The 110,299-nt window shown below is 42.7% G+C and overlaps 2 protein-coding genes across 2 annotated transcripts; both read right to left on the reverse strand.

The window, feature by feature from the left end:
• Positions 1 to 15,848: 15,848 nt before the first annotated feature.
• Positions 15,849 to 18,010, reverse strand: LOC308515433 (AT-rich interactive domain-containing protein 3B-like; the record flags this gene model as incomplete). The annotated part of the gene is made up of 2 exons (XM_081086023.1): positions 15,849 to 16,881; positions 18,006 to 18,010. The coding sequence occupies 2 exons, from the start codon at positions 18,008 to 18,010 to the stop codon at positions 15,849 to 15,851; spliced, it is 1,038 nt and encodes a 345-aa protein (XP_080942149.1).
• A 17,130-nt stretch (positions 18,011 to 35,140) lies between these two features.
• On the reverse strand, positions 35,141 to 66,321 carry SELENOT (selenoprotein T). The gene is made up of 6 exons (XM_081087547.1): positions 66,091 to 66,321; positions 51,550 to 51,660; positions 50,903 to 51,029; positions 42,763 to 42,850; positions 40,004 to 40,157; positions 35,141 to 37,599 (listed from the first exon to the last, which is right to left on the reverse strand). The coding sequence occupies exons 1-5, from the start codon at positions 66,225 to 66,227 to the stop codon at positions 40,033 to 40,035; spliced, it is 588 nt and encodes a 195-aa protein (XP_080943673.1). The 5' UTR covers positions 66,228 to 66,321; the 3' UTR covers positions 35,141 to 37,599; positions 40,004 to 40,032.
• Positions 66,322 to 110,299: the final 43,978 nt, after the last annotated feature.

Consider the following 110,299-nt stretch of genomic DNA (forward strand, 5'->3'; position numbering starts at 1 on the left):
AAGCGGTTAGGGGCAATCAGGCAGGCAGGCAGGCAGGCAAGTGGTTAGGAGCCAGCAGTCCTGGATTGTGAGAAGGATGTCCGACTGCCTGTTTAGGGCAGTCAGACATACCTCAAGAGGTCTCAGATTGGAGAGGGTGCAGGCTGGGTGAGGGACACACACCCCCATGTACGAATTTCGTGCACTGGGTCTCAAGTGTATATATATTCATATATATCACCTCTTCGTTATCCACTGGCCTATTGATGGATACTTGGGTTGCTTCCAGAGCTTGGTTATCCTAATATATAAAAACCCTGGGTCTGTCACATCCACAACGACCAGAGACTCAACCTAACACCCATGCTGCAGGTGCAGCAGGCTCTGGTGGGTGGGAACTTGTGGCAGCAGAGACAGAGATGGGGGAGGCAGGGCCGGCACTCACACTCACAACCACACACACAGAGAGACACACACAACACCCACCAGTTCACAGCCTTTTCTCCCTTCCTTTCCCTCCCTCCCAGCTTGCTCTCAGAGCCTCTGTCAGAATGAGGAAACAAAACAGACTGGGCCTGAAAAGGCCTGGATGGAAGGGGGTGGAGCAGCCCCCACTAGCCCCAACCCCTCCCAGCTGGGAAAGAGGAAAAGAGAGACAGGGAGGCAGAGAGACCTGGAGGGCTGCTGAGGAAAACAAAGAGAGACAGAGACTGGGCGAGATCAGGCCGGCAGGGGAGGGCAGCGATCAGGGAGGCAGGCAGGCAGAGGCAGTTAGGTGTGATCAGGCAGGCAGGCAGGCAGGCAAGTGGTTAGGAGCCAGCAGTCCCAGATTGCAAAAGGGATGTCCAACTACCGGTTTGGGTCCTGCCTTGCACTCACATTCATTGCCAGCACCAGAGCTGCCACTCACACCTGCTGCCCGGCGCCAGCCCCAGTCCCTCAGTACTGTCAATGAGTGCGGGCAGCAGCTGCTGGGCCTGATCGCCCCTCCAGGCTTCTCTACCTCCCCTTGCTCCTACGGGGCGATCGGGGTCGGCAGCTGCCTCTTGCACCTGCTGCCAGCACCAGCCCCACTTGCATTCACAGCCAGTGCCAGCCCCAGTCGCCCCTGAGGGCCTCTCCACCTCCTCCTGCTCACACCCGATGCTGGCACCGGCCCCAACTGCTCTGCACTGTCAGTGGGTGCAAGCAGGGCCAGCACCATCGGTGCATGGGAGTGGTGGCAGCAGCGGCAGGAGCAGGGCTGCCAGCAGACAGGGGACCAAGGGCCATGGCGGAAGGGGCCAGGCAAGGGTGTGGAGGATGGGCCAAGACCCGCCCCTATGCCCACTGCGGCCTCATGGCCCACAGTTCCTTTCAAGGTGCACAAATTCATGCACTGGGCCCCTAGTCTATATATAAAAGCCTAAGTGGCCCTTACCACCAAACCACCGGAATGATTGGAATAACCCATTGATGAGTCACTATGATGCACACTGACCACTAGGTGACAGACGCTCAATGCAGGAGCTGCCCCCTGGTGGTCAGTGTGCTCCCACAGTGGGAGCGCCACTCAGCTGACCAACCCGTCCTGGCAGCCCACCAGCCCAGCAGCAGCCACTCACTCCCTCAGTAGTCCTGCAGGTCCAATCTCCAGAGAACGGCCCTGGAACTAATGTACTAGTGCCACCAGCACGATCACAACAGCATCACCAGCCTCCTAGAAGTCGGCTTCAGGCACCATGGCCGCTTCTCCTCCCTAGACACTCTGCAAGGAAGAAACAATATAAAAGCGGACACCAGATGGCTCCCAACAACCAGTGCAAATGTCAGCGGGATGGATCCGAATCCTCGCCAGGCAAGGGCATCCCACCACCTGCCTGCAGGACCGATCACATCCTGGTCCCCAACCCCCATGGAACCCTACCCATGCACGAATTCATGCACCAGGCCTCTAGTTATAAATAATGCTGCAATGTGTATAGGGGTGCATATATTCTTTTAACTTAGTGTTCTTGGTTTCCTCAGATATATACCTATTTCTTGAGGAACCTATATATTGTTTTCCACAGTGGCTGCACCAGTCTGCAGTCTCACCAGTGGTGGTACTAGGATTCCCTTTTCTCCACATCCAAACCAACACTTGTTGCTTGCTGATTTATTGATGATAGCCATTCTGACAGGTGTGAGGTGATATTTCATTGTGATTTTAATTTGCTTATCTCTTTTCATATTGGTCTCTTAGGAGAAGTGTCTATTAAAGTTATCTGCCAATTTCTAAATTGCTTGTTTATTTTGGTATTGAGTTGTATGAGTTCTTTATAACTTTTGGATATTAACTCCCTCTCAGATATATCATTGACAAATATCTTCTCCCATTCAGTAGGTTGTCTTTTCATTTTGTTGATGCTTTCCTTTGCTGTGCAAAAACTTTTGTTTGATGTAGTCCTATTTATTTATTTATTTATTTATTTATTTATTTATTATTTTTATTTTTATGTATTTTTATTCCTTTGCCCAAGGAAATACGTCAGAAAAAAACATTGCTATGAGAGATGTTGGTGATTTACTGCCTATGTTTTCTTCTGGAAGTTACATAGTTTTACATCTTACATTTAAGACTTTATCCATTTTTAGTTTATTCTTGTGTATGGTGTAAGTAGGTGGTCTAGGTTTTGGTTTCTTTTAAGTATCTGTCAAATTTCCTTAACACCATTTATTGAATATATCTTTACCCCATTGCATGTTTTTGCCTCCTTTGTCATGTACTTATTGACCATATAAGTGTGAGTTTATTTCTGAGCTCCCTACTCTGTTATTTTTATCTATATGTCTATTTTTGTGTCAGAACCATGCTATTTTGATTACTATGGCCTTGTAGTATAGTTTGATATCAGGTAGCATGATTCTTCCAACTTTGTTCTTCTTTCTCAAGATCACTGTTACTATTTGGGAACTTTTGTGGTTCCATATAAATTTTTGAATTATTTGTTCTAGATCCGTAAAATATGCCATTGGTATTTTGATAGGGATTGCATTGAATCTGTATATTTCTTTGGGTAGTATGGACATATTTTAATGAGATTAATTCTTCTTATCTGTGAACATTTATGAATATATGCTTCCATTTATGGTATTTGTATATTCTCTAATTTCTTTTTTTTAATAAGAGAACATTTATTTATAAAGTCACAGAGATAGAAGTAATTTGTAGAAGAAATTGATTTAGAAAACAAATTATAGAGGTAAAGGAAGGGCCCTAGGAACTTGGGAGTGAGAATGGTAATGGTCTGAATGGAGGAGGAGGGGGAAAGTGGAGGAAAGGCCTGGGCATGCTCCCAGAAGGGAGAGCGCCTATCCTCTAATTTCTTTCATCAGTGTCTTATAATTTTCCAAGTACAGATCTTTTACCAGCTTGGTACTTTATTGATTTATTTTTATGCAATTGTAAATGGGAATGTTTTTTTAGTTTCTCTTTCTGATAGTTCATTTTTGGTGTATAAAAATGCAACCAATTGCCCTGGTCAGTGTGCGCAGTGGTTAGAGCATTGGCCTGTGCATGGAAGGGTCACAGGTTTGATTCTGGTCAAGGGCACATACCTGGATTGCAGGTTCATCCCCAGTCCCAGTTGGGGCACATTGGGTAAGCAACCAATCAATGTCTCTCTCTCTCATATTGATGTTTCTCTCTCTTTCTCTCTTTCTCCCCCTTTCCTGCTCCCATTCACTCCCTGAAAAACAATGGGAAAAAAATATCCTCAGATGAGGATTTTTAAAATATGCAACCAATTTCTGAATATTTATTTTGAATCCTACTATTTTACTGAATTCATTTATCAGTCTTGCAAGTAATGACAGTTTTACTTCCTTTCCAATTTGGATGCCATTTTTGTTTCTTCTTGTCTGATCTCTGTGGCTAGGACTTCTAAGACTATCCTATCTAATAAAAGAGAAACATGGTAATTGGCGTATGACCGCTACCCTTCCCATTGGCTAATCAGGGAGATATGCAAATTAACTGTCAGCCAAGATGAGGGCCGGCAGCCAGGCAGCTTGAAACTAACATGAGGCTTGCTTGCTTCAGTGACGGAGGAAACCAACGTTGCCCGCCTACCTTGCAGGCCTCTGAGCCTGCAGTTTGAAACATTTTAACAAATATAGAAGCTAAAAAAAAACCCCAGAAACCTGCTTTCAGCGAGCTGGGATCTCAGAGCTGGAGTCAGAGCTGGAGTTATACATTGTTTCGAACTGAAACAAACCAGATAGCTACTTTCAGCAGTGGAGGCCTAAGAGCTGGAGCCTCAGAGCTAAAGCTGGCCCAGAATTAAAAAGAAAAAAAGGAGCGGTTGGGAGCTTCTGTCACCCGCCAGCCTGAAAACAGCCCTCAGCCCCTCACCCAGACTGGCCAGGCACCCCAGTGGGGACCCCCACCCTGAAGGGTGTGTGACCAGCTGCAAACAGCCATCATCCCCTCACCCAGGCTGGCCATGCACCCCAGTGGGGACCCCCACCCTGATCGAGGACACCCTTCAGGGAAAACCAGCCAGCCCCACCCATGCACCAGGCCTCTAACCTATATAGTAAAAGGGTAATATGCCTCCCAGCACCGGGATCAGCGGAGCCGAGAGGCCTCCGGCACCAGGATCAGCTTGACAGGGGGCAGCGCCCAAACCCCCTGATGGCCCTGCAGCTCTGTGTGTGACAGGGGGCGGGGCCACAACCTCCCTATCCGCCCTACTCTGTTTGTGACAGGGGAAGGTGCCCCAACCTCCTGTTCAGCCCTGCTCTGTGCCTGATATGGGGGAGCTCCCCAACCTCTGATCGCCCTGCGGCTCTGTGTGTGACAGGATGCGGCGCCCCAACCCCCTGATCGGCCCTGCTCTGTGTGTGACAGGGTAGAGCCATAACCTCCCCATCGGCCCTGCCCTGAGTGTGAGAGTGGAGGCGTCCCAACCCCCTGATCCGCCCTGCTCTGTGCGTGACAGGGTAAGGAGCCCCAACCCCCCTGATTGGCCCTGCTCTGTGGGTGACAGGGGGTGGCGCCACAACCTTCCCATCGACCCTGCCTTGAGTGTGACAGGGGGCGGTGCTCCAATCCCCCAATCGGCCCTACCCAGAGCGTGACTGAGGGTGGCATCGCAACCTCCCAATCCGCCCTGCTCTGTGCATGACAGGGGGCGGTGCCCCAACACCCCAATCGGCCCTGCTCTGAGCCCAACCAGGGGCTGCACCTAGAGATTGGGCCTGCCCTCTGCCACCTGGGAGCAGGCCTAAGCCAGCAGGTCGTTATCTCCCAAGGGGTCCCAGACTGCGAGAGGGCACAGGCCAGGCTGAGGGACGCCCCCTACCCCCCGAGTTCACAAATTTTTGTGCACCGGGCCTCTAGTCTATATATATAAAACCCTAATATGCAAATAGACCGAACAGTAGGACAAATGAACAACTGAACAACTGGTTGTTACGATGTGCCCTGACCACCAGGGGCACGCATGGAACATGGTGGGCATTGACAGCAGGCGGTAGAGCACAGAACATGGCAAGTATGGGCCTCAGTGGGATGGTGGAGCAGTCTGAGCAGGGGTGCCAGACCAAGGTGGGGTGCTATTTGCTGTCATCAGGGCGAGCCTCTTGTGGTTACTGAAAATTCTTTGCTCCCCCACACCACAGTCCTGCCTGGCACTCGCACCTGCTGCCAGCACCGGCCCTGCTTGCACCTGCTGCCAGCACTGGAGCTGCCACTCGCATCTGCTGCTGGTGCTGGCCCTATTTGCACCTGCTGCTGGTGCCGTCCCCAATCACTCCGCGCCGTCAGCGGGTGCGAGCGGGGCCAGCACCCTCAGCACATGGGATTGGTGTCAGTGGGACTGGGGCTGCCAGAAGACAGGAGAGCGGGGACACTGTGGGAGGGGCTGGGCAGGGGCACAGAGGATGGGCCAAGACCCACCCCTGTGCCAACAGCAGCCTCATGTTCCACAGTTCCTTTCAAGGTGCACAAATTCATGCACTGGGCCCCTAGTCCTATATAATAAAGAGGGAATGTGCAAATTGACCATCACTCCACCACAAAGCTGGGGGTGCCCACAGTGGAGACGGGGTTTCCATACACAAGATGGCTGCACCTATAGTAGAGGCCGAGTTCCCATACGAGCCTTAATGAGCAATCAGCAGGGACCTGAGGCTGTGCCCGCCCACCCCCCCCCCCCCCCGCTACCGTGGGGCTTGACAGGGGACATCAGGCAGTGCCCCCTGCCTTGGCGCCAGGTAGGGGACCTCAGGCCACGCCCCCCCACCCAGCAGGGCTTGATGGGAGACCTCAGGCCGTGCCCCCTGCCCTGGCGCCAGGCTGGGGGGCCTGAGGCTGCATCCCCCGCCCAGCGGGGTTTTATTGGGGACCTCAAGGTGTGCCCCCCGACCCTGGTGCTGGGCCAGGGGACCTCAGGCTGCTCCCCCATCTCAGTGCCAGGCTGGGGGACCTGAGGCTGTGCCCCCCACCCCAGCACCAGGCCAGGGGACCTGAGGCTGCACCCCCCACTTGGCGGGGCTTGACGGGGAACCTCAGGCCATGTCCTCCACCCAGCAGGGCTTGAAAGGGGACCTCAAGGCACGCCCCCCACCCCAGCCCAGGCTGGGGAGCCTCAGGCCATGCCCCCCACCCCAGCGCCGGGCCAGGGGACCTGTGGCTGTGCCTCCCCCACACACACACCCAGTGGGGCTTGCAAGGGTGAAACCGGCCAGGTTTGGATCTAGCCCAATGGTCTCGTGCAATTTTGAGGCGCACATGGGTGGGCGGGTACTTGACTCTGGGTCCCATGGTGCACCCCAGACTCTGACAGGAGGAAGATTTTCATATACATTTTACTAATTTTTTTTCATCTCTGACACTTCTATTATAGAGAAAGGGCAAATAGCAATATTAAAATATTTTCCCTAATTAATCCCCTTTTAATGTGCATGAAATTCGTGCATCGGGCCACTAGTCTATATATATAAAAGGCTAATATGCTATGTGTCCAACCCTCCAACTGGTCACTAGGATGCACACTGACCACCAGGGAGCAGATGCTCAATGTAGGAGCTGCTGTGACCCACACTGGCCATTTACAGAGAAACAGCACCTCGGACCTGGAACCCACAAAGCAACACTTGGCCTCCCCCAAGTGGGACCAGGTTGTGCCACCATCCCAGAGTGACAGTCTACCAGATCACAACCAACGTTGCTGAGACCCCATGGAGCAAAATGCAGCCCACAGCCCAGCCCAGTCCAGAAATGGTGGCTGTGGGCGCCAGATAATGACGTCATGTAGCAATGCCTAGCTTCTTCTCCCTAGCGACTAGCCTCCTTGGAGTTTATTCAGCCCAGGAACATGAGTTGCTTTATAGCCAGGTGCAAACATTTTACACTTTAACCAAATTTCTGTGAAGTGTTTTCCCATGCCTCATCTTGTTTGATCCTCACAGAAGTCCTAGAGTAGGTAGATAGGAGACTTAGTGGAATCTCATTTTCTTTTCATTAGCTGGAAAATGGATATTTAAGAAGCTTAGAAACTTGACCCGACATAAAAGAAGTAAGAAATGGTGGACCTTGAAAATGACTTCAGGTTTTCTAATTGCACAGATAAATATTAGTCAAACATTGCTGCAGTTAAATATTTTACCCTTTGCTCTCCCTGCATGATCTACAATAATAATCTGCTTTGTGTTGATATTTACTGCTGTGTTACTGACAATTACCTGAAAGAGAAGTTGAGGTGCTTCACAGGGCTGCAAAAAGTTTAGCTAAATCAGAAAGCAGGTCTAATTAAGCAAGTTTACCTATCCTATCTAATAATAGACAAATATTGAAATTAACCATACCTCCGCTACACTTCCCATTGGCTAATCAGGGTGATATGCTAATTAACCGCCAACAAAGATGGCAGCCGGAAGCCATGTAGCTGAAGCGAGCAGGAGGCTTGCTTGCTCCAGTGATGGAGGAAGCCAAGGTTCCCCATCTGCTGCAGCCGGCTATGAGCTCCAAAAGCAACAAAGTTGCAATTATAGAAGCTAAACAAACCCCAGATACCTGCTTTCAGCATGCTGTGGCCTTGGAGCTGGAGCAGCAACAAAGTTTCAGTTATAGAAGGTAAATAAATCCCAGAATAAAAAAAAGAAAAAGAAAAAAAGGAGAGGCTGGGAGCTTCAGTCGCTAGCGGGCTTGGCCAGCCTGAAAATCCTCAGCCCCGCATCCAGACTGGCCAGGCACTCCAGTGGGGACCCCCACCCTAAAGGAGGTGTGGCCATCCTGAAAACAGCCATCAGCCCCTCACCCAGGCTGGCCAGGCACCCCAGTAGGGACCTCCACCCTAAAGGGGGTGTGACCAGCTGAAAACAGCCATCAGCCCCTCACTCAGGCTGGCCAGGCACCCCAGTGGTGACCCCCACCCTGATCCAGGACACCCTACAGGGCAAACCAGCCAGCCCCCACCCGTGCACCAGGCCTCTATCCTATATAGTAAAAGGGTAATATGCAAACTGACCCTAACAGCAGAAAGACTGGGAATGACTGGTCACTATGACACACACTGACCACCAGGGGGCAGACGCTCAATGCAGGAGCTGCCCTCTGGTGGTCAGTGAGCTCCCACATGGAGGAGCTCTGCTCAGCCACAAGCCAGGCTGATGGCTGCCAGTACAGCGGTGGTGGTGGGAGCCTCAGCAGCGCTAAGGATGTCCGACTGCAGCTTAGGTCTGCTCCCTGCTGGCAAGTGGACATCCCCCGAGGGCCCCCAAGCTGCCAGAGGGATGTCTGATTGCCAGCTTAGGCCCAGTCCCATGGGGAGTGGCGTAAGCCAGCAGGTGGTCATCCCCCGAGGGGTCCCAGACTGCGAGAGGGCACAGGCCAGGCTGAGGGACCTCCCTCTCCCTCGAGTGCACAAATTTTTGTGCACTGGGCCTCTAGTTTATATATATAAAGCTTTTGCTGGTGCCAACCACACATGGGTGTTTCCATCTGTTATTGATAATCGTGAATTTGGTTGACACTTCTATTATAGAGAAAGGACGAATAGCGATATTAAGATATTTCTTCTAATTTCTTTTCAATGTGCACTAATTCGTGCACCATGCCCCTAGTGTTGAATAAGATTGGTGAGAGTAGACATTCCTGTCTTTTTCCTAATCTTAAGGGAAACACTTTCAGTTTTTCCCAGCTGGGTATAATATTAGCAGTGTGATGAGATGATATCTTAAACCATGTTACTTCTTTTTTTCTTTAAAAAAATATGCATTTTTCTTTTCCTTCTGGGAATGTAAAAACAGTCTGGAAGAGGACAATCCAGGATATGGATGGCTGGATATGTGATGGATATGTGATGTCATGTCATCACTGTACCATAATTTCTTGGTCCTTGTAATTTGCTATCCCAAGAAAAGACCTCCACCTTCCAGTTACCTCATAGTCCAATAGGGTACTGGAACTCCTGGAACATTTTTTAATTTCAGAAATGAGGAAGGGGGAGAAGGGGGGAAAAACAAAGACAGGATGCTCCCAACTAAGGTAGCTTCATAGATAGAGCTCTCCTAATAATCTTCAACTTATATGTCTTATTGCCATGCCTAGGTGTAAGAAAGGCTGTGAAAAATGATCTTAGCTGGACACTTTGACTCACTGAATAAAATTGGGGTTCTGTTACTAAAGAAGAAGGGGTGAATGGATTTAATTAGCTAACCAGCACTCTGCTACCTCAGTGGGGGTTTAGCTCACTGCTCTCAAACCCATAAACTTTTAAGAATTTAACTCTTAGGTTTTAGGTGGGGTTTTTTTGTTGTTCATTTACATATATTTTAAATTGAATTTATTGGGTGGCATTGGTTAATAAAATTATATAGGTTTCAGGTATACAATTATAGAATACATTATCTGTATATTGTATTGTGTGTTTACCACTCCAAGTTTCCTTCCATCACCACTTATCTCCCCTTTACCTCTTCTATTTCCTCCCAAACCCCACTTCCCTCTGGCAATCACCATACTGCAGTCTGTATCAAAGAGTTTTTCTTTGATTCTGTGCTTAATCCCTTTACCTATCTCACCCAGCTCCTACTCCCCATCCCTGACAGCTATCATTCTGTTTTCTGTACCCATGAGTCTGTGTCCACTTTATTAGTTTACTAGAGGCCTGGTGCACAAATTTGGGCACGGGTGGGGTCTGGCTGACCTGCCCTGATCAGGGCAATTGGGCTGGGCTGGAGGGAGGGGCGGGGCTGTGGGTGGTTGGCCAGCTGGCCCCACCTCCTGGTCAAACTCTCAGTTGAACTCCCAGTCAAACTCCCAGTTGAGGGGACAATTTGCATATTAGCCTTTTATTATAAAGGATTTTGTTCACGGGATTCCACATATAAGTGAAATCGCATGATACTTGTATTTCTCTGATTGTTTTATTTCACTAACCATAATAATTCCCAGGTCTATCCATGCTGTCACAAAAGGTAAGATTTCCTTCTTTCTTACAGCTGAGCAATATTACATTATATAGATGTGTAAATGTACCACAGCTTTTTTTATCCACTCATCTACTGATGGGCACTTGGGCTGCTTCCAAATCTTCACTATTGTAAATAATGCTGCCATGATCCCAGGGTTGCATATATTCTTTCAAATTAGTGTTTCGGGTTTCTTTGGATAAATTCCCAGATATTAAGGGAAACATTTATTTTTTTGCCCATTGAGTTTGATGTTGGCTGTGAGTTTGTCACCTATGGCCTTCATTACATTGAGGTATGCTCCCTCTATGCCCGCTTTCCTGAGAGTATCATAATAAATAGATCCTAGATTTTATTGAATGCTTTTTCTGCATCTATTGATATGATCGTGTGGTTTTTATCCTTCATTTTGTTTATGTGATGTGTCACATTAATTGATTTGTGACTATTGTACCAACCTTGCATCCTAGGAATAAATGCCCCTTGATAATGGTGTATGATCGTTTTAATGTATTGCTGAATTCAGTTTGCTAATATATATTTTGTTGAAGATTTTAGCATCTATGCTCATCAGAGATACTGGCCGGTAATTCTCTTTCTTTGTAATCTTTATCTGGTTTTAGAATTAGGATAATGCTGGCCTCATAAAATGAGTTTGTTAGTGTTCTTGAATTTTTTTTGGAATATTTTGAGGATAGGTATTAGTTCTTCTGTGAATGTTTAGTAAAATTCTCCTGTGAAGCCATTTGTTCCAGAGAGAACTTTTCTTTGTTCTGAGTTTTATTATTACTGCTTTATTTTCATTAGTTGTAATCTGTCTATTCAGATTCTCTGATTCTTCCTGATTTAGTTATAGAAGATTATATATTTCTAGAAATATGTCCATTTCATTCAGATTGTCCAGTTTGTTGGCATATAGTTGTTCGTAGTATTTTTCTACAATCCCTTGTATTTCTGTAGAGTTGGTTGCTATTTCTCCTCTTTCATTTCTGATTTTATTTATTTGGGTTCTTTCTTTTTTCCTTGATGAGTCAGGTTAAAGGTTTTCCGATCTTGTTTATATTTTCATTGATCTTTTTGTAGTTTTTTAAGACTCTTTTATTTATTTCTGCTCTGATCTTTATTATTTTCTTCCTCTGCTCACTTTTGTCTTTGTTTTTATCTTTCTAGTTCCTTTAAGTATAAAGTTAGATCATTCATTTGAATTTTTCTTGTTTCTTGAGGTAGGCTTATAATGCTATGAATTTCTTTCTTAGGACTGCTTTTACTGTGTCCCATAGGTTTGGGATTATGGTGTTCTCATTTTCATTTGTTTCAAGGTATCTTTTGATTTCTTCCTTGATCTCATTGTTGATCTATTCATTGTTTAGTAGCATGTGATTTAGCCTTTATGTATTTGTGTGTATGTTTTTCAGTTTTTTCTTGTGATTGATTTTTAGTTTCATACTATTATAGTCAGAGAAGATGCTTGATATCGTTTCAATTTTCTTAAATTTATTGAGACTTGTTTTGTGTCCTACCATGTGGTCTATCCTAGAAAATGTTTCCTGTGTATATAAAAGAATGTATATTCTGCTGCTTTGGGGTGAAATGCTCTGAAGATATCAATTAAATCCATCTGATCTAGTATTTCATTTAACACCCCACTGACATCAGTGGATAGATCTTCCAGACAAATGACAACTAATGAATAGACAAATAACAAACAAATAATTACCTTAAATGACAAACTAGATTAGATGGGTTTAGTTGATATTTACAGAACATTTCATCCAAAAGCTGCAGAATATACATTCTTGATAAGTGTACATGAGACATTCTCAAAGATAGACCACATGTTAGGACATAAAATAAGTCTTTACAAGTTCAAGAAGACTGCAATATCAAGCACCTTCTCAAATCATAATGGCATGAAAGTAGAAATCAACACAATAAAAACACTCAAAAACATTCAAACACAAGGAGGCTAAATGGCATGTTATTAAACAATGAATGGATTACCAATGAGATCAAGAAATAAATAAAAAAAACTTCCTGAAAACAAATGAAAATGAACACCCAATAACCCAAAATCCATTGGACACAGTGAAAGCAGTCCTGAGAGGGAAGTTCATAGCATTACAGGCTTACCTCCAGCAATAAGAAAATCTCAAATAAACTATCTAACCCTACAACTAAAAGAGAACAACAAGAAAAGCCCAGAGTAAGTAAAAGGAAGGAACTAACAAAGATCAGAGAGGAAATAAATGACATAGAGACTTAAAAAAACAATAAAAAAGATCAATGAAACCACTGGTTCTTTGAAAAGATAAACAGGATTGATCAACCTTTAGTCAGACTCATCAAAAACAAAGAGAAAGGACCAAATTTATAAAATCAGAAATGAAAGAGGCGAAGTAATAACTCACATCACAGAAATACAAAGGATTGTAAGAAAATACTATGAACAACTACTAGTATATACCAACCAATTTAGTAACCTGAGCAAAATGGGCAAATTCCTAAAATATACAATCTTCCAAAACTCAATCAGGAAGAATCAGAAGAAGAAAAAAATAACAACTAATGAATAGACCAGTGATGGCAAACCTATGACACGCGTGTCAGAGGTGACACATGAACTCATTTTTTTGGTTGATTTTTCTTTGTTAAATGGCATTTAAATATATAAAATAAATATCAAAAATATAAGTCTTTGTTTTACTATGGTTGCAAATATCAAAAAATTTCTATATGTGACACGGCAGCAGAGTTAAGTTAGGGTTTTTCAAAATGCTGACACGCTGAGCTCAAAAGGTTCGCCATCACTGGAATAGACAAATAACAACTAATGAAATGGAAGCAGTAATTTTAAAAAATTCCCAGCAAACCAAAGTCCTGAACCAGATGGCTTTACAGGCAAGTTTTACCAAACAGTCAAAGATGACCTAACACCTAACCTCCCCAAACTATTCCAAAAAATTCAAGAGGAATGAAGACTTTCAAGATCTTTTAACTAGGCCATCACTATCCTAATTCCAAAACCAGATAAAGGCACTACAAATAAAGAAAATTACAGGCGAATATCCCTGATGAATATAGATGCTAAAGTCCTCAACAAAATATCAGTAAATTTGGTCCAGGAATTTATTAAAAAGATCATATACCATGACCAAGCAGGATTTATTCTGGGAAGGCAAGGCTGGTACAATATTTACAAATCAATAAATATGATACAACACATAAAGAGAAGGACAAGGATAAAAATCACATTATCATAACAATAGATGCAGAAAAGGATTCAACAAAAGCCAGTACCAATTTTTTTTTTTTTGAAGAGGTAGAGGTTTATTGAAATATAAACATTCAAGAACATGTAAGATAGAAAATAATCACAACATATACAGACACTTGCTGCAAGAAGATGTCTGAGGTATTTATCCACTGCCTGGGCTACCCATGTGCTATCACGTTTTTCTGTCTAGAATACACCTAAGATGGGGAGGGCAAGGGGACAGAGCTGCCCGGGCTGCCTGCCTGTGGGGCCTTCAGGGTTCCTCATGGCCCAGGCCCTGTTCCTAGAGACACCTACTGGTGCCTCCACTCCCAGGCTTTCAGGCTGAGACCCTGCTGCTGTCCTGAGGACAGCAAGGGTTCACTGAGAGGGGAGGCCGGGCCAGCTGCCTAAGGGATCGAATCCAATGACCAGAAAGACAGTGTGCTATCCCTGTGTCCTCTGGGTGGGAAGAGTCCATTCTTCGTGACCAAACCCCTGAGAAACACACTGGCAAATATCTGTAACACCTTCAGGTGGGCCCAGTGCCAGCCAACTGGGCTCCTCCCGGGCACCAGGTTCCAAATGCCCTTCTCTGCCCACACCCGCACATGCCTGGTAAGAGGGTCAGCCCTGGTGGAGGGCCAGGGAATGGGGGAGAGAAGACAAGGTCCAGCAGAGCTGCAGCACATTTTGTGCTCAAGCTCTGAAATTCTCTTTCCTTTCCTAGACAGGACTGAATGTTAGCCAGGTGTGGGCTCGAGCCAGTACGGGCTCCTACAGCCCAGCAACGTCAAGTGCGTGTTGTCTACGACATACCGCAGGGCTTATCCATTTCCACGAGAGCCTTGTGTGAGAACCAGCTCTTCCTTACAACACAGGAGCAGCCCGCTCCACTCCAGGGTTCAAGAGAAGATAAAGCTCTCTCATCTTCTAAGGGCCATGGCTTGCCTGTCCTGAGGTGGGAGTGTAAAATGAAGGGGAGATATACTACCCCCACTGGAGAGTAGGGGGTAGGGGTTGGGACTAGGCCTGTTATGGCAGGAAATGGATGGAGGACCATCTTCAGAACTGGTATGGTTTCAGGACCCAGCCAGGCTTCCACTCCACCTCCTCCCTGCCGCTCTGATCCCTGAGTCATCTCTCCTGCCTGCCTCCCGCTTCCTCACTAAGGTTGCAAGGAAGGGCCAGAGGGGCTGGGGTACCAAATCATTTGTTTGGCTTGGGGTGATCTGCTCTCATATCTTTGGTGCTATAATAATAAAAAATTTTAAATAAAAAATCAGGTCAGCAAAACACATATAAAAAGACTTCAGAGATGCAAATACTTCCTGAAGAATCAAACATCAACAATTACAAATCTGAGGTATTTCAATGAACCTGATGTTAGCAGGCTTGGGGGTGTTAGGGCTAAGATGGCCCCAAGAGAAGACCGGTCAAGGGACAAGTGGGCTTTTCTTGGCACAGGTGACCAACAAGGGCAAGTGGGAAGCATAGGGTCCAAGAGGGTCAGAAAAGGGGCAGTTTGAAGTGGGTGCTAGGGCCTGCCTGGGCAGCCCTGTAAGGCTCTGCCTCTCCCTTAGCAGATGTCCAATGGGCCTTGGGAACTGAGGACTGCTTCAAGACTTGAATTGGAGGGACCCCTGCCCCAGGAACCAATATGTTAGGTAAGGAAAGCCCCATCTCATTCTCAGCAGGTAGGGATAGGAAGGCATGCACTTGGCTCCTAGCAGACCCACATGAAAGTTAAAGATTGGGGCACTGAGCAGGGGAAGGGACCAGTGACCCTGGGGTCATGGCAGAAGACAGGGGAAGGAAAATAAATTAAAGGAGAAAGGATATGGAGGGCCTCCAGCCTTGTGTCGGTTTACAGATTGTCAATACACTGTGCCCAGGATGGGAGGGGGCCTGGAAATCCCCAGGAAGCTGGCTGTCCACAGACCCCACCCATTTCTCCAGGACAATCTCTGATTGGACAACGCTGCTCTGTCTGCCCCTCTAGCCTCTCCCTGTCCCCCGAGTACAGCAGGACCTGAATGGAGCCTGGACAAGTGGACATGTCCAAACTTGCAACATCTGGTATTTGACATGGGATCCGTGAGATGAGGTAAATTTTGTGCATCAACTTCCTGCACTCTCGACAGAAGAGTGGGGAGTGGAAGCTGGGTCCTGCCCCTCAGAGGGACCAACTGGTGGAGGGCTCTGCACTGGGGGTGCCCCGTGATGAGGTAGGACTTGGTGAGCAGTGAGAACTGCTGCTGCTGCTGCTGATGCTCTGGGGAGCAGACCCTGCGATGAGGTGGACCACAGGCTTCTGGGCAAACAGCACACCTGCATAGGTGGTGCCGTCGATATCCACAGACATGTTAATGCTCCCGATGCTGCCCGAGGTCAGATTCAGCGCTGTCGCCGAGGCCTCTGATCTGTCTTCCCTGCCGGTGACCCGGATCTTCATGGGTAGCTGCCGGGCCATGCTGAAAAAGTTGCGCTGGAAGGCCTGCTGCACTAGGCGCTGCTCCTCCTCCGACAGCCTGGAAGCCTTCTTCTCAGGGGGCTCTCCTGACTCCAGCCGTTCCCGCAGCTGCTCCAGTGTGGCCATCCGGGTGCTAGCCTGCTGGCCTTTCCTGAGAGTAGTTGCTGGGGGTATCCGAGGGCTGCTGCCACTGGTACCACTGCTGGAGCCCAGCCCAAGGACAGGGAAGCGGATCTTGGGTGTCGAGAGAAGGGCAGGGGCCCTGGTGGCAGCAGCCGTGGCAGTGGGCGAGTAGCCAAAGAGGGAAGAGCTGTAGCTGGGCCGGCGGCCCTCCCGCCGGTTGCCATCAATGGCTGCCTGGAGCTCAGCTGGGGAGCTCAAGGCTTTCTTCTCACACTCGTAAGCATAGAGGTACTTCATGTACTGGGTCCTCAGGGTGAAGGCGGCACTGGTGATGGATGTGGGCAGGTTCAGGCCTTTGGTGATCTCCCTCCATATCTTCTTGTTGATGATCTCCACCAGGCCACCCTTCTCTGTCACCAGCTTGTACAGCATGTACAGGTCTAGGATCTGCTTGGCCATGATAGGGATTCGGTTGATAGGGGTCCCTGTTGTACCCAGCTGGGGCAGGGTCTGGAGAGGATCCTGCTGTGGGTGCTCTTCGTGTGTGCAAGGCCTTGCTGTTGGGGGTTCTGTCTCCTGTGCTAACCCATCTTGCCTTGACAGATGGCAGCCTCTGTCAGTACCAATTTTTGATAAAAATTTTCAGCAAAGTGGGAATAGGGGGATCATACCTCAACATAATAAAGGCCATATATGACAAACCTACAGCAACATCATACTCAATGGGCAAAACTAAAACTATTTCCCTTAAGAACAGGAACAAGACAGAAATATTCACTCTCACCACTCTTATTCAACACTAGAGGTCCACACCACTATTAAATCATGTGTGTGTAGGGTCCCCTAGGCCTAGTCAGGGCCATGTCCGCCGCCCTGCGACACCTCACATGCTCTGCAGACGCTGCCGGTGCCCCGGCAGGGGGGAGGTGGGGGGTGGGGTGGGGGCCTGAGAGGTGCTCCAGCACCTCCTGGTGACTGGTTGTTTGGTAGTTCTGCCCTTATGGCATGACGACCACGGGCCTTTTATGATATAGATAGTACTGGAAGTCCTAACCACAGCAATTAGACAAGCAGAAAAAATAAAAGGCATCCAAATTGTAAAGGAGGAAGTAAAACTGTCATTAATCACAGATGACATGATATTGTACACAAAAACCCCTAAAGACTCCACCAAAAAAGTACCAGATTTAATAAATGAATTGCCAATGTAGCAGGATATAAAATTAACATCCAGAAATTGATGGCATTTTATTCACCAATAATGAACTCTAAAGTAGAGAAACTAAAACACAATCCCATTTAACATTGCAATAACAAAAAAAATAAGATACCTAGGAATAAACTTAACCAAGGAAGTAAAAGGCCTGTACTCAGAAAACTATAAAACATGGGGGGAAAAATAGTGGAAGATATAAACAGGTGGAAGCATTACTGTGTTCATGGGTTGGAAGAATTAACATCATTAAAATGTCCATCCTACTAAAAGAAATCTATAGATACAATGCAATCCCTATTAAAATACCAATGATATATTTTACAGATCTAGAACAAACATTTCAAAAATTTATATGGAACCAAAAAGAACCCCAAATAGCCTCACCAATCTTGAGAAAGAAGAACAAAGTTGGAAGGATCACAATACTGGATGACAAGCTATACTACAAAGCTATTATAATCAAAACAGCCTGGTACTGGCACAAGAACAGACTTATAGATCAATGGAACAAATTGACTCACACCATTATGGTTTATTAATATTTGTCAAAGGAGGTAAGAGCATACAATGGAGTACAGTCTCTACATCTCCTAGCGCAAGGGCAACAAAGAAAAAATAAACAAATGGGACTACATCAAACTAATAAGCTTCTGCATAGTAAAGGAAACCATCAACAAAATGAAAAGGGAACTCACTGTTTGGAAGAACATATTCCCCAATATATATCTGATAAGGGGTTAATTTCCAAAATATTTAAAGAACTCATATAACTCAACAAAAGGAAGACAAACAATTAAATTTTAAAAAACAGGCAAAGGACCTAAATAGATACTTTATTATATAAAAATAGATAAAATATGCTCAACATCACTGATCATCAGAGAGTAGCAAATTAAAACCACAATGAAGTATCACCTTACATCTGCCTGAATGGCTACCATCAACAAATCAACAAACAGCAAGTGCTGATGAGGATATGCAGAAAAGGGAACCCTAGTGGTGGGAATGCAGACTAGTGCAACCATAATGGAAAAAAGTATGGAGTTTCTTCAAAAAAATTACAAATGGAACTGCCATTTGACCCAGCCATCCCACTTCTGGGAATATATCCTAAGGATCCCGAAATACCAATCACAAAGAATATATGAACCCCTATGTTCATAGCAATAACTAAGATCTGGCAACAGCCCAATTGTCCATCAGTAGATGAATGGATAAAAAAGCTGTGGTACATTTACACAATGGAATACTATGTGGCTGTAAAAAAGAAGGATATCTTACCCTTTAAGACAGCATAGATAGACCTGGAGAGTATTATGGTCAGAGAAAGACAAATATCACATGATCTCACTTATATGTGGAATCTAATGAACAAAATAAACTGATTAACAAATGGGTCCAGAGGTTTAGATGCATGGAACAGACTGGTAGATATTGGGAGGGAGAGTGGGCTGGAAGAGATTAACCAAAGAACTTCTATGCATATATACATAGCTCATGGACACAGACAATACTGTGGTGAAAGACTGGGGTTGGGTGGGGTTGGGGATGGATGGAGGGAATCACAGGGGGAGAAAACTGGGGACATCTGTAATACTGTCGACAATAACAAATAAGAGTTTAAAAATAGCAGTGGAATAAGTGAAAGCTACACTGACACTCTCCTAAGACCAAACTGGAAATACAACCTGTTAGAATGGCTATCATCAACAAATCAACAAACAACAAGTGTTAGCGAGGATATGGAGAAAAGGGAACCCTAGTGCACTGCTGGTGGGGATGCAGACAGGTGCAACCATTATGGAAAACAGTATGGAGTTTCCTCAAAAAATTAAATATGGAATTGCCATTTGACCCAGTGATCGCATTTCTAGGAATATATTCTAACCCTAAACACCAATCAGAAAGAATATATGCACCCCTATATTCATAGCAGCACAATTTATAATAGCTAAGATCCAACAGCCCAAGTGCCCATCAGTAGATGAGTGATAAACAACAGAGGTACAGTTATACCATGGAATACTATGCAACAGTAAAAAAGAGGAATCTCTTACCCTATGAGACAGCATGGGGGGACTTGGAGAGTATCATGCTAAGTGAAATAAGTCAGTCAGAGAAAGACAAGTATCACATGATCACACTCATGTGGAATCTAAGTAACAAAATAAATTGATGAACAGAATGGATCCAGAGACTCGAAGCATGGAACAGAGTGTGGAATCTCAGAGGGAACATGGGGGAGGGTGAGTGAGTTGGAGGTAATCAACCAAAGACCTTGTATGCATATATGCATAACCCATAGACACAGATAATAGGGTGCTGAAGACCTGGGGGGTGTGCAGGCTGGAGGGGGTCAATGGGGGAGAAAAGGGGACATATGTAATACTTTCAACAATAAAGAATAATTTTTTAAAAAATAAAAATGTAAGTATGGAACTGCCATTTGACCCAGTGATTTCATTTCTAGGAATATATCCTAAGAAACCCGAAACACCAATCAAAAAGAATGTATGCACCCCTATGTACATAGCAGTGCAATTTACAATAGCTGAGATCTGGAAACAGCCCACGTGCCCATCTGTAGACAAGTGGATATAAAAGCTGTGGTACATTTACACCATGGAATACTATACAGCAGTAAAAAAGAAGGATCTCTTATCCTTTGAGGCAGCATGGGGGGACTTGGACAGTATTGTGCTAAGCGAAATAAGCCAGTCAGAGAAAGACAAGTATCACATGTATCTCACTCATATGTGGAATCTAATGAACAAAATAAACTGATGAATAAAATAGATCCAGAGACATAGAAGCATAGAACAGACTGTGGAACCTCAGAGGTAAGGTGGGGGAGGGTCGATGGATAGGAAGAGATCAAACAATTTTATGCATATATGCATAACCCATGGACACAGACAGTACGACGGTGAAGGCCTGGAGTGTTTGGTGGGGGCGAGCTAGAAGGGGTAAATGGGGGAAAGAGGGGACATATGTAATACTTTCAACAATAAAGATTTAATTTTTTAAAAATGAAAATGTAAAAAATAATAACAAATAAATTAAATTAAAATTTAGCACATGCAAGTCATTATACATGCCCTCATGGTGTTTATATTCCAGTGAGAGAAACAAGAAACTAAATAATTTCAGATTGTAATAAATGCAATGATAAAACCAAAGAGAGTAATGTGGATGAATGTGTGCCATGGGGTAAGTTGGGAGACTATGTTATGTGGTCAGAGAAGACCTCCTGGAGGGGCCAATATGTAATCGTTGAGAAGAAACCAGTCATACAATGAGTTGGGAAAAGAGTGGAAATAACTTTGCAAGCATGTTCCACTAATAGTAGGAAAGCCACTGTGAATGAGGGGGAGTGTGGTACCAGGTGAGGCTGGCCAAGTAGGAGAAAGCCAGCTAAGCCAGGGCTGTTTGTGCCAAGGTAAGGAGTTTGGATTTTATTTCCCAGACACTTGTCCTTCTCTTAAAGGAACACTAATTTCAAAAGCCTGCAGAGTTGATCTAACAAGTCATTGCCCTATACTTTTTCTCTGCCCAACCATTAATGAAAGCTGGGAGCAAGGATAGAAAGCAACTGGAATGCTTGATTATATTTGCAGAAAATATAAATTGGTACCATCTTTAGAGAGCAATTCACATTATCTAGGAAAGTCGAAGGTGTGCATACCCAGCACATGGAAGTTCCATTGCTACAGAGTTGAATCCTAGAGAAACACATATTTACACAGACAAAAATAAGCTTGTTCATTGCAGCATTGTTTGTAACACAAAACAACAACCAAATGTCCATCAGCAGAAGACAAGGTAAATTGTGGTGGGTTGTAAACTGAATGTTTGTGTCCCTCCCAAGTCATTTATTGACACCTAATCCCCATGTGAGGGCATTTGGAGGTGAGGTCTTTGGGAGAGAATTGGGTCATAAGCTGGAGCCTTTAAGAATGGGATTAGTGCCCTTATGAGAAGAGGCTCACTCTTTCCTCCACGTGAGGATACAAGGAGAGCTTGGCAGTCTGCAACCTAGAACCTAGCCATGCTGGCACCTTACCCTCAGATTTCCAGCCTCCAGAACTTCAAGAAATAAACTTCTGTTGTTTATAAGCTGCCAACCTGCGGACCTTTTTTAGAAAAGTCTGATTAACTAAGATGGTTTATACATAGAGTGGAGTTCCATATAGCAATGGGAAGACAGGCGCTGAATCAATATGAACAACCCTCAGAAATATTTTTGCTTTGAATAAGAACATCAAAAGGGCAGAGAAACATGTTCAGTATTTTTCTATTTATATGAAGTTTTAAAACATGCAAAACAATCCCGTGTATCAGTTAGTTAGACATGCCTATGCAGAAACCGTATAAAGAAAGCATGGGAATGCTGTCAAACTCCTGGCAGGTGCTTCCCACTGTAGGTGCATGTGATGGGGAGAGGTTTACAAGGGGTGGACACTGAGCAAGGCAGTAAGTTTGTGAGCCCTCACTGATTATTCTTTGTATATTTTTCATATCTGCAATTGTTCTTTTTTCCTTTTTTAAAGGCTAGTCAGAAGCAGGCAAGCAAGCAGAGAAAGGCCATTTGAAGCAGTTATTGGGGAGAAGCCGCAATTCTGAGTCACCAGAGGCTTCAACTGAGCCTTGAAAGCAGAACAGGGAATCTGCCACAAAGACGGAACTTACAAATTTATTTTCTCCTTATCAAAGGTTTTCTCCTTATTCAAACATTCCTTTAACACAAATGTTATTCTTGTTTTTAACTCTGTGCTTACATAATTCTCCAGAAATCAAGACCAGGTCAGAGTTGAACAATGAATGACGTAGGCGTTTTCTACCCACGTTCTTGCAATGCTGGATGATCTGGAATGCACGCAGGTAACAGCTCCCTACCTAAGAAGGTGTGATACACTCTCCTGTGTCCACACTACCTGACTTCCTTCCCCAGCGCCAAAGCCAGTTGGGGATTACCACACACTTCCCCACACTTCAAGCTGTGACAATCCATTCACTGCAGCATTCACAGGTGGGAAAACACTACAACTTGTCAAAATCAAATGATTCTTTTTTTAAAAAAAAAATACATTTTGGACCTGGCCAGCATGGCTCAGTGGTTGAGATTCTACCTAAAAGCCAGGAGGTCACGGTTCAATCCCTGGTCAGGGCACACGTCCAGGTTGCAGGCTCCATCCTTAGTGTGGTGCATATAGGAGGCAGCGGATCAATGGTTCTCTCTCATCATTGGTGTTTCTATCTCTCTCTCCCTCTCCCTTCCTCCCTGAAATCAATAAAAAGATATACATTTTTAAAAAATGTTTTTGCCCAACCAGGGTGGCGCAGTGGTTGAGCATCAACCTATAAACCAGGAGGTCACGGTTCAATTTCTGGTCAGGGCACATCCCTGGGTTTTGGGCTCAACCCCCAGTAGTGGGCGTGCAGAAGTCAGCTGATAAATGATTTTCATCATTGATGTTTCTCTCTATCTCTCCCCCACCTCCTCTCTGAAATCAATAAAAATATATTTATCGAGAAACCAAGATGGTGGCATAAGTAAACACCAGAGATTTCTGCCTCACACAACCACTTCAAGAATACAACTAAAAGACAGAACGGGCATCATCCAGAACCACAGGAAGGCTGGATGAGTGAAAATACTACAACTAGAAGGAAAGAGAAAAGCATACCGAGACTCAGAGGAGCTGCGGTGTGGAAGTTAAGTGCACAGGTACGGAGGTGGACGCAGAAAGGGCTGGCGGCTGAGGACATGGTTGGCTTTTTTAATCCGGAGGGAGTCTCAAACTCCCTACTGCTCTGAACTCCAGTTCCAGGAGAGTCTCTGGGGACCCTGACTGATACGGGGAGAGGCTAGACCAGCCGTAGGCAAACTACGGCCCACGGGCCGGATCTGGCCCGTTTGAAATGAATAAAACTAAAAAAAACAAAAGACCGTACCCTTTTATGTAATGATGTTTACTTTGAATTTATATTAGTTCACACAAACACTCCATCCATGCTTTTATTCCGGCCCTCCGGTCCAGTTTAAGAACCCATTGTGGCCCTTGAGTCAAAAAGTTTGCCCACCCATGGGCTAGACTGTCTGGCATCTTTCGAATCTCGAGGGCGGCTTTCTCTCAGAGGTGCTTGCAGCAATTACCCGGACACTGAGACTCAGGGCCTCTTAGGGAAGGACTGATGATCAGCCATAGCTGTTTGCCCCCCGATTGATCCCCTGGGATCCCGCCCCGCCCAAGCTGCGCAGGGAGGCTTTTGCAATCTGAAAATTACCTAACAAACTTGCAGCTGGCCAAAGGCCCCAGGGCAACTTGCATTCCTTCACAGCTGAGCTCTGGCTGAGTAGCCTCAGGCAAAGGCTAGATTAGCACCTCCTGAAAGATCCAGGAACCAGTATACCCAGTGGTCAGAGTGACTCAGTGAGCACCAAAGCCCCACTGAAGCAAGTCTTGCCCCAGAGGGGTGTCTCCAGCACAGAAGTTCTCCCACTGCAGACACAGCTGATTCTCACAGCCAATTGGTCAATTCCTTCCAGTGATACCTACACCAATCAAGGCTTAACTACAACAAGACTGTGCACAAAGCCCACAAGGGGGTGCACCAAGAGAGTCCACCTCAGGTAACTGGGGAGGCTGAGCCACTGGGCCCTAAAAGACACCTAGCACAGAAAGCCACTCTGTCAACACAGGGAAGCACAAAAAATGTGGAAACAAAGAAATAGGACACAAATGATAGAAATGGAGGAAAGCAAACAACTGGATATAGAGTTCAAAACCACACTTTTAAGGTTTTTCAAGAACTGTCTAGAAGCCGCCGATAAATTTAGAAAGACCCTCAAAAAGATGGGTGAGACTGCCGATAAATGTAGTGAGATCCTCAAGAAATCTAGTCAGACCCTGGATGTTATGATAAAGGACCAACTGGAAATTAAGCATACACTTACTGAAAGGAAGGATATTATACAGACTCCCAACAGCAGACTAGAGAATCAAGTCAACGATTTGAAATACAAAGAAGCAAAAAACACCCAACCAGAAAAGCAAAATGAAAAAAGAATCCAAAAATACGAAGATAGTGTAAGGAGCCTCTGGGACAGCTTCAAGTGTACCAACATCCGAATTATAGGGGTACCAGAAGAAGCAAGAGAGCAAGATATTGAAAACCTATTTGAAGAAATAATGACAGAAAACTTCCTCTACCTGGTGAAAGAATGAGACTTACAAGTCCAGGAAGCGCAGAGAACCCCAAACAAGAGGAATCCAAAGAGGACCACACCAAGACACATCATAATTAAAATGCTAAGAGCAAAAGACAAAGAGAGAATCTTAAAAGCAGCAAGAGAAAGACAGTCAGTTACCTACAAGGGAGTACCCATACGACTGTCAGCTGATTTCTCAACAGAAACTTTGCAGGCCAGAAAGGAGTGGCAAGAAATATTCAAAGTGATGAATGCCAAGAACCTACAACCAAGAATACTTTATCCAGCAAAGTTATCATTCAGAATTGAAGGTCAAATAACGAGCTTCACAGATAAGAAAAAGCTAAAAGAGTTCATCACCACCAAACCAGTATTATATGAAATGCTGCAAGGTATCCTTTAAGAAAAAGAAGAAGAAAAAGGTAAAGATACAAATTATGAACAACAAATAAACATCTATCAACAAGAGAATCTAAAAATCAGGTGAATAATCTGATGAACAGAATGAACTGGTGATTATAATAGAATCAGGGGCATAGAAAGGGAGTGGACTGACTATTCTTGGAGGGGGGAAAGGGGTGATGTAGATGCGGGAAGAGACTGGACAAAAATCGTGCACCTATTGATGAGGACAGTGGGTGGGGAGTGAGGGTGGAGGGTGGGGTGGGAACTGGGTGGAGGGGAGTTATGGAGGGAAAAAGGGGGAACAAATGTAATAATCTGAACAATAAAGATTTAATTAAAATATATTTATCCTACTGGGGATCAAGTCCGCAACCCAGGCATGTGCCCTGACCGGAATTGAACCATAACCTCCTGGTTCATAGGTCAATGCTCAACCACTGAGCCACATCAGCCAGGCCCAAATGATTCTTTAAGAATTCTTCTGAGACCAAAAGGTGATATGACAGCTTTTCATGAATTCTATAACAAAATAAGGTCTGGGAGACAGGATAAAATAACTGCTTACAGTTGAAATCTTAGATAATCCTGCAAATTCCCAGCAACACTAACACTAAAAGATGGGAGTTCCTAGGTCTCACATCTAACCAGTGAGTGAAACTGGATAGTGAGCCTGGATCTTCAGACCCCAGGATGTTCTTCCTTCCTTCCTCACCTGTGCAGTCTTTGCCCAGGGCCTGCATGCTAAAGCGGAAACTGTCAGACAATCCTGGGGCAAGGCCCAGCTCTACCAACTAGCATGTGCCCTTGGAACAGTTAACCACCATGAGGCTCAGTTCTCTCTCTGTAAACAAAAAGGATAAAGTCAACTGCCCTTGGTCGTAGTGACCATTAGAGAGAACATACGTCCTCTGCCCTGCCTGTTGTAAGCTATGCCCAATCATGGGAACCACTGTGATTATTGCAGAGCCTGGAATAGCTTGTGCAGAGGTCCCAGCCTCTCATTTACTAGTACAGTCCTGACCAAACCAGTGAATGCAACCACCTTTCTTCTGAAGACAGAAATGGATTATAGAATTCGGTTAGATGATTTGATTAAATAATCAATAGGAACTGAAACCTAGTGTCTAAATGGAGTGATTTAATTATTACTATAAAGTAAGCTATATTAATAAGTATTAAAAATAGTGAAGGTGATTTTGCACCATACCAACATTTTTTTTCTCCTTTACCAACAAAAAATCTGTTTAAAAAGTGCTGAATGAAGCACATCCACACATGTTTTTGCAGCCTTTATTGTTTATCAATCCTAAAACAGATAAAGTTGTATACTGGTATATGGATCAAATTATGCTTCATTAAACTATAAAGATAAGATTTAAAATAAATTATATTCTAGGCCTAGCTGGGTGGCTCCGTTTGTTGGAGCATCAACTCATACACGAAAGTTCCATCCCAGGCCAGGGTGTATATGAGAGGTGACCGATCCATGTTTCTCTCTCTCTCTCAAATCAATAATGATAACTTTAAAAACATACACTCAGGTGAGGATTAAAAGTAAAAATAATAATAAAATAAGTTACATTCTAATGACTAGCCCTTGGCCCTCCAGAAGGAAACAAAGCAATCCACCTAAACCAGTGATCTTGAAACTTTTCCTTTCTCAGCCCCTTAAAAATTTAAAAAAAAAAAAAAATTTGTTATGTTCTAAAGCAGCGGTTCTCAACCTGTGGGTCGCAACCCCTTTGGGGGTCGAACGACCCTTTCACAGGGGTCGCCTAATACCATCGGAAAACACATATATAATTACATATTGTTTTTGTGATTAATCACTCTGCTTTAATTATGTTCAATTTGTAACAATGAAATTGGGGGTCACCACAACATGAGGAACTGTATTAAAGGGTCGCAGCATTAGGAAGGTTGAGAACCACTGTTCTAAAGGATAATTTTATTTGAACCAATTAATATTTTTTCACTCAAAATTGTGAAGATGAAGCAACGTAAAATAGGAGGAAAGGGAAGCTGGTGTTCAAGAATTTGTGTCTCCAGGTTTTTACTGATATAACAACCATGTCAAGTCTGCAGCTAGTCAAAGAAGAATGATGAAAATAAGAAGAAAATCTTTATTTCAAACAGGTTCAGTGTTACGTGTGCTAAAGCAAACAGTTTCATTTCAAACAGCTTATCCTATATAATAAAAGCCTAACAGGTCTCCTTGGGCAGTTGTTCGACCGGGAGACCGGCAGTTCGACCACTCACTATGACGTGCTGACCACCAGGGGGTGGTGTGGAACATGGCAGGCATCAACAATGCGTTGTGACCTCTCACTGATTACCTGGGGGTGGGGGTGATGGGGACGGAGGTGTGGTGAGAATGCAGGGTGCCCACCGAGCTCGCTCTCACTTCCCCTGCTACTCTCCCCCGGGACACCAGGGCTGGCTCCAAGGGAAGCCCTCACGCTCAGGTGCCAGGCACCTGCGAGGAGCCCGCCCCGCACCTGCACAGCCTCTTCCGGGTGAGCCAGGCCACAGCCACTGGGACCACAGGGGCCGGTCAGGCTGCCTGTGGGTTCGCGCAGGAGCCGGTCTGCAAGGCCAGACAGGAAAGAGCATGCTGCCTGCCCAGCTTTTGTGCAGCACTGCTGGGCAACCCAGAGGCCCACACTGCACCCCGGCCCGCAGTGTCCAGATGTGCTCACTGCATCTCCCCGAGGGGACTCAGGCACTGTGACTCAGGCGGAGGGGGATGCGTGGGGTCTGGGGGCCCAGGTGCTGCCCAGGGCCCAGAAAGAGGTCAGCTGTGACCTGCCCTCCCACACCAGACACTTGCGCTTCAATTCGCCAGCCAGGCCTAGGGACCGCACCCGTACTCGAATATCACGCACCAGGCCTCTAGTTAGACTATAACACACTATAGGAGAGAATCCCCTCCTGTATTTCCTTTATATTTCTCCTGCAATTAGTCCATGGATGTCATTCCTAACAAATACTTAAGACTTGACTGTAGGTCTCAAGAAAGTATGAACTTTGAGTTCTAATCTTGACTCATTAACTGTGTGACCAGGGCAACCTGCTTAAGTGAACCTTTAAACTCTAGCCTAGAGTCAATGATACATATCTTTGTGGTGAAATAAAGATAAATGTATGCAGTGCAGTCCCTGGCCCATCCTTGGTGTTCAGTCACTGACTGGCTTAGGCCTGGAGGAAGTCCCAAGGTCAGTTCTCTGGAGAAAAAAGGCCACTTGGGACAGTGGTTTGGGGGGGCACTGGCCCTACAGCTTCCCAATGCCCAGGACCCGCCCTTCTCATGGACATGCTGCGGTGCACCAAGGCAGCTCAGGGAAACAGGAGTCTTTACTCCCTGGGCTGCCTCAATGTGGTCATTAAAAGGTTATTTTTAATGCATGTTCTCTCTTGCAGTTTTCAGTTGACATCTATAATGATTCCTTCTAAGTTTAAGCAGTTGTGAAGAATGTAATTTCCAATGTATTGTAAATGGTGACATTTTGGAATAAAACACCCTATATAATAAAAGGCTAATATGCAAATTGTCCCCTCAACCCAGAGTTCGACAGGGAGTTTGACCATGGGGCGGGGCCATCCAGCCAACTGCCTGTGGCCCCTCCCCACAGCTGGCACCACCCCTGATAGGCCTCCCCCACTCTGATTTGGGGCAGGGCCATTAGGCCAACCTCCTGCATCCCTTCCCCCCAGATGGCCAGCCCCCATCAGCCCTGATTGGGGCGGGCTGGCCAGACCCAACCCACGCATGAATTTGTGCACCGGGCCTCTAGTTATTTTATAAAATAAAACCAATGGAATCTAAATACAATAACAATGATACCCACCATTATCCACTGAAAAATTATATTAACTAGCTCTTCTTCAACATTCTATTTTTTTTTTGAACTTACACTTTCTACTTGAAGATCAATTATTAGTTATTTGCTTACAATTCTTGACCACAAAAAGTATATATTTGTAAAATTTTAAACTTTACTTCCTATGACCTCATGGCTCTAAGTGTTCAAAAAATTATTTTGATTCAGTTAACATCACAATTATTAGTAGCACATAATTGATCAAAACAACATGACAAATTTTATAAGTTGAAAGTAAAATTTCAATGAAAATTTGTGACTCACCCTTTTAACATTTGGTTAAAAAGAATTGCAAATCACTTGACAGTCATCTTCAAACTGGCAGTTGTCAGTTAATTTGCAAGCCCCCAGACACCAGTACCTAAGTTGGTAGAAAAGTTTTTCTCACAACTGTGTGTGTGTGTATAATTGTATCTTAGTATTCATCAAGAACCCCCTCCATTTTGTGCCTCACATGGGTGGCAAATTGAATGAAGTATATTTGGGGTGTCAACTCTAACCTGGATATTCAGCTAAATTTCATCTCTTAGAGAAGCCTTCACCCCTGGGGATCCTCATATCACCTTTTTGAAGATCACTATTCTCTCCATTTTGGTGTATATTTTTAAATTTCCACATAATAAGTAAAACAAAAAAACCCCACATTATACACACACACACACACACACACACACACACATTTTATATTTATACACATATGTACTTGGATGGCCAGTACCACTGGCTTCTAATTTTAAATTGGTCTGGGAAGTAAATGGGTATGTTTTTTAAAGCTCCATGCAGCTGATGCTAAACTTCAAACAAGGTTGATAATGACTGGATTAGGGCTAAAATAAGAGAAAAACTAGTTCCCTAAAAGCATAATTGGCACAGATTCCTGCCTACATTGGCACCATCACAAAGTGTGGTGTCAGCAGGGCCTCTCCCCCCTCCCCCCGCCCCTACCAACCCCTCCCCCTTTCCCCCTCTGAGCTTGAAGGAAAAACCATCACCTCTACCATGAAAACCTCTGGGACATGGCAGTTGCCTGGGAATTTGAGGACAGGGGAAGAATTGGTTCTTCCTGATAAAGCAGACTATCTCATGCAGAGATCAAACTGACAGCCTTAGACTTAAAAAAAAAAGTGCTTTGTCAAATCACTTTTTTTTTTTTTTTTTTAAAGAATCAATGCATTCATTTAAAGTGCAGCATCATTTCATTATCTTCTTTATTTCAGGGCATTCTATTCCTCTAGAAGCAATGTGTCTTGTTTTCCTCTGGCTGTTTTAAAGATTTTTCTTTTCATTTTTGGTTTTCAAAAGATAGAAAAACAACAGAAAAAAATCAATAAAACCAAAAGTTGATTGCTTAAAAAGATCAACAAAATTGGCAAGCCTTTAGCTAGACGGGCAAAGGGAAAAAAGAGAGAAGACTCAAATAACTTAAAACAGGAAGAAAAGAGGGGACATCATTACCAAATTTACAGAAATAGAAAGGATTATAAGAAAATACTGTGAATAACTGTATGCTAACAAACTGGATAATTTGAATGAAATGAACAAATTCACAGGAATACACAAAACCCTGAAACCAACATCGTAAGAATAAAAAATGTATTTGGCCTATAAGAGATCAAATTAGTAATTTTATCACTTCCACAAAGAAAAGCTCAGTCCTAGATGGCTACCCTGGTGAATTTTACCAAGCATTCAGAGGAATTAATATTAATTCTTCACAAATTGTTCCTAAAAATATAAGAGACGTGAACACATATTAACTTTCCTTATAAGGTCAGTACTACCCTGATATAGATCAAAGATAGCACAAGAAACTCAAGATCTCTACTGTCAATGAAGAGATGTAAAAATTCTCAACAAATGCCAGTGAACCAAATCCAGCAACACATAAAAAAAATTATACACCATGACCAAGTAAAATTTATCCCAGGAATATAAGGTTGGTTTAACATCTGAAAAATCAATTAATGTAATAGACAATAGTATGGAATAAAGGGGGGAAATATGATTTCAATAAATGCAAAGTGGTCTCAGCACATACAAGAATCAACCAATAAATGCAGAAAAAAAATTAAAAATCTTTTTTTTTTTTTTTTTAAAAAAAGGAAACAAGTTACAGAGGCAAAGAGTCCTCAGAGTCAGGTTCAGGGGGGTTAGCCCGGGATGAGCTGCCGCTGCCCAATGATGCTCTGGTTGCAAGTCTCGCGAGGACCCTTAGAGTTTAGAAGAAAGCAGAAGCACACGCCTGAGGAAAGGAGGGTGGGGTGGGCATGAGAGAAAGAGAGAGAAAGAGAGGAGAGAGAGAGAGAGAGAGAGAGAGAGAGAGAGAGAGAGAGAGAGAGAGAGAGAGAGAGAGAGAGAGAGCTGTGTCCCTTTCCTTAAAAGTTTTTTATCTCTTCTAAAGGTGGGGGATTTTAGGGGAGGTCTCAACAGAATTTTCAACAGCTTTCCAGGTGTGTCCATGCTGATATATCAAAATCGGTGTAGAGATAGGGGAATTTGGGATAATTCTCTGGTCAGTTTCACTGCTTTACTTTTACCTTGGGTCTCTCTGGATCTAATTGGGCTTTTTTCTTTATTCCCGACTTCATCACCTCTGGGGTTTGGCTGGCACTAATGGCATCAACTGGGTCTGTTATCTATCTCCCTGACCAGGGATTTAAGATACTCACTCTGTGGTTGGGCAAGAGAGGTATAAACCATCTGCTCTTAGGTGTCCTTGATTAGGGAAGGTAAGAGCTTACAATTTATTAGCAAGTTAATTGCTCGGCTTTGTTTAACTATTTTGTCTCAGGTTCCCTAATTCCATTCGCCAAGGAATTTTCCTAGCTTCTTACTATTCTGCCTCAACACTACAAGTAGAAGGCAGTGAAAGATGGGGGGTAAATGCCATGACACTTCCAAAAGGAAGTGGAGTCAGAATCTGGCACCATAAAACGAAAAAATGGAAACACATAAAATCCCAAGAACTACCACTTGGCCCATGTCCTAGTCGAGTGATGACGAACCTTTTGAGCTCGGCGTGTCAGCATTTTGAAAAACCCTAACTTAACTCTGGTGCCGTGTCACATATAGAAATTTTTTGGTATTTGCAACCATAGTAAAACAAAGACTTATATTTTTGATATTTAAATGCCATTTAACAAAGAAAAATCAACCAAAAAAATGAGTTCGCGTGTCATAGGTTCGCCATCACTGTGACCTAGTCTGTCTCTGCCTGAATAAAACTTGCTTTCATTCTCATTTGACTTGTTCTTGAAATTTTTCTTGCACAAATCAAGAACCTGAAGGTGGGCTGACACACAAAAGGTCCCAAAGCATGCTAGGGCAGAGCCATCACCGACTCAGAACTGATTTGATGACAGAATCGTAATTTCTGTAGAAATCTGCATATGCCTTTCTTGATTCGGCAAACATAGAAAGCTACAGCCCCTGGGGAAAGAATGATCCCCCCAACAATATGAAATTACAGACCCTGGTTCAAAAGCCAAACGTCTGAGGTTTCATTAAAGCACTGAAAGTCATGGTAATTAACATTCTCAACACCAACATCTTTCCTGATGACGATACGGACTGTGCTCCACCAGCACCAGGTGCATTAAAAAAATCTGTATTTTAATACTTTAAAATAGTGTCTCATCTTCAGATCCTATGGGCTATTAAAAGATGAAATCCAGGAGCATTTTCTAATATATGTATGTTTTCTTAATACTTAGGGGGAAATTGTCATCAGTACATTTCTCTGCAAACAGACCTGCCCTTAGCAACAACAAAGAAGTAAGCTTTGTTTCTTTTTCTCTTAAGTTGCTAGTACACAAATTAAATGAGTATAGCCAGTGGCTCAAGGGAGTGTTGGTAGCAACCTGCTGGCCAGATTCTAATACTGTTATTAACTAAGCCAAGCAGCCCAATGCTAACTCCACCCCTTCCAAATAATTCCCAAATAGCAAAGAACTCGGTCTGAGCAGCTTATAAACACAAAGCCATAAATAAACTTATCTAAATCAATAATTAAGGAGGAGATTGAGTGGAGTAAACAGAGGAAAGAGTTAATAGATGATAAAATTATTTGAATGGCTATCAAGTGAGGAATACAATCCAAAGATCGGAATGTGACCCAACTTGCACCAGAGTACACTTCTGGGACTTTATCCATGCTCTTATTTCTCCCCCATCCCTCCTAGCCCCACTTAGATGAAGAGCTCTGATAACCACATTTGAATCCCTGAGGCCAACTCTACATTGGATTTTTCAGTGACATGAATCAGTAAATCCTTTGTGTGTGTGTGTGTGTGAAGGGGAGGTAGTAATTAAGCTCAGATTGGCTTTCCCTAGTAATTTGGAGCTCTATCATGGTTACTGCAATAAAAAAAAGTATGCAATTTATCTACTTAACCTATTAAAAATTTAAAGATTTGTTTTATGTGACTGTAAAGATCAGTTATCATTATAAAATATAAGCAAAATGCAAACACGTTACCTGCTTTACTCTAGAAAAATCTAGCAATTCACACCAGTTATTTTGCTCAAAGACTTAACATTTCCTTTTAAAACATCCATCCAAAAAGATCCAAAATACTAACCAAAGGTTAGAAAACATGTCACATAATTAATTGGTACAATGAAATCCTCAACTTGTTTCCTTAGAAACATAATCTGTAATGGAAGGAGACTCAGCTTGGGTGGTGCACACACAATATACAGACGATGTATTATAGAATTATACACCTGAAACCTATATAATGTTATGAACCAGTGTCACCCAATAAATAAAAATAAACGTCTTACCTGAAATCAAATATTGAATGTCAACTGTAACTGAAAATCTTAAAAATACATTTAAAAAAGAAACACTCTTCCTCTCATCTCATTTTCTCTTTTGAGTTCCAATTTTACTGAATTCTTGTTCTTAAGTTTTTCTATAAACATGAAGCAAATGTACAAAGTTCCCTTCTGTCCCATGAACTACATTTTCTTCCAGGTGAGTCCTCAGTCTGGTGTTCTCTGTGGTACAGTGCTCCTCAGTGTGGACCACAGCCTGAGACCATCCACATTATCAGGAAACTTGGTTGAAATGCAAATTATCGGGTCCCATTGCAGACCAAATGAATCAGCATCTCTAAGGATGGGATCCAGGGATTTGTACCAATGATTTTTAGGCACACTCAATTTTTAAAGCCACTGCTTGCTGGAGTATACTTACAGTTACCACATTGTTTCCTTTTATCTTGTTCCTGCTTAACATAGGCAACAGAAGACATTCTGTAAGTCTTGATTGAGAGTGGGTGACATAAGACTCATCCCACAGTAGGCGAGACCAGTTTATACTTTTCTTCGGGATCCTGTTCAGAGCTAAATCTATTTCTATTTGCTTCTCAGCAGCCAAGAGAAAAGGAGCCAGGGACTGTGAAGAAAAAACCTCAGCTGAAATTTTAAAAAATATCTGAACTTTGTTCTATCTTCTAGAACTGTTAAATTGTCTATACCAGTCTAGAGGAAAACACCCTCACTTTATCTCTCTCCAGATTTAGAGATAATAGTATGACTCTCAGGAATTGTGGAGGTTGGGGGTAAAGATGAGCAATGGCTCCTTTTTGCTCCACCCCCAGCACAGAAGCCACCAGAGCTGATAGCTCAGCAACACTGAAGCACAGTAGACTGCAGACTCAAGAAGTAGTTTAAGATTCAAGAATGGTAGGAGTTGAGTGCCAGACTTTGGGTTAGCACTGGTTGGTTTAAGAAGTCATTATAGCCCTAGCTGGTTTGGTTCAGTGGATATTCAGCCTGCAGACCAATGGGTCCCGGGTTTGATTCCAGTCAAGGGCACATACCTTGGCTGCAGGCCCCTCCCCAGCCTGGGCCCTGGTCGGGGCTCGTGCAGGAGGCAACCAATCGATGCATTTCTCACACATCGATGTTTCTCTTGTCTTCCCCTCTCTCTTTCACTCTTCCTTAAAAAAAAACAAAAACAAACAAACAAAAAACCAATGGAAAAAATATCCTCGGGTGAGGATTAACAAAAAACAAACAAACAAACAAAAAAAGTCACTATAAATAAACATTATTTGAGGACACAAATTTTTACAACATAAAGTTTTCCAAATACAGTTAACATATAAAGTGCTCTAGCATAGATTTAATTACACAACAGAGGGGTTACTTTCACACGAGCTTAATAAAAGTTTATTTTCACAATGTTTGAGAGGTAAGCCCCAAACTTTGTCATCCCTCACATTTCTCTCACAAGATTTTTTAAAAGCTTTAAAATTAAATATCAAATCATGCTTTAAAATTCTGTAGGCTATTTTTAAATCTAAATTTAAAATTATGACAATGATAAAATGCCAACAAAAAACATTCAAAGAATTACCATTAGGATCCTGTTTTATTTTGATAGTGGTAAATAAAGGTTGATCAACTGCTGTTGTTGATGTTAGTGCCATAAGTAAGTACCACATGTATATTCTGAAAACATATTTGTCTTGCACATCTTGATACTGAGGTATAAAGCCATGTTTTGCCAACTTTTTTTATTAATCTAACAAATAATTTCTGCCACAATAGTAACTGTGGTGAAAACCCCCAATGACATTAGCAAACGTGCTGTCAGGTTCTATGGTCTTCTAATTAATATAGTACATACACATTTATAAACTACAGAGCCACACTTATTTGCAAGCAATAAATTCTGAAATGTTAGGAATAAAACTATATTATAAATAGCTTCATTTAAACTTTCCCTTCTCCCTTAAATTTGTCTTTTTATATTCATTCTTTCCATATTCACTAAACCCCATTAAATCCTAGATTTAAATATGGCCAAAGATAAAACAACAATATTGAGGTGAATATCAACAAAATAGCTGAGTTTTATCATAGTGTGAACTACCTAAAGCTATTCTCTAAAAGACAATTTATCCACCCAGGGCAAACATGGAAAAAGTTAGAATCAAATCTTCCGTTTCTTCATGATTGATCCGCCAGATACAGTACATTGGAACATTCCCAAGGCTCCAGGTTGAAAAGTCTAAATACCAAAAGATTAACTGTCACTAGTGGAATGTCCATCAGCTAAAGAAAGACCCTGGACATACTCAACAATGTGTTCAACTTGTAGAAGATAAGAAGTTTGAGCTGGTACAAATCAAGTTAAGGTTTTAGCCCTAGTTGAAAATAACAAAATGTTATTACACCCAAATAATAAAAATCTGTAACTCCCCAGGTTAAACTGTATGAAATTAGGTTAACAGTCTGCAGTCTTAATGAAAAGAATAAGCCATTTTAACCAATTTTCTGCAGGCTAACTTCCCTTCACCATGTCCCACCTCGAGGCTGTCACATCATGATCATTACCAGACATGCGTTCAACAAATATTCAACGACAAAGTAAACAGTTGTGCTAAGTGTTTGTTTGGTGGACCCAATATTGAATTATCTCCCAATTTTTCCATAAATCCCTTTACTTCCACTAACACTTTTATTCCTATATGGAGGCTGAAGTATCTTATGACTGTTGCTATATGACCTTTTTTCTACATCATGGTCCTACTTCTGCTAAATTACTCTTACAATCTTTTTAGAACTCTGAAAAGATATTAAACTCACTGAATAAAAAATTTTCAATTTTGTCCCTCAAATATAATAAAATTCTGAAGTTAGGCAAGTTAAATTAGACAAGTGATCTCCATCCGTCTAATATTAATGTTGTAAAGAAGTTCAACTAAACTTTCTTTAGTGAGATGAGTTTCAATTACCCTAAAAATGGTAAATGATCTATTATTTGTTGTGAATCTAAAGTGTATCCCTAATGAAATTATCTGCAAGTCAAAAACAAAAATTTAAACAGACGACGGTTAAATATAATGTTAACAGGTACGCTGGGCAATAAATTCAAAGTTTTTATTTAACTTATATTTGCTTATTTTTTATTGAATTAAGTATAAAGGCCCAGTTAATCAATTTATTAGATTGGTCAAGGCAAGACACTTGAACTATAACAGAATTTTAAAAGCGGTTGGTCTTTTAGTTGTTTCTCTGGTATTCACACACGTGTGCACACATACACACACACAAACTGTTAGAGAATTTTGCATACAGGATCTCCCCCCATAATTTTGTATAATTAACTGTTCAAAATCTGCAGTATTTTGAAACCTACATAAGTAGAACATAACCAAATTAGAGATGTCTGATAAACTCTTATAAAGGGAGAACTTCAGCTTATTCCCAAAAAGATAAATTCTAAACAAAAGAGGAAAATTCATATAAAATCACAACAGATTTAACAGACATCCTTGAAAAAAAAATCAAATTCTAACTCATTTTGCAATTTTTTCAAATATGACTAAGGAAAAATGGTACAAGTAGCAATGTTTACATTTTTAGAAAACTATTAACTCAGTGGATTGGGAGGAGAAAAATTACTATACAGTATTATTGCACTCCACGAATGTGCAGAATTCCAAAATGTGCCAGCACTAAAAACTGTCTTCCATTGAGGTTTTCCAAGAGGTACAACGAGCCTGCTAAGAAACATCTGGTCTGTACTAACAGCTTGCTGTCTTCAGTACAGGCCTTCATAATGTCAGTCACGCTGCTCTTGCAAAAATCCCGTAATGTCTGAAAGACACATAGGAAAAAGAATATTTTATTTCAAACTTCACTCATAAAATCAACTCCTTTATCAAAAAAGAACTGAGAACATCTCTGCTAAGCAAAAGTTAACACCTCTGCACATTCACACATATTTGCTTATAAATTTTTTATCTTGAGCATGCTAAAAGAATTTTTATACTCTTAGGAACTAGTTATTTAAAGGTAGGGAGAGAATCAATCCTATGTAAAAAAAGAGAAACATGGTAATTAGCCGTACCTCTGCTACCATTCCCATTGGCTAATCAGGGCAATGTGCAAATTAACTGCCAGCCAAGATGGCGGCCGGCAGCCAGGCAACTTGAAGAGAACATGAGGCTTGCTTGCTTCAGTGACAGAGGAAGCCAAAGTTCCCTGCCTGCCGCTGCCGGCCTCTGAGTTTGCAGTTTGAAACATTGTTACAAATATAGAAGCTAAACAAAACCCCAGAAACCTGCTTTCAGCCAGCCGGGATCTCAGAGCTGAAGTTGAAACAGTGTTTCGATTATAGAACCCAAACAAACCAGATACCTGCTTTCAGCAGCTGAGGCCTAAGAGCTGGAATCAAGCCTCAGAGCTAAAGCTGGCCCAGAATTAAAAAAAAAAAAAAAAAGGAGCGGTTGGGAGCTTCACTCACCCGCTAGCCTGAAAACAGCCCTCAGCCCTCTCACCCAGACTGGCCAGGCACCCCAGTGGGGACCCCCACCCTGAAGGGTGTGTGACCAGCTGCAAATAGCCATCAGCCCCTCACCCAGGCTGGCCAGGCACCCCAGTGGGGACCCCCACCCTGATCCAGGACACCCTTAGGGCAAACCAGCCAGCCCCCACCCATGCACCAGGCCTCTATCCTATATAGTAAAAGGGTAATATGCCTCCCAGCACCGGGATCAGCGGAGCCGTGAGGCCTCCCGGCACCAGGATCAGCGTGACAGGGGGCAGCGCCCAAACCCCGATCGCCCTGCGGCTCTGTGACAGGGTGCGGCGCCCCAACCCCCTGATCGGCCCTGCTCTGTGTGTGACAGAGTGCGGCACCCCAAACCCCCACCCCCATGGGCCCTGCTGTGTGTGTGATGGGGTAGAGCCATAACCTCCCCATCGGCCCTGCCCTGAGTGTGACAGTGGCAGTGCCCCAACCCCCTGATCGGCCCTGCTCTGTGGCTGATAGAGGGCGGCGCCCCAACCGCCCCCCACGGGCCCTGCTCTGTGTGTGACGGGGTAGAACCATAACCTCCCCATCGGCCCTGCCCTGAGTGTGACAGGGTGTGACGCCCCAACCCCCTGATCGGCCCTGCTCTGTGTGTGACAGGGGGCGGTGCCCCAACTCCCCTATCAGCCCTACTCTGTGCGTGACAGGAGGGAGCTCCCCAACCCCCTGATGAGCCTGCTCTGTGCGTGACAGGGGGCAGCGCCCCAACCCGATTGGCCCTGCTCTGTGCATGACAGGGGGTGGCGCCGCAACCTCCCCATCGACCCTGCCTTGAGTGTGACAGGGGGCAGTGCCCAACCCTCCAATCGGCCCTACCCTGAGTGTGACTGAGGTTGGCATCGCAACCTCCCAATCCGCCCTGCTCTGTGCATGACGGGGCGGTGCCCCAATTCCCCAATCGGCCATGCTCTGAGCCCAACCAGGGGCTACACCTAGGGACTAGGCCTGCCCTCTGCCACCCGGGAGCAGTCCTAAGCCAGCAGGTCGTTATCTCCCGAGGGGTCCCAGACTGCGAGAGGGCACAGGCCGGGCTGAGGGACCCCCCCCTCCCCCCCGAGTGCACAAATTTTTATATATATATATAAAAGCCTTAAGCGATTATTCCAAGCAAATGACTGGTCAACCAGTCTCTATGATGCGCACCAACCACCAGGGGGCAGACGTTCAATGCAGGAGTTGCCCCCTGGTGGTCAGTGCATTCCCATAGCCAGTCAACCTCCCCCGGCCGCTCCCCCTGGCCAGCAAACTTCCTGCGGTCCCTCCCCATTTCCCTCCCCTCCCCCTGGTCCAGCAGCCAGCAGGCCCCAGCTGGCCCGGCCCCAATCAGGACTGGGCAAGACAGCCCAGATAGAACCTGATTGCTGGCCAGGCCTAAGGGACCCCACCCGTGCACATCATGCACTGGGCCTCTAGTATGTATATAAGCAAATAGTATAATATATCAATTCTGGCCATTAGAAGTTCATAGTCAAAAAAATAATATTATAAGCTCAATTATTAAGCCTTGAAGATAACTTAATACAACCTTACTTGATCTTTTCTAAATTTTAATGAAGAAAACATCCATCTGTTAAATCCCAAGTTGAAAACCTAAGTGATAATATATGTAATATCTAGTATCTTACTGATTCCTGATGTGAGTAAACTGATATCTATACATAGTTCTTATATTTTTAAACTACTTACAAAAGAGTTTTCAGTGCTGATAGGTGGGGCTATGATCGATGATGTGGAATTGAATCCATATGGACATTGAGCTTCATTTCATTGTCAAGAATTTGAACAAGCTGTTGCATGGATGGAAGATGACCAGATTCCAGCTTAGACCATACAGGTACATCTATAAAAATAAATGATACCAGCCCTCAAAATTAAAGATGATTCTGTAATAAACATTCACTCCATAAATATTTATTGTCTATGTACATAGCTGGGAATAAAAAAGTGAGCAAAAGAATTAGGCTTCTTGCTCTTAAGGAATTTACATTCTAGTAGGAGAATTGAAAAAACTATACAAATAGCTACAAAATCACAATTGTGTACTAAGAATTAAAACTAGAAGATGCGATGAGAGGGAGACCTGAGAGGCTGGAAAGGAGCCGTTACACTTACTTTGTTTGTTTGGTTAATCTTCACCAGAGGATATTTTTTCCACTAATTTTTAGGGAGAGTGGAAGAGAGAGGAAAAGACAGAGAGAAACATCGATGTGAGAAAAACACATCGACTGGTTGCCTCCTGCATGAGCTCCAACCTGGGCCTGGGCCAGGGAGGAGCCTGCAACCAAGATACATGCCCTTGACCAAATCGAATCTGGGACCCTTTGGTCTACAGGCTGACATTCTATCCACTGAGATAACCTGGCTAGGGTGCACCTACTATTATTAAAAGGAGAGATTATAATTAAAAGTGAGAGCTGAGCCCTGGCCAGTTGTATCCAGTGGTTAGAGGATCAGCCCAAGGACCAAAGTGTCATGGGTTCAAGTCAAGGGTGTGTATCTCAGTTGCAGGTTCTGTAGCCACGGTGGGAGCACATGCTGGAGGCAGCCAATTGATGTGTCTCTCTCTCCCCCTCGTCCCTCCCTTCCACTCTCTATGGAAACCAATGGAAAAAATATCCTCAAGTGAGGATAAAAAAAAAAAGTGACAGCTGAAATATAGAATAGTAGTATAAGAGAGTCTGGAGAGGTAGGCAGGAACTAAATCAGGGATCAACAAATTGCAAAGGGACAGATAGTAAGCATTTTCAGTTCGAAAAGGTATACAATCTGTCACAGCTACTCAACTCTCCTAGTGGCCTGAAAGCATGCATATATGAATAGGCATGGCTGTGTTCCAATAAGACTTTGTTTACAAAACATGCAGCATAGGATATGGTCCACAAAGTCTTGGTTTGCTGATCCCTAGGCTATATCATACAGGGCCTTTTTGCCATCCATGTTAAATGTTCTGGTCTTTATCTTGAGAACAAAGTAAAGACAGTTAATGCATTTGAGGCAGTGAAGCAAGAAGATGAAATGTGCATTTTTAAAAATCACCCTATTTGGAGGTGTCAGCCAATCTATATAATAAAAGCCTAAGCCACCATTAAGGTGGAATGACCGGTGGCTATGATGCACACTGACCCCCAGGGAACAGATGCTCAACGCAGGAGCTGCCCCCTGGTGGTGAGTGCACTCCCACAGGGGGAGCACCACTCAGCTGGAAGCCGGGCTCACAGCTGGCAAGTGCAGTGGCAGTGGAGGGACCCTCTCCCGTCTCTGCAGCAGTGCTAAGGAGCAGCGAGCCGAGCAGTAAGAAACAGCGAGCAAGCAGGCAGTAAGGAGCAAGGCGTCCTAGACTGCAAGAGGGATTCCAGACTGCGAGAGGGATGTCTGCCGAGGAACCCCCATTCCTCCAGTGCATGAATTTCGTGCACCAGAGCCTCTAGTTTTTCTATAAGAAACCAGACAGTAAATATTTTCTGCTTTATGGATCAAGAGGCAAAATCAAGGATATTATATAGGTACTTATATAACTAGAGAGATAAATTTAAATTTCTAATGTTTTTCATTGATGAAACTCAAAATTTTAGGTATAACACTAATTTGAATTTCATATAATTTCTGTGTATCATAAATATTCCTGTGATATTTTTTAAAGAATTAGAATGTATAAAAATTATTGTTACCTTGAAATATAGGCCATATTTGCTAACCTCTGGTTTAGAGAATGTATTAGAGGGGAATAAGGTAATTGTGGCTTAGACTAGAGTGGTGCCAATGAAGATAAAGAGATGGAGGACCTAAGGACGGGGACTGATTTTTGAGACATGTAAAAGGTGGCACTGAGAAAACTTGGTAATCCATTAGGGTACAGAGAGTAAGGGCGAAGTGATTTTACCCTAGGTTTCTGACTTGGGCAATTGGATAAAATGATAATAGTGCCATTAAATAAATGAGAAATGCCAGGGAAAGAACAAATTGGAATATACAGGAATTACAGGAAGCAGAAGTAATCAAGAGTTTGGGAATAGAAGTTTAAGATTCTGGGTGTAGCATCTAGATGAAAGATCTAGAACTCTGTAGAGCTACACATTCAGGGGTCATCACACAGATGTTATTTTTTTACATACGTTTTTATTGATTTTTTTTTGAGAGAGAGAGGAAGGGAGAGATAGAGAAGAGAGAAACATCAATTGGCTGCCTCCTGCATACCCACTTCTGGGGATTGAGCCCACAACCCAGGCATGTGCCCTGACTGGGAATCAAACCAGAGACTCTTGGTGCATGGGATGACACTCAATCCATTGAGCCATGCTGGCCAGGCCAGATGTAATTTTAATGCCATGATAGTAGATGAGGCCATATAAAGAGATAATTTAGCATACTATGAGAACTAGAAAAGCCTGATGCTCACTATAAATCACCTAAAATTTATCACAGAATGTAAACTACTCAGAACTCACCGTTCAAAGTTATTTCAAATGCACCTGTTGACATACACTGGTTCTCAATCATGTTGCTCAAGAAGAAAACCATCATACATGCATAGACCTAAAAGATAATATAATTAAGTACAATATGCATGACAACTTCAGACATAGTAACCTTTAAGTAGTATCCTTATTTTTGGTAATTGCTATTTTTAATTCTACTTTAAAAGTTTCTATACAGACTACTAATGCGATATCCCATAAGTTCAATAATACACACAAAAAAATAAAAATGCAATATTAATTCACAGCTCCATACATGATAAAGAACTTATGTGATAAGTTACATATATATATGATATATATCATAATATATATGAGATATATATATATATATACACACATATATATATATCATATATACATATGTATATATTAAGGTACAGGCAGAATTTCTAGAGATCTCTTAATAGCCTTAGTAAGTTTAACAAAAGAATACCAGCATGCCCTAACCAGTTTGGCTCAGTGGATAGAGCGTCGGCCTGGGGACTGAATGGTCCCAGGTTTGATTCTGATCAAGGGCATGTACTGTGGTTGCGGGCACATCCCCAGTAAGAGGCGTGCAGAATGCAGCTGATCGATGTTTCTCTCTTATCAATGTTTCTAACTCTCTATCCCTCTCCCTTCCTCTCTGTAAAAAATCAATAAAATACATTTAAAAAAAAAAAAAGAATACCAGCATAAGAAGGGTTCATTTTATCATTTTTATAATATAATGAATAAATTCACAAGAGACTACTGATGCAACAATCAGCAACTCCATGTTTTCAATACAACATGTCCACGTTCCAAACAAATCATTTTAAGTGAAACTGTGAAATATGTATTTGGTCTTCCTCCCAGGTTATAGCACACAGCATCTAAAAACCCTTGGAATTTCTAGGGTAATGGGAATGGGAAAAGTGTCTTTTGTTATGTTAATGAAGTGATTTTTGATCAGTACCTAAGGATGGAGCTGACTACCAGGAAAGAGGAAAGCCGGCCAGGTGATTAGAGCATTGGACATTTCCGTTTCAGGGAAAAAAAGAGAGATGGAAGGCCAAATTAGTTGCCAATTGCCAATGAATAAATTATTCATGCTTATGTAATGAAGTCTCCACAAAAACCCAAAAGGACTCAGATTGAAGAGCTTCCAGGTTAGTGAACCTTTATGTACTGATGCAAAAGGAAAAAGATGCAAGCAGAATGGTACACCTGGAGAGGGCATGGATGCTCCCTTCCCACGTATCTTGCCCTATGCATTTCTTCCATCTGGTTGTTTCTGAGATATCCTTTTACAATAAGCAACTAATCTAGTAAGTAAAATGTTTCTTTTGAGTTCTGTGAGCCACTCAAGCAAATTAAACAAACCCATGGAGGTGTCTGTGGGAACTTCCACTCTGTAGCCAGTTGATCAGAAGCACAGGTATCAACCTGGGCTTGCAACTAGCATCTGAATACCATAGTGTGTGTGTGTGTGTGTGTGTGTGTGTGTTGGGGGGGAGGGGGGGGAAGGCGGGGGACCAGGAGATGTGTCTTGTTGGACTGAATTCTTAACCTGTGGAATCTGATGTTATCTCCAGGTAGATAAGTGTAAGAATTGAGTTGAATTCTCAGACACCCTGCTGATGTCCAATAATTGGTGTGATGGAAACACACACACACACACACACACACACACACACACCACGTTTAAATTGGGTCCATGAACCCAAAAGACAAACTAAGAAAAAAGTAGATAAGAAAGCACAGGCATATATATATATAAAAGCCTAAGCGACCACTATGACCAAATGACTGGAACGACCGGTCGACAGTTGCTTTAACACACACTGACCACCAGGGGGCAGACGCTCAACACAGGAGCTGCCCCCTGGTGGTCAGTGAACTCCCACAGCCAACCTCCCATGGCCCCTCCCTTCAGCCAGTCAACCTTCCGCAGCCCATCCCTCCAGGCCGGCCAACCTGCCACAGCCATCCCCACCCCCGCCAGCCAACCTCCTGCAGTCCCTCTCCACCCCCAAATAGCCGGCCCCAATAGGCCCCAATCGGGACTGGGTGAGACACACCGATCAGCCCCAATCGCCGTCCAGACAGAGGGACCCCACGCATGCACAAATTCGTGCACCACGCCTCTAGTATTAAATAATGTTCATTTGCCTTTGAATGCAAATCTTCACCCTTCCAAAAGATACAAGAAGCTCCCTGATGGACAGAGAGCTTTTAATTTAACAAAATCACCTGACTAAAAGAAGGATGAGTGAGGATGTCAATTCACAGAAATGTGTTTCAGAATAATAATTCAAAATGTCCATAGCAGGTGAGAAAGAGTTTTCCGAGGAGAAACCAAGATGGCGGCATAGGTAAACACCGGGAATTGCTGCCTCCCACAACAAATTCAAAAATACAACTAAAAGATGGAACGGACATCATCCAGAACCACAGGAAGGCTGGCTAAGTGGAAATTCTACAACTAGAAGGAAAGAGAAAAGCATACCGAGACTCAGAGAAGGTGCAGTGTGGAAGTAAAATACAAAGGTGCGGAGGTGCATGCGGAGAGGGCTAGTGGCTGATGACACGGTTGTCTTTTTCAATTGGGAGAGAGTCTCAAGCTCTGAGCTCCAGTTCTGGGCAAGTCTCTGGGGACCCAGACTCATACGGGAGAAACGGGACTGTCCGGCATCGGTTGGAACTAGAGGACAGCTTTCTCTCAGACGTGCTCGCAGCAACTGCTGGGACACTGAGAAGCAGTGCCTCTGAGGGCAGGACTGAGAGCAGCCATAACTGCTCGCTCCGCCCTGTTGATCCCCTGGACCCCGCCCCACCCAAGCCATGCACTGAGGCTTTTGCATATGAAAGGCCCGGTCCTTTGTAATCTGAAAATTACTTAACAAACTGCAGCAGGCCCACGACCCCAGGGCAACTTGCATTGCTTCACAGCTAGTTTCTGCTGAGTAGCCTCAGGCAGAGGCTAGATTAGCACCTCCTTAGAGATCCAGAAGCCAGTTCTCCCACTGCAAACACAGCTGATTCTCACAGCCAATTGGCCTGGAGGTCAATCCCTCCCAGTGTTACCTACAACAATCAAGGCTTAACTACAACAAGACTGCACAAAGCCCACAAAGGGGTGCACCAAGAGTGTCTGCCTCAAGTAATTGGGGAGGCTGAGCCACTGGGCCCTATAGGACAATTAGCACAGAGAGCCACTCTATCGACACAGCGAAGCATAAAAAATGCTGAGACAAAGAAACAGGACACAAATGACAGAAATGGAGGAAAGCAAACAACTGGATATAGAGTTCAAAACCACACTTTCAAGGTTTTTCAAGAACTTTCTAGAAACCGCTGATAAATTTAGTTAAGACCCTCAAAAAGTCTGGTGAGACAGCCGATAAATTTAGTGAGACCCTCAAGAAATCTAGTGGGACACCCTTGACGTTGTGATAAAGGACCAACTAGAAATCAAGCATACACTTACTGAAATGAAGAATATTATACAGACTCCCAACAGCAGACTAGAGGATTGCAAGAAGCAAGTCAAAGATTTGAAATACGAAGAAGCAAAGAACACCCAACCGGAAAAGCAAAATGAAAAAAGAATCCAAAAATACAAAGATAGTGTAAGGAGCCTCTGGGACAACTTCAAGCGTATACCAACATCCGAATTATAAGGGTGCCAGAAGAAGAGAGAGAGCAAGATATTGAAAACCTATTTGAAGAAATAATGACAGAAAACTTCCCCTACCTGGTCAAAGAAATAGACTTACAAGTCCAGGAAGCACAGAGAACCCTGAACAAAAGGAATCCAAAGAGGACCACACCAAGACACATCATCATTAAAATGCCAAGAGCAAAAGACAAAGAGAGAATCTTAAAAGAAGCAAGAGAAAGAAACTCAGTTACCTACAAAGGACTACCCATACGACTGTCAGCTGATTTCTCAACAGAAACTTTGCAGGCCAGAAGGGAGTGGCAAGAAATATTCAAAGTGATGAATACCAAGAACCTACAACCAAGATTATTTTATCCAGCAAAGCTATCATTCAGAATTGAAGGTCAGATAAAGAGCTCCACAGATAAGAAAAAGCTAAAGGAGTTCATCACCACTAAACCAGTATTATATGAAATGCTGAAAGGTATCCTTTAAGAAGAGGAAGAAGAAGAAAAAGGTTAAGATACAAATTATGAACAACAAATAAACATCTATCAACAAGCGAATCTAAAAATCAAGTGAATAAATAATCTGATGAACAGAATAAACTGGTGATTATAATAGAATCAGGGGCATTGAAAGGGAGTGGACTGACTATTCTTGGGGGGGAAAGGGGTGTGGGGGGTGCGGGAAGAGACTTGACAAAAATCGTTCACCTATGAAGGACAACAGTGGGGTGGGGGGGGATGAGGGCGGAGAGTGGGAGGGGACCCAGGTGGAGGGGAGCTATGGGGGGAAAAAAAGAAGAACTGTAATAATCTGAACAATAAAGATTTAATTTAATTTAAAAACAAAGAGGAGTTTTCCCTGCCCACCTTCCCCTTGAGCTAGGTGGGCTTTGATTTCATAGAAGTTACCCTAGCATTTGGAAATAGAAGTCCAGGAAAAGAACACACAAGAAGTGTAATGTAAGCTACAGTTGTCAAGTACATTCATCTTCCACAGTAGATGTCTATAGAGGTAATGCACTGAAGATCTTTTGAAATCAACAGAATCTACACTAATAAAAGAGAAAAATGGTAATTGGCGTACGGCGATACCTTTTTCATTGGATAATCAGGGCTATATGCAAATTAACTGCCAACTAAGATTGGCAGTTAACTGCCAACAAGATGGCGACTAATTTGCATATGTAGGCACAATGCAGGGAGGCGAAAGGGAAAGCAGGACGAAGCCCCCTGCCACTGACAGTGAAACCCAGGGGGGAGCTAAGAGCTGGGGGGCAGGGCAAAGGCGGCCCTGGGGCCGCCTTTGCCCTGCCCCCCAGCCATGATCGGAGAATCAGGCGCCTTTGCCGCCCTGGCCAGTGATAGCAGGAAGTAGGGGTGGAGCCAGCGATGGGAGCTGGGCACGGTCGAAGCTGGCAGTCCCAGGAGCTAGGGGTCCCTTGCCTGGGCCTAAAGCGAAGCCCACGATCGCGGCGCCCCCCGCTGCCACTGCAGGTCCCCACTGCCTGAGCCTGACGCCTAGGCCAGAAGCGTTAGGCCTGGGCAGGGGCGGAGCCTGCAACCGCGGGGAGCTGGGGGTCCCCTGCCCAGGCCTGACACCTCTGCCGGAGGCCTCAGGCCTGGTCAAGGGGCTGATCCGGTGATTGGTGATCGGAGGGTGATGAGGGTCAACTCCTCTGGCTGAGGCATCAGGCCTGGGTGGGGGGCGGAGCCGGGGATTGGGGGGATATGATGGTCCCCTTGCCCAGGCCTGAAGCCTGGGTCAGAGGCGTCAGGCTTGGGCGGGGGGTGGAGCAAGCGATCAGAGGGAGATGGGGGTCCCCTGCCCAGGCATGATTCCTGGGCCAGAGGCCTCAGGCCTGGGCGAGGGCCAGAGCCAGTGATCGGGGGGAGATGGGAGTCCCCTGTCCAAGCCTGACACCTCTGGCGGAGGCGTCAGGCCTGGGCAAGGGGCCGATCAGGCAATCGGAGGGTGATGGGGGTCAACGCCTGAGGGCTCCCAGTATGTGAGAGGGGGCAGGCTGGGCTGAGGGACACTCTCCCCCCCCCCCCACACACACACACCCAATGCACGAATTTCGTGCACCGGGCCCCTAGTAAACATAATAAAATATTATCAAGAAGTACTTAACCTCTAATTCTTAATCCTATGAGAATTGATGTTTTATTAATAACAGGGCAGAGGTAGCACCTGAGGTTCCCTAAGAAAAAAAAAGTACAGCAGGAGTCAGCTAAAGGTAGTCTCAGTCTAGAAGTAAAGAACAAGACCACCTAGGACTCCAAAAGGATAATGCTTCTTAGAAGGAAACTTGTGCAATCTCATCAAGAGAGAAAAAAAACTTAGTCCCATTTCTTACAGCAGAAAGGTAGACCCTCCAGAAAATAAGAGTTTAAATAAAACAGATGGAAAGAGATCTACAGAGAATGTATGCTGTGGCAGGACCCTACAAAGAAAAAAAGAAATAGCACAAAGTCTTATGCATATATTGTTTCAGGTAATTTGCTAAACAGATTCCCCATGAACAGAAGAATCAAAGGACAAATAATAACGAAGTATGTGTGTATGTTTTGATAAGAACAATTCAGTAAAATCCCGTTTTTAACATGAATAAAATCATTAATGCTCTAACCAGTTTGGCTCAGTGGATAGAGCATTGGCCTGCGGACTGAATGGTCCCAGGTTCAATTCCAGTCAAAGGCATGTACCTTGGTTGCGGGCACATCCCCAGTAGGAATTGTGCAGGAGGCAGCTGAATTGATGTTTCTAGCTCTCTATCCCTATCCCTCTCCCTTCCTCTCTATAAAAAATCAATAAAATATATTTTTAAAAAATCATTAATACCCATATCAGTAGGTATAAAAGCATACATTATGTATATACTAGAGGCCCAGTACACGAATTCGTGCACCAGTGGGATCCCTCGGCCTGGCCTGCAGGATCGGGCCAAAACCAGCTCTCCAGCATCCCCTGAGGGGTCCCAGATTGCAAGAGGGCGCAGACCAGGCCAACGGACCCAACTCGTGCACGATCAGGGTTAGGGGGAGACATGGGAGGTTGGCCAGTGGGGAGGGGCCATGGGTGTGCTCCAGGGCATGTCCGGCCCATCTCGCTCAGTCCCAATTGGCCGGACCCCAGCAGCAAGCTAACCTACGGGTCACAGTGTCTGGCCCTGTGGTCAGTGCACTCCATAGCAACTGGTCAACCAGTTGACTGTCTGCCCCTTAGTGGTCAGTGCACGTCATAGCGAGCAGTTGAGCAGCATATCATTAGCATATTATGCTTTGATTGGTTGAACAGCCAACTAGTAGACCAGACACTTAGCACATTAGGCTTTTATTAGGTCTAGAGGCCCAGTGCACGAATTCATGCATGGGTGAGGTCGGCCGCCCTGGCCCCAATCGGGGTTGATTGGGGCCCGGCCGGTCAGGAGGAGGAGACGGCGGGAGGTTGGCTGGCCGGTTGCCCCAATCAGGGCCCGATCAGGGCCGGGCTGGCTGGGGGAAGGGGTTGAGGGCAACTGGCCGGCGGGGCCCAACCCCGATTGAGGTGGGGGGGTCAATGGGGTGGTCAGCAGCTGGGGGAGGGGCCATGGAAGGTTGGCCGGCCAGCCCCACCCGATTGGGGTGGAGCTGGCTGGGGGGAGGGGCCATGGGCTGATTGGGGTGGTGGGGGCTGATCGTGAGCCAGCAGCCTGGGGGAGGGGCCACAGGTGGTTGGCTGGCCGGCCCCACTCTGGATTGGGGTGGTGGTGGGGGGGGGTCTATCAGGGGCAGAGCTGGCTGGTGGGAGGGGCTGCAGGCCAATCAGGGTGATGGGGGCCCATCGGGGGCAGAGGCCGCAGGAGGTTAGCCGGCCGGCCCCACCCTCTATTGGGGTAGGGGGGAAATCAGGGGTGGAGCCGATTGGGATGGTGGGCAGGGCTGGCCAGGGGAAAGGGCCATGGGGGATTGGCAGGCCGCTACGCCCTCAATCAGGGTGAGAGAGGCCAATCAGGGATGGGATTTGGGGGAGGGGCCACAGGAGGTTGGCTGACCAGCCCCGCCCCACTCCCCGATCGGGCTGGTTCACTGACCGCAGTGGGTATCATAGTGACCAGTTGTTCCAGTCATTACGGCATTTCTGTCACTGGCTTTTATATATGTGTTATGTATATATTATGTTTTGCTGGATATGATTAGCCTAGTTATACAATCAAAATCAGGTTTTAAATTACTGTGTCCAGTTTCTACTAAAGTAATACTTCCCTATCCTTCAAATAATAAAACAATTTAACCATTCTTACATAAATATGAAAACTAAAGCCAAAAGAGGTTAAGTGCCTTGCCCAGAGATAAAAACTGGTTTAAATTGAAAAAATATATGTAAACAGGTTAATCGGCAATAAGTACAAAAAAAAAAAAAAGGAAAACTCATTAAAACATATTCACTGACAACCTAAAATCTTACAGTTGTCAAAGCTATTAAGTTACATACCTTATTTTCTTGGCCCCATTGCCAGATGCTAGGAGCCTGCATGCCAAAGAAAGCAAAAGGATCCTTGCCAACAATTATTAAGCCTATTAAAACTAGCTTGAAGATTGACAGGAAAGATGCTATGTGTCTATCAAGAGAAAAGAAAAATTCATCAGAAGCTGCAAATTCTCATTTACTTCAAAATTTCATTAACTCAAATGTATGTGTACAGACATTTTTAGACACCAAATCTAAAAGTTATTAATTATAACTAGTGAAAAAAATAGTGACTAGTTTATTGACCAGTTTTAAAATAAAAATGTTATGTATTTTAAATCGATCAAAAATTAACTTATAAGATTACATATACTATTATTTTAACAGTACAGAATTTTATGCCACTGACTATAAAAATTTGGGAGTTCGTGGTCTATCTACACAATAACAATTACAGAAAAACACATCTTTTGAAAAGTTGCCATCTAGAAAATGATTCTCCTCTTCTCCTTTCCACAGAAAAATTCTAAATTTGCTTTTTATGACCGTGTTCTCTGTGTATTGTTACAACAAACTAAGAAATGATAATAACCAATAAATTTAATTGAACCAATTCACAAAAGTTTATAAAGTCAAATTCTTTTCCTCCTAAGTCACTAAAATTTACTTACCTATATATTGGTTGAGGGAGGTAATTCTCTCCTTCAATGCGGATGTCTGGGTACCGCTGGCTAATAACCCGCATGTACTCCTCAAACACCCGCCTATAACCTCAGGAAACACTGCAGAAAAACAAAAGTGCTACCTGTTAAGTGGTTTAAAATATGCCAAGATTGCTTTTGCAGTTGGACAAAGCCTAAAATTACCAAGATTAAAAATGTTTCTCAAAAACAGTCACAAATTAATAATGATTGATGCTGGATAATGGGCATAGAGGGTTTTTTCCCCACAAACTTCACATATTTAAGTTACCTCACCCTCAAGTAAACCCTTCCGTTAGTATATTACACTTTAGAGATTTGGGTTACTGTTAATCAACAGCAAATACCTACTCACATATGTCAGTGCATTTTGAGCTCTCAAATCAATTTGGCTTTTTAAAAAAATCAATGACTACATAAACACTGAAATAAAAACAACTCTTATTCATCTGAAATAGGGAATTTCAAAAATGGGGCACAAGAAGCTTAAAAAAATACCAAGGCACGAGACACGAAACTCTGATTCTTATTTCCCTTCTGCCACTAACAGGGCAAACATACCTGCTTAATCACAATAAGAGGAACTTAAATAACTTTTAGATCCCTTCTGACTTTAAAATTTAATTCCACTTTGTGAAGGAAAACAAAGATTGGGAAGATAATTTTCAACAATATGACAGTAATCCATATCATTACTCCAGAAATTAAGTCAACAGTACCCAATCATCTTCATTAAACTCTCTGAACTACTAGATTATGGATATGATATATGCTGCCCCAACAAGAAAAGAGGAAGTATGCCACCAGTGCATATATAAGAGGGGAAAAAAGTATACTGACCAAAGGACTGAAGACACAAATAAAAAAATCTCTCATGTTCATGGGTCAGAAGAATTAATATTGTTTAAATGTCCACACTACTCAAAGCCATCTACAGATTCAATGCAATCCCTACCAAAATTCCAATGGCATTTTAACAATCCTAAAATTTTAATGAAACCACAAAAGACCCCAAATAGCCCAAACAATCTTCAAAAAGAAGAACAAAGCTGGAGGCATCGTACTTCCTGATTTCAAATTATATAGCAAAGCCATAGTAATCAAAACAGTATGATATTGGTGTGTTTTCCCTCCTGGATGCACCCCTGCACCTTGCCCTTCACCCCTCTTCTTCCCTCACAGGTGTGCATCTCCTAAATTCTAAGGGTCTCCAAGAGACTTGCAACCAAGAGCAATGGGCGGTAACAGCTCCTTGGCAGCTCCTCCCAAGCTAACCCCCTGAACCTGTCTCCAAGGCTGCCTTTTCTCTGCTTTTTCAATGAGATGACAGCAGTCCTGCCTTGGCTCACTTCTTTTCACTGTGACTTTTATTTCTCAGTGAGCCAAAGCAGTCCCACCTAGGCTCTCTCCTCTTGCTTCTTCTGCCAGAAGCCCTACCTTGTTTCACTGTTCCAAGCTTTAATAAATGTACTCTCAAAATTAAAAAAAATTTTTTAAAAAACCACACACACAGTATGGTATTTGCATAAAAACACACAGCTCTAGCCAGTTTGGCTCTGTGGATAGAGCACTGGCCCATGGACTGAAGGGTCCAGGGTTCTATTCTGATCCAGTGCATGTATCTCAGTTGCAGGCTCGATCCCTGGCCCTGGTCAGGGTGCATGCGGGAGGCAACCAATTGATGTCTCTCTTACACCAATGTTTCTGTCTCTCCTCCTCCCTTTCACTCTCTCTAAAAACCAATGGAAAAATATCCTGGGGTGAGGATTAACAAGAAAACAAAAACAGACACACCGATCAATGGAGACAGAATAGAGAGCCAACAAATAAACCCATATATGGTCAATTAATTTAAAACGAAGAAGCCAAGAACATACAATGGGGAAAAGGACAGTCTCTTCAAATAATGGTGTTGAGAAAACTGGACAACTAGCTGCATGCAAAGAATTAAACTGGATCACTACCTTATATCATACACAAAAATCAATTCAAAATCAATTATAGACCTGAAACCATAAAATTCTTAAAAGAAAACATAGGAGGGAAAGCTACTTGACAATAGTCCTAGCAATTATTATTTGGATTTGACACCAAAGCAAAGGCATCAAAAGCAAAAATAAACAAGTGGGCCTACGTCAAACTAAAAAGCTTCTGCACAGCAAAGGAATCCATCAACAAAATGAAATGGCAACCTACAGAATAAGAAAAAATATTTTCAAATTATCTGATAAAAGGTAAACAGCCAAAATATATGAGGATCATACAACTCAATAACAAAGAAATTAGGGAAAAGGCCCTGGTCGGGTGGCTCAGTTGGCTGGAGTGTCATCCTGTACACCAAAAGGTTGTGGCTTTGATTCCCATTCAGGGCACATACCTAAGTTTCGGGTTCAATACTGATCAGGTGCATACGGGGGGCAACTGATCAATGTTTTCTCTTACACCAATGTTTCTTTCTCGTTCTCTCTCTTTCTCTCTCTCAAATCAATAAAACATAACTTCAAAGTGAGGATTTAAAAAAAAAATTGGACAAAGGACTTGAATAAACAGCCAACGTGTACATGAAAAAGTGCTCAATATCACTAAATACGAGGGAAATGCAAATCAAAACCACAATGAGATAGCACATCACATCCTATGTCTATCATCAATAAAGAGGAGATAAGGTTGGAAAGGACGTGGAGAAAAGGGAACCCTGTACACTATTAGTGGGAATGTAAACTGGTGCAGCCACTACAAAACAGTACATAGGTTCCTTAAAATATTAAAAATAGAACTACCATTTCATCAAGTCACCTCACTCCAGGTATATATTTGAAATAAATGAAATCACTATCTCCAAGGAATATTTGCACTCCCATGTTCATCGCAGCATTATTTACAAGTAGAGGCCCCGTGCATGAAATTCCTGCACAAGGGGTGGTCCCCTCAGCCCAGCCTGTACCCTCTCCAATCTGGGACATCCCTATCATAATCCTGCACTACTGGCTCCTAATCGCTCACCGGCCTGCCTGACTGGTCACCCCTAACTGCCCCATCCCTGCTGGCCTGGTTGCTCCTAACTGCCCCTCCCCCGCCAGCCTGGTCACCCCTTAGTGCCCCTCCCTACCGGCCTGGTCGCCCCCAGTTGTCCCCCCACCAGCCTGGTCGCCCCTAACTTCCCCCCCCCGCCAGTCTAGTCACCCCTCACTGCCCACCATGCCAGCCTAATTGCCCCCAAATGCCCCCCATGCCAAACTGGTTGCCCCCAACTGCACCCACCCCCCCCCAACTGCCTGCCCACCGCCGGCCTGGTCACCCCCAACTGCCTCCTCTGCTAGCCTGGTCACCCCCAACTGCTCCCCCTGCCAGCCTGGTCGCCCCACGAAGCCTGCTTGTTCAGTTGTTTGGTCGTCCCTCACTAACCCCCCTGCCAGCCTAGTCGTAGGCAGCCATCTTGTGAGGGTATGAGGGTCAATTTGCATATTGCCTCTTTATTATATAGGATAGCCAAGACATGGAAACAACCATGCTGAATGAATGAATGAATGAAGAAAACATGGCACAAGCCCAGCCCACTGGCTCAGTGGTTGAGCATTAGGAGGTCACTGTTTGATTCCTGGCCAGGGTACATGTCCGACTGTGGGCTTGATTCCCAGCAGGGGGCTCACAGGAGACAGCCAATCAATGATTCTCTCTCATTACTGATGTTTCTATCTCTCTCTGCCTCCCTCTCTGAAATCAATAAAAAAATATTTTTTAAAAAACATGGTACATATGATACAATGAAATATTATTCAGCCAAAGAAAAAGGAAATACTGTCATTTGGAATACCATGGATGGACCTTGACCATATTACACTAAGTGAAATAAATTAGAGAAACATGGTTATTTTAGATTCCACATATAAGTAAGATCTAAAAAAGTTGAACTCGCCCAATCAGTGTGGTTCGGTGGTTGACCATCAACATATGAACCAGGTCACAGTTCAATTCCTTGTCAGGGCACACACCTGGGTGGCCGTCTTGGTCCCCAGTAGGGGGTGTGCAGAAGGCAGCCGATCCATGAATTCCCTCTCATCACTGATGTTTGTATCTCTCTCCCTCTCCCTTCCTCTCTGAAATCAATAAAAATATTTTTTAAAAAGATAAAAAGTTGAACTCACAGACAGAGTAGACTGGTGGTGGTCAGGTGCTGAGGGTTGGGAAAATGGGGAGATGCTGGTGAAAGGATGAAAACTTCCAGTTTTAAAATGAAAAAATTCTGGGAATCAAATGTACAGCGTGATGACTCTTATGAACAATACTGTACTGTATACTTGAAAGTTGCTGAGAATAGATATTAAATGTCCTCACCATAACAAAGATAATTATGTGAGATGATGATGTGTTCACTAACCTTTTGTAGTAACTGTTTCACAACATACCTTGTATGTATGTATGTGTGTGTGTGTGTGTGTGTGTGTGTGTATATATATATATATATATATCTCAAATCATCACCTTCAGTATATACAATTTCTATTTGTCAATTACACTTCAATAAAACTGCAAAGGGGAAGGTGGATGGAACCACCATATCAACAGAAGAGCTTACAAATTCAGGTAAGATTGTTAAGTAGTTAAATACATTAAGTTCTAAGTTAAGGAACACATAAATATAAAGCAATGAAGGTACCACTTGATCCAGAGAAAGCAGGATTAGCAATTAAGTTATAGTAAAATAAAACCTCATATGATAGCTTTTTTAATTACACTGCCATCAATGAAAAACACCAAACATCACCATCAGCCCAAGAAAAGGGCATCAAGTTTATATCTGACAAGGTGAGACAGTACAACTATCAATAGATCTCAACTTAAGAAACTCATTTTTAAAAAAAGTGAGAAATTTAGTCTTTCTTAACAATACTTTATATTTAGAATAAAAATTTCATGAAAGATTATGTCACTAAAAAGTAAGAAATTTTTTCAAAGGAAGACAAATCTCTATAGCTAAATTCTTAAAAGAACTTATAAATTTCTAGATACCTTATCTTTACTAAGCATTCACCTTATCTAATATTTTCTTATTACTGTTCTTAGATTCACCAAATATTTTATTTTGCCACAACTGCTTTTTTTCTGTAAGAAATTTTAATGACGCTTCTATTATAAAAATAATCTAGATTACCTAGGTACCTATCTCCCCTGAAACCAAGAAATGCCACCTGAGTTCAATGCCCAAGTTTGCATTGGTGTTTACAATGAAGTTGATTATCTAAAATAACAGTATCTAACTTTTAATGCAATATTTTCAGAACTAGAGACCTAATTAAGTTGAAACTTCTTTTTTTAATAGATGAACGGAAAAACATGAAGCCCAGAGAGATCAAGGGACTTTTCCATGGTTACACATCCATGTATCATTTATTAATTCACTCAAATATTTATTGAATGCCCATTATGTGTCAAGCATTACATTAGGCAGTGGGTAGATAGTGGTGAGTAACCTTTGTTAGGGCTGAGATTAGAATACAGACTTCATGACATGAGATCCTAGACCACTTCCACTAGATCCCAATAGAACAATTAGATAATACAAGAGCTATCCTTCCCTGTGTCCAGGAACTAAGTTATCTTTGATCACAATGCCACAATCAATTGCTCATATTGTTGGCCTCCTGGTGGGAGAGATCTCTGAGGTTCTTCCACGGTGAAGACATAGATTCTCCCTCAAGGAGACCTAACTTGTGGGTCACATTTGCTCTGGGAGTTCCAATCCTTCACCAAGGGAAGCCTAAGAGCCCCAGCTAGAGAGTTGTGTCTATGTGCAGACAACACTATTGGTAGATTCCTACCAGTTACCGAGTTTTCTGGCTACTGTGCTCAGAAGCCTGACTCTATCCTCGGTTCTCCCAGTCCCATGTCTCAGATCTTTGCACCAAACTCCAGATGAAACTGGCCTATAACCTTGAAATTCAAAAAAAGACTTTAAAACTGTAACTTTCGTATTTTGAAAATGAAGCAGTTTACAAGACAAACAAAAAACACCATATTTTTATACATAAGTAAACTTTCTTCTCTATATTTGCCTTCAGACTCATAAAGAAAAACCAAGGAGCTTTTTTCCTATATAATTGTTTTCCTCAAAATAATTTTATTTCTTTTTTAAAAACTATTTTTCTATTGATTTCAGAGAGGAAGGGGGAGGGAGAGATAGAAACATCAATGATGAGAGAGAATCACTGATTGGCTGCCTCCTGCACACCCATCACTGGGAATCGAGCCCAGGCATGTGCCCTGACCTCCTGTTTCATAGGTCGACGCTCCACCACTGAGCATGCTGGCTGGGCTCAAAACAATTTTTGTTTTGAAATAGCAATCAATACTGCTGACAGGATATAAAACATACATACTGTTTATCGAGGTGGGCAAAATGTTAAATTAAAGGCAAACATACTGGTACATCATAAGGAGCAGTAGTCATTCCATAGCAACTATCACACCCATATCTTTCAAGTTATTCCATTCTTTCTGGGTCAGTGAGTAAAACTATGACTTGTAGTATACGCCCAACAAATAAATACCTAAACATGCTAAAAATGTTGCAATAGCTGCCCATTCCTTTTGCCCCTGGGCCAAAGATCCTTAAAAAGTAAATTTAAACTTTGAAAAACATCTTAAGTTTAAGTCCTAATCACTTTGAAAATCTACTAATACAGAAATATCTTACTTATGGATTCAACTTTTGCAACTGCTCAATCTAAAATATTTCTCACAATACTTTTCTAAAAGAGCTTGCATATAAATTAGGTGATCTGTGTATAATGAATAGAAAGGAAATTTAGGAAATACAGAAAAATCCTTTTCCATGCTAACTATTTCAAATAGATTCTGTGCTTTTTAAAGTCCATTATGTTTTCAGTCTCCTAATTCATGGTGCCAACCAACCCACTTTTCCCTTTTCTTATTATTCTTTTTTGCTGTTGTTGTTTTTAATCCTTACCCCAGGGAATTTTTCCCATTGATATTCAGAGAGAGTGGGAAGGAAGGAGGAAGAGGGGAGAGAGTAAGGGAAACATCATGTGGGATATACCCATTGGCTGTCCCTAGCACAAGCAAGTATTGAACAAATATTTATTGAAAAAATATTGAATGTAGAATAGAAAAGTTTGTTTTAAGCTATTTTGCACAATGATCTTTCTCCCTTCAATTCCATTTGTGTGTTGTATGCTCTTTTGTTCTATTAGCAATTAAAAATGTGTACAATTAACAGATGACCTATACTGAACTAAAGTTAAAGTACTCATAAGAAATATAAAATAAGGAAAAAAAGCAACTGAAAGGAAGGTAAAAATTAGTTATCTTTTGCAGGAAGCCATTCAATGCCAATACTATCATGACAGTGCACCAAGGAACGCGGGAAGGCTGATGGACCTTGGGCATTAGCAGGGCTAATGCCAAGCACCATTGTTCTGTTGAGATAGTGGTGGCTCAAAGCAATTTCCTGATCTAATAGCCTCAAAGTAAATGTTTACTGAACCTTACTGATCTTTATTGACATTAGAGAGGGTGTGTCTGCTACCTGTTTGCTGTGCTTTACTGAGGGCAAGATATGTATCTAAAATTGAATAAAAAGCGGACAAAGCCATGTTTCAGTGTGCCTCTCCAAGAGAGAGGTCTCCACCTGGCCCCCCATACCTTCTAAATTCATATTTCTTGTATAGTATTTTCATTTGTGCACTGGCCCCTTCTTCAGATCCTGAACCCCTGCTGCAAAGGTTGTGGAAATCTTTTGCTAACAGTGATGATTACCAGGTATACCGGTTAATAATGCAGATTTTTTTCAATAGATGGAGTTACACATATGTTGATATATATGTGATTTGATATGTATGCTATTTTGTTGTATTGACAGCAAGCTTCAAAACTTCATATGTCAAATTTTATAAAGGTGTTAACATCATAGATATTTTTACGCTTAAAAATGTCAAATTTCATGCCAAAAAGCGAGCATTTGCAGGAAATTTTTTTAAAATATATTTTATTTATTTATATATTTTTTACAGAGAGGAAGGGAGAGGGATAGAGAGTTAGAAACACGGATGAGAGAGAAACATCGATCAGCTGCCTCCTGCACACCCCCTACTGGGGATGTGCCCGCAACCAAGGTTATGCCCTTGACCAGAATCAAACCTGGGACCGTTGAGTCTGCAGGCCACCGCTCTATCCACTGAGCCAAGCCAGTTAGGGCATGGAAGTTTTAATTCATTACTTTACTTTGAAGAAAAGTGCTGCTGAGAGTTATCGTATACTTCGGGAAGCTTATGGTGAATATGCTCCATCTCAAGATACTTGTGAACACTGGTTTAAACGCTTTAAAAGTGATGATTTCAATGTGAAAGACAATGAACGTCCAGGTCAACCTTAAAAGTTTGAAGACAAACTATTACAAGCATTATTGGATGAAGATGCACATCAAACTCAAAAACAACTTGCAGAAAGATTAAACGTTGCTCAGCAAACAATTTCCGATCATTTACAAGCAATGGGAAAGATTTTAAAGGAAGGAAAATGGGTGCCACATCAACTGAACGAAAGACAAATGGAAAACCAAAGAGTCATCAGTAAAATGTTGCTTCAATGGCACGAAAGAAAGTCTTTTTTGCAACGAATTGTGACTGGAGATGAAAAGTGGATTTATTTTGAGAATCCCAAAAGCACAAAATCATGGGTTGATCCAGGTCAACCATGAACATCGACTGCAAGGCCAAATCACTTCGGAAAGAAGACAACACACTGTGTTTGGTGGGATCAGGAATGTGTGGCATATTATGAGCTTCTAAAACCAGGTGAAACCATTAATACTGATCGCTACCAACAACAAATAGTCAATTTGAATCACGCTTTGATCATAAATGACCAGAATGGGCCAGAAGACACAGCAAAGTAATTTTGCTTCATGATAACACACCATCACACACTTCAAAACCAGTTAAAGAGGTGTTAATACTTCTTGCCTGGGAAGTATTAACCCACTGGCTGTATTCACCAGACCTTGCTCCTTCAGATTACCACTTGTTTCCATTGATGGCACACACACTTTCTGAGCAGCACTTCAAAACGTATGAAGAAAATGATGGCAGCATAGGTAAACACCTGAACTTGCTGCCTCGCACAACCACATCAAAACTACAACTAAAAGACAAAATGGATATCATCCAGAACCACAAGATGGCTGGCTGAGTGGAAGTTATACAACTAGAAGGGAAGAGAAAAGTGCACTGAGACTGGGAGGAGGTGCTGAGGTGCGGAAGTGCATGGAAATGGGCTGGCAACTGGGTATGCTGTTGTCTTTTTCAATAGGGAGGGAGATACAAGCTCCCAACTGCTCTGAAGTCCAGCTCCTGGTGAGACTCTGGGGACCCAGACTCACCCGGGGAGAAACTGGACTGTCTGGCATCAGGACGGAACATGAGGGCAGCTTTCTCTCAGAGGTGCTTGCAGTGTTCATTGTTCCTACACGGTGCAGCAGGACACAGAGACCCAGGGACCTCCTCAGAGTAGGGCTGACGGGCAGTCACTGCTGTTTGCTCCACCCTGGTGATTCCCTGAGACTCCGCCCCACCCAATTTACAACCCTACCCAAGCTGTGCAGAGGCTTTTGCATATGAATGGCCTGGCCTTTTGCAATCTAAAACCTAATAAACTGCAGCTGGGTTAGAGAGCCCCAGAGCTTCCAAAAGAAGGCCTAAGGCTCGACAGCAGCCTGCATTACTTCACAGCTGGGCCTCATCTGGGCACCTCCAAAGCCCAAACAAAGAGGAGAAATCTGCAGATCTCTCTGTAGCTCCTGCTGGGTGGCCTCAGGCAGTGGCTGATTTTGCACCTCCTTGGAGATCCAAGAGCCAGCGTACCCAGTGGTCAGAGTGAGAGCATACCAGATTAAAACTCTTCACTTCCTTAAGAGACACACTCAGAGGTCAGACTCAGTGAGCACCAAAGCCCCACTGAAGCTACAAGTCCTGCCCCATAAGGGTGTCTCCAGCACAGCAGTTCTCCCATTGTAGACACAACTGGTTCTCAAGCCGATTGGCCTGGAAGTCAATTCCTCCCAGTGATACCAACTACAATCAAGGCTTAACTACAACAAGACTGTGCACACAGTCCACAAAGGGGTGCACCAACAGTGTCCATCTCAGGTAATTAGGGAGGCTGAGCCACTGGGCCCTATAGGACACCTAGCACACAAAGCCACTCTATCAACACAGGGAAGCAGCCAAAATGCGGAGACAAAGAAACCGGTCACAAATGACAGAAATGGAGGAAAGCAAACTACAGGATATAAAGAATCCAAAAATATGAAGATAGTGTAAGGAGCCTCTGGGACAACTTCAAGCGTACCAACATCCGAATTATAGGGGTGCCTGAAGATGAGAGAGAGCAGGATATTTAAAACCTATTTGAAGAAATAATGACAGAAAACTTCCCCCAACTGGTGAAAGAAATAGACTTACAAGTCCAGGAAGCACAGAGAACCCCGAACAAAAGGAATCCAAAGAGGACCACACCAAGACACATCATCATTAAAATGCCAAGAGCAAAAGACAAAGAGAGAATCTTAAAAGCAGCAAGAGAAAGAAACTCAGTTACCTACAAGGGAGTACCCATACGACTGTCAGCTGATTTCTCAATAGAAACTATGCAGGCCAGAAGGGAGTGGCAAGAAATATTCAAAGTGATGAATACCAAGAACCTACAACCAAGATTACTCTATGCAACAAAGCTATCATTTAGAATTCAAGGTCAGATAAAGAGCTTCACAGGTAAGAAAAGGCTAAAGGAGTTCATCACCACCAAACCAGTATTGTATGAAATGCTGAAGGGTATTCTTTAAGAAGAGGAAGAAGAAGGTAAAGATAAAAATTATGAACAACAAAGTGACAACAAATACATATCTATCAACAAGTGAGTCTAAAAATCAAGTGAATAAAAAATCTGACGAACAGAATAAACTGGTGAATAGAATAGAATCAGGGTCATAGAAAGGGAGTGGACTGACAATTCGAGGGGGGGAAAGGGGTTGGGGGGTGCGGGAAAGGATTGAACAAAAAATCGTACACCTATGGACGAGGACAGTGGGGGGTAAGAAGATGGGGTGGGGGGGAACCAGGTGGAGAGGAGCTATGGGGTGAAAAAAGACGAACAACTGTAATAATCTGAACAATAAAGATTTATTTTTTTTTTAAAAAGTATGAAGAAGTGGAAAATTGGGTCTCTGAATGGTTTGCCTCTAAACAAGAAAAGTTCTATTGGGACACTATCCACAAATTACCTGAAAGATGGGGGAAATGTGTAGCTATCAATGGACATTACTTTGAATAAAGCACTTTTGATGTTTCTCTTGAAATTATCCTGTTTTCTTGGATTACAAAATCCGAATTATTAATCAGTACACCTGGTAGTGAATGAGTGCATTTTACAGTACTCAGATTTCAAATAGAATTAAAACAATTTTCACATATTTATCCTCAGTCGTCTTAGCTTCCTCTCCTTTCCCAAACAATCTTGCAAATGAATGTCCAAAAGATTCTACCAAAACCAATATTCACCTTACTATATACAGATTAATCTCTGAGGGGAAGTAGCAAACAAGCTAAATTGACTTGTATTTGATAGGGCAATTAATAAAGTTATTTCTCACCTGCATATTTAAAAACACACACACACACACACACACACACAGGATCATGTGGTGACTGTAGAGCTTGCCAGGGGAGAGCCAGATGTGGGGTCCAGGCTTGCTAGGGCTTCCCTGCCCCCAGCGGTGTCAGTATTACCACCTGACAAACTCCAGGACACAGTGCCCCACCAGAGAAGAGAGGTGACAAATGTGAGGGCACTAGGCCTTTCTTCTCGCCAGGGTCTGAGAGGTTCTTTCCACAGACCATCTCCTTAATCTATTCTAGGTCCCAGGAAGGGGGGAAAGAGTGGGTTCTTGGTACTGACAACTTGATCCTGTGGTTCACCTTAGGCCAGTGAGAGCGAACCTATGACAAGCGTGTCAGAGGTGACACGCGAACTCATTTTTTTTGGTTGATTTTCCTTTGTTAAATGGCATTTAAATATATAAAATAAATATAAAAAATATAAATCTTTGTTTTACTATGGTTGCAAATATCAAAAAATTTCTATATGTGACAGGGCACCAGAGTTACGGTTTTTCAAAATGCTGACACACCAAGCTCAAAAGGTTTGCCATCACTGCCTTAGGCCATGCCGCTGCCTGACTGTTCCCTCCCAGGGACTGACTCCTAGCCTGAGTTTCCCTTGGCAGATGGGCTCTTGCATAGGGTTCTGCACTTGCTAAGGTTTCCCATCAAAGAGGCCAGGAAGGATTATCACAACACCTCCCCTACATGAAGGTATTGGCCAGGCCCCAGCCACAGGGAATTCCTTGCCCTGATCCCTTCCCACACCGAGAAATAGCTCTCAATTTTTAAATTTTTGTTTGAAATGAAATCCTTAGTTAGCCATGAAAAACAAAAACAAACCTAAAGCACTTTTGTGTTTAATATGTTCAGGGTGACTGCAAATGAAAACTCTTATTAGACTTTTGGGACAAGTTTGTTCTAACAGCAAAAAAGAAACAAAAATTAAGTGTCAAAAGTTCAAATGAAGTACTTAAGTGTTTTTTAAAGTTTAATTTGAAGGACTGAATGCTCTCTCTTTACATTTGTTTTTCAAATTTTAAATACTTTGTTATGAATATCCTTTGTGGAGGTACACTTTTTATTGTGACAAGTAGTCCAATACAAGCCACTATAAAAGCGAAGTATTTTTGTGAAAAGCACAAGTGAAACCAAGAGATACAAAAGTAAAAAAATTACATAAGGTAGAAACTGCAGTCTTTTTTAAACTACTCAAATCCAAAAGCATCACATTTAAACCTTCACAACATTACAATATTTATAGTTTGGTAATATGACTGCCAGCTTCTAATTTAAAAAAGTATTTGGGGGGGGGTGGGGGGGGAGATCAGGATGGTCAAGCCGTAACTCCCATTTGCAGTATTATATGAAATATGTTATGTGCTGGGCACATAGTAAACAGAGAACTTTTTTTCTCTTTTTGACTTATAAACAGAAATATATTTCTCCCAGTTCTGGAGACTGGGAAACCCAAGGTCAAGGTGCAGGCCGATTCACTGCCTGATGAGGGCCAGTTTCCTGGTTCATAGATGGCCATCGTTTTGCTGTATACTCATATGGTGCAAGTGGGATGCTGCTGCTTTTTTCTTTTTTAATAAAAAAAAATCAAGATTTTTAGTTTTCACTATAAAAATAAAGTCTCATATTCTTATTTTTTGATTCTTAAAAGTCACTGATGGGTTTTTTTAAATTTAAAGATTTGCTTAGTCTTTTAGTTAAAGACTAAGCAAAAAACTAGTTTAATAAATAGAAAATCTAAACTTTTAGTACCCTTATGTTAATACGTAAAGTTGGAAAAAGCTGATTTAAAAAACATTTTGGCCAACACTAATTTTGCAAAGTATCAGGACCCTGAAGATTTACTAAGCTGAACATCCTATCCTTAAAAAAGTCACCTTTTTGCGATACAGGATTCTAATTTCTGCGTTTTTACAATTTTTGTTTATTTAATCTGAGTCTTTGAAACCTCCGAACCCATTTACCTTATTATACTGCATTACTGCTCTGCTTCTAATACATAACTAGGTAACAACAAAATCACTTAAAGTACAATGTCGAAAACTGCTGGGATTTTGTTTTTGTTTTGGGGGGTGGTTTTTTTTTTTCTACTTCTCTGAATGCACAAGAGAAAACCTGAAAGGTACAAAGGCAACTCTTGGGAGGCGGGTGTAGGGAAAATGAGGGTGACGATCCAGTTGTCCCGGAGAGAACGGTTGTCAGAAGAGCAACTACGGGCTTTTTCACACTGGAAATTGCCAACTGAGAATCAGCCTCCCGCCCGCTCCACGCCCTCCGGCTGCCGGGAGCCCTACTCCCTCGCTCCACACACTCCGCAGGTGAAGGCGTCTATCGCTCGCGGGTCCCGTCCAACGACCCGAATTAACCTTCACCGAGCGGGGCAATGGGCTGCCTGGCATAACCCTGGGAAAAGGCAGAGGAAGAGAACCGGGTGGAAAGCGCTAGGAGCGCCTCCGCCAACGCCACGCCGACTCATGCCCAGCTCCGCAGGCAGCAGGGGCCGCCATGGCGGGACACCGCCGACCGCTCCTCGGTACTGACAAGTGTCCCCACGTCCTCGCCTTTCAGTATCTACCCTTCCCATTCCCTACCTTCCGCATTCCCACCATTCTAGGAACAAAAAGGAAGTGAGCAGTTGTGCCTGGAGGAAAGGAGAGAGGCTTGGCCGTCCTGGGAAGGGCCCCGGGGAAGGCAGGCTAAGGAAGGCTGCGGCGCTGTTCTTACCACCCAAGGGAGGGTCAGCCCGCTAGGCCGCGAAGCCGGGGACTCGCGTAGCGAGAGACACCGAGCAGAGGCGCTGCGGGGCGACGCACGTACTCACCAAATCTGGAACTTGAGCAGCGGGCCAGTGGCGTACTGCATCTTTAATCTCTTGCTAGGCACGCCGCCCAGGTTGGCCGAAACGTCGCTCCGGACCAGCGCGGACGCCGCCACCAGGAGTAATAGCAAAAGCTTCATCTTCCTCGAGCCAGCCACTTCAGCCGCACTCAGACTAAGCCTGCAGCCAGCCAAGGCCCAGCGGGAGCCGGGAGCCGCGCCCACAGCGCAGGCGCGGTCCGCCAAATTCGGGGAGGGAGGCAGGAATGCGCCTGCGCGGCCCGATTCCTGCGCATGCGCCCGGACGGGGAATGACTTGTTTCACTGTCAGGCACCACCATCTTGGTTGTGTGCCTTGCCGTAGACTCTGGGGTGAAAAGAGAGAAACAGGGCGGGGAATGATCAGCTGGTGGAATGTCCCAGTAGCCTATTAACTGTAGCTGCTGGCACACCTGGGTTCTACACACAGTTTCTTACTGGACAGACTTGATTCAAGTGTGGGAGAGAAAAGAGAAAGCCCAGGCCCTCCTAACCGGAATGCATAACTGTTCTGGGGTGTCTTGCTATGGAGTTTTATTTGATCTTACAATATTGCTCTCTTGAAAAATCATTTTTTAAAAAAAGAACTTCGGAAAATTTCAATTGTATACAAGAACAGAATGACCTTAATGACCTTTAACAATTAATGGTATTTTTATTTTATTTTTTTAAAATATATTTTATTGATTTTTTACAGAGAGGAAGGGAGAGAGATAGAGAGTCAGAAACATCGATGAGAGAGAAACATCGATCAGCTGCGTCCTGCACATCTCCTACTGGGGATGTGCCTGCAACCCAGGTACATGCCCTTGACCGGAATCGAACCTGGGACCTTTCAGTCCACAGGCCGACGCTCTATCCACTGAGCCAAACCGGTTTCGGCAAATGGTATTTTTAGTATCTTGATTGTCTATAGCTCTAACTTCTCCACCCAGAGAAGCAAATATCAAACATCATATCATTTCATCCATAGATATTTAAGCATGTACTTATGAAAGAAAGAAAGAAAGAAAGAAAGAAAGAAAGAAAGAAAGAAAGAAAGAAAGAAAGAAAGAAAGAAAGACAGGCTTTAAAAATAAAAACCTGACCACAATTACCATTATCCCACCTTAAAAAAAGTTATTGTTTTTAATATCAAATATCCAGTCAATGTTCAGATATCTCCTGTTTTAGTAAATATTTACTTTTCTATTGTTCATTTATTCAAATCAGGAACAAAGTAAAATTAATCTATTGGCATTAGTTGATAAGTCTTTTGGTCCTGTCAAAACCTTGAAGTCCAAGAATACACCAGGGATTGAAAAAGTTTCCTATATTATTCATTGCAGCAAAGGGGAACACACACCTTGGGGAAGCAAGGGCAGTCTCAGTAACAGGGTGTTAGAAAGATTATAGTATCTGGGCTTTGACTGGATGATTTGGGAACAGTGTTGGGGGTGGCAATGGAAATTTTGGTCATACCTTTAAAAAAAGTCTCAGTATTAATAAGCATTGGTATTTCTGATTCATTTAGCCCAGGTATTGCAATCATGAAATACATCAGATATGAGTTGGAGAAACAGTTGAATAGGAAGTTCTCAATAAATGTATGTACATAGTTCCTCATATCCAATAGCTTAAATGTAGTACATGATCAAAATGTTTTTCCTAATTTAAGAATGCAGTGCAAGTCTGAAAATATTTCACAACAGTTAATTTGAGCTCACTTAAACATTAAGTGACTAATACAAACCTTAGATGTCTTAGGACTATAGGAACTACAAAATCATATCTTAATTAGTATCAATGGGAATTGAACTTTTGAAGTAAGAGAAACAGATTTAAGTTAATGTAGTAAAAAAATACATCATGAGAAAGTTCAGATAATTTAAGGCTACAATAGTTTTTTTAATTATTAATACATTTTTTTATTGGCTTTAGAGGAAGGGAAAGAGAGATAGAAACATCAATGAGAGAGAAACATCTATTGGCTGCTTCCCGAACGCCCCCCACTGGGGACTGAGCCCAAAACCTGGACAAGTGCCACGACTGGGAATTGAACCAGAAACCTCTTAGTGTATGGAAAGACACAATCCACACCAACTAGGCAAGCTTACAATAACTTTTTAATTAAAAAAATCTATTGGAAATTCTTTGTAGTAATGAATTAGAGGAGAAATATATTTCAATAGAATTTGATAAAATTAACTCATTAATTATAAAATTGCTCAGCGCCTTAAAGGAAATGTTTTTAATCTGATAAAAGGTATGTAACAAAAAGTGCAAACATCATGCTTAATTTGAAACATTAAAATACCAGAATTTCCAACTGAAATTCCCTTTCAGTTGGAAACAGGTTAAGTATACCCACTCTCACTGTTCCTATTCAGCATTGTGCTGAATTGTACAATTGTGAACTATACCTAGAAATTTTACCTATATCTATAACAAGAAAAGGAAGGAAAACATGTGGGGACTGCAAAGAAAAAAAACTGCCATTGTTTGCAAACAATATTATCATACATAGAGAAAACCAAAAAAATCTACAAACTTTGAGTACAGCAAGGTTGCTAGATACAAACTCAATTCATAAAAATCAATAGTTATCTCTCATGAATAATTAGAAAATGTAATTTTAAAAAAATCCTTTAAGCCCTAACTGGTTTGGCTCAGTGAATAGAGCGTCAGCCTGCAAACTGAAGGGTCCCAGGTTCAATTCTGGTCAAGGGCACGTACCTTGGTTTCGGGCACATCCCCAGTAGGGGGTCTGATGAGGCAGCTGATCGATGTTTCTCTCTCATCGATGTTTCTGACTCTCTATCCCTCTCCCTTCCTCTCTATAAAAAATCAATAAAATATGTTAAAAAAATAAAATTAATAAAAATATCCTTTAACTGTATTTCATAGAATAAATCTAAAATGAAGCATGCAAAACCTTTACATACACATACACACACCTTTCTATTCACTCTTCAAGGCGAATTCAGTTTCTTCAGTGAAGTCTGTCCTCCCTGCACTGTCTCTGAAGCCCTCAGCATTGACCTCCCTATTTAGTCATCACATTTCATTGAAATCACTTATCACTACCTTAGCCTCTTCTGCTCTTAGCTGAGCTTGGTAAGGACAGGAACTGTCATTCATCCTTGTAGCCCAGGTGACCATAGAGTTCTTGCAATAATAACAATGATAATACAATAATCTATAATAATAAAAGCATAATATGCTAATTAGACCAGACATCCTTCTGGACAACCTTCCGGATGAAGCCGGGCTGCAAGGGAAGCCCAGATCCCAGGTGCCTGCCAGCAGCCGGAGGGAAGCCCAGTTCCCAAGTGCCAGAGGGAAGCCGGTGCTGGCAGCTGGGGGAAGGAAGGCCTACTCTTGCACGAATTTTGTGCATCGGGCCTCTAGTAATAAAATAAGAACAAATAATTTCAGCTACTATTTATCAAATTCCAACTATATACAAGGTGCTGGTAAGTTCTTTACATATATTGTTTTTATTCATTTATTAAGTAAAAGTGACACAGCAAATGTTTGAATGTAATCATGTCATGGATGGTTAACATTTTAAACAGTGAAGAAGAAAGGAGAGAACATAAGCAAGGCCATCACTGCTGTCCTGGAGGTGTGGTCCTTCTAGCAGGAGAATGGGAAATCAGATTGGGAATGTAGGTGGGACAGATTGTGGAAGGCCTTGAATGCCAGGCTAAGCAGTTGGAATTTTTTTTTTCTATAGAAAATAGGAGCAATTGAGAAGTTGGTCACATTATCAAATGACTGTCTTAGTAATACTGAGGCAGTAACTGAAGTATGGTAGCAATCATCTCGGGTAGAAACTATAGTTTAACTTTAACCCTGCTGTTTGGCTTCTGTACTTATTTGCTTTGTTTAACAATAGAAAAGTTATTTTGATTTTCTGAATTATATAAATCATCCCATTTGATTAAATACCCTATTGATTGTAATGTGAAATCCCATTTGTTGTGGTCATACTGGTCTTAGAAAGCACATTTTCCTTTACCTGTGAAGGACAGCACAATTAACATGCTTAAGTCTGACCAGGTTCCTCATTCCAGACCCTAGGGCTCTAGATAATGTGTTTCTGTCAATTCAGTGATCCGGAGACCCAAAACTATAATTTAGATAACATGCTGCTTCTGCTTCTATAAACTGCTTTTTTGCGAACCAGGTTCCCCATTCCAAACCCTGGGATGTAATCAATACCTTTGTGATCTTTGCCTATATAAGTCTGGTTTTGCGACCATCTTATTACTATGAGATTTGGGACAGCAAGATGCCCCCTCATAGTCCCAGATTGCAATAAATGTGACTCTTTAATTCGACTTCTTGAGGCATCCTTCTGGGATTCGCGGGGTACATTACAACATAACTATGTGCATAAAAGTTGAAGTAGAAAGCATCTACAGGTAGGGCATCATACCTAACAGGGAGACAGTTACCACAGAACAGTCATTGTAAACCAATTGGCATAGTGCAAAACCAGGGCACAAAGAATAATTATATTTGGTGTGTTATTGATGAAAGACTTCTTAAAGATGACTATAAAATAAGAAAATATGCTAAGTGGGGCCAATGAAATGTGCAAAAGTAGCAAATGGAGAATCTTATTAAGCCCAGGAGGTTTCTACTGCTCGGGCTCAGACATATGGGGTGTGGCTGGCAGTCAGACGTGTATATCTGGGGGTGGGGGAGAGGGGTGAATGAATGCTTCTGGGAAATAATGCATCTTAAAAAAAAAAGGGACCAAACATCAAGAACCTAGGCAGCAACAAAGCACAGGTCTCTGGTGGAAAGATGATTCCAATCCCAGCACAGTCACGTATGTGACTGGCATTTAGAGTCCATCCCCATCCCAGCCTAACTAAACTCAAAAAACTGACAGGTCTAAAAGTCTAAAAATGGGGCACAACACTGGAACCCTAAAAGCACAATTTTCAACAACTTTCCCCCAACAAAAGAATATAATGCAAATGGAAGAGAGACATTCTCCATCTTATTCAGAGAGACAAACTGTGGCACAATGAAGGCTCTAGCACAGTGATGGCGAACTTATGACACGGAAGGTGACACGCGAACTCATTTTTTTGGTTGATTTTTCTTTGTTAAATGGCATTTAAATATATAAAATAAATATCAAAAGTACAAGTCTTTGTTTTACTCTGGTTGCAAATATCAAAAAAATTTCTATATGTGACATGGCACCAGAGTTAAGTTAGGGTTTTTCAAAATGCTGACACGCCAGGCTCAAAAGGTTCACCATCACTGCTCTAGCATTTCAGGGTTGTGATACATAAATTGTGTCAAGATAGTGAAAGAGACCCCAGTGCTCAGTGGAGCAGTCCCCAGTGCCAGCAGCAGGTGGGGTGTCCAGCAGAGCAGAGGTAACATTCATCTGAAGACCTATGGTACATGTGGGGTGAAAGGATTCAGAGAAGGCCTCCCCGGTGTGAATTATTCACTATGTCATGTGAATTATTTTGAGCTAAAGGCAGTTCAGACCCTGCAGGCTCAAACAAAACTCTTACTTCTCCCTTAAAGAATTTAAATATTGGGCCTTGCCCATCACAAGAGTTATTAGCAGAGATAACTTTTTTTATGACCTACCTATAGACCAGGGAAAGCTTCTAATTATTGAACATCTGCTCTTCTTATCATCTTGTGAATAAATTCCCTCCCCTCTGAAGCCCCAATGTCATGTCTCCCACTTTTTCCATTTCTGCTTCTGAACCTCTTACGTATGTGGGGCCTCTGACTCTCTCAGGGTTCCCACACATACATATTTAATCAAATTTGGTTGTTTTCTCTTGTTAATCAAATCTGTCTCATGTAGATTTAATTATTAGCTCAGGGGAAAGAACCTAGAAGAGTAGAGGAAAGTTTCTTCCTGCCCCTGAGGGGGCACTGGTAACAGAATGAATTGATTTACTGAATATAAGTCAGACATCCCCAAGAGTCTACCAGACATACTTGGAAGCAGGATGGGGGGCATTAAATAAATTGTATGTGGGACCAATGAGTAAGTGAAAATGAGGTTGCATTACTAATGTTACTCTATTTAATCTCAGAGGCAGGTAACTTGGTCCAAATCAGGTTACAGAAAAGTAGCCCATGTCCATAAAACCATCAGCAAAACTGTCCTGAAGGAGTTTTCCAGGAGAAACAGTACAATTAATGTAAGAAAGGGTCAGAAGATAGATGATAAATGTAAAAAAAGGAAGAGACACAGCTAAGAGACTTTCCTGGAAGAAATATTGGCTAATTTGGTGGTGGTTGTGGACGGGTGATCCAGAAAGTGAATGTTATGTGCTTAATGTTTGTTCCCCTTCCTCCTCCCCCTCCCCCTCCCAAAACAATTATATATTGAAGCTGTCAATGTAAGAAATGTTCAAACTAGTAGAGGATTTTTGTGAGTTTATTTTAGCTAAACTCAGGACATGCTAGGGAGCAAAATCTCAAATGCTCTGGAGAATAAGTTTTTCAGTTTGTTTTAAGCACATCTTTGGGTGCTGGTGCCATTTTGGGGCTCAGCCCATCTGGTATCCAGATGACCTAATAAATTTATAATCCCTTACCACTTTGGCCTGTGTATTCCTCCTTCGGTGACCCTAATAAGATCATTTCTATCCTTTGAACTATCACTATCCAAGTTTTGCCATCAGTCTCATTTGGCATTTAGTATAACATACACACACCATTAAGAGAATATTAACAGTTCTTTTATACATGTTCAGTAATTATAAATAGTTGAACTATATATAAAAACCCAAAGGACAAGTATAACTATGGCTATGACTAATAATGAGGGAGAAAATAGGGGACAATGTGGGGGGGTGGGCCTAGCAATCTGAATCTGTACCTAGTTAACCAGTATCCTAATGCACATTATTGTTAGCCTATAATTAAGTCACTGCCCCTTCCTTAGGCAATAATCTGTTTTCCTAAATATTCCCAGTTTACAAGGGCCACAAACCAAGAATTTTTAACAGCTTAGCCAGAGGGGAGGTCGCTGGCCCTTTAGCTGTAATCTTACTTCCCCATTCTAATTTATGTAGGGCTGCAAAAGCCTGCCACAAAAGCCTGGAAGTTAGGAAACAAAGAATTTTAGAAATATATATAAGCAGTAATCTCATTGTATAAGGTGTTCAGACTTTGGATCTTAGAATCCCCTGAGCCAGCACAACCACTTCAAAATACAACTAAAAGATGGAACGGACATCATCCAGAACCACAGGAAGGCTGGCTGAGTGGAAATTCTACAACTAGAAGGGAAGAGAAAAGCATACCGAGACTCAGAGGAGGTGCAGTGTGGAAGTAAAATACAGAGGTACAGAGGCGCATGTGGAGTGGGCTGGTGGCTGCAGACAGGGTTGTCTTTTTCAAACAGGAGGGAGTCTCAAGCTCTGAGCTCCAGTTCCAGGCAAGTCTCTGGGGGCCAAGACTCATACGGGAGAAACTAGACTGTCTGGCATCGGTCGGAACTCGAGGGCAGCTTTCTCTCGGGGGTGCTTGCAGCGATTGCCAGGAGGCTGAGAAGCAGGGCCTCTGAAGGCAGGACTGAGAGCAGCCATAACTGCTCCATCCACCCTGTTGATCCCCTGGGACCCTACCCTGCCCAAGCCGTGCACAGAGGCTTTTGCATATGAAAAGCCTGGCCCTTTGCAAACTGATAATTACCTAACAAACTGCAGCTGGCCCAAGGCCCCAGGGCAACTTGCATTGCTTCACAGCTGGCTCCTGCTGGATAGCCTCAGGCAGAGGCTAGATTGGCACCTCCTTAGAGATCCAGGAGCCAGTGTGCCCGGTGGTCAGAATGGGACCATCCAGATTGCAGCCTCTCGGATCCATAAAGGACACACTCAGGGGACAGACTCAGTGAGCACCAAAGCCCCATTGAAGCAAGTCTTGTCCCGGAGGGGTGTCTCCAGCACAGAAGTTCTCCCACTGCAGACACAGCTGATTCTCACAGCCAATTGGCCTGGAGGTCAATCCCTCCCAGTGTTACCTACAACAATCAAGGCTTAACTACAACAAGACTGTGCACAAAGCCCACAAAGGGGTGCACCAAGAGTGTCTGCCTCAGGTAACTGGGGAGGCTGAGCCACTGGGCCCTATAGGACACCTAGCACAGAAAGCCACTCTATCGACACAGCGAAGCATAAAAAAATGCGGAGACAAAGAAACAGGACACAAATGACAGAAATGGAGGAAAGCAAAATACTGGATATAGAGTTCAAAACCATACTTCTAAGGTTTTTCAAGAATTTTCTAGAAACCGCTGATAAACTTAATGAGACCCTCAAGAAATCTAGTGAGACCCTCGCGGTTATGAAAAAGTACCAATTAGAAATTAAGCATACACTGACTGAAATAAAGAATATTATACAGACTCCCAAAAGCAGACTAGAGGATCGCAAGAAGCAAGTCAAAGATTTGAAATACGAAGAAGCAGAAAACACCCAACCGGAAAAGCAGAATGAAAAAAGAATCCAAAAATACAAAGATAGTGTAAGGAGCCTCTGGGACAGCCTCAAGCGTACCAACATCCGAATTATAGGGGTGCCAGAAGAAGAGAGAGAGCAAGATATTGAAAACCTATTTGAAGAAATAATGACAGAAAACTTCCCCTACCTGGTCAAAGAAATAGACTTACAAGTCCAGGAAGCACAGAGAACCCTGAACAAAAGGAATCCAAAGAGGACCACACCAAGACACCTCACCATTAAAATGCCAAGAGCAAAAGACAAAGAGAGAATCCTAAAAGCAGCAAGAGAAAGACAGCCAGTTACCTACAAGGGAGTACCCATACGACTGTCAGCTGATTTCTCAACAGAAACTTTGCAGGCCAGAAGGGAGTGGCAAGAAATATTCAAAGTGATGAATACCAAGAACCTACAACCAAGATTACTTTATCCAGCAAAGCTGTCATTCAGAATTGAAGGTCAGATAAAGAGCTTCACAGATAAGGAAAAGCTAAAGGAGTTCATCACCACCACACCAGTATTATATGAAATACTGAAAGGTATCCTTTAAGAAGAGGAAGAAGAAGAAAAAGGTAAAGATACAAACTATGAACAACAAATACACATCTATCAACAAGTAAAGCTAAAAATCAAGTGAATCAGTAATCTGATGAACAGAATAAACTGGTGATTATAATAGAATCAGGGGCATAGAAAAGGAGTGGACTGACTATTCTTGGGGGGTAAAGGGGTGTGGGGGCTTCGGGAAGAGACTGAACAAAAATCGTGCACCTATGGATGAGGACAGTGGGAGGGGGGTGAGGGCGGAGGTGGGGGGAGAATGGGTGGAAGGGAGCTATGGGGGGAAAAAGAGGAACAACTGTAATAATCTGAACAATAAAGATTTAATTAAAAAATAGATATGGGAAATCAGAAATGGAGTAATAGGTGAAACTCTCACAAATTCAACTGAGGGATGGCGAGGCATACAGTTCACTATAGATCTTTGCTCCCTTTTCCAGGATAACATCTCTGTACCCCAAAGACGCCCTTCGGTAAATAGGGGAGGGCGGGCAGGTGTCAGGGAATGGGGTTGTGGCGCTCTAACACAAGAAAAAGGCTTACAGAATATAGGCAGCTATATTTGCCAGGGAAGTGGAAACATTAGCTATCAGTGCCTACACTCAGGAGAGTTTTTTCTGCCTCCTTTGGGGCTTCGAAACCCTCTCCACTATAGCTACCATAGAGATGGTGACTTCTATCTCAAGTTTTGGAGGACCTCCAAGCCTACCTCCTGTACCATAGGAAATTGCAACCCTGTAGAATTTAAAATAAAAAACTTCCAGGATTCTTCTTGGAAAACTGGAAGAACATGGGGAATAAGATTGTATGTAACAGGCTGGGACCCATGTACTCTATTCACCATCCAAGGATGGGCCCGGGTCCTACCTGAACTATCTTTACCCATATCAGTCTGACCTGCCCCAACAAGACCTCTCGTTGTAGATCACCTCCCTCTCACACCAACTAGCTATATTCCCCACACTAAACCACTTCCTCAACCTACCTCCCCCTCCATCTCTCCTAACCATGCTAGCAACTATGCACCAGTTCATTAACGCTTCCCAACCCAACTTAGGGGCTGACTGCTGGTTATGTCTTAACTCCAAACCACCTTACAATATGGGAATAGGAGTTATTGAGCCCCTAATCCGCTCCAAAGATAGCGAGGGCTATGACTTGGGATGACCAAGACTAACCCTAGCCCTAGGGCCTAGGGGACTCTCAAGGGAAGGTTCCTTGCCTCATATCCTCCATATACAACCTTCAGGCCTTCCCATATCCTAACCTCTGAAATACCACCACTCTAATAAGTTCTGATGACACTGAAACCTTTTACCATGCCCAAAATCAGACCTGGTTTGCCTGTACAGATGGCCTCACCCAGTGTACCTCCTCCTCCAGGTTCCGGAACCAATCTGTACCCATCCTCTGTATTCTTGTATATGTTCTTCCGCAGATATATATATATATATATATAGTGATGATGAAGAAAGAACTCATCTTTACCCACCTCCAGCTCCAATTCTCATCCCCATTCTCATAGGAGTGGGAATAGCGGGGTCAACAGCAATAGGGACCACAGCCTTAATCCAAGGGGATTTCAATATAGGAGAATTAACCAGTCAAGTAAACCAGGATCTAGGGCACCTCGAGGACTCCATCTCCCAACTAGACAGACAAGTTGACTCCCTTGCAGAGACGGTTTTACAAAACCGGAGAGAATTAGACCTCCTTCTCCTACAGCAAGGAAGACTTTGTGCTGCATTAGGAGAAGCCTGCTGTTTCTACGCCAATAACACAGGAGTCATACAGGAGAACTTGGCCCTAGTCAGAAAAAATATTGAAAAATGAGAGCAGCAGCTAAGAAGCTCTCAGAATTGGTTCCAGAAACTATTCAATTGGTCCCCCTGGCTAACTACCCTCCTATTTGCTGCTATAGGACCTTTAACCATATTACTTCTTGCCCTCATTCTGGGTCCTTGTCTAATAAACTGGTTGACTAGCTTTGTTCAACAAAGAATTAATTCTATCAAGCTCATGATCCTCAGGAGCCGGTACAACCCCCTCCCCAACAATGACCCACAAGAGTCAATGATATGACTCATGTACATAAAACCAGTAGGAAATGAAAAATAGTAATCTCTATTTTGTAAAACTGCTGTTTGAAATTCTCTTCTGTTTTAGATGGTCCCTTGTTCTGTGAGTCAACTCTGCTATTCTTAGACGGTCCCTTATTCTGTGAATTAACTCTGCCTGCTAGCTTCTGTAAACATACACTTTTTACTTACTTGAATAATAGGGAAGATAAACTTAGCTATCTGACTTTGTAGGCTAGGAACTGATATTCCCATACTCTCATGCCAGGTGTTTTATCTGAAAAGAACTGTGTCGTACTCAGGCTTCCTGCAAGATAACTGCTAAGCACACATGGGGCTCTTTGAAAACATGCAAAGGTCCAGAAACTCCATATTTGGAAGACAAAGGGACTGGAGGGTATAAAAGGAAAACTTCTTCCATGTTGCTTTGCTCAGACTTTGAAGCAGTCTGGGCCCAGTAGCATAATAAAAGACTCCAATTAATTGGCTAACTAAGGCGTCTTCGGTTAAGCTCGCTGATTTACAATATAACAGAACCAGTATCTAGAGCACACAAAAATGACAAAAAGCATCCTCAGAAATTTCCTAAAAATTCTTTATTTCCTTCTTTTAAATCTACTTAAATAAAAGTTAGCACTTAAATTTTCAAAAAAAAATTCTCATTCTATTTTCTCATATTTCTTATTCAGGCATTAATTTTTAAAAATTAAATTTTAAACTGCTTAAAAAACTCAATCTATACCTAGTTCTTTTAATTAAGGTTTTCATGGGCTCGCCTCAGCACCAATAACCACTTATAGTATTATTTCTATGAGAAAATACATTCCATTTTGTAAACAGTTAACCTACAAATAAACTCTTCAGACATGGTTCATTTGCAGCCAATAGGAGGTTGCTGACAGAACTCAAAGGAAGTGTAGAAATAAGTCTTATGGTTAAGGGGCTAAAGAGGATTAATTCAAAAATTTTGGCAAAAGCCGAAACCGGTTTGGCTCAGTGGATAGAGCGTCGGCCTGCGGACTGAAGGGTCCCAGGTTCGATTCCGGTCAAGGGCATGTACCTGGGTTGCGGGCACATCCCCAGTAGGGGGTGTGCAGGATGCAGCTGATCGATGTTTCTCTCTCATCGATGTTTCTAACTCTCTATCTCTCTCCCTTCCTCTCTGTAAAAAATCAATAAAATATATTTAAAAAAAAAAAATTTTGGCAAAAAATAAAAATAAAACACACACACATAAGAAGTCTGACAATGAAAAAGAAAGCAGCAGCATAGGCTATTAAATTGGCAAGGTTTTTTTTAATATATTTTATTGATTTTTTACAGAGAGGAAGGGAGAGAGAGAGAGTTAGGAACATCGATGAGAGAGAAAAATCAATCAGCTGCCTCCTGCACACCCGCTACTGGGGATGTGCCCACAACTAAGGTACATGCCCTTAACCAGAATCGAACCTGGGACCCTTCAGTCTGCAGGCTGATGCTCTATCCACCAAGCCAAACCAGTTAGGGCTAAATTGGCAAGTTTTAAGTGAGTGAACATACAAGTGTATGTGTATTTTCCAGATATGTTCTAAAATATCTAACTCTTTATTAATTCTCATATACCCTGATCTTTGGAATCCTCTAGTGGCCATATCAGGAATAGTGTTTTGGGTAAACCTATTAAATGCTTTTAACTTTCAAATTCATTTGAAAGATAAAGATATTATCCTATCTAATAATAGACAAACATGGTAATTAACCGTAGCTCCAACACGCTTCCCATTGGCTAATCAGGGCTATATGCAAATTAACTGCCAACTAAGATCTTGGTTAACCGCCAACAAAGATGGAGGTTAATTTGCATACTTGCAATTATGGGAGGCGAAAGGGGAAGGATAGAAGACAGTGATCAGAAACCCAGGTGCAGGCAACAGCCAGGGAGCAGGGCAAAGGTTGGCCCTGTAGGCCACCTTTGCCCTGCCACAAACTGGTGATTGGAGAAGCCTGGGGGGGTGGGGCAGGGAAGCGGACACAGACAGCGAACATGACTGCAGAAGCCGGGTGCAGGGGCAATCACAGAAGCCAGGTGTGGGTCAGGGAAGTGGCCACCACCAGCGTCCCACGGATGTGGCTTCCCTGCCCCGCACCCGGCTTCTGCGATCAGTGACCGCAGAAGCTGGGTGCAGGGGCGATCACAGAAGCCAGGTGCATGGGCAGGGAAGCAGCCTCCGCCAGCTACCCCGGCCGTGGCTTCCCTGCCCCGCATCCGGCTTCTGCGATAGGTGACCACAGAAGCCGGGTGCAGGTCAGGGAAGTGGCTGCTGCCAGCTTCCCCAGCCACGGCTTCCCTGCCCCGCACCCAGCTTCTGCAATTGGTGATGTCTATTATTGCATGACACGTAACTGACTGCCCTCCCTGGAAGCACAGAAGAAGAAGAAGCCCCCAGAAGAAGAAGCCACCCACCTTTGGTCCAGGCACCAGCGCCTGGGGCTGGCTGCAGCCCAGGAGATGGACAAGCTACTGGCCAGAGGTCCCAGGCTGCAGCACACGGAGAAGCTGCCAGCCCTGTGGTCCAGGGCGCCAGCGCCTGTGGTCAGGGAAACAAGTTCCCTCTTCTCCTACTGTAGTCATTACTTCAATATTCCACTTCTGAATTTCTCTCCTGTACTGCAACCCAATTCCACTTTTCATCGGAAGGATACAGAACAGAGAGAGCAGTGTTAAAAGCTTACATTTTTAAGCCGGTAAGGTTGGTACTTAGACATATAAATGGAAAACTAGAGTCCTTAAGGTAACAAAGGCTACAAAGGACAGGTACAGCACATGACCTATATCCAGCAATCCATATGGGGACTGAAAACTTTGCAATGATGATAATTACTGAAGATATGAATCAACTAAAATAGTTGACAGGGACAATTCTTCCGTCTTTGAAAATATCTACATCAAATCTCTTTAAATAGATTTTCATCTGCATAATATAACACATTCTGACAAGACCACCACCACCACCAATGTGGTCAGTGTTGTGCTGTAAAATGTTTAATAACTGGGGGACCGCCCCCCCAAGTGCACAAATTTTGTGCACTGGGCTACTAGTCCTATCTAATAATAGAGAAACATGGTAATTAACCATAACTTCACTACCCTTCCCATTGGCTAATCAGCAAGATATGCAAATTAACTGCCAACCAAGATGGCGGCCGGCAGCCAGGCAGCTGAAGTGAACAGGAGGCTTGCTTGCTTCAGTGATAGAGGCAGCTGAGGTTCCCCGCCTGCCGCTGCGGGCCTCTGAGCTTGCACTCTAAGCAACTATGTTGCAATTATAGAACCTAAACAATCCCCAGAAACCTGCTTTCAGCCATCAGAGCTGGAGCCAGCAGGACCGCAACAGTGTTACAATTATAGAACCCAAACAAACCCAGATAACTGCTTCCAGCAGCCAAGGTCTCAGAGCTGGAGCCGAGCCTCAGAGCTAAAGCCGGCTCTCAGTTCCAGTAACAGCCATAGAAGGTAAATAAATCCCAGAATAAAAAAAAAGAAGAAGAAAAGGAGAGGTTGGGAGCTCCAGTCACCTGCCAGCCTGAAAACAGCCCTCAGCTCCTCACCCAGACTGGCCAGGCACCCCAGTGGGACCCCCACCCTGAAGGGGGTGTGACCAGCTGCAAACAGCCATCATCCCCTCATCCAGGATGGCCAGGCACCCAAGCGGGACCCCCACCCTGATCCAGGACACCCTTCAGGGCAAACCAGCTGGCCCCCACCCGTGCATCAGGCCTCTATCCTATATAGTAAAATGGTAATATGCAAACTGACCCTAACAGCAGAAGGACTGGGAATGACTGGTCACTATGACACACACTGACCACCAAGGGGAAGACGCTCAATGCAGGAGCTGCCCTCTGGTGGTCAGGGCGCTCTCACATGGGAGGAGTTCTGCTCAGCCACAAGCCAGGCTGATGGCTGCCAGTACAGCGGTGGTGGTGGGAGCCTCTCCTGCCTCCTCAGCAGCACTAAGGATGTCCAACTGCAGTTTAGGCCTGCTCCCCGCTGGCAAGTGGACATCCCCCGAGGGCTGCTGGGCTGCCAGAGGGATGTCTGATTGCCATTTTAGGCCCAATCCCATGGGGAGTGGGCCTAAGCTAGCAGGTGGTCATCCCCTGAGGGATCCCAGACTGCGAGAGGGCACAGGCCAGGCTGAGGAACCCCCCCTCCCCTTCGAGTGCACAAATTTTTGTGCACCGGGCCTCTAGTATATTATAAAAAAAAAAAATTGGACATGTGCTTTTCTGACTTAAATTTAAGATAGCAAAATAAGCACATGCATTTGCCTCTCTCCTCTCTCAGCAGCTCAGAGACATAACAGGAAAGTACTAGAAGCAATGAATCCATCACATTTGTAAGAAAGCAGTTGGCCAGAGACTACAATCTCTAGAAAACAGAAAGTAGATGGAACCATACTAATTAGTTTACTTATCATTTCCAAAACATACTAGGAAAAAGATGCAGACAGAAGCTGGTGAAACCCTGGCCTAGAGAGTCAACAAGAACCAAATAAAGTAATATAAAGGGAAGGAGTGGCTGTAAAGTGGCAACTTGAGTAACTAATTAGAATAGGCAGTTGGCCCCCTTTCAGGAGTGGCCTTCAGTGTAAACAGGTCTCCACAACTACAGCAACATCTATGCCTGACAACCTTAGAGACTCTGCAAAGCTGAGCTGTCCCTATGGAATGGCAGTCTTATGGGACTGATACCTGATATGATGGTATGATTACGGGTAGTCTCTGGACAATGGCTGTTAATGGATGGTATCTTTAGGTAGACAGTTGAAGAGCCATGAGTAATATGCACACCTTTCTATCTACTTATGGAAAACTCAAAATCTGTTTTCACATGTTTCTTAGACTTTCTAATATAAAATTTCTTTCGAAACAGGTATATTATTTTTACTTGGTAGGGGATATAAGTTCAGGAAGGGTACAATTTGCCAGAAGCCGGTCCAACCTTGCTGCTTGACACAGTCGCTGCAGGGAAGAAACATCTGCACAGCATATGTTTCAAGGGACCTGGCGTATATGGCATATGTTTGCTCCCCCTCTTAGCGCTATGTGTTTTAACCAAGGCCCCCCTCCCTGAGAAAGGTTGTTTCCCCAGGTAGGGATATTTCCCTGGAGTTAGGAGTTAACAGGACTAAGGAAGGGAATAAATCAGTAAAACCCCTTAAGTAAGTGCCAGGCGGGTAGCTAATCACCTTAACTATGAACAATCACACTTAAGCTACATAATCTTTACTTAGGATACTCTCTTTCAGTTACTTCCTTGTAGCTTAACAGAACAGTAGAGTAGTGACCTTGTAATGGAGATAACTAGCCCTAACCTTTGGAATAGAATGGATAGGATTAAATTAAACAGAACTAGATGGAGATGGGATTTTTGGCAAAGGTCAGATAAGAAGCTATGGACATGAAACAAGAAACTGTAGGAGGTCAAGGGAGGACCCAAAACATACCATGATGTGATTATAGAGGCATGCTTATAGGATCAAATGGTATAAATACAGATGTAACAGGAGAATAAAGAGAGAACCTGGCTAGAGAACCTGGCTAGGCTGCTGATCAACTGAATGCTGTCTCTGTGTCATTCCTTCTTCGCCGACTCCGTCCACACCTTAGGGAACCCCTGGACCTGCTGGGGCTGGACCCCAACAACAATTTAGTTTTTAAAACGTGGCATAACAGAGGTCCTGGGCTCGGGCGTGACTCAACACTCAACTTGCTGCCACCTCTCCTGGACCCCCTTCTCTCCCCAGCCTCTCCCCAGGTTCCACTTGTCTGCACCTTCTCCCGCTCCTCTGCATGGGTGAGTGTCTGTATCCGAAATGTCCTATGAACAGGGTTCAGTGAAAAACAAACAAACACCGGCCACAGAAATGGGGAAGACTGAGTCTCTGGGAGCCCCACTTTTACTGGCACTGCATGGCCTAGTCAACACTTCAGGCTGCCCGCTCTGGGCTTAGTCTTTCGTAATTATGGAACCCAGATCTCAAATCCCCTGGCACCAACAGTCCTGTGGATCTCCCCCCACACCCCCCCCCGCCCACCCCCATCAGAGGCTGCGCCTGTCCCAAGGGACGCGGCTGGGTGCCGCCGAGTGGTTTCCCTCTGACCCTCTGGGCTCAGAGATCTGGCAAACTTTCCTGCCCAGGTTCCTGGTTTTTATCTTTCCAGGGGAACTGTGCCCTTCCCGGCTGCAAACTGTCTCACCAGCTGAGTCTGCTTTGCCAATTCGGGGTGGATGTTATTCGTTTCAGCTGCTCATTCTATTTGCTCCGGGACAAGCCTTGGGACACATCTGCCTGTTCCTCTGCCATCTACAGTGGGGCCTTGACTTACAAGTGTCCCAACTAACGAGTTTTTTGAGATACCAGCCGTCTCTCCGCCAATTTTTTGCATTGAGTTGACAGAGTAATTTGAGTTAACGAGCTCCTTAATGAGCTCCTTAACGAGCTCAGTCTCAGAATGAATTAAACTGGTAAGTCAAGGCCCCACTGTATTTATAGCTATTTTAATTCTGTATGGCTAGGTTTTTCTCTCTGTTTCTTTTTCTCAGCAATCCCTTTAGCATTTCTTGTAATGCTGGCTTGGTGGTGATGAACTCCTTTAGCCTTTTGTGGTGTTTTTTTTTGTTTGTTTGACTGGGAAGCTCCTTATTTGACTGACTATTTTCAATGATAGCCTTGCTGGGTATAGTAATCTTGATCTCAGATCCTTGCTTACCATTACCTTGAGTACTTCATGCCATTCCCTTCTGGCCTGTAGAGTTTCTGATGGGAAATCAGGTGTCAGCCTTATGAGAACTCCTTTGTAGGTAACAGTTTACTTTTCTCTTGCTGCCTTTAAGATTCTTTGTCTTTAATTTTTGGCATTTTAATTATGATGTGTCTGGGCATGCGTCTGTTTGGGATTCTCCTTGTTTGGGCCTCCTGAACTTGTGTGAGTGTTTCCTTTACCAAGTTAGGGAATTTTTTTGCCATTATTTCTTCAAACACCTTCTCTATTCCTTTCTCCCTTTCTGCCTCTTCTGGCACACCTGCTCTTCTAATATTGTTACATTTCACATTGTCCCACAGCTCCCTTAAGCTGTCCTCCTGTTTTTTAATGTTTTTTTTTCTTTTTGGTTCTCTGGTTGAGTGATATTTTCAACTCTGTCTTCTAATTCACTGATTTGATCCTCAGCTTTCCATAATCTGCTTTATTTGTGTTATATCATTCTATATCTCAGGCTGTTCTTTTTTCATAGTTACTATATCTTTTTTCATAATGTTGAGCATTTTTACCATTATTACTCTGAACTCTGTTTTACATAAATTTCTTATCTCTGCTTCAAAAAAAAAGTGGCATAACATTTTATCTGAAGCAGGTTGGCCCATGAACTTCTTTCATTAATGTTTTAAGCAATAAATGTTTAAATGTTCAATCTATATAAAAATTAATCTGGAGTATTACCTTATTTTTTAAATATATTTTTAGATTTCAAAGAGGAAGGGAGAAGGAGAGAGAGATAGAAACATCAATGATGAGATTGAATCATTGATTGGCTGCCTTCTGCACACCCCACACTGGAGATCAGGCTTGCAACCCAGGCATGGACCTGGACTGGGAATCAAACTGCGACCTCCAAGTTCATAGGTTGATGCTAAACCACTGAGCCACACCAGATTGGTTACCTTATTTCTTTTTTTAATTGAATCTATTGGGGTGCCATTGGTTAATATAATTATATAGGTTTCAGGTGTATAATTCTATAAATACATCATCTGTATATTGTATTGTGTGTTCATCACCCCAAAGTCACCAGTTATCCCCCTATTCCCTCTCTATCTGCCCGCCTCCCCATTTCCCTCTGGTAATTACAAAACTGTTACCTGTGTCTATGAGTTTGTTTGCTTAATCCTTTCACCTTTTACCTTATTTCTTTAAAAAAAAAAAAGTTTAGGTGTTAAAATGCCAATTTCCACACTCACCTAATAAAAACAATAGTCTCTAATAATAGTACCAAATGTGAAAACTGGCTCTGGCTGGGTTTCTCAGTGGGTAGAGCATCAGCCTGCACACCGAAGGGTCGTGGGTTAGATTCCTGGTCAAGGGCATGTACTTGGATTGAAGGTTTGGGTCAGGGAACCTTCGGGCAGCAACTAAATGATATGTCTCTCTCACATCTATGTTTCTCTCTCTCCCCCCTCCCTTCCTTCCATTCTCTCTTAAAAAAAAAAAAATCAACGAAAAAAAAATCCTCAGGTGAGGATTAACAACAAAAACAAAAAAGTGAAAACTGATTGAGAAAAAATTATCAAACAGGTGAGGTTACTGAAGAAAAATATAATAAAAAAGTATTTGAAATTCTTACTATGATGTGACCCAGCAATTCCAGTTCTAGGAATTTATGTAGTGAAGTATATAAGAAGCAAAATAACTATATGTTATGATTATTTCCTTGTTACTTTGTATTATTGTACCGTTGGGGTTAGCAAATCTTTTCTGTAAAGAGCCAGAGAATACATGTTCTCTGGAGTTTGCAAAGTAGAGGGACTATTGCAACTATTTAACTCTGCAATTGTAGCCTGAAAGCAACTGTGGTTGTATTCAATAAACCTTTTTTAAAGACACAGAAATCTGAATTTCATATAATTTTCAGATCACCAAATAATTGCTTGATTTTTCAACCATTTAAAAATGTAAAAACTAATCTGACACACAGAATTTAGCCCAAGGGTCATTGTTTGCTGATCCCTGGTCTATAGTATCATTTTTTAAAAGGCTGCATAAACTCCATTCTATAATTAAAATAATTCACTATTAAAAGCATCACTAGGATGAACTTTTTTTGTAGAATAATTTTACACACATCCCTATTTACTTAGGACAAATTTCTAGAGGTGAACTATCTGGGTCAAAGGGATATATAAAGGTGTAAGCAACCCTACCCCTCTTTTTGTTAGCTTCCTTTGACTTAATCTTTCTTGTCTTTTCTTCACCCCCATTTTTTATTTCATCCTCTTTAAGTTCAAATTCTTTTGATTTATCTCTTTTAGCTTCCTTTTTAAAATACAAAGCCAGTGAAGCTGTCATTGATTCAAACGATTTTGTCCCAGCCACTCAACTGAAGCTGAGAAAAGCTGTAAAGTTGGTGGTGTTGCTGTCCCTACTTTCACTGAGTTTACAATGAAAGATAACTACTCTACCCAATATGACTGCAGAATAAAAATTTTATAACGATACACAAATGAATGAGAAAAGAACAGGATTGTAAATATTTCCATCACTGTTCATATGGAAGGAAAATCCAAATGATTCTGTCTCGGCCTGTCCTCTACTTAGCTACCAACCATGATAAATGTGATAAACCATAAATAAACAAAGCAAACTTTTTCCTATATAGAGCATCCCAAATAGATACATGTTAAGTCTTTTATTTCCATGAAGTCTTCCTGATTAATTGGTTGTCCTTGACTTTTAAACAACCTGAAATTTATACACCCACCCTGTATTAGTCTGCTTAGGTTGGGTGTGTTAAACAGCAGAAATTGCTTATCTCACAATTCTGAAAACTGAAAGTCCAAGATCAGGGCGCCTGCACAGTGAAGTTCTGGTGAGACATCTCTTCTTCCATTGCAGACAACTGCCTTCTCAGTAAGTCCTCACATGGGAGAGGGAAAGAGAGAGAGAGAGAGAGAGAGAGAGAGAGAGAGAGAGAGAGAGAGAGAGAGAGAAAGAGAGAAAGCGCTTTCTGGTATCTTCTAAGGGCACTAATCCCATGATGAGGGCCCAATCCTCATAAGATCATCTAACTCTAATGCCTCCCCCAAAGGATCTATCTCTGAATACCATCACATTGGGCTTCAACATGAAGTTTGGGGGGATACAAACATGCAATTTATAACACACCCCAGCCTATCTTTCTTATGCCAATTTCATATTTAAGTACTCTGAAGGATGAACGTTTTGAACAATCACATAGTGCTACTCCTTGACAACCAATATGTGTTGCCTTCTCAGTCAATTAACCAGTATGTGTGCAATCATCTATTATTTCTATCTAACATATCATTACATTTTACTCAAATGATTGGACAATGAATATAGAAAGTGCTGATGCTTGCAATAAGAACTTATAAATAAGTTCTTATAAGTCTTATAAATTTAATACTGAGGACATTAGCTTCATGGTGAATGAGAAGATGCCTGTTTCTGCCCTTCAATTTACAACTCAACACAGTTGAGTTATAGCTGACGTGTTTTCCCTGATCAACACACACAAAAAAACTCCTGAAAGAACTGCGAAAAACATCTGAAGGTGGGAAATACATCTAAAGGTGGGGAAGATTGGAATGAATAGGGGAGGCAGGATGGGTAGAAGGACAGGCATGGTGACCACAGATACAGTTCAGTGTCCACCATGGCTCCAGAAAGTGTGGTAGCAGTGGAGAAGCTGGGCTGCAGCCTTTACACTACAGCCTGGAGTGTAAGAGGGGCAAAGCAGTGTTCCCCCTGGAAAAGGTACCTCCCTTCCCAATACCCCATTGTGGCAGACCCTAGCAGACCCTAGTAAGCCTTAAACCATCCAGCTGTGCGAACAGCCATTGATAGCAAAGGGGTGGAACCATGAGATTGCAAAATTGCCTATCTCGCCCCACCCATCCTGGCAGAGGCTGGTAAAAAAAAAAGCTGAGAAACCCCAAACAGTACAGAGGTGCTACCAGTCAGTGCTGTCAGGAGGGTGGCTAGGGAAACAAGATAATGAACTTGTTTCCCTAGCCACATCCAGACAGAGCCAGGTAGAGAAAAATGAGATGCCTTAAACAGCCATGGCTGGCAAAGAGGCAGAGCTGCAAAACTGTGAGCTTGCCTCTGCTGACCCACCCATCATGGAAAAGCCCAGTGGGGACACCTTCAAAAACACAGTGGGGCCAGGAACAATTAGTAAAATGGAGGTAGCACTGAAAGCATGCAAAATGGGTTCTCTGCCATCTGCCACATTGTCCCACTGGTGCTCTCTTGTAACTGAGGCAAGCTGGTCACAGAGGGGACCCACCATCCCAGTTGGTACACAGCATTTTCCTTAACTGAAGTGATGATCTCAGAGGCACAAATACTGCAGGCAAGAAAAAAAAACAACAACAAAAAACCTGCACTATAAGACCATCTCTTGGAAAACAAAGTAAGGCACCCAACCTCTCAACTTGAATTGTTGAGAACAAAACATTATCTAAACAAGAAGTGAATTCACTACCTCAAATGTGCAGGCAGAGAAACAATCCATCAAATACCATGAACAATCAAGATAACATTGGAGCACAGAAATAAAATGAAATCTCCACAAACCAAATACAAAGTCATGGAAGACTGTGACTTAAATGACAGAGAATATATGACTGCATTTATGAAGAAACTCAACAAGATACAAGAGAACTCAGAAGGGCCATTCAACGAGTTCAGGAGTAAAATCAATGAACAAAAGGAGTACTTTACCAAAGGGATTAAAACTATAAAAAAAAAAAGAATCGAACAGATATTTTGGACCTGAAGAACTAAATAAATGAGATGAGGAATGCATTAGAGAGCATTAGAAACAGAGAAGGCCACATGGAAGAAAGAATTAGTGAGCTTGAAGATAGAAACCTAGAAATGACCCAAAAGGAAAAAGGAAATTTAAGACTGCAAAGAAGAAAAAAAAAAAAACCTCCACAAGAACTATCTGACTCAATTATAAAGTGCAACATAAGAATAATGGATATACCAGAAGGATAAAAGAGGGAGAAGAGAACAGAGAGCCTACTCAAATAAACAATAGATGAAAACTTCCCAAACCCATGTAAATAACTAAACTGAAAATAGAGAAAGCTAACAGAACACTTACTTATATCAACCAAAGATCTTCTCAAAGACACATTTTATTCCAACTATTAAAAATTAATGACAGATCCAGAGATCAGTTACTAACCCAGAAACACCAGATCGCAAGCAGTGCGACTACATGAACTCAGAGGAACCCTGCTTCTCCTCACAGAAAGGTCAGATTTCTCCTAAAGGTGCAGTTTGCAATTCAGGTTGGAGAGAGGAACACGCACAGGGGAAATCTGAGCCCCACAAAGTCCACAGCCATTGGGGACAGCATGATCCGCGAGTGTGGAAGGGCTCCTGCAGGGTTGCTGGCAGAAGGGAACGCTAAAAATAAGCCTATAGCTGAACTGAATGCAAAAAAGAAGCCTCAGAATTTGCCAGTGTGCCAGCTGCTTAGTGCCAGGGGAGAAAGGGTGCGCGGAAGAGACTGCGCACAGAGCTGGAAGGTGGAGGGTTGCGAATTTGCGCAACTTCTCAGGCTCTTGTTTTTTCTCTTCCCCTTAAATCTTTGCATTTGATTATTAAACCCAGTGCATGGGATTGCCCAGTTGGGCTAACTCGCAGAGACTACAGGGGAAAGTTGTTTTTGTGGAACCTGGGAAACAGAGCAGGGAGTAACGATTAAAGAACAGGCTCTAGGGCAGTCAACTCTCCCAAACCAGTTTTAAGTGCGATAGGGAAGGTAAACCCTAACTGCTGGATAAAGAGGACTTATAACCTCGGAGGTCAATCCAGAAACACTGCCACCCAGGGGCTGATCCATGAACTGACTCTTCTGTAAATACAAATAAAGGCAGTCTGGGAAACAAATACAGCCTGCCTTAAAAATCAGGACTGTGGTTTACAACACGGAGGAACAGTGTATTGCAGGGAAATTCAACACTCTCCTGAATACCTGGCAGGACTAAGGCGTGCCAAATAGAAGAGTAGAGGAACTGAAGCACCTTCACTACTGCACATTTTTACTTTTTTTAAATTCTTTTTTCATCTTTTAATTAAGAAACTATTTTTTTTCTTTTTTCATCACCTGATTTTACCTTTTTAATTACTACGTTTTTATTTTTAGCCAGTATTATTAATACTACCATTTTACCATTTTTAAAAGTGTCATTTTATTTTCCCTTTATTTTATTTTGGGATTAGTGTTCTACATTCTATTTTCATCGTTCCTTTACCATCATTTTTCTCTACCTCAACTTTACCTTTATGCCAAAACTCTCTTCCTCACTTTTCCCCTTTTGTTGTCCTGTTTCTCTTACCTTATTCCTGCTTTAGATTTTCCCTATTCCTTCTTTTTACCCCCTGTCTAAATTTCACCCTACTTATATATCTAAATTCCAATCCCCTGCTCTAAATCCATATACACCTCTCTCTTATCTTTCTTCACTATCCAAATTTTTCTCTCTCTCTCTCTGTCGTTTTGTTATTGTTTGCTTGATTGTTGAATATATTGGGTTTTTTCATGCTTGTTTGTGAAATAGTTTTGCTTTTTTTTTTCTGTTGGGTTTTTTTTTCCCTCTGGTTACTTTTTTGCTTCTGTTTTCCCTCGCCTTGCTTGATATTAGTGGTTGTTTGTAGCTTGCATTCATCTCCAGAGATCTGTTGCTGGAATTTGTTGGGATTAGTGGTGGTTCTATTGGAGTTTTTTACCCATATAAATAGTCTCTTCCCCTCTTCTATTTCATTCTCTCTCTTTTCTATCTTACTTTTGTTTTTTTTCTTTTTCTCCCTTTTCCCAATTTCATTTTTGCACTTCTTTTTTTCTTTTTCTTTTTCTCTTTTATCTTTTTCTCTTCTTTCTTCCTTATCTCCTAATTCTCTTTGCTTGGGTGGTCACCTTTATTTGGAGATATTAATATCGTGAATACATTTGTGTTTAGTGCCTTGTACATTGTGCCTTGTTGTGTTGTATTTTGTGCCTTTAAATAAATGCAGCAGAGAGAGAACTACATAACCAAACACCTGGAAAAGAGAGATCATGGTGAGACAAAGAACCAGCCTGCATATGAAAGAAAAACAGGCATCACCAGAAAAAGAAGTAAACAAAATGGAGGCAAGCAACCTGTCAGAGAAAGAATTCAGAGAAATGGCCATAAGGTGGATGAAAAGAATGGAAGACAAATTCAACAATATGTGTAAGAACCAAGAGGAAATGAAGAAAAACCAAGAAGAAATGAAAAATGACATCACTGCTATAAAGAACTCAATGGAAAGCATCAACAGTAGACTAGAAGAAGCAGAGGACCACATCAGTGAGCTAGAAGACAAGGTAGGAAAAAATACCCAAGCAGAGCAGCTTCTAGAAAAAAAAATTAAAAAGCAGGAGGAGAGCCTAAGAGAACTCTGGGACAACACAAAACGAAACAACATCCAAATAATAGGGGTGCCAGAAGGAGAGGAAACTGAGAAAGGAATAGAAAACCTGTTTGAAAAAAAATAATGACAGAAAACTTCCCTGATATAGGGAAGAAAAACTCATACAACTCCAAGAAGCTCACAGAGTCCGAAACAAAATGAACCCCAAAAGACTGACACCAAGGTACATTATAGTTAAATTGGCAAACACCAACAACAAAGCAAGGATCTTAAAAGCAGCCAGAGAGAGACAGAAAGTTAACTACAAAGGACCCCCCATCAGACTAGCGACTGATTTCTCAACAGAAACACATCAGGCAAGAAGGGAATGGAATGAAATATACAAAGTCATGCAAACAAAGGGTCTGAATCCAAGAATACTGTACCCAGCAAGGCTATCAATCAAAATTGAGGGTGAAATCAGGAGCTTCACAGACAAAAAAGGTCTGCGGGAGTTTATTAGCACCAAACCAGCAATGCAAGAAATGCTAAAGGTTCTGCTGTAAAAAGAAAAAAACATAGGAAACAAAGAAGGAACACAGGGGTAAAGAATAAAAATGGTGACTAACAAGTATCTATCAATAATAACTTTAAATGTAAATGGATTAAATGCCCCAATCAAAAGACATAAGGTAACTGAGTGGATAAGAAAACATGACCCATATATCTGCTGTGCACAGGAAACTCACCTCAGAAAAAAGGACTCACACTTACTGATGGTGAAGGGATGGAAAAAGGTTTTTCAGGCAACTGGAAGCGGAAATAAAGCTGGGGTAGCAATACTTATATCTGACAAATTAGATCTCAAAGTGAAGGACATAAAAAGAGATAAGGAAGGCCACTTCATAATACTAAAGGGAGCTATCCAACAAGAAGAAATAACTCTGGTAAACATATACGCACCCAATATAGGAGCACCCAAATACATAAGAAATCTTCTAGAGGAGATCAAGGCAGAGATTGACAGCAATACAATCATAGTAAGGGACTTTAACACCCCATTATCACCATTGGACAAATCGTCTAAACAAAAAATCAGCAAAGAAACATCAATCCTAAATGACTCACTAGATCAGATGGAATTAATTGACCTCTTCAGAACATTTCACCCCAAAGCCACAGAATATACATTCTTCTCAAGTGCACATGGGTCATCTTCAAAGATAGACCATATATTGGGTCACAGACAAAGTCTCTTCAAATTCAAGGAGATTGAAATCATATCAAGCATCTTCTCAGATCACAATGGCATAAAACTGGAAATCAACTACGATAAAAACAATCCCCAAAAATCAAACACATGGAGACTAAATAGCACACTATTAAACAATGACTGGGTTACCATATAGATCAAAGAAGAAATAAAAAACATCATGGCAACAAACGACAATGAAAGCACAACAATTCAAAACCTATGGGACACAGCGAAAGCAGGCTTGAGATGGAAGTTCATAGCTCTACAAGCCTACTGCAAGAAGCAAGATACAATGAGAATAAATTACCTAACCCTACAACTCAAAGAGTTAGAAAGAGAGCAACAAGAAAAGTCCAGTGTAAGCAGAAGGAAGGAAATGATAAAGATCAGAGCGGAGATAAACGACATAGAGACCAAAAAAACAATACAAAGATCAACAAAACCAAGAGCTGGTTCTTTGAAAGGATAAACAAGATTGCCGAAACCGGTTTGGCTCAGTGGATAGAGCATCGGCCTGCGGACTGAAAGGTCCCAGGTTCGATTCCGGTCAAGGGCATGTACCTGGATTGCGGGCATATCCCCAGTAGGAGATGTGCAGGAGGCAGCTGATCGATGTTTCTCTCTCATCGATGTTTCTAACTCTCTATCTCTCTCCCTTCCTCTCTGTAAAAAATCAATAAAATATATTAAAAAAAAAAAAAAAGAAAGGATAAACAAGATTGATGAAACTCTAGCAAGGCTCACCAAGAAACAAAGAGAGAGGACCCAAATAAAGAAAATCAGAAATGAAAGAGGAGAAATAACAACATACCCCACAGAAATACAAAGGATTCTTAGAAAATACTATGAACAACTCTACTCTAACAAACTAGACAACCTGGAGGAAATGGACATGTTCCTAGAAAAATACAACCTTCCAAAACTTAATCAGGAAGAAGCTAAAAATCTCAATAGGCCAATAACTATGGAGGAAATTGAAGAAGTAATCAAAAAGCCTCCAGCAAACAAAAGCCCGGGGCCAGACGACTTCACAGGGGAGTTTTACCAAACATTCAAGGAAGAACCAAAACCTATCCTCCTCAGACTATTCCAAAAAATTCAAGAGGAAGGAACACTTTCAAGCTCATTCTATGAAGCCAGCATCACCCTAATACCAAAACCAGATAAAGACAACACAATGAAAGAGAATTACAGGCCAATATCCCTCACGAACATAGATGCCAAAAGACTTATATGCAAAAAACTACAGGACACTGAAAAAAGAGATAGAGGAAGATATAAACAGATGGAAGAACATACCATGTTCATGGATTGGTAGAATCAACATCATCAAAATGTCCATACTACCCAAAGCAATCTATAGATTCAGCGCAATCCCCATTAAATTACTAATGGCATATTTCACAGATCTAGAACAACGTTCCAAAAATTCATCTGTAATAAAAAAAAGACCCCGAATAGGTGCAGCAGTCCTGAGAAAGAAGAACAAAGTAGGTGGGATCTCAATACCAGATATCAAACTGTATTACAAAGTCACTGTTCTTAAAACAGCTTGGTACTGGCACAAGAACAGACATATAGATCAATGGAATAGAATAGAGAACCCAGAAATCGACCCAAACCACTATGCCCAATTAATATTCGACAAAGGAGGCAAGAGCATACAATGGAGTCAAGACAGTCTCTTCAATAAATGATGTTGGGAAAATTGGACAGATACATGCAAAAAGATGAAACTAGATCACCAACTCGCACCATACACAAAAATAAACTCAAAAATGGATAAAAGACTTAAACGTAAGACGGGAAACCATAAAAATACTAGAGGAATCCATAGGCAGCAAAATCGCAAACATATGCCGAAGGAATTTCTTCTCTGATAATGCTCCTAGGGCAATGGAAACTAAAGAGAAAATAAACAAATGGGACTACATCAAAATAAAAAGCTTCTGCACAGCAAAGGAAACCATCAACAAAACAACAAGAAGACCCACTACATGGGAGAACATATGCCGGGGTCCTGCCCCAGCAGGTCCAGGGGTCCCCAAAGGTGTGGACGGAGTCGGCGAAGAAGAAATGACATGGAGACAGCGTTCAGTTGATCAGCAGCCTAGCCAGGATCTCCAGCCAAGTTCTGGGCAGGATCTCCAGCAAAGTTCTGGTTAGGATCTCCAGCCAGGTTCTGTGTCCACGTTCTCTCGCTAGGTTCTGTCTCTAGGTTCTGAGGCCAGTTTCTGTCCAGGATCTTTTGCCATGTTGCCTCCAGCGAAGTTCTTCTGTCTTTAGAGAACGTTCTGTGTAGGTTCTGTGCCAATTTCTGTCTCTCCTCTGTCTCTTGCTGTCTTGTTACATCTGTATTTATACCAGTTGATTCAATCCTATCAATCTCTATTACAAAGGTTAGGGCTTTTCTTATCTCCATTCCAGGGAGTAAAGATTATGTAGCTTAAGCATGATTGTTCGTAGTTAAAGTGATTAATTTCCCACCTGGCACTTAGTTAAGAGGTTTTATTCCCTCCCTAACTTCAGGGGAAAATCCCTACCTGGGGAAACAACCTTTCTCAGAGACCTTGGTTAAAACACATAGTGCCAAGAAGGTGAGCAAACATATTAAGAACAGTATGCCATATATGCCAGGTCCCTTGAAACAGCAAGCATGGACTGGCTCCCAGCAAACATATTTGCCAATGATAAGGGTTTAATCTCCTACATTTACAGGGAACTCGTGAAACTTAACAATAGGACGATACACAATTCAATAAAAAAATGGGCAATGTACCTAGATAGACACTTTTCAAAAGAGGACATACAGAAGGCCGAAAGACATATGAAAACATGCTCAAAGTCACTAATTATACGAGAGATGCAAATCAAAACGACAATGCGTTATCATCTCACACCTGCCAGAATGGCTATCATCGATAAATCAACAAACAACAAGTTTTGGAGAGGATGTGGAGAAAAAGGAACCCTTCTGCATTGCTGGTGGGAATGCAGACTGGTGCAGCCACTGTGGAGAACAGTATGGAGCTTCCTCAAAAAACTAAAAATGGAACTCCCATTTGACCCAGTGATCCCACTTCTAGGAATATATCCCAAGAAACCATAAATGCCAATCAGAAAGGATATATGCACCCCTATGTTCATAGCAGCACAATTCACCATAGCTAAGATTTGGAAGCAGCCTAAGTGCCCATCAGCAGATGAGTGGATTAGAAAACTGTGGTACATCTACACAATGGAATACTATGCTGTGGCCAAAAAGAAGGAACTCTTGCCTTTTGCAACAGCATGGATGGGGCTGGAGAGCATTATGTTAAGTGAAATAAGCCAGTCAGAGAAAGATAAATACCACATGATCTCACTCATTTGTGGATTATAGAGAACAACATAGACTGATGAACAGGGACTGATCCAAATACAGAGAAACAGCGATTAGACTATCAATCCCCAGAAGGAAAGTAGGGGAGGGAGGGGGTAAGGGGAAGAGATCAACCAAAGGACTTGTATGCACACATATAAGTCAAACCAATGACATGGACAACAGGGGGATGAGAGCATGAGTAGGGGGCGAGGACGGGGGTTAATGGGGGGGTGGGATGAGGAAAGATTTGTAATACCTTAACTAATAAAGAATTTTAAAAAAATAAAAAGAAAAAAAGAAAGAAAAAAAATTAATGACAAAGAATTTTGAAGGAAGCCAGTAGGGAAAGATTGTAGCCTATAACATACAAAGAAAACTCCGTTGAATTATCATCAGATATTTCACTAGAAACATTACAAGCTGCGAGGAAGAAAATATTAAAAATATTGAAAAAGAGGAACCAACAGCAGACAAGGATACCATACCCAGCAAAGTAATCCTTCCCCCTACAAACAAAAGCAGAGAGAATTTACCATCACAAGACATACATTATAAAAAATGTCAAAAGCTCTTCCACTGGAAACAAAAAGACAAAAGGATACAAAACTTTGAGTAAGATAACTAACAAACAGACAAGCAGGAAATTACAACTTTACTTCAGAACAGGATATTAAACATTTAATTACAACCAAAAGTTTAAGGGTAAAGGAGGCATTAAAAATAATGATAACTGCCTGGCTGGTGTGGCTCAGTGGTTGAATATTGACCAATGAACCAGGAGGTCACAATTGGATTCCCTGTTAGGGCATATGCCCAGATTAAGGGCAATAATCCCTAGTAGGGGGTACACAGAAGGCAGCTGATTAATGATTCTCTCTCAACATTGATGTTTCTATCTCTCTCTCCCCCTTCTTCTCTGAAATCAAAAATAAATAAATAAATAAATAAATAAATAAATAAATAAATAATAAATAAAAGCACAAGACTGGTTTAAAAAAATTCATCTTGATTTAAAAAAAAACTGTAACTACTGCACTTTGGTAATGAATGCACAACATAAAAAGAGATAAATTGCCCTAACCGGTTTGGCTCAGTGGATAGAGCATCGGCCTGCGGATGCAAGGGTCCCAGGTTCGATTCCAGTCAAGGGCATGTACCTTGGTTGCCGGCACATACCCAGTGGGGCCTGTGCAGGAGGCAGCTGATCGATGTTTCTCTCTTATCGATGTTTCTAACTCTCTATCCCTCTCCCTTCCTTTCTGTAAAAAATCAATAAGATATATTAAAACAAAAATAAATAAAAAATAAAAAGAGATAAATTGTGACAACAAAATCATAACGGGAGGAGGAAAAGAACTGAATGTGTGTAGGTGAATGAACATACAAGGAAATTAGAAGAAAAAGGACTATTGTATATATGAGACATTTTACACATACCTAATGGTAACCACAAAACAAATGTCTAGAGCTAAGACACAAAACGTAAGAGAGGAAACAAAGAAAAAGAAAAAAATAGCATAGAAAAGCACTAAATCAAAATAGCAAACAGAAACACAAGGGGGAAAAAAATATGGAGATACAGAGCAACCAGAAAAAAAAAGATAAAATGGCTGTAATATTTATATATCAATCATTACCTAAAATGTAAATGAACTGAACTCACTAATCCAAGGGAACAGAGTAGAGTGATGGATTAAAAAACAAGACCCACCCTGACTGGTGTGGCTCAGTTGATTGGAGTGTCAACCTGTACACAGAAAGGTCACAGGTCAGGTACCTAGGTTGCAGGTTCCTTCCTGGTCCTGGCAACGGATCCATTTCTCTCTCTCTCTCTCAAATCAATAATAATACTAACAACAACACTATTTAAAAAACACATATAAGACCCAACTATATGTTGCTTGTAGGAAAATCATAGCTCCTGAGACAAACAAAGGCCCAGTGAAGGGGTGGAAGAGATGCTCCAAGCAAATAGCATCCAGAGAAAAACAGGTGTAGCAGTATTTATATCAGACAAAATATATTTCAAGATAAAAAAGGTAATGAGACAAAGATGGACATTTTATATTTATCAACATATATGGACCCAACCTCAGAGAATCAAAATATATAAAGCAATTACTAACAGACCTAAAAGGAGAAACTGATAAAAATAAAGTTTTGAACCGTAATAGATAGATCATCTAGACAGAAAGTCAATAAAGCATTATAGGCCTTAAATGACACATCAGACCAAATTGACTTAATTGATATGTATAGAACTTTCCATTCCAAAACAAAATACAAATTATTCTCAAGTGCACATAGAACAGTCTCAAGTACAGACCATATATTGGGGCACAATAAGTTTAAGAAGACTGAAGTCAGACCAAGCATATTTTCCAACCACAATATAAAACTGGAAATTAACTACAAGAAGAAAGTTGGAGAAACCACAAACACCTGGAGATTAAACAACATGCTACTAAACAACTATAGGGTCAGAGAAGAAATACAAGAACAAGTCAGTAGAAACATAGATACAAATTAAAATGAAATATGACACACCAAAATTTTAAAGTTGTAGTAAAAGCGGTACTAAAGTGGTACTAAGTGGGAAGTGTACAGCATTACTAGCCTACATCAAGAAACAAGAAAAATGCCACCAAATTCAATAACTAGAAGCAACGGAAATATTCTTAGAAGTATACAATCTCCCTAGACTAAATCATGAAGAAGTGGAAAACTTAAATAGCCATATCACTAGCAAGAAAACTGAAACAGTAATCAAAAACCTCACACACACACACACACACACACACACACACACACACACACACAAAGTTCAGGACCAGATGGCTTCACTGGCAAGTTTTACCAAACACTGAAAGAAGGTTTAATACCAATCCTTTTCAACTTCTTCCAAAAAATTGAAGAGGGAATACTTTCTAACTCATTATATGATGCCAACATTACCCTGATACCAAAACCAAACAAGGAAAACATAATAAAAGAAAATTACAGGCCAGTATCTTTGATGAATGTACAAAGATCCTAAACAAAATATTAGCAAATCAAATACAATAATACATTAAAAGGATCATATTTCACAACCAAGTGGGGTTCATTCCAGGGAATCAATCAATGTGAAATACAACATTAACAAACTAAAAGATAAAAATCATATCATATCACTAGATGCATAAAATTCATTTTATAAGAAATAACATCACTTTACATATGATAAAAACCCCACTCAATAAAGTGTATATAGAAAGAAGTACCTCAACATAGTAAAGACTGTACATGACAAACTCTCAGCTAATATCATACTCAATGGTGAAAAACTGAAAGCTTTTCCTCTAAGAGCATAAACAAGAAAATAGTCTAGCCAGAGCAATTAGATAAGAAAGGGAAATAAAAGATATCCAAATTGGATGAAGAAGAAAAACTATTTGCAGATTACCTAATTCTATATATATAAAACCCTAAAATTCCACCAAGAAAACTGTTAGAAGAAATAGACAAATCCAGTAAAGTTGCAGTTATTACAAAAGCAACATACACAAACCTATTATATTCCTATATACTAACAAAAAATTATCAGTAATAGAAAAGAAATGATCCCATTTACAATTGTAACAAAAAGAATAAAATATCAAGGAATAAATTTATCAAAGAAGGTCAAGGACCTGTACACTGAAAACTACAAGACATTGTTGAAAAAAATTGAAAACATAAAGAAATAGAGCCTGGCCGGCATGGATCAGTGGTTGAGCATCAATCTATGAACCAGGTCACAGTTTGATCCCTAATCATGAATTGTGGACTCGATCCCCAGTGGGGGGCATGCAGGAGGCAGCCAATGAATGATTCTCTTTCATCACTGATATTTTTCTTTCTCTCCCTCTCTCTTCCTCTCTGAAATGAATAAAAACATATTTTTTAAAAAAGAAATAGAAAGATATTCTGTGCTCATGGATTGGAAGAATTAATATAGTTAAAATGCCCATATTACCTAATGGAATATTTACCTAATGGAATACACAAATTTAATGCAATCCCTATCAAAATCCCAGTGGCACTTTTTACAGAACTATAACAAAAAATATTCTCAAATTTGTATGGAATACAACAGACTAGAATGGGCAAGCAATCTCGAAAAAAAAAAAAAAAAGCCAGAGGTATCACACTCCCTGACTTGAAACTATACTACAAAGCTACAATAATCAAAACAACATGATATCAGCAGAAAAACAGACACACAGACCAATGGAACATAGCTGAGAGCTTAGGAATAAACCCATATATACAGGGTGTCCCTAAAAAATGTATACACACTTTGAATGATTATAAAGTCAGTGTTTATTAAGATACAGTTTATTTTCAATTTTTAAAAGAATCTACAGAAATGAATAATTACTTTTATCAATGCCTATTTTAAAACTGATGACCGTTCTGGTCCAGGCACTGCTGATAATGTGAAGTAATGGAATCACAAACATCAAGAATCATTTCCTTCAGTATTTGTTCATCCTCAATTGGTTAACTGTTGCGTTTTGTATCATAAACTTTATCTTTTATGTATCTCATAAAAAAAATAAATAAATGGGACTACATCAAACTAAAGAGCTTCAGTACATTAAGACATTTTGATAAGGGGTCACTATATATAAATAACTCATAAAAGTCCTAGCTAGTTTGGCTCAGTGGATAGAGCATCAGCCTACAGAATGAAGGGTCTCAAGTTCGATTCTGGTCAAGGGCACATGCCCAAGTTGTAGGCTCAATCCCTAGTAAGGGAAATGCAGGAGGCAGCCAATCAATGATTCTCTCTCATCATTGATGTTTCTCTCTCTCTTCATCACTGAAATCAATAAAAATATATTTTTTGAAAAAGTAACTCATACAACTCAAGAACAAAAATCAAATAATTGGATTAAAAAATAAAGAGGACCTGAATAGAAAGGCATACAGATAGCCAGAAGATGTATGAAAAGATGCTTAACATCACTAATTATAAGGGATATGCAAATATAATCCACAAGAGAAACTGCCTCATACATATTAGAATGGCTATTATCAATAAGACAAAAAATAACGTGTTGGATTGAATACGGAGAAAAGGGACCCCTCATACACTGCTGCTGTGAATGTAAATTGCTGCAGCCACTATAAAAAGCAGTGTGTATGGAGATTCCTAAAAAAATTAAGAATAAAGCTGCCATATGACCGAGCAATTGGTCTTCTGGGTATCTACCCAGAAAATTTAAAAACATAATCATAATTGGTTGCTGGTGGAGAAGGGAGCAGGGACAGATGAATAGGTGGAGCACCAAAAATTTTTAGGGCAGTAAAAAATATTCTGCATAATTGTGGATACATGTCATTACGCATATGCCCAAACCCATAGAATGTACAATACCAAGAGTGAACCCAAAAGTAAACTATGGACTTTGGGTGATTATGATGTGTCAACATAGGCTTATCCTTGGTTAAAAAAATATACAATTCAGGTGAATGACGTTGACACAGGAAAGGCTATGTGTGATGGTAAGGGATCTCTCTCTCTCTCTCTCTCTCTCTCTCTCTCTCTCTATATATATATATATATATATATATATATATATATATACTAGAGGCCCGGTGCACAAAAATTTGCGCACTCGGGGGGGGGGGAGGGGGGGTCCCTCAGCCCGGCCTGTGTCCTCTCGCAGTCTGGGACCCCTCGGGAGATAACGACCTGCTGGCTTAGGCCTGCTCCCGGGTGGCAGAGGGCAGGCCTAATTCCTAGGTGCAGCCCCTGGTCGGGCTCAGAGCAGGGCCAATTGGGGAATTGGGGTGCTGCCCCCTGTCATGCACAGAGCAGGGCGGATTGGGAGGTTGTGATGCCACCCTCAGTCATGCTCAGGGTAGGGCCAATTGGGGTGATGGGGCACCGCCCCCTGTCACACTCAAGGCAGGGTCGAGGGGGAGGTTGCGGCGCCACCCCCTGTCATGCACAGAGCAGGGCCAATCAGAGGGTTGGGGCGCTGCCCCCTGTCACACACAGAGCAGGGCCAATCAGGGGGTTGGGGAGTTCCCCCCGACAGGCACAGAGCAGGGTCAATCCGGGGGTTGGGGAGCTCCCCCCTGTCACGCACAGAGCAGGGCCCATCAGGGGGTTGGGGCGCCGCCCACTATCACCCACAGAGCAGGGCTGATCAGGGGGTTGGGGCGCTGTCACTGTCACACTCAGGGCAGGGCCGATAGGGAGGTTATGGCTCTACTCCATCACACACAGAGCAGGGCCCATGGGGTGGGGGGGTTGGGGTGCTGCCCTCTATCACCCACAGAGCAGGGCCAATCAGGGGGTTGGGGCGCTGCCACTCTCACACTCAGGGCAGGGCCAATGGGGAGGTTATGGCTCTACCCCGTCACACACAGAGCAGGGCCCGTGGAGTGGGGAGGTTGTGGCCCTGCCCCCTGTCACACACAGAGCCGCAGGGCGATCAGGGGGTTTGGGCGCTGCCCCCTGTCATACTGATCCCGGTGCCGGGAGACCTCGCGGCTCCGTTGATCCTGGTGCTGGGAGGCATATTACCCTTTTACTAGATAGAATAGAGGCCTGGTGCATGGGTGGAAGCTGGCTAGTTTGCCCTGAAGGGTGTCCCGGATCAGGGTGGGGGTCCCTACTGGGGTGCCTGGCCAGCCTGGATGAGGGGATGATGGCTGTTTGCAGCTGGTCACACACCCTTCAGGGTGGGGGTCCCCACTGGGGTGCCTGGCCAGTCTGGGTGAGGGTCTGAGGGCTGTTTTCAGGCTGGGACTGAAGCTCCCAACTGCTCCTTTTTTTCTTTTTGTTTTTTTAATTCTGGGCCAGCGTTAGCTCTGAGGCTCCAGCTCTTAGGCCTCCGCTCCTGAAAGCAGATATCTGGTTTGTTTAGGTTCTACAATCGAAACTCTGTATCAACTCCAGGTCTGAGATCCCAGCTAGCTGAAATCTGATTTCTGAGGTTTTGTTTAGCTTCTATTTTTGTAACTATGTTTCAAACTGCCAGCTCAGAGGCCCGCAAGGCAGGCGGGGAACGTTACAGTCCTCCGTCACTGAAGCAAGCAAGTCTCATGTTAGTTTCAAGCTGCCTGGCTGCTGGCCGCCATCTTGGCTGGCAGTTAATTTGCATATCTCCCTGATTAGCCAATGGGAAGGGTAGCGGTCGTACACCAATTTCCATGTTTCTCTTTTATTAGAGAGGATATATATACTAGAGGCCCAGTGCACAAAAATTTGTGCATGGGGGCGGGAGGTGTCCCTCAGCCCTGCCTATGCCTTCTCGCAGTCTGGGACCCCTCAGGGGATGACCACCTGCTGGTTTAGGCCCGTTCCCCGGGGGATTGGGCCTAAGCTGGCAATCAGACATCCCTCTGGCAGCCCAGGAGCCCTCGGGGGATGTCCACTTGCCAGAGGGGAGGAGACCTAAGCTGCAATCTGACATCCTTAGTGCTGCTGAGGAGGCGGGAGAGGCTCCCACCACCACTGCTGTACTGGCCGCTATCAGCCTGGCTTGTGGCTGAGCAGAGCTACCCCATGTGTGAGCGCACTGACCACCAGAGGGCAGCTCCTGTATTGAGCGTCTGCTCCCTGGTGGTCAGTGTGTGTCATAGTGACCAGTCATTCCCAGTCCTTCTGCTCTTAGGGTCAGTTTGCATATTGCCCTTTTACTATATAGGATAGAGGCCTGGTGCACGGGTGGGGGCTGGCTGGTTTGCCCTTCAGGGTGGGGGTCCCCACTGGGGTGCCTGGCCAGCCTGGGTGAGGGGCTGATGGCTGTTTTCAGGCTGGCCACACCACCTTTAGGTTGGTGGGTCCCCACTGGGGTGCCTGGCCAGTCTGGGTGAAGGGCTGAGGGCCATTTTCAGGCTGGCCAAGCCTCCCCAGCGACAGAAGCTCCCAGCCTCTCCTTTTTTTCTTTCTGGGATTTATTTACCTTCTATAATTGAAACTTTGTAGCCTGGAGTGGAGCTCAGAGCCAGCCAGGGCTTGGCTTCCTCCATCGCCAGGGGCAACCCAAGGCTCCGGTTCAGTGGCCACGGCCAGCTGAAAGCAGGTATCTGGGTTTTATTTACCTTCTATAATTGAAACTTTGTAGCCTTGAGAGGAGCTTAGAGCCAGCCAGGGTGGTCCGGAGGTAAGCCTCCTGCTCATTCCAGCTCCGTGGCCATGGCCTGCTGAAAGCAGGTATCTGGGGTTTATTTACCTTCTATCATTGAAACTTGGTTGCTTTGAGTGTAGCTTAGAGCCGGCCATGGCAGGAAGGGAGCCTTGGCTTCCTCCATCACTGGAGCAAGCAAGCCTCCTGCTCTTTCCAGCTCCGTGGCTGCCGGCTGCCATCTTTGTTGGCAGTTAATTTGCATATCTTGCTGATTAGCCAATGGGAGGCGTAGCGAAGGTATGGTCAATTGCCATGTTTGTCTATTATTAGGTAAGATTATATATATATATATATATATATATATATATATATATATATATATTCTTCCCATCAGTTTTGTTGTAAATCCAGAACTGTTCTAAAAAAAAATCAAGCCTCTGAGAAAGAAAAAGATACATGTACTCCTATGTTCATTACAGCCATTATTCACAACTAGAGACCCAGTACATGAAATTGTGCATGGGTGTGGTCCCTAGGCCTGGCCCGTGATCGAAGCGTGAGCATCTGGCATGGAAGGGAAGGTCCTAGCTGACCTCTGGGCCCAGGGCAGCACCTGGGCCCCCACGCCCCCATGCGCCACCCTCCACCTGAAACACAGTGCCACCCACCCCTACATGGAGTTACAGTGAGCACAGCTGGACGCTGCAGGCTGGGGCATAGCATGGGCCTCTGGACTGCCCAGCAGTGCCACACGGAAGCTGGGTGGGCAGCATGCTGTCTCCCAGCTGGCTTCGCAGACCAGCTCCTATGTGAACCCATGGGGAGCCCGACTGGCCCCTGTGGTCCTCTGGTGGCTGTGGCCCAGTCACCCAGAAGAGGCTGCGCAGGTGTGGGGTGGGCTCCTCACAGGTGCCTGGCACCTGAGCGGGAGGGTTTCCCCGGTGCATGAGCCCTGGCGTCCCAGGGGAGGGTAGCAGGGGGAGTGAGAGTGAGTTCAGTGGACACCCCGCATTCTCACTGCACCTCTGTCCCCATCACCCCCGCCCCCAGGCAGCTGGTGAGAGGTTGCAGCGCGTCGCTGACGCCCACCATGTTCCGCACTGCCCCTGGTAGTCAGCGCACATCATAGTGAGCAGTGGAACTCCCGGTCTTCTGGTCAAATGATGGCCCAAGGGGACAATTTACATATTAGGCTTTTACTATATAAGGAGAATAGCCAAGACATGGACACAACCTAAGTGTCCTTTGATGTTTGATTGGATAAAGATGTGATGCATATATATAATGAAATATCAATCAGCCATAAAAGATAAAATATTACCATTTATGACATGGGTAGATCATGGGAGTATTAAACTAAGTGAAATAAGTCAGATGGAAAAGGACAAGAACCATATATATTATTTCACTCATATGTGGAATATAAAACAAAGCAACAAATTAACAAAAACAAACAAAACAAACCACAAACCTACAGATAAAAACTGAATGATGGTTAGAGGGAAAGGGAATTCGGGGGGAGGATGAAGAGGGTAAAGCATATCAAATATATGGTGACAGAAGGATACTAGACCTCAGGTGGGTGAGCACAAAATAGAGTATATAAATGTCATAGTATAGCTGTACATCTGAAATTATTAACCAACTAGAAGCCCACTGCATTAAGATTCATGCAATAGGCCTTCCTTCCCCTGGCTGCCAGCACCAGTTTTCCTCTGGCACCCGGGACCCAGGCCTTTGGTCTGGCCACCGCGGAGAAGCCAAGCCTCTTCAGTCTTCAGTCTTCACTCTGTGCCTGCGTATGCAAATTAACCATCATCTTTTGTTGGGTTAATTTGCATAGTCACTCTGATTGGCTGGTGGGTGTAGCAGAGTGACACCAATTTGCATGTTTCTTTTATTAGTGTAGATACTATCCCAATACATTTTAAAATTCAACTTAACACTGATAAAAGAATGAATTTACTAGGTGTGCCAAAAAAGAAAAATATTTAGCAAATCTATGCTCACATGTTTGTTGCATTCAAATGTAAGCAAAAACATATATTAAAATCATATAAAACATTATTTAGTGACTAGTCCACAGGGTAAGATGCAAAACATTAATATTTTAAGCTCTATAAGGATGAACACACCCTACAACAGAAAAAAAAATCACTTGACTTCCACATATATTTTCATGAATGTATTAACACTGTAGGAGATTGACTAGCATAGGCTAGGTATGTGGTTCCCAAACTTTGCTAACATACTGGAATCACCTGGGGAATCTTTAAAGAATACAATTGAAAACAGTATGTATGGAGGTTCCTAAAAAAATTAAGAATGGAGCTGCCATATGACCCAGCAACTGGTCTTCTGGATATCTATGATCAGTCATTATTATTTAATTGGCATAAAGAAGGACTTGGGCATTGGATGTTATAAAAGTGTCCCAGATGACTCTAATGTGCAACAAAACTTGGAAATCAGGGTCCACCACAGCAGGGAGGCATGAAACCCATATATTGGCTCTTAAATGACTCATTTCACTTCTCCCTAACATTTCAGTGGCTGAAGCAAGCCACTTACCCATGAAGTACTTCAAGAGGATGTGGAAGTATAATTCTCCAAATGCCCAGATGGGAACAAGAAATATCAGAATATCTCTCATCTCTTAATTTTTATTTATCCTCACCCAAGGAAATGTTTTTATCAATTTTAGAGAGAGGGAGAGATATATTGAACCGAGAAACATTGATCAGCTGCCTCCCGCATGCATCCCAACCTGGGACTGAACCCACAACCCAGGTATGTTGCCCTGACTGGGAATCAAATCCACAACTTTTGATGTATGGGAGGATGTTCCAACCAACCAGACCAGGGATCTCCCATCTTTTTTAAATTAGTATATCCTTGCTATAATGATTCCCCCTGGTGCTAAAGACTGAATGATTTTGTTTCTCCAAAATTTTTTTTTTTTTTTTAGCCTGCCCTCTATTTTGGATTGCCTTTATTCTGTATAGTTTAAAGGATGTAGACATGAAATATTAAAAGTAAAATGTGTGGCTGCTTTACTCAGAGAGATAGTTGATCATGTGATACAAGAAGTGCCTGAGAATTCATGAGAAATTGTTTTCTTGTTGTACTCAGACTGAAAGTTATGTTTTTCCAATAAAGAAGCAGAATAAACTGTAAAATCACAATATGAAGAAGAGAAAGATATGCAAAGAGGAGGAAGAGGAGAAATAAGTTTACTGTACCAGCAAAAAGCAGAACAAAACAGAAAGGGATTCAAAGAGGAAATGGAGTTCATCAACAATCTTTAAAGATGGAGGGTGGCTAATGAAGATGAAGGCAAAGAAAAGTATTACAATTAAACATTAAAAGACAGAGGGAGGTCATGCAGCCAGTTTTTGGAAGGAAAACTATTGGGGAAATAATGGAACTTTAAGAAGCATCAGAAATCAGTAATGTCAATTATGATTTATTCTTTGGTAACTGTTGGGGTCCAGCCTCAGCAGGTCCAGGGGTTCCCAAAGGTGTGGGCGGAGACAGCATTCAGATGATCAGCAGCCTAGCCAGGTTCTCTAGTCAGGTTCTAGCCAGGATCTCTAGCCAGGTTCTGTCTGTTTCTCCAAAATTTATATTGAAACTTAATTCCCAGGGTGATGGTATTTGGAGGTGGGGCAGCTGGAGGTGATTAGGTCATGAGGGCAGAGCCCTAATGAATGGGACCTGTGCCTTTACAAAAGAGAACCCAGAGAGCTCCCTCCTCATGCCCACACAGCAAGATGGCTATGAACCACCTCACCAGACATCAAATCTGCAGGTGTTTTGATCTTAAAATTCACAGCCTTCAGAACTATGAGAAATGTTTCTGCTGTTTATAAGCCACCCAGTCTATGGTATTTTGTTATGGGAGCCTGGATGAACTAAGACACCTTGCCATATCTTTTGGTACTAGGCCTCAATTCTTCATTTTTCTTCTTTTTCATGAACCAATCTTACATCTACAAATAACTTGACATTACTGAATGGTACATTATATTTCCTTTATAGCCTGCACTGTACTTAAGTTAATCAAGTAGCTTTAAAAACAGTGTGATGCCAAAACCGGTTTGGCTCAGTGGATATAGCGTCGGCCTGTGGACTGAAAGGTCCCAGGTTCGATTCCGGTCAAGGGCATGTACCTGGGTTGCGGGCACATCCCCAGTAGGAGATGTGCAGGAGGCAGCTGATCGATGTTTCTCTCTCATCGATGTTTCTGACTCTCTATCTCTCTCCCTTCCTCTCTGTAAAAAATCAATAAAATATATTTAAAAACAAAACAAAACAAAAAAACAGTGTGATGGTCATTACTTCTAAATCTGGTCTGACTGCCCTCACCGGTTTGGCTCAGTGGATAGAGTGTTGGCGCATGTACTGAAGGGTCCAGGTTTGATTCTAGTCAAGGTCAAGGGCATGTACCTTGGTTGTGGGCTCATGCAGGAGGCAACCAATCGATGTTTCTCTCTCGCTGTCTCTCTCTCTCTCCCTTCTACTCTCTCTAAAAATCAATGGAAAAATATCCTTGGGTGAGGATTAACAAAATAAAAAATAAATCTGGTTTGACTTTGTATTGGTAGCTGCGGATGACCCCAAGAAATAGGCACCTGCTGTCAACTTATTCCACTATTCCTCCTTCCTTCCAGAACAAAACACTCAATTCTTGCCATTTTGCTCTGCTCTGAATATTAATTTGCACAGGTGGAGGAACTCAGAACCTGCTCTGAATTCTCCCTTGAATAAGAATTCTTGCTCAGCTGGTGTGGCTCAGAGGTTGAGCGTCGATCTATTAATCTTTTATCAGGTCACGGTTTGTTTTCTGGTCATGGCACATGCCAAGGTTGGGATCTTGATCCCCAGTGGCCGGGGGGGGGGGGGGGGAGGGGGGCATGCAGGAGTCAGCAGACCAATGATTCTCTCATCCTATGATGGTATTTGGAAGTGGGGCAGGTATTTGGAGGTGTTTCTATCTATCTCTCCCTCTCCCTTCCTCTCTGAAATAATATATATATATATATATATATATATATATATATATATATATATTTTCTTAATATTTCTACCTGTCTTTCTAGTATTTTACTAAGTCAAAGAAATACAGTAGTCTGTTCTTAGTTTTTAAAAAAATGTTTTTATTGATTTTAGAGAAAGAGGGACATAGACACATCTATGACAGAAAAACGTCATCTATATGCTGCCTCCTACCTATTGAGCTTGCATCCAGGCATGTGCCCTGATTGGGGATCGAACCAGTGACCTCTTGGTTCATGGGTCAACACTCAACCACTGAGCCACACTGCCAGCCCCCCCCCCCCCCTTATTCAGTTTTTCTTTCTGTGGTTTCAGTTACTGTAGTCAATTGTGTTCTGAAAATATTAAATGGAAAATTCCAAAAATAAACCATTCACAAGTTTTAAACTGCACACCACTCTGAGTAGGGTGATGAAATCTCACTACTCTGCCTGGGTTGTGAATCATCTCTATGTCCAGCGTATCCACGCTGTATATGCTATAACCCACCCAACTGTTAGCCACTTAATGGCTGTCTTAGTTATTATAGGGAAAGAGACCACATTCATGTAACTTTTATTATAGTATATTGTTATAGTTGTTCTATTTTATTATTATTGTTAATCTTACTGTGCATAGTTTATAAGTTAAATTTTATCACAGGTATGTATGTGTAGGAAAAAATGTATATGCAGGGTTCAGTACTATCTGCAGTTTCAGGCATCCACTGGGGGTCTAAGAATGTATCCCACTTGGATAAAAGGGGACTACTGTATTTTAAATCTCATTTCAAGCAGACTTTCATCGCCACTCTTTTTTATTTCTACCACCTAACTTTTACTCCCTGAGGATAATGTATTTAAAAGAAAAACCAAACAAAATGGTAGTCAAAGAACACCTCAGTGATTTTTATATTGATGTGTGCTCAGTAATTTTTTTACCAATAATTAAATGGCTTAAATCATTACAGAAATAAAGAAAATTCTTTTAAAAAATGAGTCTAAGAATTCTGGTGGGAACAGTAACTCTGGTGAAAATAACAAAGTTTCTATGATACTACCTCTGAGATAAACATTTTATAAATGATTAATAAGTTTATTATAAACTGTG

The sequence above is a fragment of the Myotis nattereri genome, assembly GCF_964212035.1.
Source record: "Myotis nattereri genome assembly, chromosome: 3".
NCBI lineage: Eukaryota > Metazoa > Chordata > Mammalia > Chiroptera > Vespertilionidae > Myotis > Myotis nattereri.